The sequence below is a fragment of the Cuculus canorus genome, chromosome 4 (assembly GCF_017976375.1).
Source record: "Cuculus canorus isolate bCucCan1 chromosome 4, bCucCan1.pri, whole genome shotgun sequence".
NCBI lineage: Eukaryota > Metazoa > Chordata > Aves > Cuculiformes > Cuculidae > Cuculus > Cuculus canorus.
Window position 1 is genome coordinate 75,044,344 of NC_071404.1, and position 144,179 is coordinate 75,188,522.

At 40.5% G+C, this 144,179-nt stretch overlaps 1 protein-coding gene and 1 non-coding gene across 7 annotated transcripts; both read right to left on the reverse strand.

Moving 5' to 3' along the window:
• Positions 1-2,526: 2,526 nt before the first annotated feature.
• LOC128852202 (small nucleolar RNA SNORA24) lies at positions 2,527-2,650 on the reverse strand. The gene has a single exon (XR_008449910.1). It is a non-coding gene; the product is annotated as a small nucleolar RNA SNORA24 (small nucleolar RNA).
• Positions 2,651-3,128: 478 nt separating this feature from the next.
• On the reverse strand, positions 3,129-75,626 carry LOC104065725 (N-deacetylase and N-sulfotransferase 3). 6 transcript variants are annotated; one of them, XR_008449838.1, is made up of 17 exons: positions 75,233-75,507; positions 66,671-67,797; positions 45,534-45,621; positions 41,714-41,868; positions 38,221-38,406; positions 35,411-35,539; positions 22,163-22,345; positions 20,130-20,226; positions 19,166-19,289; positions 16,490-16,664; positions 15,258-15,428; positions 10,344-10,453; positions 9,643-9,745; positions 8,833-9,256; positions 4,957-5,062; positions 3,583-3,700; positions 3,129-3,357 (listed from the first exon to the last, which is right to left on the reverse strand). XR_008449838.1 is itself a non-coding variant. In XM_054066320.1 (14 exons), exons 2-14 carry the CDS (start codon positions 67,649-67,651, stop codon positions 9,137-9,139), a joined length of 2,622 nt encoding a protein of 873 aa, XP_053922295.1. In that variant the 5' UTR covers positions 67,652-67,797; positions 75,233-75,507; the 3' UTR covers positions 5,099-9,136. The 6 variants fall into 6 exon arrangements, 1 of the variants encoding a protein (XP_053922295.1); XR_008449837.1 differs by lacking the exon at positions 75,233-75,507 and adding an exon at positions 75,523-75,626 and having other exon boundaries at positions 3,129-3,700; XR_008449835.1 differs by having other exon boundaries at positions 3,129-3,700.
• Positions 75,627-144,179: the final 68,553 nt, after the last annotated feature.

Consider the following 144,179-nt stretch of genomic DNA (forward strand, 5'->3'; position numbering starts at 1 on the left):
ACACATACTCCTTGCGACAATCTAACACGCCCCAACAAGAGCCACCACTGAAGACGCATGTTAGTGATTTAATAACACTGCAGTATGGTGAGCCACATGGCAGAGTGCAGCAGAGCCACTGAACTACTTACTGAGAACACCATTAGAATTGCTTACACCTAGGTGACAGGCAAAACACAGGAGCAACCACAGCAGCCTGAAAACAGCATTACTATACTTCTGTTCAGAAGTAGTTAAGGCTCATTTCAATCACACTAAACTACATTCCAGTTCCCCTTTGCAAGGTGGACTGCAGAACATCTCTTTCAGGCTTTAAGTTTATTTAAAAAAAAAAAAAAAAAAAGCCACGATGTCTAAAGGGAGATCGAGACCTAGCCTAAAATTAGCTTTTGCTAGTTCTGCTTCATAACCAGAAATACTATTGCTCGCAAAAGGCAATTCCAGAATACTCAACAGATCCACCCTTACCCCAAGAAAAAAATTAAAGTTCTAGTCACAGTTACATTTAGAATTCACATGTGGAATTTAGCCCCATCTTCTGTCACCACAACTCAAGAGTGTTTCTCCCCTGTAAAAACAAGTTTGAGGCAGTTTAATATTGCTACCAGAAAAACATACAAGAAAACAAGACAGAAAACATCACTGGACAGTACAGCGCCCTCCTAGGAGCTGTAAACTTGCTCTGAGACAAAGCTATTAATATCACCTCGACATGTCCTCCTGCTTCTGCAGATCACTCTCAGTACTCACTTCATTAAGTCAGACACATGCTTAAGACATTCCTCTTGCACAGACATCCCTGACAAACTGTGGATTTGGATGCCTCCAGTCTGGCAGGCAAAAGTACTGGCGACATACATTTTCCCATGATCCAGTATACCTTGCATACCTACACCCTAGTCCAATTCTTCTGAGCAACACTAACTCATGCAGTTGTTTACATTTTTCTGACAATAAAGCTTACAAGCAAAACATGCCTTGAAAACAAAGCACCAAGCCTACATCTTGGTTCCAACAGACAAGAGTCAGTGTTGTACCCCTGAAAAAAACAATATGAGCTGCTACGTAGAATGCAGTGTCCATACTAATATCTAATCTAATCTAGTCACAGGAGTTAATGAACAATTCATCCCTCCCCTTTTGTTTATTCCTTCCTATTCAAGGAACAGAACAATGAGAAAGCAGAAGATTGCTGAAGACCGGCATCTGGCCAGTACTTCAGGAGCCAAAAAGATTGGAGGTCAACATAATCCTTACTTTGAACCTTAAATGGAAACTTCAGAGGCGGCCAGATTCCAATGAAATAGGGTGCAGGGCTACATAACAGACCTCAGGCTCAACAAAGGACTGTAGCAAGCATGTGCAAAGGGGAGAACGCTTAACTGTAATTAGTATTGGGAAATGTGATTAATATGTATGATTTTTACATGAAATATAAATATATATGTATAAATTCAGTGTATGAAAACCTGCTACTCATAACAGTCGGCATACACAAGATTTATCTGCCTACCATGTATGTGGTAATGGACAGAACTGGTGTTGAGGAGTTTCTTTTCCTGATTTTGGTGACACCAGGAGTTCAGTCTCTACGTATAAATTATCAAATCAGCATTATTCCTGCCCAAACCCTCACTTTTAAGAGCTTATTACATAATACATACTCAGTTTCTTTTTCTGGAGAATCTTTAACAGCAACAGATCTGTCTCCTTATCTTCAGCATTCCTAAAGGAAGAAAAAAAAGGGGGGAAGCACATGGTTAAACACTGGCTTCTAACCACTTATTGAGGAAAAAGAGGGAGAAAACAGAAAATCAACAGTTACGCTCTTTATTCTTTTGGAAATGATAATGTCTCGTGTGAAATATGACCCGTGCTGAACAGATGCATCTTCAGTACATCCCCTCTGCACCCAAGTTGGAATTACGTTCTGTGCCCAGCTTTTGCCTCACCGCGCAGGCTCGAGTGGGATCACTGCCTCATTTTGCCCAGGACTGATAAAGGGTGCTGGCTTTCTACGACTCCCAAAGAAGCCCGAGAGAGCTTATTTGCCGGCATTTTCCGCATCGCCTCTGATACTATGTTTTTTTTAAAATAGTGTTTTTTCCAGGTACTGAAACACCTCATGTTCAGTATGGCCTGTGCTGAATTGCTGTGTTTTTTGCAGCCTTTCCCAGTCTCCAATGCAAGGTTAAACAAACAGTTGGCTCCAAAGCTCCAAATTAGCAGAGATTTGACTGTTGTTAAGTTCGTAATAACATTAAAACCAGCCTTTGCAAAGTAGCAGAACAGGCGTAAGATTTCTGGGGAAATCTGTTGTCCCATGTACCTGTGAGTGGGAGACATATTCTGTGCCCAGCTCGTCCTGCTGCACAGGGCCGACGGAGATCGCTCCCCCGTGCTGCCCAGCCCTGCCGAACGGCGCTGGCTTTCTAAATCCAGTCTTAGAAAGTTCATCTGCCGCACTCTCGGCACCACCATCAGGTAAAAACACCTAGAAGCGCGGAGCGGCCCAGACGGCCTGTCCCTCGCTACAGTCAACAACCCATACCCACGCGCGGGTAGAAGCTTTGCCAATTAGCGAGGAGCTGCTCTTCCATGCCTAGGAAGGGGGACAGCCACAGGCGGCGGCCCCCATGGAGTCATGGATTTCCCCCCCCACAACACGTGGCTGCCGCCATCTTAGCACACCCCCCGCCCCCCCCGCCATATTCCCTCGCCCCGGATCTCACCTGCGGCGGCTCCGCTGCGTTCCTCTCGGGTCCCGCCGCGCCCGCGGGAGCTCCGCTCCGCTCCTCAGGTCCCGCCGCTCCTGTGGGGAAGAGCCCGCCTCGCGCGCGCCCCTTGCCCGCGCGCCCCTTGCCCGCGCGCCCGCCTCGCGCGCGCCCCTTGCCCGCGCGCCCCTTGCCCGCGCGCCCCTTGCCCGCGCGCCCCTTGCCCGCGCGCCCCTTGCCCGCGCGCCCCTTGCCCGCGCGCCCCTTGCCCGCGCGCCCCTTGCCCGCGCGCCCGCCCAGCCAGCTGCCCGCCAACGGCACGCGAACGGCAGCCCCCTCCCCGCGTGGCTGCAGCCGCGCGCGCTGCCGGGAAAAAGGGCGGGCTGCGGCGGCGGGCGGGGCTGTGAGGCGGCAGGCGGGGCTGTGAGGCGGGGCTGTGAGGCGGCGGGGCGGGGCTGCGGGGCGTGGCGGTCGGAGTGCGGGTAGGCGACAGCGGCAGAGAGGGTTGAATCCGTTTATTTTGCTGTCTCTTCCTTTCTGGAGCTACCGAGTAGCGTCTCAAGGGAAAATGGACTGAGGGATCCATGGCAGGGAGGCTGCGAGGCGGCCCTGGTGCGCTGCTGTGGGCGCTGCTCGCAGACACCTGCACACACAGATCGGTGAGGGATGCACACGCTGTGTGTGCGCTTGGTCACATCGTTAAGGCCCCACGAGTGGATGCCCCATCCCTGGAGGTGTTCAAAGCCAGGCTGGATGGAACAGGATGATCTTGAAGGTCCCTTTCTGACCCAAAGCACTCCAAGATTCTATGAATGATGAAAGAGCTGCCAGGATTGTACAGGAGTGCAGAGACAATTCCCAGTCCTACCTGTGTCTTTAGCCAAGCCTCAGCTGTTCTGACCTCGCACCGCTTGCCTGCAGGGATTTTATTTCTTCTCTGTCATGAAAGAGCTGCCTCCTGCCTTTTTCCTTTCAGAGTCCTATAGCTAAAATAAACGTATTGTGTTTGTATAAAAAGTTATGCAAAAAACGTTCTTCTGATTTGGTTTGGGGTTTGCTTTTCTTTACACTGGAGTATATCGGTTCAGAACGTAGCTAAAGAAAACTTTATTGGGAAACAGTCCCAATAATATAATTGGAGAGACAACAGTAAGATTTCTTTATGGGCAAAAGCCTATTTCTCTAAATCTCCTGAACAACACAGGTTAGAGGATCTGAACTGGCAATCATGGTTGAACAAGGTCACCCTCCTGTCATAGCTTTTGGAAGAGATCTGAAAGTGACCTTGTGCTACTGGCTACTGGATTGATGGCTGTCTTAGCAATTAACAGTACACGAGCCTTATTTCCCATCTGTATTTCTCAAGAGAAAGAGGATCACAACAGAAAAAGGGACCGGAAGAAAGAAAATATTGTATCAAAAAAGAAAGAAAGAATTAATCTGACAGAAACTAGTGGTGAAAACTCAAGCTCACTACCTGCTTTTCAAATCTGTCACCCTTAATTTCTCTAAATTCCTCTTCCATTCAGGTTTGCCCAGCCCTTAGTTTCAGCTGTTAATTACTTTCCTGTTCCTGTGATTTGTGATGCTGACTGTTGTGCTTTCTTGATCCACGTGATCCACAGAGACAATAGTCTTTTGCCTTTGATTTCCAATCTAAGAATTTGGGATTGGAAGAATTGACAAGAAACATTAAATGAAAGCAGATAAACTGGAGGCAGAGGTGAGGTAGGCGAGGTCCTTTTGCTTAGTACCTTTTTAACTGTTTCTACTTTCGTTATTCTTGGGAGATTATAGAGAGAAGTATTATAAAAGAAGCTTAAACTTCTAAACTATAGGCTGCATCATTTCTCTGTAATAAACAGAATAATTTGTTAACACAGGTTTCCTGTTTTCTGCACCTCTATGAAGATAGTAAGCAGATTTTGCCCAGTTAAACAGCACACTTTTCTATTCTGTTCTCAATTTGTTGATAACTAAATTTTCCTTTGGACCTTCATACCATCTCGAGAAGCTTCTCCTCAGAAAGGCGCTCTCATGTCTGTGTAGGCTGATGCATTGGCACAACTATTGAATTCCCAAAGCAAATAATTTGAATAAAGTCTGCTTGTTATCTTAAAAATAGCAAGCTTTAGAAACGCTTCTATACCACATTAGCAATTTCTGGCAAAAGAAATAAAAAGTAAGCAGGAAGCAAAAGCAGTAAAACGAGCAGCTGCATAAAGCAGTAATATTCACTCACAGAGAGAGTAAGCAATGTTTTTCATTTCTGAAAACATTTCATGCTGCTCCGGTGCTCCTGGGTTGTGTTGTAGCTCAGTGTCAAGCTGCAACAGCTGCTAACAAACCTGGAAAAGGACAATGTTTGTGAACATAAAAGATCACCTCCACAGAGCAGTACATTTTCTTATCAGAGTTTATTGTTGCACTTCAGATACCATGCCACTATCAGAATAATATCTATTTTTTATTTTAAAAAACTTGGAGAAAAATGTTTCCAGCAATTTTCATTCAATGTGAATGACAAGAGTATTACATCTATAAACATTGAAATAGCTATTTAATTTCTTCCTGAGGAAGTTTCACATTTTTAAGCAATGAAAAAGGATATTCTGTACAAGATAGTCTGCAAAACATTGAAACTAAAGTCTTTCTGCACAAATAGAACTGGGAGAATATCACAGTATTTTCAGGAATGTTTGCTCAAATAATTAAGTGATTTCATATCAGGCTCTGTGTTTACAGCCCCCCTCAATGGTCACTTTCTGCTCATAATCACACATTGACTTTTAATACCACAGGTGTCTGCAGAAAGCAAATTTCAGAATCATATACATTAACATAAAGGTGAAGCTCACATAATCAAACATTTGTTAAAGAAATTCCTTCTGTATTTATCTACCAGGGGAACAGAAACCATGGCTGTGTTCCCAACCACAACAAAACAGGTGACTTTGACCAGCAAATGCAAATTCATTGTAATGAATCAGTATTTTTTAAGAGTGTTGATACTGATAGCCTATTTCTGGAAATCAAACACTGACCGTAGGTAAGCTGCCAATAGAAGAGGTTAAACTTGGTCAGATAATTCATGTTGTATGACTTGCTTACTCATCTGTACTCATGTGCATCCTATGATTTTGGGAATCAAAATCATAGCTGTTGTCTGCATGCTTTGCTCAGATTCTTTGTTCTTCACCAAGCTGGCTGCACATTAAAAGTCGTTCTGTTTTTTTAAAGTCTCCTGTTAAATGTAAAAACATATTTAAATAGAATGGTTCTGGAGAAAAGAGAAATTGGCTTCACACCATCTTCATCTTTGTATAAACAGGTATTAAGTGAAACTCAGAAATCCTGAACTACAAGGAGGACCATCAGTTTGCCTGTACTTCTCTACTGCTTTTGTGTCTGGGACTGCCCCCACCAGGGTACAAAAAGCTAATCCCACAGTGCCTCTTCTAAAGATGCTGGTGCTTAACAGCTGCATCTCAATGTGAGCTTCAATATCACGCCCTTTCAGATGCACATTTCCAGGTCCAGCTACTTTATTCACAGTATGGGTAGTTACCACAGGAATCCACTGAAGATTTCCCTAGGAATTTACTCATTTTGTTCCTGATTTCCACCCTTAGTCAAGGGCATTGGGAGGATACAAGAGCTCCACCTTGATGTTCCTCATCAGGACTTGAGTGACCATGGCACTCCTTCCCAGAGGATGAGATTTGTGTTTAGCTGCCAAACCAAGCCTCGTCCACCCAAGGCTGAAGCTGTGCACGTGGGAGGCTCATCCTCCCAACGCTACACGGTGACTGCAGCTGGGCTGTTCTACTGGACCACCAATAATGGTAGGGGCCTCCTTGCCGTTACCTCAGAGAGGACTCACAGAGGTTGTCCACAGATCTGAGACACATAACCTTGCCTGTCGTAAAATTCCTGGAGGGACAATGCGACCAATATGTGTGCTCCATCACCACTCTCTCCCTGACTGACCCCTCATTCTCATTCTGTGGGGACCTCGATTTCCCAGACAAAGAAGACGAAGGGAGTTCTTGAAAACCTAGAACAAACTATGAATGCGGCTGAAGGCCATTACTCCTGTACACAGGAGGCACTCAGTTTGTGTGCAGAAAGTCCTCTCGCCATGAAAATTTCATACACTTGGTAGTGCCCAAGGTTTTTCCTGTTTTCTTTTTGCTGTTCGCATGGAATAACTGAGGCAGCAGTGCACAAACCAGGAACTTCGTGCAGTCCCTGCAGATTTTTAAAGAAATGTTTGAATGATGTTACATCAAGTTATATCAAGGGTAAAATCAATCACACCAGGATGAATCCCCCAGGTATTTTCTCCAGTTATTCATTCTAGTTGTAATAAATCTACATAGACACTTGCCTGATGCGTGAGCTGTCCATAGCATGCAGAGTATTTGCTTTTACAGATGTTCAGAATCCAGAGTGTTTCTTTTATCAAATAAGAAGTATTTTAAGACAAGTCAGCTTTTGTGATTAATCCATATTCCAGTGAATATTTAAAGTGAAATGAAAATTTCCCATTCTGTCTAATAAATAATAAAGATGTTCATCTTTAAAAATGTCTACTCTAGTAGGTCCTCATCATTAATCATGCATACTCCCTTAGCAAAAATGTGCTGCACAAAGAATAGTTATATACAGCAAATTTGTCTAGATTTTTTCTTTACAGGCCTATCAAACCCAGGTATTACATAGACAAAAACAATAAATAATAAAAATTACCACTTAGAGGTACAGTAAGGATCTCAACATCTGTTTTCTGTTTAGGGAATAACAGACTGGTTTCCATTCCATTACCTTGAAAGTTAAATTATATAATTACATGAATGTTGTAAAAGAGCACTGAGACATATAAAGTTTTTCCACCATTTGATGCATGGTTTTATCGATTTACCCTAAAACAAATTGTGATAATATTATAGAGCTACTATAAAAACATTGCATTTAGTTCTGTAGGTTTTGTTTTCACCACCTCTTCATGCCTTTAGAAACACTCAGAGCTAAAGCTGAGTGGACAAGCATTAAGGCCATACTCAGCTGAATTTCTCATTGATCTTCCTTCTCAACTATTAAGTACTATTTATTAGACTTTATCCACATCTCAACCGATGCACTGTGAGATGTACCACTGACACGTGTCACATGAATGTAAGGCTGGATATTTGTGTTTGCCATTAGACTGTAATTTTCTATCGTGACTACATATTGGGTTTTTTTTTTTTCCCTTAAAGCTTATTTCTAATATTTAATACCAAACATGTTTAAAATATGTGGAACTAGAACCAGTACTTCCATCTGGAAATCTAGTAGGATTTTGCAGCTGACATAAACTGAAGGTTACTAAAAGATGCTACAGTTTAGATCAGGCTGAGGGATCTTGGAATACACAAAACATAGATGGAAGACAAATAAATTAAGGAAAAAAAATAGTGGTGCAAATTAAGGCAATCTAAGTATGGATCTGTTTCTGCTCTTTACTAGTTTTTCATTCACTCCTGACTCACAGCAGTGTCAGTTCTGAAAGCAGTATCCAGATCTGGCCACTCACAGAAACCAGAAGTGAAAGCCTGCTCATTGCACTGCTTCTGTCTGGTTCACAATTGTTGAAACGTAATACTGCTCATAAGGATTACACTGCAACTTTTAAGCTTCACATGTCCAATTAAATTTCTGTCAGATAATGGCTATATTCTGTATTTTGCCAGTTCAGTTGGTACAAAATCAGACATAGTAATTACGGACAAAGGCCTCTAGCGCACTGCAGGGCCTTGTCGCTATAATCACAGGTAAAGTTTTGTGTGTGTGTGTTTGTTTGTTCCACACTGCTTTTGCCTGTGGCTTCCAGATTTTGCTCCGTGTATTTTGTTGCTGTGTACTTCTCACCCTTGTTACTACACACTTCGGATATTAGCAAACTGATTCCAAAGGCAGAAATACACCTGGCATTTTGTGTTACATTAAGTTTTCTTATTTTATGCAAAACGATAATCAAATAATGAGAAAAACCATCAGTGGTCTAACAACGGGCTACAAAACCTACATGAGACACAATACTTTTAAACTGATATATAAAACTGTAAATATTTACCGTGAAATTGGATAGGTCATGTATCTCAGAAGCTTAAACCAGTTGCAAATAACTTCCACATATGTGCACAGTAGTCCACAAGTCCACAGGCCCAGAAAAATTTATGAGAAAGATTTGGCCCTCCAGAGCTCTAAGAAATGCACGTATTTTCCACAATCCACATGCCAGCATATGGAAATAATGTCTACCTTTTGCTCTTTTTTGAAGAGGATTCTCTTACAAGACCTTCTGGTAGCTACTGGAGAGACTTTAGGTATGATGACTGAACTGTGGAAGAGAGATTTCAAAAAGCCTTTCTTCAATGCTATCTTACTTTCTGTAGCTCCTGTCTCAGCCATGATGGCAGGGGTTGTCCCAATTTGTGTAGGAGTTTTGACAGTTCCACATTGTGATCTCTGTAGTAGCTTGACAGAAAAGCCCTGCACTGAAGGATAGAAAGAGATATTTTCATTTTATAAAATGCTATACTGCAGTTGCTGTGAATTCTAGATTTCAAAGTTTGTTTTACCTGTGTCAAAGCTTTACTTTCTGTTATGCAATATATATTGGTTTATGCTATCTACTGCATGCAAGTTTAAGCTCTTCAGTTAGGGGCTAAACTGTAAAGATAATTTCAAGAGCAAAAATGGTTGTCCAGAATGAACATTGAAGTCAAAGAAAAGGATCTGATTCTGCTCTTAGATAGTCACGTAAATTAAGAATCACATTGAAGCCGATGCAATTACTTTGAATTTACTGAGGTGTGATTGAAAGGAAAGCTTCTAAAATGTCTCCATATGTAGGCATATATCAACAAACATAATGTTTTACCTCAGAATCCATAGGAGGATATTTTCTACCTTTGCTCTTTCCAAGACACTTTGTTTTTCCTTCTTCCAGGAGCTGACACCAGAAACCTTTATGTGAATCGAACCTGAAACAAATATTTTGCAGCATAAAGGCTGTGAGATACTGCAAGGAGGATGCCTCTCCCGAGTTTGGACTGAAGACTCAAAAGGCTAAACCTAAGGTTATCAGACTTATTTTAAGGGCAACCAAATCTAAATGTCACAATCAAAAGGATTTGTGGATATGTCTATTTAGGAGGTACAGAGTGGATGTTACATTCCTGACTGATACCACTGAACCTGTGTTGCAGCTAATGTCAAAAATAAAGAGAAACTAATTCACTTTCCTTTCTGTTTATGCATGTCAGCATTCCATGTTCCACTTAGGGACATAAAATTCCTTTCAACTCATCCCAAATTCATATGCAAGTCTCACAAAGCTCTCTTTGTCTATTTGTCAGAGGTCTATCTCTGTAACAGTCAAGCTCCGCACTAAGTGGCTCACTGGATGATTCACAGAAAATCTAACCCTCAGCTGTGTTCTTTGCAGACACTGAAGAACACATCTTACTGACAGCTTGAAGGAGAAGTATGAGAGGCTTTATCTTGCAGTGAGCTTGCTTACTGACTAACTGGCATTTTAGGACTGTAGAACATGTGAAAATGATGATTAAAATAACTCACGTTAGGGCCTCAGAGTAGTTATAATGAGGAGAGACTCCCAGAAATTTCTGTACTTCATCCATTACGGTAGATGGGTCAGTTCTCAACTGCTGTCCATCGATAATTAGCAACTACAACAAATAAAATATATGGAAGTTTAATTTAAAAATCATTATTTCAAACTTCAAACTGAAACTTCCACGTCTGTCAAACTCATTCATTATATGGAGAATACTGCCCTAGAGAATGATAATTGGTTGAGTTTTAATTGTCATCATTGTTCATGACCTGGCAGCAGCGTAAATGGCAAGTTAATTAAATCTGGAATGATATTTAATTGGAAGCTGTTGTGACAAAAGAGAAATAGCAGTGAATGATCTAGAAAGATAAGAAATATTGGCAGGAAATTGAGTGAGATTTGTCCAGCCTTGAACAAATGGGTATTAATGGCTAGAGAAATAACCTGTAATTCTCATAGTCCCAAACATATATGAATTTATGTTACAGCAATGTTGAAAACCTCATCACTGGAAATGACCAGAAAGAGAGAAACCAGTAGGCAGATGTTAATTGAAATGCCTTCCTTCTAAACCCACACAACAATACATACTTGTATGAAAAACACTTCTTTGAGAATACAGATCAAGGCAGATGTTACAAGGACCTTATGCAAAATGTATATAGATTCGGTATGCGCAACACATCTCCAAGATAGCCAGGTACTGGTAGGTTATTTCTTTTTCTTCTTTTCAAGAGCTTGCCCATATACACTCTCAGGATAGACTGCTTCAGACAGGGCCACCCTTTTACCTGGAGGTGGATCTTCAGGAAAACAGACCCTACTTGAGAATTTAACAAAATGGGGAATCATGCTCAAATGACCCAATGGTAGTGCTGCAAGTTTGCGTCTCTGACTGCTGGAAGAGAAGCAAGGTCCCATATGGACTAGTTAAGCATTCGTTTCCTGTCACGGAAACATCTCTACTTTTTCCACCATGCTTTAGTGATGAAAAGGAGAGGGAAAATAGATTTGCAGATGGTTCAACAATCTCCTTCTGCAGGCAGTGCTGAAGCTTGCTTTTACAATTCTGTGCAAGCAGAGAGGCTAAAATCATATGAAATGTTTCCAGGATTGGATGAAACTTTCAGGCTTGCAAGAGTATGTGGTTTCAGAGGATAATCAAAAGGGAGAAAATGTCTTTTCTTTTGATTGGTCTTTGGAACTACCCGTATATAGCACATAGATTTAGTGATACAGATGAGTGGAAGTATCAGACTGTTCAGAAAGCAGTAGCTTATTCCAGAAGTCTTTGCAATCAGACGCATGATGACTGCCTGAATTCAAACTCACTGAACTCACTGCTTTAATAAGACATAAGGTTGGACTCAATGACCCAGTGGGTCCCTTCCAACCTAGTCATTCTATGATTCTATGATAAGCTTTGAAAACAGCCTTCATGGTTTTTGAAGCTATGAAACAGTGCTTCATAGCACACAGGTCAAAACCCACATCCCAAATAGGGGATACTTCCATCTGAAAGAAAAGGAGTGAGAGTTTCTTCCTTCACTATTTAAAAAACACATAGAGATAAATATCTGTGCCATTCCCACTTCTGCCACCCCAAACCAGACATGTAAAAAAACCTTTCACCAGCGGAAATTCATTCCAGTTCCTGACACTCCCAGGGAGCTGTCAACAATAAAACGCTCTTTTCTCAACCTTCAGGGAGGTTGTAAGGAACCGATGCAAAAGTCTTCCTTACCTGTACTGATATATTTATATCCTGATCTCAAGAAGATGTAATTCCATGAAATTCTTCAAAATCTAAGGCACTATATGTAGTAGTGAGGTGGAATAATGAGACAGTGTAATTTTTACAAAGTAGATACCTTGATGTATAATGAAAATGGTACAGATGAAGTATTTTGACTAACTTTACAGTGTATTGATCATTTTACGGTAATACTGCTGACAGTTGAAAAGATTGTTTAAGTTCCTACTCCCACTATATGTGAGTTACTTCGTGTCTAAACGTGACCTGGGCGGGAGAGGAGCAAGAGAGACAGTTTGCAGAAGAGAACAGCTTAGAAACAGCATGCATGAGTCCTTCAGCTTCAGACTGGCCTTTTAATGATGGCTGTTGCAAAATCAGCTGGATTTCCTACAGGGCTGGCGCATGACCTTATCTTTGGCTCACGAGGGAGCTTGTCATAGTAAGTCCTCTTTTCTTCTGTATAACCGCATTGAAGCAATGAGTTGTTGAGGGGAAATTAACTTCAGAGACATGAGCTCCCTGAACTTACAGAATTAGAGAATGGTTTGAGTTGGAAGGGACCTTGAATATCATCCAGTTCCAACCCTCTGCCATGGGCAGGGACACCTCCCAGTGGACCAGGTCGCTCAAAGCCCCATCCAACCTGGCCTTCTCAACTTCTAGAGATCTGTCTTCGTGGCCAGACAAAAGATGAAATTTTGTATGATTTAAAAGTAATAAACTAAGTGAATAAAAATTCAAACACTTGAACCTCAAATTTACAAAGTACTCTTAGATTTGCAAATTCTTTCCACGTAAGACAGGCATGCTGTTACCGCTTTTCTAATGAAATGGGGAACTTCACCTATTCCTGTTGCTGCTTCTATCACTTTCTGTATGTCTGCTGACTTCATAATAGACATTAAGACTTCATTTCAGTCACATGTGTAGAGACCTCCAAATTTATACAGTGCTAAAAATTAGAGACAGCCTTAGCTTCTCTGGGTGAGAGCACTTTTGGTGAAGGAAAGCTCTCATTTTTTTAGATAAGGCTGTACTTTTAAGCCGAGCTGATTTTAGGTCTGCTTTTTGAAACTAGTTTGGATATGGCCTACTGTATACCGTTGTTTTCGCAATACAAGTTAATCCCTAGTACCTTTACAAAGAAAAAACAAGGCTACCAGGGCTGGTTCTTCACTGTGGGATGTAAAACCTGGCAAAAAGTTGTATGACAATGCACATTGTTCAATATTCATGAACTTTTAGAGAAAAGTTAATGAATACATTACGTAGAGAATTTCATATGAGTACCACGATATTACAGTGTTGTGTACCTCAAAGTCTGTAAAGCTGGCCCAAAAGAGACTATGTGGAGAAAAACACCTACTAGATGCATCAAAGCTTCCTTGGCACACTCTGGGAAAACAGAAGGTGCAGACTTCAGCCAACTTGTCTCAGCTAAGCGAGTCCTGGATAAACAGACGGTTCAGACTGCAGCCATCCCTCCCTAACTAAAGCAATCTTCAAATGCTAGGTGGGGACTATTGCCAGACACAGTGCTAATGCCAGAAAAATCCATTCCAGAAATAAATCTACCAAGGAGACACTGCTTATGTGATGTTGTCTGCCTGTTCTTGTATACCACATGATGTTCCAGGCTCAGGATAAGCGTCTTCTGAGGCTTGATCATACACAGGGCCAGAAGGAGGCTACTGATTTGTATGTTATATGCCAACAAAGACTTGCAGGGAGATTCAGTTTTCAGGTTGCTTATGTGCCACCTGTACGGAAAGCTATGGGTCTGTAAACATGCCCTTTGAAGCTCAAAGACACAAAGAGAAATGGGTCTTCGCATGAAGGATGTTGGGGATTCAGGATCACTGATACATACCAAATGCAGACAATTAGGAACACCAACACACCAAACTGTTTCAGTGCACGAATGAGTCCCAGTGGGGGCTCTGATATGTTGCTGCACTGTCATGGGCAGTGTGTGAGGAATTTTCAAAACCATGGTGCACAAGAGACTCAGTGCTTTGATACAGAAAAGTCACGTTAGGCAAAACATGAATTAATCTGAAAAAAATGGTGATGCCCGAGATAGCAAACACCTTGATGTACACAAAGGCTTTATCTATATTGCTAACTAAACCAAATGGAGACAGCTTTTCGGTCTTGTGGCCAAATGGCACAGCATGACCTGGACCCATGTTGCTAAACTCTCTCACCTGCAAAACCAAATTGCTTGTGTCCACACTCACTGATGCTAATGGATCCTGTTATCAAGAAAGAACCTGTGCTCTGCAACTGCTTGGCAAGAGGCTTTTCGCTATGAGTCCAAACTGTGCCAGAAGTGTGTTAAAAATCAAGCAGTATGGACAGCAGTGGGATAGTGTGTGAACTCCTGCACAGCTACAGGTTTCTTTTCTATGACAATCACAGCCTAAGGAGGTTGACATAGTGGAAAATTACTGCATGGAAGGACCAAGAAGAGGGTGAAGATGCTTATAGACAATATTAAAGGCACTATAAAACCTCTAGATCACATCAATTTCCTTGTGGTAATCCCCATTTCAGATGGAAAAGGTATTTTTTACACCCCAAAGTGTTCAGTCACCAAATTTCTTCGTGACCCACACAGGAAGTGCAATATCTCAGCTACTTCCCTTGATGCTACCTGATACTTGCTGCCACTCAGAGTACAGAGAAATATTATTGAACAGCTTTCCTTTATTTTCCTTTCATTTTTCTTTTGGGAACCTAGATGGATCATCTGATATTAAAGAGACCACAAAGCACTGTGGAAGAGAAAGGAAAGAGCCAGGAACAGAGAAATGAAGCATGAACAAATGAAAACCAGCTGTAAGTTAAAGGCAGTTCAGGGTACAAGAGAGCTCAAGGAGCAGCAGTGATGTTTCTTGAGCTTCCAGATTATTGTTCTTACTTGTTTTGCAGAAGCAGCTCCCAGCTGTAAGGTGCTGAGACATGACATCCCTAGCAAATGTCAACCAACTACTTAGAACATGACTATGAATAATCATAATCAATGTATTAAAACATGCTCTGATATGTCCAGGATAACTCCTGAGGATCAGTGTTCAATAGACAGGCCTTTTACAGAGGTAAACTTCAGGATTAGGATTAGTATAAGATTAGGATGTCAAGTTATAGTCTTATTCACCTGGTAAGGTGGGAAGTAAGTTAGCCATCTTTCAATATGTGTAGCGTACCATCCAGGCGTTAGGCATCTCTTTTGGAGAGCTCTAAGCTCGGACGGAGCTCGAGGTCCAGCTGTGATCACCTGATAGAAGCTGAATTTTAGAGCTGCAGGATCTTCATGTGATCGCTGATGCTGTAAAAAAAAATTACATCGTTGCAACTTTACAGACCACAAAAGCTGGGAAAATAAAACAAGACTGGTTGGTCTCACCGACCTGGTCTTCCTGACCTTGCTATAAGCGATTAATTACATTAAAAGTTACTTAAGTTAAAAAGTCTTTATCTGTACTAATCTGTTGAAAACACTGGGATAAACATTGTTTGTATCAATAAATATTGTATCCAAAGAAATCAGAAGCTAGACTGACATTAGAAATGTCATGTATAAAAGTTTATTTTTGATAAACTGAATGGCAGGTATTGTACAAATGAGTCAGGCATAATAAACACAAATACTAAGAATTTTTAGTTTCTAGTAGTTTCATATTTTCTTCTTGCAGCTTACACAATTTGCAGAAAGGCAATTTTCAACACTCTAACTTATGAGGATCATTGCATAATTCGGGTGAGAAGGGATCTCAGAAGGTTTCTAGTCAAGCTTCCTGTCAGGGCTATAGCTTATAGGCTACAAGGGATGTAAATACACACACACACACATATATGCAGGCTTATAGCAGGGCAAGCTGTGGGACCAGACTCAGGGCTAAGATTACTAGTCATCATGTCACGGAATTCTAAAACCTTTGTTCTCTCCGGAATTCTATAATTTAAAAAAAATCCCTTATTTCTAGTATCTTTGTTTTGCAAAACTCCTGTTGAAATCTGTGGACCATAACAACAAAAATTTCTTAATCTACTTTGTATTTTGAGTATGAACTTGTTAACTGTGTCTATAAACCAAATTTTTTATGTGGTGATTACATATACTAACCAGGTAAGTAAGGAGTTTTATATGCTTATATTACAGCCACACTTTTGAAAAGGTGGTTTCTGATATTTAAAGCTTTGAAAGATTTTTATGTTTACGCTGACAGATAGCTCAGCCCATGGGTGATTACACATGGTGCACTGACTGACGAAATAAAGCTTGTACTATCCAAATCCTTTATATACACATATAATGAAAGGACACACAGAGAAGATTCAAGATGGAAACCTTGAGTTATGCCTGCTTGTGTCCTTTAAAGTGCATACCTGATACCAGGAATACGCCCGATCAGATGGGTCAATGAGGATGGTGATGATCTTGGCCTTGGGGATGAGGGAAGCAGCTCGCTTAGGGGCTTCCTCAGAATGGAAGTAGTTGGCACTTTTCTCAAAGAGGAAGTCAGTGGTGACATTAGAAGGAGTTGGGAAGAAATCCATGTACCTAGGAAAGCAAGATCATTCTCAGAATTACTTAACAGTCACACAAGGGTTGACAAAGCTGTTAAATATATTTTTTATGAACAATCAATTAAAATAATAGCCTAATTGCCAAATAAAAGTAAGCAGATGATTTCATATGGTTGATCACATTTTACTTGATACTAGCTTTCTTCTCACTACATATAACTACATGTTGCTTTTTATTGGTACCTGGATGAAAACATTGTAATATTCACATATCTTCGTAAAATTAGTGAATTCTCACTTTCTAGTCAGAACAAACTCCTATCAAACACAGAAAATGAGTTTTCCAAATTTGGCCTTTTGCTGACATCAATTACAGTGCAATACCATAAGAGAAGGATATTCGGTATTAGAATTGTTTTTTCTCAGAAAAGAAAAGAGCTTGCTTATGTGGGGAAGATGCACTGAACTCCCGCTCCCCCTGCAGCCTCATCAGGTAAAAGGTTTCTAAGCAGGGACAGCATTATTGTTCTAAGAGTCAATTTTGGGGGAAACGTGGGTTGTATTCCTCTTGGTTTTGGCTTTTTCTTTTTTTTTTGTGAGCTTTCCTCATCTGTTATAAAGTTGCAGGTAATTTCCATCAGTCTTTTATGTCACATACATTATCCATGGCCCTCAGACCACTTTTCACTATTGCTGGGGAGAAGAATAAATGGGAAATGTTGATCTTCTTGTTATTTCAGTTAAACTTTGTATTGATACAATAAATGCCATTTAAAACAACCTCTTCTGAATATCATGCTTAAGGACTGAAATTTCTTGCAGTGCTTAGATTTTGTTCTGTTCATAGAAGTGAGCTACTTCTTACACAAATGATGTGCTCTTTTTGACTTTGAAATTGTGACCATTGCAACCAAGACCAGAAGATGCGGTATCATAGAACTGACTGACACACAGGTAGTTTTCTTTAGGACACAGATCTCACAAGATAATGATTAGCACACAGGCACCAGTTACAGAGGACTTAAAAGGAAGGAATCTACTGTGGTTTAGAGAAACTGAAGTCTGTGACACTCAATTCTGAGAATTGAATTATGAGTGACTTTTACGTATACATAAGCAAACACTGCCAAGTTATTGTTTTGTACCTCTTTGGCACATGAATGGATACCTGTTATCAAAATTATGCACGTGAAGTGAGCTGGTCTTCAGATGAAGGTATGGGGTACGTAGCACAGAGGTACAAGAGGTACAATTAGCCAAATTGGTGCTGGAGTGGGAGAACCTACCAAAAGGTTGCATAAAGCTCCCAGTGGCCAACCTGTACAGACCAGGTACACCCTTCTGATGCACTGTGTTAAGACGAAGGTAATCCGACGCATGACTAGCAGACAAATTGTATCTGCACGTTAGGGAAGCAGATACGGCAGAAGGAATGAGAGCAGCAGCAAAGTGGTCTTCTGACAACATGAAAACATGGTTTTGTGGAAGAGCTGGCTCACTGTACTCAGGCCATCTCCATCAGTGTGGACTCGCTATACCTTGCTTGCGTGTCATCTTCTCTGACTTCAGAAGCCTCCACAGCAAGGAGTCAGCTTTCTAATTTCCAGTCATTCAGCCAGCATCTCCGTATTGGCAAACTGGCTGACTCACCACATTTTGTAATAAGAAACTGCCGCAAAAATTATAACTGTAGAAATTGAGTGACTTAAAGAAATTGGATCTGAGGTATCTGCGCTCAGACCATGGAACAGTGTTCACCTTGTTAATGTTATAGATGAATATGAAGTCAAAGGCAAAAAAATTATTTTCCCTTAAACTGGAGGCAAAAAAGAAACAAGACAAAATATCAACAGTACTGGTGTTCCCCAACGACTACAGCGTGGTACCACTTTTCATCTTCTAGTGCTTTATACTGCAGCACTTTCTGAAAGTAAGAGAAATTGAGAAGGACCTTCTGGGAGTAGGTATGCCCAGTGACTCCCTGGTAGCCACAGGGAACACGGCAGCAGGGATACATATGCTTTTTCAGCACCTCTTACCCTACTGGGACACCAGTGTGCTCCTAATTGCCTGATCTTTGAAAAACATTTTGAGGTTTCCCTGTTCCTCTTTTACCCAACTACTAATCTAAATCTTGCTAAAAGGAAAAACTGCCTCTCCTCAATACTACCTTTTTTCTCTTAAGAAATAAGATTTTCAAGAGGAACTTAATTTTTGCCTCCATATATCCAACTAACCACTGTTACTCTCCCAGATCCAAAGGCACGTGTAATGAGAAACACACATGTTGATACTCTTTTGCATATATTAATATATGGATATTTACAAGAAAGCCTCACAAAAGTTAGTGCATTTATGATATCCTCCAGTAAGATTGTTATTCACTTGCATTTATTTATCATTTCAGAAGGACACTGAAGGTTATTTTTCTTATCTCACTCTATATACAAACAGTTACCATTACCAACAGTAACGTCATTTTTGTATTGTTCACAATATATAAACTTTTATATTTATACTAATAACCCATCTTACCAATCAATCCCCCTGTGGTAGTTATTTCTATTAAAGAACTGTACCTCCTCAAAGGTTTTTGGGCTGGGGGAGTTACTAATGATGGAAGGATGCATGATCAGGAACAAATACAAGGCTGTGGTACCTGCAAATAGGAAAAAAGGCCCAAGATTAAAAAAAAACCCACACACTTTTTTTGGGGGGACCATACCCACAGATGGACTAAACCAGTTTTAACCCATTTAATTTCAGTGAGGGGGTATCAATTTATGTCCCCTAAGAATCTGTGCTTTCTGTCATTTTGAACTGAAAACCTTTAAAGATCTGTAAATATCTAACACAGAAACTGGAGTGGCAATGCCAGAATCTGTTTTTCACAATTTTAAGAACTCTGTTTTAAAAATAATTATTGTTTTTATCAGACTGTCATAAAAATAATTTAAAAGTCTTGCGCTCAGTAACTACTGGGGATTGGTGAAGATGAATGGAAGCACACACTCAATTTTCTGATTACAGAGAAGAAAATTAGCCATTAAGTTAACTTATAAACTACTACAACCTTGCAATTCAAAATGCCCATTAGGAACTTATTGACAAAATAAATGCCAGGAAATAAGTTTCTATAAACAAAACACTTGCAGGACAGACAAAAACTTGTAGTTAAGAACCTACACCACTTGTAAAAAAGGCTGTCCTTTCCTCCTCCCACTTTAACAAGATCTTGATCTCTTTATCAGTGGGCCACTCATTTTGACATAAAGCCAAAAAAAATCCCGCATGCACCTGAACCCTGCACATTCAGTGTATGTACTGCCTGCTGTTGTAACTTACATTATTGAACTATATTTGGATGACAGCTGAAAATAAAAAACAACTATTAGATGATCACGATCTCTACACAGCAGCCTGAGAAAAAAGTGATTATTTGTTACAACTATTTGAACTTAAACATAGACTGTCCTGTTGAAATAAAATAAAATCTTACCAGTTTTCTGGGGTCCTACAACCAAGAATTTTGGTAATCGATCACAGGTTTTTTCTTTAGACCATATATCTCTGTGCCGTTTGTCATCACAGGGGTTCTGAAACAGAGAAGAGCAACTAAGCATTCATTGGCAATTATACCTGATAAATCCTTCAAATTATGTTTATATAAATTACCACATTTTCACCAATGTACAAATATTCTTACCAGAAAATATTATTTTCCCTATAACAGAAACCCACGTTATGTATTAAAGAATTATTTCAGTGAATCAGAAGGGTATTTGCAATGCAACCAGGCCAGAAACTGTACCTCTTAAGTAGTTTGGGCTTGTTTTTTTTTCCTGATGAGATAAATATCTTGAAGAAATGTGGTTTTCTTTCTACATATATCCATATATTTATCCCAGCTATGCAACACATTATGGGACAGATCATTTCTCCTACAAAAAATGAGTTTATTTGGCAGAATTTTGCCAAAGACAAATTTGATCCCACATACTGAAGATGTAGGAATAATTTAAAATCAATAGATCAGTTACAAGTTAGGAAGACTTGAAATTGCCAATGAGTTATCTAATTATTAATTTTTATTTTATGTTAATATAACAGCTACCACCCTATACATGCTGTAGTTCTTAGACTAAAAGAGTAAATGCATTATAACTTCAGGCTTTCCTTTCACAAATACATATTCTGATCCTTCCATTCAAATCAGTACATAATATTGAATCTTGTTTTTGCATTTGCTGCTTTAGAACTGAAGGAGTTCAAATTTGTTTTAGAAATGCTATTTGCGAAAAGTTTTTTATATTGTTTGGCAGTACCGCACTAAGATGAAGGGAATTACCAGTCTTCTAATATATTCAGATTCACGTGCATTATAGACAAAAGACATTCTATTCAGTACACATTAGTCACTGTTACAACTGTCTTTTCCAAGTAATTCTAATTTTACAAGTCATTTGGCTACATGCTAATTTCCACTTTTAAAATTCATTCTTTCTTAACATTATGCAAACTTCTTGACATTTCTTTCCTCTAGCTGAAGGTTTTATTCAATAACAGCATAAATTTCAAGATGTATACTTAGGTCCAAATTTGAAATCTCATACTCAGATTCTAAATTGGCAGTTCAATACTCAATGCTAGGAACCATTTGACTAAGCAAGTTTAAATAAATTTTCATATTTGATTTAGCAGAGATTGCTCCTTAGAATACTTATACCAAGCTACCTCAAACGATGATATCTGGGATGCTTATTATCACGGGAAGGACATATTTATCTACAGCACTCACAAATCCTACCGAATTGGTTGCACCATCAAGATGATGGCATTCACTGCTTAGTGCAGTGGTTTCTCTTTAGGGACTGTGCTCATAGCACTGGGCTTAAGATGTGTCAACTGCAAGGTCAGCCTTAGCAGGTCTTCACCTTCTTGATAGTTTCAATTAGCTCACATACAAGAATGGGACAATCAAGCAGCAAAGTTGATAACTTCAATGTACTAACTGCTGGCAAACTTGTTGGGGAGCTTCTCAGGCTTTTGTGAATAACTTTCTAACCTATCTATCTATTTCGACTTGCCTAGTCAGTTTTAGCACTAAGGTAGCTATGCTCTTAATGCTCTTTTCTTTTTCTGGATGCTCCCCCCACACCTGGAGAGAAGTTCATTTCTTAAACGGCCAATCACTAAAATATCCTATGCATCTCTTTGTTAAATGCTTCATTCCTGTTACTTCCAAAAAGAGAAGAGAAATAACACAAAATGTCTTTCCTGCACTTCCCGCAATTCTAAAAGCAAGTAAAGTCATTAATAAAATGAACTAAAGATAATTTAAATACCATCTTAATTCACACCCTTTTCTCTATGGAGATTTAAGCGACAGAGAAAACAGTCATAGACACTGGAGCTTTGGTAAGGTCTTTTCTGGGACCAACTAGTCATGCTTTTCTCTACAAGAAACTGAAACAAAGAACTTAGCAAAATCCATCATTTTTTTTCTGATACTTTGTCAGCAAGCCTGCCTACCTGCCAGAGAGGGTCCTTTTGCTCAGGGAATAGTTCAAAATACTTGTGAGCCAGCTGAACTGGAGGAAGAGTTTGCAGTTTCAGGTTTGTCCAGGTATGAACAAAGTTGGCCAGATTCACAAAGGTGTATAACCCCAGGCGGTCGTTTCCATAATTAGACAAATGGGTCATGAAGATGCTGATCTTTAGAGAAGAGAATAAAGAAAGCAGACATTGACTCCTTGAATCACTAGATGGCAGTGCAACCACAGATATTAAACATTTAATTTGCATTTTCTCTTCTGTAGAGCTGCAAGACTTTGATCACAATCACATAGATCTTATTATCTTTGCTCTTCGTTGAATTGCATCCTCCTCAAGTCAGCTCAATGCAATCAATGAAGGAGATTGTGGAACAGGTACTCCGACCTCTGCATGAACTAGGTAGGATATGCCATCCTGCCTTGGGGTTGCACAAGATTTCCATACTCCTTATGTAAATTTACATAATGAAGGATACAGCAAAAACAATACCTGCAGTTTTGCCTCAAGTGGAATACAAATGCTTCATTAAAAGTGTGAATTCTGTTTCTGTGGAAAAGCAAAGAAGTCAGAGAGCAAGAGGAGAGCTGACCTCTGCTGCTGTGAATCACTTCTTGCTGCTCTCACTCTAAGTTTTATAGGATAGGTAGTTCATCTCTTCTGAAAAGCTATTCTGCACTGGGCAGACAGTCAACTCATATGCAGAAACAAAAAAAAAAAATCTGGATTGAGCATTTTCAAAACACTGCGCATAAAATACTCACAAATAACAATAATGAAAGCTCAATATCTTACCAGCTGTAAGCCTGCCTGTATTTTGCTCTTCCACCACTGTGAAACTGCTGCTTGGATAAACCCTCCCTGCTATATCCCCAGTTCCAAACGCACTCTCACACTCCCAACGGAAGCCATGCTTGCCCTTAGGGTTTCTCACAGGAAGGACAGGGTGGGATGCAGGTAAACTATGCTTGATACAGATGGCAAGGATGGTGTCTCAGGAAGGGCTGAAGACCGAAACCTTTATTTTGCAAAATGATCCATTTCAAACTAATTTTTCACTGAGGAAACAGTCTGTTCTTTAGAAACACGACTCTCTTTATAAATAAATCTGCTAATGCCACAAATGGGAAATTTCTGTTTAGAGTAAAGCTTGATGTAAGCCACTTTAAAAAGAAAAAGGTTTATCATGACCAGAATTCTGAAAGTAGTTCAGAAACTGAATTAATGTTTTGTAAAAGAATTCCAGCCTCCAATTTAGAAAATAGAAAAGAATGAAAAATCTGAATCTACAATTGCATTTGTTTGCTTCCAAGTATTTAAAACACTGTCTTCCTTTGATATAAAACACTCAAAGCTATTGAACTTCGATTTTTGAACACCCAATTGCAACGCTCCAGAGTACTTGCTGTGAATGGATGCAAAAAACGTATTTTATTAATAGTGCCATCTGGTGACACCTCTTGGCTTATAAAGTAAGTTGACAGCTTCCATTTCTCTCACTCAAGTAAAATTAGAAGATACACACTGATAAATCATTAGGATACAATCTTTCTTCTCAGACAGGAGTGAGACTGAAAAAAACCAATCCCAACCCTCCCTTTTAGGCAACCAGTAATAAGCATTTTGCGAAATGCATAACCTTTTCAAGCTTCCTTTTTTATTTCAGTTCTCAAAGCAGAAACAGACCAGCCATAGGACTACGCTGTTCTCAACAAAGACACCAGCAGAGTGCTTCCATAAAAAAAGGTTAACTTGCTTTCTTGACAGCCTCTTTTTTTCCCACATGTGGGCTGACCTCTGATACTTATAATGTCAGTTCGCCTCCTGGCAACTCCTTACCTGCCAACAACTCCAGCACTGCTCTGGAAGAAAGAGAACTTGAAAAAGATAGCTGGTTTGGGGAAAATACGTATTATTCTTTTGCTGGAGGGAGTATCACTGTAATTTTAAGAATGTCAGAGTGCAGGCTGAAAAACTGATTGGACGTAGCATCATAAATAATTTCCAGCATATCAAACTGTCAATGAAGGGGAAAAAATATAGCAGAGACCTTAGTTACCACTTTATAGTTATTTTTTGCATCAAATACTTTATGGTTAATTATTTACAACAAGAACAAAGAGGGCCAAATGCCGGTTTAAAATATAAGTGACTGAAACTTATAAAGATGTCCATTCTTTTTATAACCAAACTCAGCACCATAGAATGGTTTGGGTTGGAAGGGACCTTAAAGATCACCCAGCTCCAAACCCCTGCCATGGGCAGGGACACCTCCCACTGGATCAGGGGCTCACAGCCCCATCCAACCTGGCCTTGAACACCTCCAGGGATGGGGCAGCCACAGCTTCTCTGGGCAACCTGGGCCAGGGACTCATCACCCTCACAGGAAAACATTTTTCCCTAGGATCTCATCTCAGTCTCCCCTCTTTCAGTTTAAAACTGTTCCCCCTTGTCCTCTCCCTGCCCTCCCTGATCAAGAGCCCTCCCCAGCTTCCCTGTAGGCTATGATGTCACACACAACTTTATGCTGTAGAAAAGGTCTCCTTCACTTCCCTACGGCATCAAAAACATTATAGAGCAGCTGAGACCCTCTTCTAGGAAAATAAGAGCAAAGGCTTTTCCCCACCTCTTCAAGCAGTACGAATTCCTACTAAAATCACTATGACTACCTGTGTAAAATGGGCAAACTACAGTCCCGTGCTTCATCGAACAACAAAATATTGCTGATCCAGGGCCTAATTCACCCCGTCTGACCTGAGAACTACTTACTCTTGCTTGCAGCTGCAGAAGGTCTTTCCAGGCTAAGCTAGTGGCCTGCGTAATGAACAGGAGCGTGATGCTGCAATAGCCACATTCACGTTTCTGAGAAGGAACGTGGCCTACTTTACGCACCAGGGATCCCCACAAGAGCTGGGTCACGGTATGCGACGTCAACCTGCCAGCCGCTCTCTCCCGCTCTAGCGGTGTTCTGGAGCGTTCACCAACAACAGCTACGCAGCCATAGCACTAGGAGAGACATATAAGTGGATCCTCCGGTTTCCCTGGCCACAAGGAGAAAATGACATCCAAGCACTATTTTGAGGGTATCCACCTTGGCACCAGCCTGGCTGCAGAGGACGGTGTGCTGCTACCCATGTCCCTGCTTTCCCACCAAGCTATGCAGAAGGATGGAAACTCCTTTCATTACCCTTCCACTTGCAGATGTGCAGTTTCACACCAAGACAAAACACAATTATTACATTACTTTTTGCTTTCCATAATGAGTTGCAATGCCAGTTTTTGTTCTATCATACCACATTCTGTTTCATTCAAACAAGTTCTAACTAACGAGAATGATTACTCTTTCTGTGCCAACTCATAGTTACAAACTCATAGAATAAATTAGAGATTTATTCTCTTAATACCACAGACCAGAGGATATAAAAGGAATCCTTTGTGGGCATCTCAGAAGACTCGGTCTAGTAAATAACACTATTTGTTCAGTATTCTTAAACCTCTGGGAAATGCTATAAAATATAAATAGAGCTTCATATATTTCTTTATTCCTTCTTCAAAAGGGAAGCAGCTGTGAATGGATTTATATTTACTCCAACAAGCATTTTAGCCTCCCTTTCTGTTAAAAAAAAGAGCTTATTTGATTTTATTATTTCCAGCCCTCTTCTGAAATAATTTCTTTCAGGGCATCTCAGCATTTTCTTTATCTCAGTGTAAGAAGGATTACCCTTTTTAGCTGCTCCTCATAAACAAACTATCATCTCGGTTGCACTTCAATGCGTGCTCTCCACAGGATTTAGTATCTGTCCCGAGCGGACTGAAATGGAATGCAGACAATTTTTAAAATGATGGTTTGAGACTAAATCTGGCCTCTGGGCAGCAGTTCCCATTTTGCTCCCACCCATCTTTGGATCAGAGTAGCAAAGGTGTCTTACTGCCTTCTCGCAGAGCAATACAGGCAGCACATGATCTGCTCCTTTCAGCTTCTCTGCACTCCTTCTTTCCCAGAATGAAAGGGCAGAGGGCTATTTCCGTTTTGCTCTCCTTCCAAATCCCTGGTTTTATTTAGGATTCTGACTAGTACCGTAGAAATGTAGGGAAATGAGGACAAGCACTCCGAAGAAACAGCTTTTATCTTTCTGAATGCTCATTCTGTGCTGCATATTTCCTTACTACAACATTTCCCAATGGCAGTAGCTTCTAGGTCAACAAATTAGAGTTGAGACCAAGACCGAGTTGCTGCTATTAAGTCACATATATCAGGAAAACATGAACCAGCGTGATCTAATTTATGTATGAAGAACAGAGAAAACAATAGATGCTTGACAAACAACTTACACAAAATGAATAAAACGCAGTGAGTAACCCAGCTTCCACCAATGGATGTTACTTTAGCAGGCTGGGTATTTTAAAAAGAAAGCAGTGTTAGGATGCTGCATCTATTGAAATTATACAATAAGGACACTACCAAATAAGCTTCTATAGTCTTGATATCAGCTGTTGTTAAGAGGTGCTTGCCTCCCAAGGCAATGACGTTACCCTTCATCCCTGAGCATGAGAAGCCCCAGCTGCTGGATTGTGCCATGTTTATATTTCTGTCTTTTTTCCCCTGGAGTCAAGTTGCATCTATTTCTGGAAAAACATGGATGAGAAGAACCACTCAAACATAGTGGGAAAGAGTTTCTTCCCCCTACCAAGCTCCCTGGAAAGGCCAGGAAGGGTGAATTATGAAGCTTCTTTACCTTGAGACAGGAATGCTTTATGGTGAGCCAGACTAGCTGCTGTGATGGAAAGCAGCTGAGTGGCTATCTTTGTGCTGGACAACCTGCAAATATTCCCACTCCCTTCCCTGTGTCCCAATAAGTACCTTGTTTCATACTCAAGCTCCATTTTACACAAAAATTTTGTAGATGAATAGGTTGCACTTATAGACCTCACTAATTTTCTCTGTGCTCCTTTTCCATTTATACCTCTTTAATGCTGTACCACATCAGGAGGACTTTTAGACTTGGTTTCAGTTACATTAATAACACAGGAAACAAAAGCAATGTCTACAGCAGAGTGAAACAAATTAAGCACAAAAGACTCTGGAACAGTAAAAAGCCCATAAACAGTAAGCCAGTGGTCTCCAAACTTTTTTGATTGCCACACCTAGTTTGAGCATGCACCCCCCGTGTATGTATATTTATTTATCAATTACATATTTCCAGTACTGGAGTTCCAATATTGTCTTTCCACACTCAATTGGATCATCTTGTGTACCTCCTGGGGATGCATGTGCCACACTTTGGGGACCACTGCCCTAAGCTGTCGGGACTGGACTGTACCCCAGAAGCAGACAGAAGCTGCCTTTTTCAGGGGTCAGCAACATCCTCTCTGGCAGGCATCAGAGTAGTGGAGGGAGGATCAAGACTTGCAGTGACACTAATTATGTTATACAGATTTATTATTATTTTTATATTTTAAATCTAGAACTAAAAGAGTGGGTGTAAGAAAAAACTGATAATAATTTCTTATGGACTGGGCACATCTTTCACTTTTTTATCATATATAAATCTATTACAGGCAATCCAATTTGAATAAATTCGCACTATTAAACCAGTCATCAAAGTACTTTTGTTATGAGCATTATGTCACACTCCAATCTGTAGAACAATATTAAAAAGCAGGATCAAGGCCTCCCAACTCAATGAAGTTAAGTACAGTACTTTAAAATGAAGGTAAATCATGATTGACAATTAATTATGTGATTTCTGCTAGACACTACAAGCAGACACATTACCAATTTAGTATATTGCTGATATTTTAGCTACTGAACAAATGTTTACAGGCCACAAGAGTAGGTTCAAATCTCAGAACACCTATATTCCAATTAATGTGGCACTGTGCACTCTGTTTGCGGTTCTGATATTATCTCCACATTACTCAGAACAGTTTTGTTTCAGGTATTCAGAGACTTGGTAACAGCTGGTCTTGCTCCATTAGACTAACAGAGTGACAGAATAATGAATTACATTGCAGTCTATGCTTGAACGTGCATTTTTAATAGTTGAAAGATATTCTGTTTAAACTTGTGTGGTACCAGAAAAGCTGCGTTCAGTTCCATCATGGACAGACTGCAGCTTGCAACTCCCTTTTGCAGTTCGGAGGCTGTCCTGCCGGTTCCACAGCTGCTGTGGATCTCTCCACTTGCAAAGACAACAAGGCAACCAGATGAATTTGACTTACATAGCAGTGTCACCGCCATAAATATAAGGGACTTGGGGAAGATTTACAAGATAAAATTACATATCTGGTGTACTTCTGAATTATTAATCTGACAGTCAGGAAACCTGAGTTTATTTTCAGCTGTTGCGCAGACATTTTTTTCCTTTCTCTGTAATTTGCTCATTATGCTTGTGACTCAATTTCCCAATACACAGTACTGCCCAAAAGACTTCCTTTATTCATAGTTGTAAACCGCTTATTCAGGGCTTTCCATTACAGGATTTTGTACAAGGGCAAAGTTTTCTTATTGCCTACAATTTATGGTTACAAGGAATCACCTCTAATTACATAGCTAATCCTGTCTGTTCCACAGTCTTTCCACGCTGCCTTTCATTTAGGGTTTTTTATATTTTGACTATTCCATTCACAAAATACTTGACTCTGGCTTTTATGGAGGGTTTTGATAAGCAGATAGGAAGGCAAGGAATACTTGCTTTGTAGTCAACCAAAATGCCTGGCAAAACTTGCCTCCTACCCCCCATCCCAATTCATGGCAACTCCCCTAACTATTTTCTCAGTTCCCAAGAGTCCCTAAAACGGGCACAGAAGGACAGGGAAGACATGAAACTGTTGCCTTTCTCACTCGTCCGTGAAGCAGGCTAAGCCCACCAAACTGAACCAACCCACCGGAGAGGCCAGGCTGTGCTCCCAGTGGTGCTAACGTGGGATGCCTACGACAAACCCCAAGCATCAGAGCTCAGGGAGGTGCTGGCACATCAGTGTGCTTCTCTTCTCAAACATTTGTCACATTTTCTGCCTCTCACACTCAGTACAATAAAGTATGAGGTTGTGCCAACTGGGACAGACAGAAAGCGAAGACTTGAGCCTGGACGCCTTTGTTTCTGTATCTTTCCCTCTAGTCCCAAAGCCTGAGTATTCTTCTTGTTCAGAGTCACATTAAGATACAGTAGGTTCTGCTGATGCTTGTATAAATCCTCTCATTTTCAGTGCTGAAGGAGATAATTTCTCCCTTGCTGCAAGTCAATTAGCTTAATAACAGCTCTACTCACTGTAACTTGGGAGAGGTAAAAATTAGAGGAAAATAATACTTAGAACTGAATGCACACAAAGATTACAATTATTCTAAGATCAATCAGACACAGGGCCCAAACCATTAACAGTCTTTCCTCTTGATCAGTGCTGCTGTAACCATATGGAGAACACGCAGCTGGCTACACATTAGTCTTATTGTTGGGCTGTCAACCAATTGAAGGCTTTCACCAAATTCCTCTCCACAGGGTATTTTCCTTTTTCTTTAGATCTACAGACACATACCACTTTGTACGGAAGTGCACGTAGGTGCATGTAATGCAATTACTGTATTCTGTTCTGTTTGTTTTTCTTGGAGGCAGAAAAGGTACAGAAAGGTTTCATAAATTGTTGTTTTCCCTTAAACATTCATCTGGCAGAACAGCAAAGTTCTCAATCTGTATCTTCCATAGTTCAAAGGATATTTTAGGACTGTATTATATGTGCATTCTACAAAGTCAAACAAAGACACTTTAGCTTTTACTGATGCTACTGGAAAAAGAGCAGCATACAATATTGTTTTAGACAACGTTGAAGTCCCAGTTTTATACTGAGAAAAATTTGGTTTACTACATTAGTTAGATTTTAGAACCTAAATATATCTTCCACATCATCATTTGAAAACTAAACCAAACATTAAAATATTGGAATAAACTCCAGGAATAAAAGCTGAAGAACAGGCAGAAAGCAGATGACAGATCATCCATTTCACTTGGTTGATCTGCATCCTGAATTTTATTTGTCTTATTGAAACTTTGCATTTAAAGCAGTAAGTTTGAATAAAACTAGTAGGTTTGTCTTGCGTTTGGCCTGTTTATCTACTGCAGCTTGCTGTCTATAGAAGCAGATGGTATCAGATACATATGAGGAAAGTACAGGATAGCCTACAGTTAGGAGATGTGTGAAAAACCATCCCCTATGGAAGTCTTCCCTGTTTTCAGGGGTTACACACAGCATGGAAGTTTATATGGAAACCACATCTTGCCAACTACTCCAGGCATGAATATCCAATCAAATTTAGTTCTGTATTTCAAATCCTGGTAAGTCCTTGATGTCAAAAACACTACCTTGAAGGAAAATCCTGACGCAATCTCATTTAAATTCTCATCTTCATTTAACTGGCTCTGGCTTTCTGTTTCAAGACAGGTAACAGGAGGTCATTGTCTAGGTTATTCATGCAATTGCATAGTTGCTTGTGTTTGTCACCTCTCTTCAAATGTAATCAAATCTTGATCATTTTTTATTTCCCTCCAAACTGGAGTTTTTCCTCAGCTCTTTGTAGTCCTCTTCAGTCAACTATTTCCAGTTCTGCCTACAAGACTGAGCCTGCCATTTAGCAAGGACTTCCAGAACTTCATTATAGAACACTACATTACTTTCTGCCTTATTCCTTCAATGCCTTAAAGAATAAGGAACATGGCTATACCTATGTATTATCCTACTAATCGGAAGAAAACGGGAAAAAATTCCACTGTGCAAAATGTGCAGACTCATGTTAAGATTACTGATTTGTGTCCAATGAATCCAAATATACAAACTCACAGATAGGAAACTTTTCTCTTCTGTTCCTGGGATGTAACATGCTGTTCACAATAATGCCTTTTTAAATTGGCTTAACTACAAGCAAGTTATTTCATAGAACAGAGAACTCATTTTCCTACTGTCTGTGCAGCATCTTGTAAACTAACGCACCATTTGCGTCAGCTTAGGTTGCTGCCCATGCAGCCTCAAGCAGAACAAGCGCTGTTCAACACGTTTACCTCTTACTCTGCAGCCTCCATCAGCCCCGTGGGACAGGTGAGTGAATTTCGAGTGTTCATCTGACAATAGCTATTCTAATAGCTCGTCTCTAATAGCTGCTCTCATGGGAAAACATGTACATCATTAGAGAAAATGCTGCAATATGCAGTACTGTCCTCAGCAGAATGCTGTTCCAGTCACAATTCTTAGTTTTCCTGGAAAGACGAAGGTTGCATAGCCTTTACGTATGTGTATTATCATTACATGCACAGCTACTCACCAAGACAGTCAAAATTTGCCAATTACTGAACAATACTATTATATACTAAACAAATAATTTGCAATAGATAGCCTTAGTTACTGAGTTAATCAAGTTTTGGTACTCAAATCCACTGCAACACATGCAAGCTAAAAGCAGCTCATTGGAAAGTTAGCTCTCTGAAAACTCTACTATATGAGTGGTTTTTGAACTATTCAGGTCTCAGTTCTTATTTAGCTTGTTTAATTGTACATGTTCCACATTAAATGCCTACAGAAACAATGGCTATGGCACAGAGCAGTAAGCAGTACATATTTTCACAGAGAAGCAATACTTCTGTATGGTCCTAGCTGCAGATGAGGAAAATGCACAGTGGCAGACAGAAATAAATACTTAGGTAGTTTTTATAAAGGCACATTCAGTTCAGCGATGTTTAGTTTGGCTTGGTTCTTAGGTCTAATTATTTTCAGAGCAGTTCAGAATTATTGATGGACCCTCACCAGTACTGATAGAGATTCCCTAACACAACTGAGAAGTGATACAGTTGATAACTGTACCTATCGCATCATTACGTATAGCTGAAAATCCATTTGCTCACTTCCTTCATCATTTACAAGACATAGTTAGGAGACCAGTACAATTGCATTCTAAGAGACATTTAACAGAAATCTGTTTTTTTTAATCCAAGAACTTCGCTGAATATTGCAGATAGAGATGGATGAATCTGAAGGCACTGAAAATTCTAACAAGTTTATCAGGAAGAATACTTGCTAAAATGTTTAAAGTTGGTACACTGATAGGAAAAACAATGCAAAATAATAAAATAGAGAGCACTCTTTGACTCGGTAAGATACTAATCACTAAAGACCTCCACAATGCCTGTTTTCCTTGTGGCTTTGCTACAGACGTCTGTGGCTGAACTACTGCAAGTTATACAGCCTCCTTCTAAGTCAATTATTCAACTGATAATGTAAGGGAAATAATGCCAGCAAACTAAAAATAGAGGGCTGCTGAAGGCTGCTTGCTTTTTTCCCCCCCTCATAAAACATTTTGTGCAAGATCCTGATATAGCAGGATCTCGCCTAAGGGCTGCTGAGGTCAGCAAGATCTTTAACTTAAGACAGACATACAAAATATTACTGGAAGAGTAAATGGGATGTAATACTATTGCTCGGGCTCTTTTTCAGCTTGGTGGCACTTGAGCATTCTCGATGCCTTATGAACGCAACAGGAATAGCTGTCGAGATCACTTTACAGCCACCATCAGCTTGCAATCGAACCAGCAGTGCAGGCAGATAAATGCATACCACATAAATACAGCTTGCCAGCCACAAGATTAGCTACCGCAACAAACCAATTCTTAGCTCCCATATAAAATATAAATAGCGGAGATGATTTGCAGAGCAGGATTTCCTGACTCTTTTCTTACCTGCAGGACTTCTGACTGTACAATGCCCTGGGAACAGGGCAATAATGCTGGTTCTCATGTCAAAAGCTTACAGATGCACATATGGTCCTGTGGTTCTTTGTGGTTTATTCCACAGATTGCAGTTGATCTAGCATGCTACAAGGAAGCAGAGCCTCTCTTGTGAATAACTACCACTATGGAGCCAAACCACAAAGGAAATCTGGGCTTTATTCTTAGGGGCAATTATTTCAGTGTAAGGTAATTCAGTTTCTAAAGCCTCAGCATAGTAACTCACACCTCAGAAACTATATTCACTAAAGATCTGTTATGCAAATTAAACCAGGTTAATTCAATGAAGGCCTTTGTTAAGATTTACATTTAACTTACACCCACATTTTTTATTTTTGGAAACTAAATATTTATGCACTCTTTGTTGAGAATATTATTTAGCTGATACTGTAATGATTCCTAGGTAATGTTCCTTCTTTTTAGTTTTACATCAGCAGAAAAGAACATTTAGAAAACGCCTCCTAACAGAATGTTTGCATCCTCTGAAAAGGTGGGTGTTTTGCATTAAGGAATCTTAGCAATTTTAATAAAACCACAGGAAAACAATTACAAACTCCAAAATGCCACTTCACAATTAGACAAATTCCTAATGCTACTTCGTTTTCATTTTTACGCCTAATTTTTGCCCAACTCTGATTTACAAATAATCGTATAAATACATGTAATATTTAAAAGACACAAAGATGCAAACCCTAATCTCTCAATTGATTACATGCCAGGCTAATGCTTTTAACTTTATTAAGCAGATATTTAAAACCAGGCACATCATCTTTTCAAAGGCATTTCTTAAAAGGATTGCAACAATTTGTCTTGAGCAGACTTTGGTCTGATATTAATTTACAGTTGAATTTAGCAAACAGCGCATTTAACGTCTGTTCTTTTAGCCTGTGCTGTATTGGGGATATCATATTTCTCAGAACTGGGTGATCATGTAGTCTACACTGCAATGCATAAATCAAAGTTCTAATTGTAGTGTATATATAAACACATTACTGTACTCACATTCAATGACGTTAGGCAGACATGATCAAACTTCTAGGATTGATACCAATAATCATGATTGTTTCACTGCTTATCTTGTCTTCCCCTCCATTCTCTTCATTCTTTTAATTTGAAAGGCTTACGCTTCAAGCAACTATATCAAATTTTGCTGTCGTAAGGTGGTAAAAGAGTTTTTGGCTAAGTTGTGGCTGCGTTTCAATATGGAATGTACTCAAAAATGTTACCACGTGTCTCCCTGTAAGTCTTACGCATTAAGCTAGTAACTCTAAGTTAAAATCCATATATTGGCAATGCACGGCTATAGTACCAATACCCTCCATTCAAGGAATTTTTCAGGTCTCACCTCTGTTAATATGCTGTGCCTGACATGATACATATCATCTAAGTTAGGTCTGGAACTACTGCCATCCTCAAGACGGGAGCCCAGACGTGTGCTGAGGAAGTGAAGTTTTTATTTCCTAATTCCACTATGTGAATGTGAAAAAGGGGAACAAAACACAGTAACTGCACTCAAAGAACCAAAGCTACAGCCTGAAAGAATTTGAGGCTTGGAAAAATAGACCTGCATAGAAATTGCTGAAGTAGCTGACAGGAGCCTTTTTTCCTTTGGACTTCCATTAAATTACGCATGATTTCAAAAGGGCACAAAAATATTTAGCCTATTATTTATTCCAAAGGATTTGAGTGGAAATATGTTATGTTCCCTTTGGTGTTCAGAATAAATGAGTCCTAGTGATTATAATCATATAAAATAGCTAACTTTTATTTATGTTTTGAGTTCAGATGAAAAACTCACCTAAAAGCTTGTCTAGAAGGTCAGTTTTGATGCAATGACCTAATCCCGTGCTACTTTGAAGTACTATACTGTTCTCTTCTGTTAGTATTCTGTAGTTTTATAGCCCTGTTTGTTGTTTATTCTTCCATTAAAGATAAATTAAAGGTTAAGCAGATGCATTAGCTACATTGTTGGTTCACTTAGATCTTTTAAGTTATTATGAATCAGCAACTGAAAATTCTCAACACAGATTTAAGCACAAGCACTCCTTGCCTGCAACTTTCTCAAACCACTGAGTGTTTCTCACACTGCTGATTATGAATTTGGCAGAGCAGGAAAATGGACTTCACTCGAGGTACTCATCTCATAGTAAATTCAGTTCTTAATGCTTGAACACTTTTAAAAGCTAAATCTCAGGGTTCTTATTTTGTGAAAAAGTAAAGAAGAACAAGAAAGGTTGCTACTTCTGCATTACTAACAAAACAGTTGTCAAAAAAGCAGAGGTTATCTTTGCACAACTAACAGACCATACATAATATTAGATCTTAAATTAACAGAAAAAGCAGAAGAGCTCATTGCGACTACTCATTACTGTTAGCTAATAACAGATCAGCCTTGAAGCATTCAGTAACTTCTCCTTTAACAGCTTTTTTTTAAAAACCATTTCAAAATCACTGTACTTACTGGATTGAGAACCACCGTGAAGAACAACTCTCCTCCTTGAATACTTTTGTCTAGTTCTTTTGGGCCTCCGGGATACTCTTTATAGAAAATGGTGTGGGTGAATAAGCCACAAGTTTGCCTAGGAAGCACCTGAATTTATTATAAAAAAAAAAAAAGGATTCAAGAGAAATTCACAAAACAAAAATGTTTATCTTCTTTAACGAGATAATAAATGCCAGGTAAGTAACACGTAACTGATAATAACTGAGCTCCTTTCTCATAACTGCTGGGTGGATTTGGCATGACTACTTTGCCAGAAGCCAATAATGATCAAGCTGAATTAATGCACTTGCAGATCAATAAATAGCGCTTACTGAAAAAAACCCCCATTTTTATCATCAGTGAAATCCGGATGTCCAAAAATTCATCATGTTTTGCTTGAAACTGGAGATTGATTTCCATCAGTAAATTACAACTCAGCAACCTCCTCAAACTAATTTTATCTATAACGCTTGATCCTAAAACCAAGAATTTGAAGTCTGGCCATCAAATATTTCTAAAATTTTAAAATAATTAGAAATATAATCTGCAATAAATATAATCAGTCTATCTTGTATTAATCAGTTCTGCTTCTTATTTGAATGATGGCTTTGTTGCAAATTTAAACTGGAATTTGAAAGTCAATTTTTTTTGGCTTAGACACCACATTTGTACATTGACACATGCTGAATTTTGCTGACAATACCCACATTATAAGAAAGATTTGCTTTTCATTTAGCTATACTAATTTTGTAAGACCAGGTGCAGTAACAAGTGGCATAAATAAAATTACTTTTAAAAACATGCAAAGAACAAGTCTCTTGAATAGGAAGAACTAATAAATGCAGTTACATTTTCCAGAAGAACTCAAAAATATTTTCTATCAACTTCAGAAATTAATTTACCGCAGAGTGTTTCAATTATGTATATTTTTTTAAGGAAAATCAACAGCTGAGTATTGATGTTCACATCTAATTATTAAACTGCGACTGTTCTCAAACATTATAGTCCAATTTAGAATATTTATTGTATGACAGCTTAAAGTTTTAAAGCACACAGATACCTTACTCAACACAGACTCTGGTTTTGTAGATACTCTCTATTTCTTACAGTTTCATTTCTTAACATCTTGTTTGTAACGTACAGGATACTTCAACCACAGGTTGTACATTCTCTGTTATCAGAAAACGTATTGAATTTATACGTTTGCTATAAACTTGCGTATGCTTTTTAAAATCTTTGGGTTTCAATGATGAAATATGAGAACAATTCCTTGCAGAAGCAGGGAATGAAGCTGTACTGGATGGGAAACGCTCTGGCAAATCTTACACAATGATTTTATTACTGAGTGTATTCATCACTATAAGCCTGCAGATGTGAAATATTAATGCATTTGCCCAGGAGAACTGAAAGCTCAAGACTCCTAAAAGAAGTGGTTTCATAGGACTGTTTTTAGAAACACATTTTTGGCTCCGATGTCCTTGTGTTGAAGCTCATTCTGCGTCTTCAAATGACATGTTTTTACAAAAATTTATGAGAGAGATTTTGGGGGATTCTGAGAGTCGATCAGTCTTTCTCAAATGCTTCACGCCCCCTGAGCATACCCACAGACCCGCTATTTTACACGCAGCCTTTGCTTTTAGAACAAACTGTAGCTCAAATCTGTAAGGTGTCAATTTTTTTTTTTCCGGTCTGGAGACCATTTTAGTTTGCTTCATCCAAAAACAGATCAGAACTTTAAAATATTATTATTATGCTTAGAAAAGTGGTAACCATGGTAACTTGAGGGTAATACCAGAATCCTGTTACAAGGTAAGTGGCTGTCTTGCGCTAAGACACCTTAACCTCCAAAATTGCTGTTGCAGCCAGAGTAATAGTAACACAGCAAACACACTCTCTCATTCATTGCTCTCATACACGCTTGAAAGAAAGTTATTCCAGACAAACCATCAAGTATTTTGGCAAGTTGTTTTGAAACACTTCTGAGATAATAATGGCAATATGTGAATCAGAAAGTGCCTACGTCCCAGTGACCAGATGGTATTGGCATAACGCCTTCCGTGTCAGTTTTGTATAACCCCTCTTGGCAAACCTTGCTGTAAGCTAACAACGCTGTGCATGATGTCATACACAAAAATGGTGTGATTTGACTTGCGGTTGCCTCAACAGAGTGGTTTCATAGCCTGGAAGGGGTGCATGACGTGGCTGCACGTGTCTTCCCCTCCTCTAAATTTCTGAGTGTTCACCCTGCATCTGCATCCAGGCTGACAGCCTGGACCCAAACTACAGTGCAAAACACACTCAAGTTTCTGTACATCAGGGAGCAAAACAAAGGTGACTGTGCATCATTGAAATGGAAGAAAAAAATATTTATGCACCAAGATCCAGATTCTCAGATGGCATAAACTGGCAAAACTCTTTGGCAGTTAATGGTGCTATGCAAATTCAAAACCTGCTAACAATCTAACCCATAATATTCTGTTAAAAGATGCAAAACTGACTTTTTCTTTGACATCTCTGAACCAGTATTAACAGCAGGAGTAGAACAGTTAACAGCCTGTTAACTGTTAGCAGTGGGGTGCCTGGAGGCCACCTTCATCAGCAGCAACATCGTCAGCAACAGACTGATTTTAATTAACAAGATACTGTCAAATATATCCTGCTACTTATGCATAGCAATATGTGCTTCTCACAATGTGAACTTTCGGGATTACAGTGCTTTTCCACTTAAAAATACATTGTTCATAAAACGGTAGAGTGGTTGCAATACAAACAGCATAAATACGACTCACCATGATGTTTTTGTGGATGAAGCCTCGTCTATACCTTGCAGGCTTCAGATGTGGGTATTCTTCTGTGCTGGTAACTCTGATATTCCAGACCTTCTTCCAGGCATCATAAAGTTGAACATGTACTGGATAGACTCCAGAATGGTGTGGAGCCACTGCATAGCCCAAATCAGTTGGAATACCATGTTCCTAAAACATCAGAGAACAGAGATTGCTTTCAAAAATTTAAGAAACTTGATGTTTTGGCATTTCTCAAATCCTTTGTTTGTGAGAGATCAAGAACAGGTCTGAAATGCAAATAATAGTGCTATCAAAATATGCTGATATTGGAAGGCAGCATGGTGAAGATGAAAAGCAGGATTTTAATACAAAAGCCTTTTTAATAAATATTTTTATGAGTGTGTAGGGAAGAGTTACATAGACCTATTTTACATTGATTTCTTCAATCTACATTAAACAGAAAGCTGCACTCTTTCAAATTCTTGCAAGGAATTTGCTCACAAACTAAGAATTCAGAGAGAAATTACTGGCACATATTCCACACAACAGGTAGCATTTGGTACTTATGCTAACAATGTGATTTCCACCACGTGTCTCTACACAATTACTTTTCACAGAAAGTCAAAACTTAAGACCATATTAAAAAAACTGCTTAAAATAACACTGAAAGGTTAAAACTTGTAAAATTATGAGGATAACAGGTACGTGTTGTAGGCTAAGCCTTTTGTAGTACATCTATTTTCTGCAGACCCCTGCCATTTATCTTGTTTACCTCCTGACCCTGGTGGTATTAGCTTCTCTTGATATTCAATATATTTTCTGTCCAGTTTCTGCTTTCCAACACACACTAATGAATTTTGACCCCCTTCCTCCTTTCTTTCAGGTTACTTTTCAAAGTAACGGTATATAGCAGGAATTTCTTCGTTAGTATGATTAGCAGAATACACTGTCTGTGAGATGTACTGCAATGATTTAGGAAAACTGCCTTTGTACAACCTTTGACCTTTGTTTAAGGAAGTTTTGTATTTGTACTGTCACTGTGACCATGTTTTCTAATCATACTTCGTGTGCAAAACGTAATGGTTGATACTTGGGTCTCTTCCCTTGAATAAACTGTTTACTACAGAACGTGTAAAACTCCATAGTCTTCTCTCAAAGAAAAACAGCTGTGTGACCTAAGTAAAATTATCTTTCTTCATCTTTTCTGGAGGAGGACCAGACTACTACAGGAAAGCTAATGTACTGGAAAGCTTAAATAGTCAGGATTCAATACTAGACATATCCGTTACAACTTGACAACTTTTCTAACAGCTCAAAAGAAAGCAAACTCACAAAAAGCAGCATTTGCTTCTGCTCTGGAAGAGCATGAGAATGAAGACTTTAAAGGTGTGAAGACTGCAAGGTAAGAAATCTATTTTTTCCTCATTATAGGGCTATTTTAAACCTAGCGGAATGGTGTGTGTAACAGACTGGTATGGTTTACAGCTGAGAACCCTAATTCTTCTATATTTAAAAAAAAAAAGGTGAAATTATTATTTCCTTTTAACAACTTATGGCACGGGTAACGGGACACAGGATTTTACCACCCTGACACTGGTGCAGTTTTTGGAACTCTCGTAAGGTCGTACATTCCTGGGAAAGCTCCAAACGCCCCATCAGCTACACCCAGGGAGCGCATCACCTGCTGGTTTACAGCTGGGTGCACCATGTGTCATCTGCCAAAGCAGGAGTGAGTAAGATCTGGCCTATTGGTTTTACTGCATGGGGAGATAAAGAACGGATACGCCAGCAGTTACATGGCTTTCTGCTACTTAATTCCATCACAGATATTTCAATTCCTCTTCCTTTTATCTGTTTCACTTCCCTTAAGCATGCATAAGCATCAGGAAGAAAAATCTATATGGAAAACATAAGAAATTGCATTCTCTAACGTCCCATTTAATCTCCTTCATTCAGCTATAAACAAGTGTCTGATTTTTAAGGGTTTTACCCTCAAGTTTTACAATACGCAGTAATAAATTTGTAATTAAAATCTTTCATTCTAATTACAAGCCTATCATCTTCGATGTATTAGTGTCTCTGTTATTTCTTAGTGACTGTAATTCCCAAGCTGCGCATTTCACACACAATATACGCGTTCAGTTTGATAATGCACGAGGCATCAGCAATTTCAGCCTCTTTCAAAAAGCATGATACTTATCTTTGCTATTAATTTAAGTGCTTTAAGCAAATGAAACATAATGAGTAGCTTCATGTCTATATGCCTATATGCAGCTTCACACATGAAAAACATTTAATATAAGGTATCTGTAAGTATTAAAAGCATTGCAAGTAGAGACGAAAATAGAAACTGATGAAGTTACCTAAACCAGGGTTGAATGAATTATTCTAATAACATACTTGAATGGTTCCATACTGTAGGCTAATCCCAGAGCATGGTCTTAGGTCACAGCAGAACTACAAGAACTGATTTAATTTCAAGCCTGCAACAGTAGACAGAATGATAGAAAAAAAGGAATTTTGGACAGAGGATTTTTAAGTTTTCATGGTTCTAACTTCTACTGAAATGCTTTCTTTAGAGGAAATAGGAAAATTGAGCTGCCCAGTATTCCATAAAACTACAGCTTACAGTAAACCTGGTAAACCCATTGTTCAAAAGAAAGCATATATCTTAATTACTCAAAAGCAAAGGTTTCAAATACAAATGTTAATTGCTTGATAGTCTGGGTCTGTATCTTCCTCCTACACTCACTGACACATGACCACAAGCACACTCTTGTTTTTGTACTGGTATTTCAAATCCCCTTGTTGTTTCAAGGAACAAGGTCATTACCTGCCACCTAAAGAGCAGCCGGTGTATTTTGAAAAAGGAGAAGTAAAATTAGGCTGTTGGCAGTAGATGTATTTCAGCAAACAAGTTGTGTTCGCCGAGATATTCTGATATAACACGTCTTCATATCGGACCATTTCTTCAGACGAATACCACGTACTACACATGGTGGTTTGATTTGGTTTGGTTTCATTGTATGAAGTCAGCTGTAGAGAAAAGCTGTCTGTTTCTCTAGTATCCTCAAACTTAAGATCTGGTTTTATATTTTCTTATGTTCTCACTGAAACATTTTTTTTCATAGCTTTGCTGTGAATAAATAATTAGCAAAGGCAATGCTTTTCAAAACAAGTTTTAATAATGATGATCCAAAGAGAATAAGTAAGATGTTATTAGGTATCACCACAGAAAAGCATCTTTGAAAACGTGGCACACTTCATTAATCCTAACATGCAGTGTTTTCACGAACTCATTTGAGTTCACGATGGAATATTTTCTTTCAGAAAACTGTTTTTACTAATCTAAACAACAGGTTACTGGGACAAAATTTTATATTAGGAAAATATTGAAACAGATGAGTTTTTATCTATACTGGATTAATTTTTCAAATAAAACAGGAATAATGCTTTTTTAATATCTAAACTCAATACAAAATGCAAAAATACTCACTAAGGCAAATTTTTTGTTGAGGATCATCTGCTCCACAAGTGAGGACTCATTGTGGAAGAGGTGAGGCTGCATGTGACTCCACATATGAGGAAACCACCAAAACTCATCCACAGACCTCAACAGCAAGTCATCACCTTCATCTTCCTCCTCAGTCCCTGCAAAAAGAATTAAAAAAAAAAACCAAGAATATCTCTGAAGTAAAGTGTCTACTTTTACTATATTCTTAAAAATGTTTGGAAATATAAGAAAGAAACTAGCACAATAAAATATGATCATTTAAAATACTGAGGATTTTAAATGTTTCCCAGTACATATTTCTTTTCCTGAAGTAATTAGAGCCAAATGAAAGACTGAGAGTCCCATTTTCATGGCGTCTTGAACACATGGTACAACACCGTCCTCACACGCATGTGCTCTATCTGCAATACCAGTAGCTCAGGGATGGAGTCTGAGAACTTACATAAAAGTATAAATTGACAATGCTTTTCTGGTATTCCTTATTCAAACTAAATTCACCCCCCAATCAAATTTCCTTTCCTTTTGTTACCTATGATACACGGACATATTTTTTTCCGTTAACCCTTTCAAAATATTATGTATCGTCCAATTATTTTCTCTTCCCCACTAATACTGACCTTCCTGATCATGGCCTCTTTAGGAGTTCCCAGAAACGTGCATCTCTGAAGATATTTCAGGGGTGGCTGGAGCTTCCCAAGTTATTTTTCGGGGACAGGCCTGCCTTTCAGATGCTGTCCTTTCTGTTCCTAAGGACGTGTTGCGGGGAATGGGCCCCACAGCCATTTCTAACTGTGGCATGGATGAAGAGGAGCTGCTCGGGCAGCAGCATATGGCCCAGCTGCTCTCCCACACCTCCCATCCTGCACTACAGCAGTAAATAAGCTGCTGGGGCCTGCCTGCCCACCCTGAGCCAGCCAGCCGCCAGCTTTGATGCCTGTAAATCCTCCCATCCTGCAAGGGAAGCAGCTGCACCCCAGCTACCGCCAGGCCAGAGACCCGAGGGCTCCCGAGGCCATTCTGAGGGCCGTGACAGCCCATTCCTGACCCCATGCAGCCTACAGGCTGGGTACCCGCAGCACAGCGTCAGGATCGAACCAGCTGGCAGATCAGGACGCCTCCCCTACTCCTAGAGCACTTTTAATGACCAAGTCCTGCAAAGGCAGCCAAATTTAAATAACCCCTTAATGGGCTGCCATATAAAGGCTGTGTGAGGCAAACTTTGACAACCTATAGCTTAAATCATCTTCATGATGTGCCTGCTTCCTGTGTATCTGATCAGTCCTACTCCCATCAGCAATCAGCACAACTTGACAAATGCTTTCTTTCTCTCAGCATTTTGCAACATCTATTCTCCTGTTTCAGTCTTTTAGCCAAACGTTCAGCTCCGATGCTTTCTGCACGTGTAGGGCTCTACTCTCACTACCCCTGTTGCTTTTCCCTCTTTCCTTCAGCAAACCTCGTCTGACATATCTTCACTGGTGTGATCTTATTTCTCATCACCTCTAAGGGAACTACAGCAGGGAATGAAGAATGTGGGCAGACATATGTAACAACATGTCAGTACCCTGGAGGTGTTCAAGGCCAGGTTGGATGTGGCTTCGAGCACCTCGATCGAGTGGGAGGTGTCCCTGCCCATGGCAGGGGGTGGAACTGGATGATCTTAGATCCCTTCCGACCCAAACCATTCTATGATTTGTAGGGTCACTATCACTAGATTTTAGGACTCCATGTGAGTCCATAGGGCCCTGTGTGATGGTCACACACTACCAAAGAAAGTGACAGGAGTGCCTGAAGGTCACACCATGGCCAGAGCAGGGAGAAGAAAAACATATCAAAAAAGGAGGAAAGCCATGGCAACGGATAGGCTGTGATGGGGACAGGCTCAACTCATTCAGTTTACAGCTAGAACTAGGTCAGTTTGTACTACAAAACATGCAATGCCTTTGCCAAATCCTACCCAGCCAAAGCCAGGAAAGCTGTGCACATATTACCTCCAAAGCATCCAAATTGTCAACTGGGGCAAAAGAAATGGTCTGGGAAGTATCTCTGCCTGCTGAGACACTGGTGAAAAATTTGGCAGTCAGGACTGTTTCGCTGGGCCGTTCTAGGCAAATGAAGGGAAGGAAGGGATGGGAATGGATGGAGCAAGGGATAGCCTGGATGTGAAAAAGTTAAGACATCTCTAGTGATTCTGAACTGTGCAGGTGACACTCGGATTGCAGGGGTGAAACCTGGACATTCACCAAGTCGAGCTGAATCTGCTGAGCCCAGGAGAGACCTGTGGTGGGACTGTGCAGCCCCAGCTGCTTTCTCCTCCAGCTGTAGAGCTCTAAATTACAGACCTCTTTCCCTGCCTTTTCTCTTAACATGACAAGTAATACTGAACAAGGTGCACAATTGAGCACAAGAAGAGTTACGCTCATGCCTCTGCGATGAGTATGCTCGACTGCTGTGCATGTTACAAGCCCTGTCTATCTTTCTTTGGTTTTGAATAAATTTGGGTTTGGTTCCTAGTCTCAGCTAACATGTCACTTCACTTCCCTCTTTTCATATTAACATCCTTCAGCTATGACATTATCTTATGTTGTCTTTTGTGTCTCTCTTCCAGGCTCTGATACTGTCCTAGTTTGCATATGTCTCTTTCTTTTTGTTTGACAATAGAGAGCACCTTCTACCTTCTATATCACATCCTATTTAACACCTCATCTTTTATACTTAGCTGTAGAAATAGATTTATTTTAATAGGTAGTAAATATTGCTATATTTCTACAGCAAAGATTATACAGAAGGATAAACTGTGGCAGCTCAACAGATCTCTTGAAGTCAATATAAAATTTGATTTGATTGGTGGAATTTACCACTCAACAACAAGCCGTGAGGAACTGGATTTTAATAAAAGTAGAGGAGGAATTCAATCTGTTTCATACCAGCACTTAAAGCAACCACTGCAGTTAACTAGAATTACAGGTGCCTCAACGCGTTCCAGCCAACCTAAACCTACCACCCAAATTTTCTGTGCGCTCAGGAAACAGACGCAGAGGAAAATCCAGTTCTCCTGTTCTGTGTGTGTCTCTCTCCCCATTCCCTGGGAGCACTTCTGTAGTCAGTGTCTGAGATAGCTCACATGGAATGGAATTATAAAGCAAGAGAAGTGTTTACTCCACCCTCAGGACCGATTTTACCATTATGCAATGACACATATCTAACACATGCAAACCCTACAGAGAGCTGACAGCCCAAGCTTGGACTCACTTCTTGCAAGGTCTCCTCTTGGCCCTAAGACTGCCATTTCTACAAGTCTCAGCTTGCAGGAGGAAGACTCCTTTTATCTGGGAAACTTGACAGTCTGACAGTACACTTTTCTGAAGGGCTCAGTCTTTCTCTTAGAAACTACAGCCTGGCTCTTCTACTTCCATTTCATTGCTCTACTTACTGGACTATTACAACTACTACGCATGGAATGAGCATCATCATTGGTTTCTCCTTTTTTTTTTTTTTAAAAAAAAAGAAAAGGGAAATATGGCTGCAAGGAGGCATTTACAGACTCTACGTACATGGTTATTTCCAGACGAACTAAAGTACAAGCAAAAGGTTAATTCATTATAACAATTTTGATTCAGTAAATCATACAATTGTATGTCTCAAAGCAAACTGGAAGAAAGAATACTTTGATTTTTCACTTATCCTATTACGAAGGAAACCATTGTCTCTACTCAGACCCTTATTCTCCATTATTGCTGCTTTCCTCGAGCTGCAGAGAACGTCATCAAAAACAAAAGTTATTTTAGTACATCATTCTTACCTGTGTGATAAAATTTCCCTGAAAATCCCAGGTTGAATGTAAAATTTGTAATCTGAGCTCTCAAAAGATTCTGAGTGTCAAGCAGGGCCTGAAAAAAAAAAAAAAATCCACGGTATAAACATGTCTGTAGAAAACACACCCAGCACAGTCATTTAACATAACATAAATATTAGTACAGGTATATGTCTTTTCAATTGGTTTTGCTATTTAAAACCAGCTCTTTACATATCACAAAGTAGCAACAGGTATTTTCATTACCATTTAAAGATTAAAGACAGCATACAAACTCCATTGTTTTCCTCATAAATTGGACCAGCTATTAAACCCTGTTTTGCTCCCCGAATCATGAGAAAAGACCTTCCATGGATGACTCAGTAAAACTGGGATACAGCCAGGAATGGAATTCAAATCTCTTGTGCCCCTGACTGCTGGTCCATTCGCGAGTGTGAACCCCATCTATTAGAATTACGTTTCTTTAGATCAGTACAAGTACATACAGAGTGATTCAATCGTGTTTCAAAACTATTGGCAATGAAAAAAAAAATCCAGAAAGACAAGAATAAGCTATAACAGATGAAGCCTATTTCATGCCAAAGAACTTTATCCTAAGTCCCCCAAATTCTGACTCATTTCTCAGACAGTTACCACACTGGCTGTCATCATACATGTACTTGCACTAAATTAGTACAAACAAAAAAACAGCATGCAGGAAGGAAGAGGAAAGCTATTATTCAGCAGATACAGCTTCACGCCTTGATTTCAATATGCTTTTCTTGATTTGTTACTCCCAAGATTTACATATTACTTTCAGAAGTGCGTGACCAGCTACAGAAACACCCCCCACCCAACACACCTGGAGACAGGCTCTCATGCAGAGCCTTTGAAAGAAAGAGAGACATTTATATATCAAAGAGCCTTCAAAGTCAACATATATTACAGCACAATGATTTTAATAAGGTGATTAAAACCACTACTACTGTCAGAAATTAGTAACTCTAAACTTGTCATGAAAGGAGAATGTATTTAAAAGCATAAAAAGATTGAAGTCACTGGAGATTTTCAAAGGTTTAAAGGTCTAGTAGGCTCCCCACTCTTGAAAATCAACACCAACTTGGTGCCCTGAAAAATATGAGCCAGTAATTTTAATTACAGTTTCTTTGGTTGTTTTCATCATGTGAGTAATTTGTCTACAATTTTTTTTTTTTACTGAACATCAATGACAACAAAACATTACTATGGAACCCAGTTTTAGATGTAGGCATAGCACAGTCAATGTTCACTTTAGGAGAGAAATTTCTGGGCGTATGAGCTCTTCTTCAGGTCTCTTCCAGGGCTTATCTATACTGGTTCTAATAAATGTATGATCCCAATCTGCAAACTCTGTCAAGCCTGTGTCCATACGCTGCCATACCTACATTACAGACAAAATCCAGCTGGATTTTTTTTGTCCAGCTGGACAAAATCCAGCAACAGGTGACAATAGTGGGGACTCCCCTGCATCCGAAGTTCAAGAGAAGCCCAGTAAGAGGTGGCCACACACCACAGCTGCTGCATCTGCCCTTGCTCTGTGCTCATCTTTCCCAACACTCCCTTTCCAGAGCTGAGCATTTTCATCGGGTCCCACTGCGAGACTGCAGCACTACCTGAAGTGGGAACACAGCCGCTCTCCAGCTCCCTGCTATCCTGCTCAGAGGCCTCAGCGAGCTCACTACACTTGTGGCTCTGGCTGGCTCAGGGAGGCTGCTGCCTGAGGGAGCTGATCTGCAGTGACAGGACAGTCATTTGTCCCTTTCCAGGGGGGCTGTAAATCTGAATTTTGCTGACATGGCTGACAAAACATGAGTGGTTTCAATTCTGAGTCATCAGCAGCACTTGCCTTGTTCGCCATTTCAGCAGACCAGAACATTATGCCTAAGGACATTCACTAAACATATATTAATCACAAAGCTAAATCTGTGCAAGAACCATCACTTTCTGCCTCCTATTTCTTAAAGTCATCTCAGAGCTGGAAGTAACTTGCCTCTTCCACTGTCTTCTTCAGCAGCGTAGTTCCAGCAACAACAGCACAGACAGCTTCAAAGAAAAGTACCAGTAAGGTAAAGATCATCATCTTTCATCGGAAAGCCTGAAACACGTCCTGTGAACAAGGGGTTTTCTAAAGGAATGAGCACAATGAAGCACAGAATGGAGATAACTGAAAACAAGTTCCAGACTTCTGAGGTGAAATATTGAGAGAAAAATCTTGCAATTTTACTTTTGCACAGGCTGAGAGTGCAAAGATCACCAAGAAGACTTCTTATTTGAATGAGAGACAGCAAAACTGTAAAGGATTTATTATGAAAAACATCGCTGCGCTGCTGGGAACCTATTCAACTAAATAATTCTATCTTTGCAAAGTTAAAAATGTAGGAGGCAAATGACATGGCTGTACATTTCTTATGTTAACAGCACATATTGTGGAATGAAAGAGATCCTGAGTGTAGCTTGGCAGCAAGGTGGCATGAATGGGCTGCACCGTTTCTTCCCTCCAAATTCAGAGCTGTGCACATTTTTTGAGTTGAAGGTCTTATCCTCTACCTTTGACACCGTCATAGTTTGCCAGCTCCAATCTACTCTCAGCACAATGGAAAAAGATGATCCGAGGGCTGGAGCATCTCCCCTACGAGAACAGGCTGAGAGAGTTGGGGTTGGTCAGCCTGGAGAAGAGAAGGTTCTGGGGAGACCTTAGAGCAGCCTCGCAGCAATTAAAGGGGGCCTACGGAAAGCTGGGGAGGGGCTCTTTATCAGGGAGAGGACAAGGGGGGACAGTTTTAAGGTGAAAGAGGGGAGATTTAGATGAGATATTAGGAAGCAATTTTTTACTGTGAGGGTGGTGAGGCCCTGGCCCAGGTTGCCCAGAAAAGTCATGGATGTTCCATCCCTGGAGGTGTTCAAGGCCATGTTGGACGAGGCTTTGAGCAACTGATCCAGTGGGAGGTGTCTCAGCCCATGGCAGGGAGGTGGAACTGGATGGACTTTGAGGTTCCTTCCAACCCAAACCATCCTATAAATCTAGGGTTCTATGAAAAACAGAAAGGGAAAAATGAAGAGCAGACAGAAGTGCCAGAGAAACAGGACCTGGAAGGACACCTTTGTTGTACCTCCCTGGCACACTGCAGCTCCAAGCTGACAGGAGGGTGGGAAACTAAGGCTTTCAAATGGGAGGAGGGAGAAGGGCAGCAAAGAGCCATTTCTGTGGCCATACAACATAGAGTTTACTTCTTTGCTGGGCATTTGCTAGCGCATACCACCTTCTTGCCTCAATGACTGCCTGGGAGCTACATCTTATTTAGGCCAGCAGTAGTGAGAAGACACTCCAAGTAACATTCAAATCCACAAAACTCTAAAGGAAATCTGAAGTTCTCCTTCTACAGAACAAACTTTGAAAGCAATGACATTGTTTTTTTCAGCCACATCATTCATTAAAATCAACGGGTCTTCTGCTAAATCTGGTGGTAGTGGAAAACATATCAGCTAATGCCGATGGAGTACCTGCCTGCCTGCTCCATCTGCAGAGGGAGAGGGCACAGACCTGCTGCGAACCACTTCTTATACAGACAAGCTGAGATAACATTTCAGTTGTCATGCCTGTGATTATTTTCTGGGTGACTTGACATTTTACTCATCTTTCAGGTTCTAAAAACAAAATGTTAAAACTCATGAAAATTATATAGTAGCAGATGGCAGGGCCTATTACTGTGAGTTTCTATCAGAAAGACAGAAAGAGAAAAGCAGGGGGATGAAAAGCCTGAAATTTCATTTAAAAATGCTGTTTTATGTGCTGAAGGCAAGCTGATGATATTTTCCATATATCTTATGGTTGGTTTATTAACAGCCCCTCTTGATATCTGTACTAATGTTATATAAATACATGAGTACTGAAGATTGTATTTTTAAAACTGTTTAGTACAGCCTTCATGTGTTTATGAATAATTATTTTGTACGTATGTTATACTTCCACTGGTAATAGATGGAAAATAAATTGCTGGCTTAAGTATAATCACTTTCATGTACATAGCTACAATAGAGCACTTTCTTTTCAACTTCTCTTCAGCTCACAAACACAAGGTTTAGGAAATTCCAGAAATCAAATGTGAGAATTCAACATATGATGAAAGGCCCCCTCCTTCAAGAGTTCAACACAATCTCAGAACAAGGCCCTGTCACAGTCCAAGGAACAACAAAAGCTATCACAACAACAAAAAAAACAGAGGTCTTTCAATCCCTGCAGCCAACAGGTTACAGGATGATGAAAAGAATATAAGAAATCATATATGCTATAAATAAAGCCAGATTCTCAGATGATTAATCACCTTCATCCAATTGAAGTTGTTCCTATTTCATTTCTGATGAAAGCTCTCAATAAATGTAAGCTTCTGTAATTGCCAATGGGATCTCAACTGACTGAGAATTTAGGAGAAAATAGACTCTAAGATCACAAATAGACTAGAAGGAACCATGAGAATTATTCTTTAATAGAAATATTCACCCAACGGAAATGTATGAAAATTCCTGCCTTTGTATAGATGGCCTCTTTCTTTCTTGACAATAACATTTAGCTTTTTTTTTATCCCTTTTCATTCGGAAATATCAACTTTGTTTAAAAAGGAAACATCTCTCTTAAGACGAAAGGCTGAGTAAGCTTGGTCTGCCTATCCTGGAGAAGAGAAGAGTGAGAGGGGAACTTAACAATGCCTGTAAATACCTAACCGTGCCCAATTACAGGACAAGAGGCGTCGGGCACAAACTGGAGCACAAAAGCTCCACCTGAACATGACGAAAAAATTCTTTCCTGTGAGGTTGATGGAGGACTCAAACAGCTGCTCAGAGAGGCTGTGGAGTCTCCTTCGGTGGAGATACTAAAAATCCGCCTGGATGCGTTCCTGTGTAGCCTGCTTGAGGTGAACCTGCTTCAGCAGGGAGGCTGGACTGGATGAGCTTCAGAGGTCCCCTCACACCCCAACCATTCTGCGACTCGGTCAAAGAGTTTGATTTTTCTCATCTTAAAGACAGGACAAACAAAGGCATAGATGACATTTGGCTGTCAAAAGCTCTTGCTCAAGTAAATCAACAGTAAAGCTGAGGATGAAACTCATAGCATTGAACTTGCTTTCCATTTCCATAGCTGGGAAACCATCCTGCCTCCTGTCCTCGGAGGTGTCCTTACAGGATTTCACTTTATAGCCTGTCACAGAGAAGTCACAAGTGTCAACTTCTCTTCAGTAAACAGACAGTGGCAATTTCTCCAGCATCAACAAAAATATTGAGACCCAAACATCTTGGCTGATCAAACAAATAAATCAAGAATGCTTTGTTGAACTCTGTTTCCCCAAAGAGGGACTCAACTTCTTTCTGTAGTCATGCTGACATATTTATGTCTATGCTCTTGCCAAGAGCTGCTAACGAACTAGGCCACTTGAAAAGCAAAATGGTTCAAAATGCTGTTAATTTTGCTTGTAATCACATGGATTTTATCTAAATTGGCAAGCAGACAGAGATAACCTCACAACGTTGCAGCATTAATACCTTAAACTTCAAATCAGGACATGCTTTCATGTCAGCAAGAGAAGCAAGGTCAGCTTCATAATTTCCCAAAAAGTCTATCTCTGCCTCTATTTTCCCCCAGACGCAGATCTCATCTCTCAACGCTTGCTTTACTATTTCATCTAACAATACCATCAAAGAAGCCATTAAATTTGGAATGACTTTGCTTTTGAGGAAAATGTCTAATGCCATACTGGCTCTTTAATACATGTACAGACCTTCTGAAAAGGTAAAACAAATTAATAGACAGTGTAATGTGAAAGCACAAGTTAAACTCACGAAGCCCCTTTTTATGGGAGCTCTTATGCAGAAGTAGCTTTAATTTTCTGCATCACATTTCCTCTTTAGTTTAAACCTTGCAAGAGAGGGACAAAAGAGAACTAAAGCCATTTTAACTTCCGAGTGCAGTTCTTAATATAGTAGTTAAGAAAAGAATACAAAAAAGAGGGTTGTGAGGGAATGGAAAAAATTGAGGAACGCAGCATACACGTGACTGAAGTTTGCATGTATGATGCATATAAAAATTATGATTTTTTGAGCATTATGCTTCTCTTCAAAATTCAGTATTTGAAATTTCCCAGCTAGATTTGCTTTGTTCTGCTTTATATACCAGCCCCTAAGCTCAGCAGCACTAGGCGAGGTGTCCAGTGCTAGAGGAAATACATAGCACAGAACAGAGGGCAGAGGTTTGCACTGGCACTGCTGAGGCTGATGGCAGAAAAAGGAGAAGGAGGGACACACTACCTAGGGAAGGGAGAGAGGAGGGGTAGGGAGCAGTGGGGATCCACAAGAAATTTTGTAAGGGGCCTGAGAGTGAGAAGCACAGAGATGCTGATGGCAGGCGTTCACGGTGTGGCAGCCATCGGGGATGGGAAGGCAGTGGGCAAGAATCTGGAGTGATGAGAGGCAACGTGGCAAGAAGAAACAGGACATAACCTCACTGAAAGTCCGTCCCAAGTGGCTGGAATCATTATTTTATTAGATAGACTATTTTCCTTCTGAGGAAAAAAATGTTTCCCTCATGATAAATTATGCATTTAGGAACATCATTAAAATTCAATGTCTATTCTTTCTGGATTTCTAAGATTAGCATTTTGACACCCATTACCATAAACATTTAATCTATGCAGGAGAATTGATTTGGGTATACTAGGTGTACCTGAAAAAAATATTTGAATATCCTTCAGACAAAAGGAGAAGAATGCTTACATTTTCTTTGACTGTGCACTCTCTTAACAGAGCTGACACTACAGAGAGGGCAAGAGAAGACAACGTTTTTCAGCAAAGTGTTTAGTTGGCAGAGACCATAAATTATAAATAGACTCTAAACTGTGTGAGTCAGGCAAGGACAACGCTCCACAGTTTGGCAGAAGCAAGGAGTCCAACAGGGCGCAATCCAGCAAATCCAGAAAGACTGATAAAACAGGGATGGAAAGCTAAACTGCTGACAATAGATACATTCAGGTTCATAAAATATCACATTCTATTTGAGCTGAAGACAACTATTCCTGCTACTGTGTTCAACAAAATTAAAACGGGGTGGGGAGATCTGTTTATTAAGATACAGTAGCTTCAAGAAATAAATTATTCTTTAAATTAATAGCATGGATTTTGATAAGTCTACCAAGTCCTCCAAAAGATTTAAGGCTATCATATGCCAGCAGGATGCCTGTTCACAAAGGGCCACGTACCATGGTAGAAATTAAAACAGAAAGTGTGTGCAAAAATTCACTGGAGACAAAACAGAGTACCTGGTTTCAGCTACCTAAAACTCATTGTAGTTTACTGACAGCTCCATTCTACCTGCAGCAATTGTGTTTTTAAATGATCAACAGGGATGCCTTGGAGCCCAACACTCTGAGGTACAGGACAGACAAAGCTACCACTGAATGCTTGGGTCAGTTTGGAGTGTTTGCCAGATCCACTCACCCCAGTATCTCACCTGACTTCTTATAACATCAAGGCCCATACTCACCAGGTGAAAGAGTCAGTGTACGTCTATTCAATAAATTCGATAAGCACCGTTAACTGGGTAACCCAGCTTCTCTTCAAGTGTCAACAAGATGAGACACAGGGCAGGAACCCAACTACGCACACCTTGGGTTTTTTGTGTCCAATATTGGACACACAGGGTCTGTTTTGCAAAAAATTCTGGAGCCATAACTTTATGTGCACAGATACCATAAATTAGGTTTATGAATCTGAGGCCCACTCACAGATACTAAAAATATAAGTAGCCAGTTTGGAAAACACTGCCTTTAATTACTTGGAGCAAAAGTTTCTTCATCAGAACACACTGTTTTAATGTTATTGAGTCTGCCTTTGGAGGTTTTTTTATATCACATATAATAATGATCTTGATGATGGTCCAATTATACATTCTGAAGTAATTAGGCTCTTTCATCTAGGTAAACAATTTGTACAACCAAGAAATGTAAGAAATATTTCTAACTTCCTGCACCAGCTTCTTGCTTCTTGGAGGCTGAGATAGCAGCTAATGAGAGTAAGCTAATTATGGCAAGGTAAGTTCAAGGTTTTAAATACTTGGTGCCAATATTATTTAATAAAGTAATTAGCATGCTGTTATCAGGATCCTATATGAAATTTTGCATTATTAGCTCTTAATTAAACTGTACTTTGACCAAAGAGGTTACTATTACTAAATAGCTAAATGACCTCATTATTCTGCAGTTAACAGAAACGAAATCCTGCAATTCTTTTAATTAAAGGTCAAAAAAAACCCAGGCCAATTGAAACAGAACTAACAAACACCTCGCTGCTGCATATGATATTTTTCTCTGGATTTTGGTCAGGCAGGATTCAATAGAAAACTTGTTGGTTCTTGCATTTTTGCCTAACATTTTATCTGCTTGTGAAACACCAAGTATGAAAAAAGTGAGTTCTCAAATTCAAAGTAAAAATTAAGTGACTCTAAAATTCATTTAACACCTCTTCATATTTATGCAGTCAAGTTGTGATCTGGCAATAGTCGATGAGCCATTACGGGAGAAAGGGAGGTTTGTTAGCCAGAATGCAAGCATTCAGGTACTGCAAAGATCACATTCCCCAACACAGCTGCCTTGGCTCCAGGCATGACGGGCCCGCTCTCAGGGTGCCACAGCAGTTCAGATCCTGTTCCAGTTCACTTCTAAGCCACTCTGCCATGCCTGCTTAGTCTGGCTGGGCTTCATTGCATTCCCTCAGCAGCACATGAATTGTCAGTTGTTCATGTAAGATGCTTGTCGAGCTAGCAGTAAATGTTAGACCTAAAAACTCGTCTTCAAGCAATAACCTTGAATGCAAAACATTTATACCTCTGCACCCACTCACTAGGCAACCCATACTGTCACAGCATCAGATCTTTTTTGGAGGATACACAGCATTTTGTCATAGAAGTTAGAACAACAGCATGTCTGTTCCGTCCAATTGTACATACAGTTTAAAGTCAGGAAGAACAGGAGTATTATCCAAGCTCCTAGCTTGGATATTCATTATCAACACCATGTTTGCTTCTTATTAAACGTTTCTTCACACGTTAGCTCCAGCTTTAGCTTTCAATACAGCCAACATGCCCAGTAAGCAGAGTCTGGCTGGAGGACAGGGCTGCTCTCCAAGCAAGACAGTCCTCTGCTGCAGGCGCTTTCCATGAGCTTCTGCCGCGGCAAAGTCCGTGCTCTGTTATCCACTGTATGCTGCCTGGCCCTGCTGCTTAGGCCATTCCACCCCACCGCTGGCAATGCATGGCTCTGTACCAACACTGAATGCTGGAATTATTTGGGACGTTCAACACTGGAAGAATTTCTAGGCCTAATCTCTCAGCAGCAGAGACCACGGTGGCCTCAGCTGGATGCACAGGAAGCTGCAGCTGGGTCACTACATCTCCTCCACTCCGAGGAGTTTGTCAGTGACTACACTACTCTGGCCAAAATGCCAATATTTTAGAGATGCACTTTAGGTTTCAGGTTTATTTTTAAACCCATAGCCTGCATACAAAGGAAGAAATTTGTTCCTTAAAACCTAGTTCCCTATTGATATGTTTCCCCGATTGCTATTTCCACAGTGCAATAGTTTGCACTCCGTTTCATGTTGCTGCCTAGGACCTACCCCGCCCATAAGGTCTCCATGGCACCCCGTCCTTTCCTGCTCTGCCCCACACCTCCTGTTAGATGAAAAGGGACAGTTATGTGGTATCCCTAGCTCCAACACACAGCATATGGATTAGTCAGGGGCAGGTCAAAGTGAAGGATAACTGCAGAGCTCACTCTGAAACCTCAGTTTCAGCGCAGGCATTGCTTTGCATACAGGTCTTACCCGTGCTGAGCTCCAGGACAACAGCAGGAATTTAGCTGTCTTTGAAAATTACCCGTATCTGCCACACTGGACTGAAACTGGCCAGCAGGTTCAAACACCGCTAATTCAAGCCATCGCAGAATGGACCTGAAAGACCATCCAGGTCCAATTCCCCTGCCACGGACAGGGACACCTCCCACTGGATCAGGTTGCTCAAAGCCCAGTTCAACCTGGCCTTGAACACTTCCACTGATGGGGCAGCCACGACTCCTCTGGACAACCTGTTCCAGTGCCTCACCACTCTCACTGTAACAAAATTGCTTCCCTATGTCCAAACTAATTCTCCCTTCTTTCAGTTCAACTGCTGGACTGACAAAAGCAAACAGAGATGTTAGGAATACCCAGTTTCTTTAGGAAATGAAAGTAAAAATGGGGTGTCAGTGTTGTATATATCAAACTCCGATAGTCTGTGAATATGGCCTTCCAAAAAAACTTCAGTCTTATTTCTTTCCTGCAGAGTCAGTGTTCTCTGGACCTCAGTGCCCGAGCCTGGATACACTAAGACTCACATGAACTCATAAGCCCTGAAGCTTGTGCTTCCTGCTCAGCAGCATTTTAAATAAACAAGATGAAGTTTGTGTATATCATTATATAGACGATCACAGCTCCATAGCGGGTGGTATTTTAATATTTTTCCAGAGGACACAAAATTCAAAGCATTTAAATTTCTTAAGAACATTTTTCCAGCATTTAGAAAGCAATCACTGAGTATCGATGGCTACAATCAAAACATAAATCTGTTACACAAGCACAAGAAATCTCAAGTACACAGACCAAGGTATAAGAAGCTGCTGTTTAGGTAGCCTGAAAGAAACTTTGGATACTACAAGCTATGTCTAAAATGTTGGTACCAATCAAAGAGAAACACTTTGAGGTTTGTTTGCTTCTTAGCTTATACATTTTTTACCCTAGTAAGACTAAAGCTTCTAGACAAGCACAATATTTGTATTCATGCTCAGTTTTACATATTAGAAAGCAAATAAAGTGCAAATAAATGAAGACTCAAACCCTCTAATTTATATAAAAACCACAACAGAGCCAGCTGTTCTCTCTGGGTAGTAAAGCACAACAGAGTTACCACATCCCTGGCACGTTAAAATAAACTGACTGCTCCACGGCTGGGCAACACAACCTCTGATACAAGCCATTCAGAAATGTTCTGGTGGTTTTTATTCCTAGCAGAGCCCAAAAGACTCGTACACTTCTCTTAATACTGTATCTGATTAAAAATATCTCTTTGTCTTTGTCCCTGTGTTTGGGGTGACCTGAGGCACCTTTATTGACAGAAAAAAGAAATGTTTGAGTAAAACCATTTTCATTTTCTCTTTCCGCTCAAAAGCTCCATGTCAGAAACATCTAGGAATTCAGGCTTCAGCTTGCTCACCAGCTAAGGGTCACAAAACATTTACTCTTTTTTCTTGGCTTTAGGAGTACTTCTGAAGTTGCTGCATGAAATTCCCCTGCTACACTGGCATTGGTATCAAAGAAATGACAGAAAACGAGAAGGCAAGCAAGACAAGCTTGAATAAAATAACAGATATAACTCTTTTTCTCAAGCCATACCTTCAGGATTATGTGTAGTCAATACTGAGAAGACATAAGAACTTACTTCAGGTGAATAAATATGCAGACAATTTCATTGACTCCTCCACGGTACCTAGTCTACAGGATACAATTCAGCAGGAAAAAAACCCAAGACTTTAGTGAAACACAGGGCATTAATAACAGAAACGGGGGGGGGGGAGGGGGAGGATTTTGTTTGACATGTTAATGCACATCTTTCCTAGTTTTGTACAAGTGTTTGCATTTCTAAAAGACAAGATTACAGAAACTAGATCTATGTAGATAAACATCCCAGCTGGCCAAATTCTACTCTTCCAGACTCAAGCCGACACACAGGAATCCAAACTGAGCTCTGCATTGGATTACTCTGCAAGAGATTGAGAGTACATCTGGGTAGAAATTCCTTGCCAATGTTCTATTTCTTCCAGTAGCGTATTTCATACCCTTTCACCAAATCTAATTTTTAAAGACTTACATAATCCTTTCACTTCCTTTTAGATATTAACCTCTATTCTGCTTCTTTTATTGGCTATTCAGCCTATGCTTCAATATCTCTGTGCCTTACATTAAATATTTGTATCCATCCTCACTCTTTATACTCCGCAGTCAATTGCAGCCTATTGCTTTCCGCTTTGGTCGTCATTACTTACCAAATTCTTCAGCCTTTCTTTTTTCATTTGTTACTCAGTCATTTCCTGGCTATCCTGATGTCTCTAAATATTTCTGGGCAAGTGATGCAGAACCAAGTAAAATATTCTAGAAGCCTCCTCAGCCAGTAAGATGAAGCACTTTCCTGATGTAAAATGATGTTTTTCATAGTCAGCCTCAATTTCAACCAGGTTATGTCACAAACTCAGGTATATTTTAGTGTCTGACTTGTTTTTAGAGTATTTTATACTCTAAAAAATATATATATTTAGAGGATTACCATTTTCAGCATTTCTATTACCTTAAATGAAGGCAGTGAGAAAGGACAAGAGATAAGACAGACATTTTGCACCATAAAAACTCACTTTTTATATAAATGCAAAATTATTTTTCAGGCTCCTTTCCAGTTCCATTAGAGTTCTATCAAAAGCAACTCTGAGTTAGCTTTAAAATGGGAGCAGAGACACTTGGGTTGTTCCCAAGAGTGCCAACTCTGAAAGGGCAAGTGAATAAGAGCTTGATATAGAGCTGTGTGGCTTTATCAGCTCCACAAAAATGCAACTGGCATTCCCAGACCTACCCAGTTACCTCCTTGCAGCATGGCAGGGCCTTTGACACATTAATTTACTGACTTGGGTTGGACTGAATTAATGAAGTCTTACTCTGCACAGCCACTGACTTTTTATTTGTCCTAAAAATTTTTGTTTCAAGATTTAGGTTTGTGTGAAAGTGTACAGAGTCAGAGGTTTTAAACTAAAAAAAATTCTCAGTTACTCCAGCACTGCAAAAGTAAGCAGCAGAAGAAAAAACCTGCTATAAATAACTTTATGATTAGTGATCTGCCTTGTCCTTCTGAGATATCTTTTGTCTTAATGCTCCAGAGGACTCTGTGCTCAGCAGTGAAGTTTCTTCACTGATAAATACAAATGAGGGAGCATGAGGAAGCACCGCTCTCCTGACCCAACCCTCCCATGCGACAACACTGAAGTGCCAACTGTGCACACTTCTGAATGTGCAAACTTCCACAGGATTCCTTTTGTACAGTAGATACTTGGCATCTTTTAGGCCCAGATGCATAAACAGGTAGGAAAACAGATACATAGACTATTGTCCTCCTTAAGAATAAAACTTCAAATGCTTTCCTAAAGGTCCCAAAGGCAATTTGGTCTGGAGTTGTAAAATTCTATCCCTAGGACCCGAGGACTCTCCAAGGTTCAATGAAGCTGAGGACTATCATATCCAACTGCTTATTTTTCCAAAAATTGATTTTTCAGAAAAAGCCCTACAACACAGCCCCAACAAACCAAATGAGACAAGCCATGAATTCCACTATAAGCCTCCTAACACTTAAAACTGCCTACAGCAACATCCACTGGTCAATCACTGTTCACTTGCTTCCACATTTTCACTGTGGAACAAGATAGCTTAGACACACAGCATATTTTTACAGTTGCTGTGCTTAACAAGCGCTGAAGAGATGAATGCTGTGGATAGTCAAGCCAACCAGTAAGAATGGGTAAGTGTAGTCACAGTTCTGGCACAAGTCCGGCTCCTTGTGTAGCTCAGAGGCATGCCAGCACTGCCACTTGGCATACACTCTCTCTTTACTGATTCCTTGTGCATGGCTGTGCTCATCCCACAGCTGCAGGGAGGCAGCCAGCGTTGTGTGTGCAAACATTTCTAAACCTCAGTCCTACTCACATAAAACACGGACCAGGGGCATTTGAAGACAAAAAAGGTGGCTTCCTCTGTTTGCCTGGCAGTCCACAGAGATACGATATGGAACTTGGCAATTTATTATTAGACACACAGTTACTATGCAAAGTTTTTGTCTCCACACACCACGGAAAGGCTGTGAAATTAATCTTGATGCCAAGCTTACTCCACGGGGTTTGGTTGTATCTAGCTCTATACACAGGTGCAGAACAGGAGGAAGAAGTGCATTTGGAATTCCCAGCATTACCGTGGCAGTTTCAGATGTGTTGTATCCACGGCAGAGACAGGTCTCCTGCATTCCCACCAGCCCTCCACAGCCACCCTCCTCTGGTCGAGGACTTATCCAGCTTTCTGTTTCAAACACCAGCACGCTCCTTCGAAGAATGAAAACTGGGTTGTAGCAGCAGTTGTAGCAATCTCACTCAATTAAAATTCACAGAAGTTGGTGCATAAACCACACTGCTTATAGAAGTTAAATATTAAAATGACCAACTGGTAAAGTGTTACATATGCTGGCACTCACCCATAAAATAGACAAATAAATTTTTATAAGTTTTAAAGTTATAATTTAGTTTTGAGATCTAATTCTAATCGTCTACTGCCTCACACTGCACAATACTGCATACTACTATATCCAAAGCAGCACTTTCAAGAAGTTTAATCAGTCTTCCTAGGGCACCAGATGGCTACAGAAACACCACGGGTAATAACGTTCATCGTCTTTGACTCTTTTTAAGGACAGAATGCACATTTACTTATTATTTCAGCCAAGTCAACGTAAAATACTTCAGGAGCTTCAGGTCAAATTAAAAAAGAACATATGTACACACAGAGTAAGGACATTGAGCAATGGCATAAAGGTACAATGGCCAACAGATTGGGAATGTGAAATGACTTAGCAGAACAAAAGTTCTTAATAGTTAATTCCTTATGTCATTCAAAGACAGGACTGAAGAGATTGTTTGAATCTATCCAGGGGAAAGATTTAAGGCTCAGTGTAACCAAATAAACATAAGTATCTCTGGTGGTTCCACAGTTGACATGTTTGATGACACACCTATCTTTTTTTTACTGATAACCTTCTATGTAATCCTATAGATAAAGAAGCAATTAACTTACAGCATCAGACTTCCTCCTGTGACAGGAACCATCCTGTGTCTTGACAGTTCAGGTTTTCTGCACCTCTCACCTGCTCTTCCTTAACACAACATACATCTAAGCCTGTCTTCTGAAGCAAATATTTAGGTCATTCCTATGCAAGAGCAACTGAAAAGATAAGTCACTGTATTTTTTAAATGTATATCCAAGTGGTTTGCTGTACTATGGGAAGTTCTGATTTCTTTCCAAATATGCTACACAGGGCAAAACCACACTTAATGGGCTTTAAATGACTGTAGTAATTTAAGCTGTGCTGACTAACGTGAATGAATTTGTACTATGGTGAACAATTAGGTCTTAGGGGAAAAATCTGTTACTAAACAAAATTATATTGTATTAAAAAAAGATTAGGCCACCAACGCACCAAGGAAATAACAAAAAAGTGACAGCACAGGCTTTGGAACATCGTAAAAGATAGATCTGCCCAAATGTTTATATCTGATCCCAGTTACTCTAGGAGCAATTTGTGAACAACAAAAACAAGTACATACTTTTAAGATGCAATTCACTTAACCAGTGCCTAAATACGAGCTTTTTTCCTATGCTGTCTACTGCTGAAAGTTAGAGGACTAGCTCCGATAAAACGTCAACATTATAAACCTCAAGATGAGGGCAAGAAGACAGACTGCACAAGTGATGAAGACTAAAATGCTAGAAATCTATTCTTTCTGGCTAAATCCTCTCCATTACCAGGATCACAAAGAGGACAGCTCCTGTTGTCTAATTCTCCAATGACTCTAATGCTGACAGACTGCAGATTCAAGCTTGTATTGCCCGTTTTGATACACATACCCTAATACTAAGATGCATTGCCTAAATGCTCACAAAACAGAACGAGAAAAAAAGATATATCATAGAATCACAGAATGTCCAGAGTTGGAAGGGATCCACAAGGACCATCAAGTCCAACTCCTGTCCCTGCACAGGACAACCCCAACATTCACACTATGTCTGAGGGAGCGGTCCAAATACTTCTGGAATATTGTCAGGCTTGGCGCCACGCCTGCTTCCCTGGAGACCTGTTCCAGCGCTCCACCGCTCACTGGGTGAAGAACCTTTTCCTAATATCCAACTCAACCCTCCCCTGGCACATCTTCCTGCCATTCTCTCAGGTCCTATCACCGATCACTAGATAGAAGAGATCAGCACCTGCTCCTCCTTCCCTTCTGAGGAAGCTGTAAACTGCCACGAGGCGTCTCCTCAGTCTCCTCTTCTCCAGGCCGAACAGATCAAGTGACTTCAGCCGTTCCTCATACAGCTTCCCCTCTAAACCCTTCATCAACTTTGTGGCCTCCTCTGGACACGCCCCAGTAGCTTTAGATCCTTTTCATACTGTGGTGCCCCAAACTGCACACAGTATTCCAGGTGGGGCCACACCAGTGCAAAGCAGAGCAGGACAATCAGCTCCCTTGCCTGGCTAGCAAAGCTGTGTTTGATGCACCCCAGGACACGGTTGTCTTCTTGTCTGTCAGGGCACTGCTGGCTTGTGTTCGACTTGCTGTCCACCAGAACCCCAAGATGCCTTTCCACAGGGCTGCTCTCCAGCCTCTCACTCCCCAGGCTATATGTATATCATATCCTCCCACTCCCCATGATGGATAAGGTTAATATGAAGCTTTTTGCTTGGCAATTACAAAAGAATAATTACAAGTTGTAGGAAAAGACCAAGCTTACATGAATAAAGTGAAGAGCTCTCCATCCTGACCTCAATTCAAAACGTCTCTTTTGAAAAGCCCACAAAGCACAAGGCAGTCTAGGGATCACACAGCTAATTATTTGGAAAAAATAATTTCACAGTGTTCTTATTTTTCATTTTGAAAATGTGATCAGCTCTTAAGGAAATACAGAAAGGGCATGTACGGGGGAAATGAAACAAAGGGTAGACCACAGGTTGCCCAGGGAAGCTGTGGCTGCCTCATCCCTGGAGCAGTTCAAGGCCAGGCTGGATGAAGCTTTGAGCAGCCTGATCCAGCGAAAGGTGTCCCTGCCCATGGCAGGCAGGTTGGAACTGAATGAGCTTTAAGGTCCCTACCAACCCAAACCATTCTAAAAAAAGCCTTACTGCCTAGATCACCAGCACTGCACAAACTGTCAATAGTAAACATATTTAGTTTTCCCCCTATTATCAGCTGGTTTTCCCATAGAAAAATACCAATGCTTTATAGTCATAAAAATTTCACAAAGAGTAGCTGTAACAAAAACCAATATTAAATTAGTAGACTATCAGTCAAGGCAATCATGGTCTACCAAGATAAACTTACTCTGTGCATCTCTAGATAGATTTTTTTCTGTATGTCCATTTAAATGAATTATTTGCACTGCACAGGCTCTTAGTCTTCCAAAAGACAGCAGGAAAATAAAATATAACATTGTCACAGCGTAATGGTCCCTCCTGCCTGACAGACATTAGGAGGGAGAAGTTACTGAAAAATGAACGTTGAGATGACATTATCACGCTTATTTTCAAAGTGGGAGGCAATTAGGCTATGAAAATGTTTTCTTCTGTTATTGCCATTATACCACAGGAAGATAAAGTAAATAAATATGAAGATGGGTGGTTATTGTTGACGCACAGTGACAGCCACTCAATATGCTACACTAAAGAATTACGTTCTAACAGTCCAGATTTTATACAGTGACAGACAAATCTGTAACAATTGGGTCGTCTCAAAATCTGAAGTACAGTTTCAACTTTGGGTTCTTTGTTTTTCTAATTGAAGAATAATAGAATCGTTAAGGTTGGAAAATATCTCTAAGATAATGAAGTCCAACCATCAGTCCAGTACCACCGTGCCTACTAAGAAGTTGTGGTGAAATTCAAATCAACTTCATCTATTGTTTAATAAAACAAACCATTTATTAGTTTTACAAGATCTCAGTTAATAAATTATGCCAGAAGATTTTCAGATGAGTTCTTAACACTTGTGTCCTTGACACTACTGATACTCAAGCTGAAGTACCATACTTTGCCTCTTTGGAGGTGCAGGAGATGCTCATTTTTAAGAGTTTGCTTTTGACTTGACCTCTTCTGAGGTCAATATATAATAATGATAAAAAAATACCACTTAACCCTATGATAGCAATCTAAGTGCTTAACTTCAATTCACAAACTTTAAAGAAGAGGGCAGTATAGCCTAACATCCAAATATTAACTATTCAGGCCACTGTGCATATCTCATTTTGGTATCTTAAGAAGAAATTCCCTTGAAAAACTGATTTTGCATGCAATCAAATCTCCCTCCTTGGAGACAGCCAAAAGGTGGCTGGACATGGCCCTGCTTGAGAAGGGGGTTGGACTTGATAGCATCCAGAGGAGCGTACCTATCTCAGCCATTCAGCGACTGCGAATTATAATGTGACAACTACCATGTGCTTCTGCAATCCCACTGGATACCTTCTGTTATGATGCCACTCTATTTTAACTCTGACAAAGAAAGCACAGGACATAGCTTTCAACTGCCTGAACTCTAGGAGCTTAACAAATTGGTCCTTCTACAGCAAATCCAGGTTCTCAAAACGCTCGAAGCCCTTGTCTCAGAAGACCCAAGACAAACGCTGCCTTCTTGAGTTCAGTAGTGAATCATTAGTGAGTGATTATTTTTGCTATCGGTTTGGCAATAACTCTCCAGTTCCTGAACTCTGTTCTAACCAGAGAAATGGGCAGAACCAATCCCACAGGTTCTCTGGATCTTCCTGAAGTGTTTCAGGTTACTTGGCATTAGTAGAGCACATGTAGAAACACTCACCTTATGCTCAGCAAGCTCACAGTCCTACCAGATATGAGCATATCCAGAAAATATTAAATAGGAGACAAAAAATATTATACCAAATTCTGCCTTGCTAGTAGTTAAAATCTAAATTCAGTAGAAACGAGTTAATCTTAAGTGCCGAAATCATACAAAGTCTAAATTTAGCAAGATTTTCACACACATAATTCTGTCACAGTCAATGCCACACAACTCAGTAAACCACTCCTGTTTAATGGGTTGTCATTTATCCGCAAATATCCTTTATAATAACAGATTTTCAACTACTGCAAATTGATTTTATTTCATTCCTTCCACATGTCATTGTGCCATAGAGGATAACTCCTTTGATATTAATAGTAATGAAGACGCATTGCAACTGACAGCCCTAACAATACGTTTAATAGAGCATCTTAACTTTAAGCAGATGAAGAATCAGAAGGGAACACTTTTTCAGCTTCCACTGTTTCAGAACACAGTTCTATATAAATAAAATTATCATACTTAAAAGTTGCTTCCACTTTGATATTATTTCTATTTAGTTTGACAGTTTTATTTTGGGAAGATAACATTCTGACATACTGCAAATTATTCTCCCAAACCAATACAGTTTATCCTTTTGTATCTGCTTTAATCAAATTTGTCTGGGTAGCCTCCTGTTTCTGATAAGTAATCCTGGCAATTAATCATCCTAACTTATTCTGAAATGACAATCCTAAGGTGTCACTTACAAAGAGAAACAATACAAAACATACTGTTTCTAACCACTACTGCACAATGCAGTTAGCTGTATTCAGGCTTTTTATTTTGTTAACAGGAAATGCTGTTTCTGCGGAACCACAGGAGTTGTGCCAGTGCTGTGGGTCAGACTTGATTTCTTTCCCGCAACTTGAGTTTGCACTGAGAAGATCCTCAAAGCATTCTCACCTGCCTAACTCAAATGCTGTCATCATGTTCTACACAGAAACTCCATTTATTGAGTTTCACCTTTATTTCAGCTCTCTCCCATGCATAAGGAAAACACCTACTTATCTAGGAAGTGTAGCTTATTTAGAACTGCATGTGGAGAGAATGCTTTGGAAGGTGTATGCTGCACTTTTAAAGCAAGCTAAATTGTAACTATAAGTTCAAACATTTTATTTAAGCAAGCAACATACGCAGGATTAGCGGAGCTTGAGAAATACATTAACACAAAAATAAACACCTAGTTAAAAACAAAACAAAAATGACTACGACCTGCAGGCAGTGCTGCCATTGCCTTTCCTTTTCCCTGTTCTTCTTTCCATTATGGAAGTTCTAACAAAGCATTCTCCCTTTTTATTTTTACCACAACCTGGACAACAATCAGCTTCTTATAGATTTTTAGCTTCTAGACCCAGTAGAGCTGTGCAAGGTGACCTCCAACCACCCACTCCGTAACAACACTGCACAAAAAGAAAGCGAGATATGCAGTAAGGAACGTTACTCCTACTGCCCCATGACTACCACCTCGCTCCAACAGCACAAAAGAGTGAAAAATTACCTTCAGGAAGGTACAACTTGAAATGTTAAAATGGAAATTGTCAAGTCATTAGGCAGCAGAACAGCTTTTGAGACCAATATTATGACAAACCCTGCTTTCAAGCAAGAGCCATAGAAGGGAGAAAGGTGAAATGCTGCAACCAACTCTTGACATCTGATACCTATTTCAAACAGCTAATAATCCAGTCTAGTCTTCCAAATTTATGTTGACCTTTAGTTTTACCTCCTGCTTGTTAGACTAGCAACATGCACATTACATATGAATAGCTCTTGGGTCCAGCCCTGAAGTATGTGCTAAGGCAGATGCTATTAACAGGCTGGAGAGTTAAGCACTCTGCAATTATGTGTAGAATTTTGTGTGTTGCGTGGGTTGTGGTGTGTGTGAAAACACTAGGACTCTTACCTCCTCGTTTTCTGTCAGTTACTAAGTAGTTGTCTTTTACTTTCTTTTAGGAGACTATTTTTCATATATAGCAAGGGAAATAAAATTCAGAAGTACCCACCAATCCATTTACAGAACTTAGCTCAGCAGGGACTTGCAGTTCATGTGCCACTTGAGAAAAAGCAAGTGATAGCAACCAGAGTTGTCATATCTTACATTCTCTTCTAGTACAGGTACAAGCAACACCACATGGAGTCTCCTCCAGCCTGGAGGCTGAAGGAACTGCTACACCTGGAACCAGTGACTACTCAAAGCCAGACAGAGTGGCTTCTTTCTCAAGGTACACAGTTTGCATTGGTACTCACTGATAAGCATTCTCCATCAGTTGAAACTATCACTAACTACTCATTTCAAGATTAAAAAAAAAGGCACTTTGCTGTAATGACCATTAGTTTGTGCACGTATTTTACCTGTACATCGTTGGTGTTCATTCTTGTTCCCTCCTTCCCAACGAAGATGTCATCTATGTCAACCAGAATGTACCTATCCAAGGACAATCTGAGCTTCTTTCCAGACAGGAAAGAGATGGCATCTATGAAAATCAGCTTGTGCAGCCAAAAATTCAAATTATTGCCGAAAAGGACTCGTTGAATCCCATCATGGAGCCCCAGGTCATGAATTACCGTGGCATAGAGAGCACTTTTAGCGGCAGGTGGTGAAAGGTTTTCTGGTGTCTTTACTTTTGCAAATATCACTGGTTGATAAGCTGTGTGATTAATCTGGAAAACCGCCCAGTCATTTCCAAGCAATGGATCTTTCTCAAGCTTAGAAGATTTAGTCACATGGAGCAGTGGGGAATGAGGGTTAATGCAACAGTCCTTAATACCCAGATTGCTGTGGACGTGGAAAGGAAAGCCCTTCAACTGAAAGCTCTGCAAGCTGTTCTCATTGCCTTTGTGAAATCCAATAACACCTACTCCATATTCTATACAGTACTTATCTAGAAGGCCTCTGTTCCAAGAGTCCATATTCACGTATTTTAGGATATTTTCATATACTATGAGAGCATATTTGCCTTTGTTTTTGTCTATAAGCACTGGGAGGTCACCTTTCCCAGGTGCGATCTCAATGTGAAACTGGAATCTGCTAGATTCTAAAATGGTTATTATATCTTGGCCTAATGTTGAGTACTGACTTTCCACAAACACCAGCACTACAAGTTCTGTCCTCAGGGGATCAAGAGGTTTCATTGTCTTCATCTCCATCAGCTTGTATGGCAAAAGTTGAAGATCACCACATTCCACTTCCGAAGAGATTTCGGAGAGTTCATTTTCCTGTTTGTAGCCATTATACAAGTAGTACGCAGAAATAACTATGCTCACCATACAGAAAGTGGCCAGCAAAATAACTGTTCTTTGAAAATGTCTGTGTAGTTTCATGATAAAACTCATGTTGCTTACTTGCCTTAGATTGTTCTTGACAGGAGCATTAAAAATAAACACAGATTCTCAACAATTTGTTCCAGTCCTCTGAAATATTTATGTCACCATTGCAGCGCACACATCTGTCTTCCACAAAGCTTTACAGAAGGTATAGCCTGGAAGAAAAGCAAAGCAGAGATTTAATTGAGGTACTGCGCTTGTGAAGTATCATCACACTTAAATTAACGATGAGCAAAGAAATCATTGCCAAGCAGAGGTTTGGGAGCACACAGCTGAAAACTTTGATAGTTTCTTTTTGACACTGTTTTAGTAACGTCATTTCTTCCCGCTCCCACTAGGTGCAATGTGCACTTGAACATTTCTACATCCCACAGGCTCCTTATTGGAGATGAGACACAGCAGCAAAGAACTTACTGTTTTTCTGAAACTTTTTTACCCAAAGATAAAAGTTAACTCCAAGTAGACAATTGCTGACAACCTAAACACTGAAGAACTTTTGTAACCTTCGTCCTTCCACCCCCAAGAAGCTGGGGAAAACCAGTCTACATGATTAAACAAATTCCATCTTGTATTAACTTTTGAAGAACCAAGAAGTTCATAACAAAAAAATGCACATTTTAACTCTGTTGCATACATACACATTGACATATTTTATATCACTTAGGAGTATTTTTAAAACAAAACCGCAGTTTTCCTGCAACATTAGAAGTAAAAAATTAGCATTCTACTGGACTGCGTACCATTCTGCACATTGTTGGAAGCGCTTTGTATTTCTCTGTATTAAAGAAAAGCACAAAATAATGCAGTTCTTAATTTTGAGAAGCGAGAGTAATAAATCAAAAGCTAACTTAAGAGGCAGATCACCTAAGGACATACTTATGCTTTAACTTGTGCCTAAGGAAAGCAGTCATTTTTCAAGTGAACAGTACAATTACTGTCAAAACTTTCTAGTAAAACAACTGAACGATGTGACAAGCATAAAATAATTAAGTAACATAAGTCATAAAGGAAGGTTAAAAGCAGGCTTTGAAAACTACTATGGGTATGAAGATCTAGAACATGCTATTGTAACTTCACAACATAGTACACATCCATTCTCATTTGTAAATGGGACTAGGAGAAGCTGGGTGTGTAACGATAACATAGTCATTTCCCGAGGGGGTGCTTAATCCTTCCTTGCTCAGTTCTTTAAAAACAGAAAGTAAGGCTCAAAAAGTGAATACCAAGAAGCTCCAGAAGTAAAACCAATATCAAACATGAACCCTTCCGTACACATTGACAAACATAATAGCATTTTCTTGAGATATCATCATAACAAAAATATTCTATACAAGCTCTATTCTATGTTTTGTACTTTCTAAGGTTCAATGGGTTTCCGTAAGAAACTTTGGTTCCTAGAATGGCAGATGACCTTCACTACTTAACAGGGAACAGATGATATTAGAAGAAATATGGTCAGCTTCTGATCCAAAAGAAAATGAAGATCAGTTACATATTAACAAACAAAACAGAAAAGAGGAGGAGCTGTAAAGAAACCCAACAAAAACACAAACCCAAACAAAATGTTTTGTAGTTGGGCCACTTAACCACCTGACAAGAGCTGCTCATCCTATGTTGCAAAGGAGGCAGTCTTTCAACTCCAGGTTTTCAAAAGCATTAAAAAATAGGCTGTACATGACAGCACCTATGCAACTTCCACAACTTTAATTAAATCCCAATGACTGATCCTTCAAGCGCCATGATGAGCACAAAGTAAAAATAAATTAGTAGGAAAATGAGATAAGTGGGAAGAGAGAAACTACATGGCATCCTGTTTATTGAAACAGCAAAATTAAGCACTAGGAATAAGAGTACATAAGCTATCTCATTCATAATTAAGATTCACTTTAAATGTGCATGTCACCAGATATGTCTGCTTTCTGGATATATTCTACTCTTCATGTTCTGCTCCCAAACACCAGATTATTAACCCTGTCTGTTCTGTTTCAGCTTACATACAGACCTGAACCTTACCTGCAGCTTCACGAATACTCAACCCCAGTTTCTCAGTTTCCAGGGGCACGTAGCAGAAAAGAAATTAAAGAATCCATAAAGACCAAACTACAACCTGAAAGTATCTTTAGAAGAGCTCCAAGAATTTTATTCAGTATTGAGATGTCTGATCCTTATCACACTAGCTTCAGGAATATCAGTTTAAATGGCAAAAAAGATATGTTTAATATAGTAAGAAGTCAGGTGACAAAGAAGGAGCTCCATCCTGAATAAGTAAAACCAGAGAGAGGTTTCCAGACAGATGATTTTTTCATTGCACACACAAAGGATCCTCTTCATTTTGCATTTCTGATTCAGCTGCCCGAATGCCAAGAAACTCGTACTTTAGTGGGTAAAATTAATACCTACTGCATTCTGTAGAAAAGCTGTACACACACCCACTTATCTTCTATAACCACAAACCTGGCTGGCTCGCCCCCACCAAGCTCAAGCTCAGCTTACACAGAACAGAGGTGAGAGCCTGCAAAGCGGCACTCTTGGCACGAAAGAACAATGAATCACTTCTTTGAATGACACAAAGCCATCCACCACACAACCAACAAGCACAATGCTTATCTGCTTCTTTTACCCCTAGGCTCCTCTAATACAGCCCTAAGCCATCCCTATTCTTAAGGCAGAAGTCACTGAAGTCCTCTTGAGAGGATGTTCCCAGCAGCATGATTTAGAAGTTTCTTTCTCTACCAGCCTACGCTTCTGACCAGACAGAACCTGGACCTGGGAACCCTGCCTACAGCAGGGAATATTTACAGTGACCTAAGCTCATGGCAATAAAAGGCTGATTAGACAGAGCTGTTTGAATAAGATACTACAGAATGGTTGCACTCCAAGGGCTGCTAAAACAAGCAGCAGGAGAGCAGCAGCACTTGAAACATTTGCAGCAAGGACACAGTCCCTAATGCCGTTCCACAGAACAGAATATCTGGAACCAGCCCAGAAGTCTGTACTTTCTTCAAGAAAACTTCTGTCATTTTATCCTTAGCTCCTAATTGCAAGTTCCTCCTGGGGCTACAGAGTGCAGCTGGAAGGAGGAGTGGATGGTGAATCTAGTTGGAAGCCCGAGGCCAGCAGTGTTCCCCAGGGCTTGGTACTTGGTCCAGTCCTGGACAGAACCCAGCAGCGCCATGGAGGTGATGAGGGGACTGGAGCATCTCTTATGAGGAGAGGCTGAGAGACCTGGGACTGTTTAGCTTGGAGATGAGAAGACTGAGAGGGGACCTTACCAATGCTGACTGATCTAAGAGGCATGGGGCAAGAGGATGGGGGCAGACTCTTTTCAGTGGTGCCTAGCAACAGGTCATAAGGCAACAGGCACAAACTGGAAGACAGGAAATTCCACCTGAACCATGAGGAAAAACTTCCCTCTTATGAGGGTGACGGAGCACTGGAACAGCCCAGGGAGGCTGTAGGGCCTCATTCTCTGGAGATATTCAAAACCTACCTGGACGTGCTGTTGTGCAACCTGCTGTAGGTTACCCTGCTTTAGCAGGTGGGTTGGACTGATGAGCTCCAGAGGTCCCTTCCCAGCCCTAGCACTTTGTGATTATGTGAAATCCCAAGACAAATGCGAGCTTTGACGCTGAGGAATGAGGAATTCACTGAGAGCCAGCAGGACACAGCCAGGGTTGGCATACTCACCACTGAAGGCAAGAATGAAGAGGAACAGAACAGAATAAGCCGCAAGTTTTAAATCCACGCTCTCTTGAATCAGCTTGACATTTATGTAATTTTCACTTATTTAAGGACTGGTTTGCATGGCAAGAGTTCAAAAGAACACAGAAGGAAAAAAAAAACACAGAAGAGAACACGTATTTAATAACAGCAAAATAGTTTCAAAGCCTTGATGAGTTGCACTTGCTTTCCTAGACAAACGGCAGTGTTTTACTCTCAACAACATTACTTCTGAAATATTCCACCGGTATCTTACAGCACCGTGCTAAAATACCTCCACCTGCACCAAACTTGGCAGTGGTAGAGATCTTCAGGGTGCATCACCCACAAAACACGGTGGGACCTACCCAGACCACTCCAGTCACCTTTATCACAAACTTAGATATGGCTTCAGGGAAAACGGTCCTTCTCCACTATCACCTCTAACAGTAAAACCAGACAAAGGGCATAATCCAGAACACATTCTGAAGCAGCATTTCAGAACAGCACTTAAGTAGTCTTACTTTCATGACAAAAGAATGCAAGCTTTCACAAAAGAATGAAGAAGTCATGATAACTAGAACTGCAATGCCTAAAAAAATAAAAGCCCAGGGAAAGGAAAAAGGCTGAAATAAAACAAATAATGAAAGAGCCCAGAAACTCTGCACCAGAGGTCAAGCCTGTTAGCATTGTTTCAGTGAAAAACCATGAACAAGACCCACAGTCTTTGCTCATTAATTCCAATTCAGTCATGTGGAGTTCAATGAGAAGAGAATACGGTCCCACCTTGAAAACAGGTGGCAGGGATTATGTGAATCCAATGTTCCACAAAGGTGATGCTGAAATAAGTCTGAGCTATAAAATAATTGGTATGGCATTTTTGCACCATCTGAAGCAATAAAAGCTGCCTCACTGTTCTTTATCTAGAACCCTATTATTTTATAAGAATCTGCATTTGATCTCCTACAGAATTTTGTATTTTAAATGCCACCAGCTGAAAATTTAGAGTAGAACCTTTTTCCTATGTTGTTTCAAGCATGAGGTATCAAAATGTCTCCTTAAGGTGAAAATTAGCATGTTTGGATATTGAGAATTTTCTTTTTACCCTATAGACTTACTACAGAGAAGATCTTACTGAGAGAAAGCTGAATCATGGAAATTTGGGGCTACAGGAAATAAGTATTGCCTTATTAATTGGCAGATGTATAATTAATTCTAAACAGTACTGCTGGATAATCACAATCACAGGTATCTTCAGACAGCTTGCATGAAACAGATGCACTAGAATAGAGATCTTCATCTGTGGGTGGGTTTGTTTAGGTTTTATTTGATTCATTGGTTGGGGTTTTTTTTAAATGCATTACTAGATAGTGCTGAGCAGAGAACAAATACTGTGATGAATTCAAAAGAGCCGAATTGCACTTCAAGGAGGCAGGTGAGCTCCTACCATTTGCAGCTTTTTTTAGTTTGTTGTTTCATTGCTAAACATAAATGACCAAATCCTTGGCTTCTATAAATCATTTCAGCACAATAACCTAATGCAACACGTATGTGAGCCCACACTGTCTGGGGACTCAACTACTTAAGAGATGCAAAGAAAGAACATAAACAACATGAAATCCCAAGTCTTGATTTTTGTGTTTTCTGGCAGTAAAATTTAGATCATAAATACTAAAGCAGCTTCCCTGAAGCCTCTGCAGTCAGCCTGGAACATGGTCCCTGGGCTCGGGCGGCCGCTGACAGCCTTTGCTCTGCCAGTGTCATGGCAACCCTGCAAACACTGTGCCCTCCGTGGGGTATTCTTTGCACTAAGACTTTCACAGTGTGTGCAGCTCCTTTCCACAGGCATTGGATGTATGACTGGCTTTTGCAACTCTTTTCCAACAGCTGAAAAGAAACGTGGTTCTGACCATTCGATTTTATAAGTGGTATTTATATTTTCTGGGACTAAAAGGCACTATCCCTCAGATTATATCACTTTCACATTCACATCATCATACAGTATTGAAGAGGTGCTCAAATAGAAAACCAGATACCTACACAAAGAGAGATACATAAAACTGTAGACAATTTAAAAAAATACTATTAAAGTTGTATCGTGAATATCGATAAGATGCTTAAAAGTACAAGAAATGTTTGTCTTCAATTTAGTTGTGTTAAAAACTATTATTATCAAAACAATGGGTTGAGCTAAAACAAGCAAACGAGAAACTGCTCTTAAATCACATCTTTCAAAGCCCAGTAAGAACACCCTGGTTCAGCCTTACCTTAGGTCAGAGTGAGGGCAACTGTTTGCTGTGCCCCTGGATTAGGAACAATAAAGTTCTGTCACACTTACATACAGACATTAAAAAATATTGTTCCAAAATCCCTTCCATCAAGATCAAAAATAGAGCAAGTTCAGGACTGACCAGTCATCAGTGTTATTCAGCTGTATTGCATGTGCTTGGTTACACGGACGTGGACTTATTTTTAATTCCTTTTCTCCTCTTCTAATAACCCCCATCATTACATTCTGATTCTGTTCTCTACCAAACTCCCACAGTACTAGCAACACAATCCTGATACATTAAATGAAGGATGAGTTTTAGATGAAGAATGGACAAAAAAAAAGAGAGATATTGGTCAGCATATTAATATGGGCATTTAAATCTACAATGACTGGCATGCTATTTAATTGCTTTCAACACAAAAGCCTGCGTTGGCTAGCCACTATGGAATGTGATGCTAAAGGAAGTATCCTGAAGTCATTACATTAGTGTTTTTAAAATGGAAATCTTTGGACACATGGATGACATTGGAGGAAGCAACAAAGTGCATCTGAAAACAACCAGACCTGGGATGGACAGTACTGCTAAGCATTTAACTCAGTTCTGAAAACATGAAACTGGTTTCCGAACACTGCATACCTCTACTTACGACACTGTTCTGACTTATGTATTCAAGCAGCGATAACCCAGAAAAGCAAATGCAGGCTGAGAGTGAGATTTGCCAACTGCATATTCAGAAGACATTTTCAACTTGAAAAGGCAGTGATACAAGACCTGAGCTGTCACAGGAAGCCACCAAGACCCTGTGGTATCATGTAGCAAACCCTGCAACGTGTGACTATTGAAGGGCTTATGTCCTCCTGTATATGTTGAAAAAAAGAAAAGGAATGGCTTAGACAGAACAACAATTCTGGCAGATGGATAGGCTTTTTCAAGTCTTCAGGGCAAGCATGTTTCAGTTTCTATTGTACCAATGCTATCCTTAGCTCCGTGTAGTCACACGTTAACAGAGAATCTCACAGGACAGGAATTCATGCATCACAATTTGTCATTAAGAGATATTTATAAAGGCTCGGAAGGCTTTAACAGAGCACAGAAGTTAGATTTGGACTCCAAATCACTACTTTATCTTCATATAGTACTTTTACCAACAGATCTTAAACCACCTCATACAATTTTTTTTGAGACAAACCCTATTATTTTTTCAGCACTTGCAGAAACATCTAAACACAACATGATTTGCCACAGGTCTTTCAGATAAATGTATGGCACGTTGTGCTCTCCATGCTGGTACGACTACTCCCCCCTTTCTTTTCTCCTACAATTACCGAGTACAAGAGTTAATAAAGCCCAGTTCATCCCTTCCGAGAGACTCGAGCACTGCAGTGAGAGAAGCCCCGTTTCTACCACTTTTCGTATTATTAAAAAGAAAAAAGTCCACCGCACCGAACCCCAATCAGTCACCCGACCCATCGAGCAGCGAATTAAACAACATAAAAGTTTTCTGCCATTTCCTAAAGGTCGAACGTGGCGGCCGAAAGGAGCAGTAACGCGCACCGACTCCCGCGCGGGGTTTGGGGAACGGAAGAAGCGACGAATACCTGAAATTACTGATAATTACCGCACTCCGGTGATTAATTTCGCTCCCCAGCCCAGCGCTCAGCCCGTGTCCGCAAACACTAGAGGGCAACAGCGTCGCACGGGAAAACTCCGGGAAGAGCGGAGAAAGGGGAAAATCCCAGGCAGGCGAAGGCGCGGTGCGGGTAGCACACCGGGCAGGCGGATGCGAAGCGAGCCGGCAACGGAGCCAAACCAAGCGGAACGCACCGCCACCGCGCCGAGCCGCCCCCCGAGCCGCGGCAGCCCCGCTGGCCGTGTCCAGCAACTCACCGGGGCGGCGCCGGGCGTTACCTGCGGGCGCGCTCCGCCGCCATCCCGCCGCCGTGCCCGCGCTCCGGCTGCGCGGGCTGCTCCGGGGAGAGGCGGCGGGGCTGCCGCCCGCGGGGAGGCGCGGGGAGAGGCGGGGAGGCGCGGCGGGGCTGCTGCCCGCCCGCCCGGGGGAGGGGCCCGCGGGGGGGGGCCGCGCCTCCCCGGCACCGACCGGTAGCGGCGCTGCCGCCCGTTCAGCGCTGCCACCGCCTCCGCGGGGCCGAGAGCCGCGTAGCAGAGCGCTCCCTGCTCGCCGGCGGGACGGCTGCGGGCTGGGGGAGCGGGGGCTGCTCAGCCCGGAGACCCTTCCAGTACGGAAAGGGCTGCGGGGAGGCTGGGGAGGGCTCCGCGTCAGGGACTGCGGGGAGAGGACGAGGGGAGCGGTTTTAAGCTGAAAGAGGGGAGACTGTGATGAAATCCTAGGGAGAAATGTTTTCCTGGGAGGATGGTGAGGCAGTGGCCCAGGTTGCCCAGAGCAGTGGTGGCTGCCCCATCCCTGGAGGTGTTCAAGGCCAGGCTGGATGGGGCTTTGAGCCCCTGATCCAGTGGGAGGTGTCCCTGCCCATGGCAGGGGGGTTGGAACTGGATGGGCTCTGAGGTCCCTTCTAACCCAAACCCTTCTATGAGTCTATGAAGGATATTTTCTTAACACAGCTTGGAGTTAAAATCTTGAAAGAATACCATGTAACATGTTTGCAGCCTCACTGCTTTTCTTTATCAGGTTCCCTAACCCCATCTCAGAGTTAGTCCCTCTGTTTTTCACTGATGCTCTGCATCCTCCACTCCAGAGATAGGGGTTTTCCATTGCCACAGGTTAGGGAATTCCGATTCCCTGCCTGAACCGCATTAGCTGACTTCTAGGATCATAGAACCATGGCATGGCTTGGGTTTCAAGGGACCTTAAAGATCATTCAGTTCCAACCCTCCTGCCATGGGCAGGGACACCTCCCACTGGATCAGTGTGCTTAAAGCCTCATCCAACCTGGCCTCCAGGGATGGAGCAGCCACGACTTCTCTGGGCAACCTGGGCCAGGGCCTCACCACCTTCACAGGGGAAAAAAAAAATTCTAGCCTTCACAAATGGGAAATGAAATCAATACATTTTATAAATGCCTTCTTGATCAAAGTAATTTACTTCACAACTGCACGGTGATCGTTAGCTCACCTAATGGCTGATAACACAATTACACCAGATTAACTCCATCACCAAGGACTCTCTGCCCAAGCCTTTCTTTTTATGATTCACTCAAGACAGATAATTAAAGGAAAACATTTGAAGTCATCTGAATGTTTCTTTTCCAAACATCAGCAGAATTTACAGCACTTGATCCAGGAATATTGTTATTTACTGCTTTCTCCTCTTTTTTCTCCCTTTTATTCTCATGACACTCTCTGGAGGAAAGCCCCAAAATTTAATGTCTTGTAAACTACATGCAAGGTCCCAGGTCCTGGAAGCTAGACTTCCAGTAGGTTAGGGGACTTGGTGACATGAGGGCTTGCTCTGTGTGAGGTTATTAATCCTCAGAACAGAGAAGTCCATCTAAAATCCTATTCCCCTCAATATTAGTCACAATGGGATTTTCTCCCATATTAAGCTTCTAACTGTGTGGATATCCTGGTACAGTCTTGTTTTGGGGTCTCTTTGTTGTGAAGGTTTTTTCCTATAGCATGCTATGAGGTATGGGGTGGAAGCCAGCCAAAAGTGACTGAAATCTTTGGATGTGAGTTCAAACTCACCAATGTGCATGGTTTCCTTCCTGTAATTCGTTCTGAGTAGCCGGCACTGCTTTCAATTTATCACTGGCCAACATGGATGGAAGAGTGTTCCATACCGCTTGTCCTCATAAGCACTTGGATGCTCACAGAGACGTGCTAGACATCTCACAGCTGAAGGCTGCAGCACTGCAAGTCAGCAGCTGTAGTACCAAGTGGTTCTGGCAGGAATATTAACAGCTTTGATCTTTCTTGGTGCTACTTTTCAGTTTTTTTCTCTTGAGCTGTCATTGCAGCCTGAACTGGTCTTAGCCTTTCTCTTAGCAATACAGCTTAAGACACTGCTGAGAGTACTTCTGGCCAAGATTTCTGCCTGGGCAGAAACCACAAATGGCATTATCATGGATGCATACAACATCTGAGGTCACATCTAATGCGCATCACCCCAGAACTGAACAGATAAATGAGTAGTTAATCCAGACAAAAAATAGGCAAGAGAGAAACTGGTGGGCTACTGAGCTACATGCAGAACAGAAGTGCACTCAGACAACTGCTAGTCTGTCACTCACAGCAGGTTCCACAGGATCTTGTCTAGGTGGCTTTTCAACAACTCCAAGGATGGAGACTCCACAACTTCTCTGGGCAACCTCTGCCCGTGCTCAGTCACCCTCACAGTGAAAAAGCATTTCCTGATGTCGAGAGGGAAACACCTGTGTTTCATTCTGTGCCCACTGCCTCAGCTCCTGGCTGGGCAACACTGGAAAGAGCCTGGCTTCGTCCCCTCTGCACCCTCCCTTCACATATTTGTGCACATTGATGAGACCTCTCTGACCCTTCTCTTCTCCAGGCTCAACACTCCCAGCTCTCTCTGCCTTTCCTTGTAAGAGAGATGCTCCAATCCCTTAATCACGTTACTGGTCCTTCACTGGACTCTTCTCCCACAGCTCCACATCTCTCTTTTACTGGAGAGTCCAGAACTGGACATCACACTCCAGATGTGGCCTTACTAGTGCTGAGTAGAATACAAAGATTACCTTCCTTGACCTACTGGTGACATTCCTCCTAATGCAGCCCCAGGATGCTGTTAACCCTCCCTGCGTTGTTGGCTTTTTTTTCAATTTGGTGCCCAACAGGACCCCAAGGTCCTTTTCTGGAAAGCTGCTTTCCAGTTTGTTGGCCCACAGTGTGTCCTGGTACTTGGGATTGTCCCTCTCCAGGTGTAGGACCCTGCACTTCCCTTCGCTGAACTGCATGAGGGTCCTGCTGGCCCATTTCTCCAGCCTGTTGAGGTCCCTCTACACACATACCATGTGTTCAAATTTGAATTCCCTGTTTTCCCGTATATGAACACAGCTCACTCACCTGGGAAAAATCTAATGCTTTGTACACACAAGCCTTTATTCTCCTGCTGAAACGTGTAACTTAGGCACTGAAATGCCATTCAGTATTTGCCATTGAATCCTTACTTAAAATATCTGTCTTGTTTCTGATAAATTAGTTATTTTCAAGCTAATTATTTTGAAAATTGCATCTTAATGAATTCCTATCTATATAAATTACATTGTGTTCTGACAGCACTGCTGACTACTTCTGCCCGTATACATACATGCATCTATGCGTGCAGACATACACACGAGTTGGTAATTCTGATTACACTCGTTCTCTTGGAATACTACAGTGAAAAAGGATGGGAAAAAAGATGTTTAAGAACAGATCTGTCTCAGTTCAGCTTGGCTTTTTAGTCACCTCCTGCCTTGCAACAAAGATAGGCTTAGAAAAGAGGCAGCCTACATTCCTTGGTGCCAGCCTTAGCTTTCTGCTTTTCTTACCGCTGGCCTCCATGCATGAATGCTTTCTTACTCATTCACATCTTTCTTCAAACTCAAGCCTTCACACAGTGCTTCCTCTTTTTGCAAAATCAGTAATCATTCTATCTTTCTCAAATGAACTGAATCCTATCTTGTCTTGTGGTCTCTTCTCTTTCAGGCTGTTACTGCAAGAAATAGTTCTAACCAAGACATAGTTCTAATTCTGCAATTGAACTCTTGGTCCCTCTAAGTCCTGCTGAAATCCTGTTCAAAATTTAGGCATTTTTGTTATGGTGGTGATTACTACAACTCCTACTGCATTTTGTATCTATAAGATAGATTTGATTACCATGGGCATCATTCCATAAGCCAAGAAAAGGTTATTGGCTGGAATGTTACATGTAATAACAACAGTTTTCACTTAATAAAGAAATACTGTATCTAGTTCTGCTATTTCCAAGATTAGATACATCTTTTAACCAAACACTAATTATTATTTGCATTATTTTTGCTGATATTTTCTTGCAGGAGCCCCTACAGTGACCTATGTATTTGAAAAAAAGGAGCATGTAGGCAATCACCTGTCATTAGTCATTTCATTGTTACTTCTTTAAAGCTATTACAAATACTACTAGCCAAAAGGCAAAGCTACTGCATTATGAACCTAGTCAGAAACTAGTTCTTTTAAAAAAAATCTAATAAATAAACAATATTAGCAATTGCTTAATATAATTCTCTTTTAAATACAATGCAGATATTCTTTAATGAGTCCTGTGAGGGTATTTTTGTCATAGGTATTGATATTAGTATTGCTCTCCACTTACTTGACATAGAATTACTCCATGGAATCGCCAAAGATCTGGGCAGTGGCTCAGTGAGGGCTGTGATTAGAAGTCAGAGGCTCTTGACTCAGGGCTGAGTTCAGACGAGACCATTTCGCACTGTACTAGAGCAGGTGAAGTCTGAAGCCACTGAATGCCATTCCATGTTAGCATGCAAAGGCCAATTTCACCACTAAGTCAAACTGGAAAAGGCTTTCTCTACAAGTTTCACAGACAGAATGAAGAGAAAAACGTGGCGTAAGAGTCAAGAAACACGTGGTCACAGAAGTAATCAACTCAGAGGCTATCTCAGAGACAAAAAGAATAACCCAACACTGTTAAAGTTTACAATTGTAGTACATTTTTTCCATGTTATTATAATAACTACTATTATTACAATACACTACATTCGTGAAGTGTTTAAAGACTATTCTGTAGCAAACAACATGGGAAACCAGCCACGCTTATGCATTTTCTCTGTAGAGTTGCTAGCTTTCAGATGGAAAATACACTTATTGTTTCCTTTCAATAGTTTCCATTTAACTTTCAATATCTTATCCTAAAAAATCCTACTATCTGCACGCATTGTGGTAACATCTTTCAAACCAGGGGAAGGCGAGTTGCTAATTACACGCCGTGGGTGATGACTACTTGGCAGCAGAAAGGCATTTTTATCTCGAGGCTTAGAATAAGCTACTGTTATAAATATTTTTTGTTCCATTTTAATCAGGGCATCGAGACAATTGTCATCTTTGTACAATGATCAAATGGCCAGCTTTGGAATTCAAGAAGCTTAAAAAATCATTAGGTATTTCCGTTCTAAGCTGCAAAGCCATCACTGACTGCCTAAGTCACCTGCCATGTGAAGTGTAAGACGGATTCATTAATGAGGAGGACTGAGTAGTTTCTGTCACAATTTACCAGGAAATTTGCTTATGAAAAGAGAGGAAAGAATCTTCCTTCCCATTATATCGGGTTCGTAGGCTTCAAGTTAATAAGTATTCAAAAAAAAAATAGCAGCATAGATTCAGAATGTATTAATTTTAGTTAGCTGTTTTGAATGTATGTCAATTTGAGTGAAAGCTCCTTAGTAGCATTGAAATTGGTTATAGGAAAGTGATAATGGGGGTGGAAGAGAATTAAAATGAAACCAAGTTGCTCTAAGCACAGTCAACACTCTAAGGCTCTTTGCCCTTGTTAAGAAAGTAATATGTAATTAAAAGTTCTGTTAAAAATTGATTTTAGGGTACATAATAAAATAGGACATACCCTGGGCTAAGGAGAACTTGCATTATAACCCTAGACCCAACTCATTTTTCCCATCAATGACAAAGGAAAGGTTCTGGAAAAATCTTGTAACTTGCAAAGAGGGAAAAAATTAAATTGCTGTACTGACTCTTCAAATAATAAACCAAACTTTTACCAAAGCAGAATGTCATTTATAGCCAGCCGGAAAAATCAACCTAATTTCATCTTCTCTTTCTCTCAGCAAAAGTAACTCTGGAGAACAAGGCTAATTTAGCTAATTTTTTTTTAAAGCATCCTTTGTCACTGCCTTCAACTTCCTTGTGCCCTTCCCTTTTTCTTCACAAATAAATTCCTCGTGCCTTCCCCGCTTCCAACACCTAAAGCACAGCCTGGCTTCCCCGTGCCCTTGGAGGCAGCAAACAAAGAGCAATAAAGAGAGGAGTTTGCACAGGAATGGGAAGTTATTCAGAATGCAAGGTAACGCGCTGGAGGATCAATGACATGAATGCCTGCTATAAACTGGGAGCTCATCAGTTGGAAATCACTGAGGTGAGAAAGGACGTGGATACCAGTCAAGTTAGAGAATGTCTGTCAGCTGCCAAAGTGATGTGTCTAGAAAATACCACAAGCAGTGCTTGCAGAGGAGCAAAAGAGGTGGAACAATTGAAAAGCTGCAGTGAGTCTCCACCTGAAATGCTGTTTAAAGCTCAAGGAAAGTAATTCAAAGTGGAGAGGTGGAGAGAAGTGCTATTACCGTGATCAGGTGAAATACACAGCCTGTTGCACAAAGGATGAGAGGTGAGAGAGAGCTACGTGAGTAGCTCCTGCATGTGATGGGGAGAGATAAATACACAGTGGTAGTTAATGAGTACTTAAGATGAAAGAGATTTTGGCATAAAAATGACTGGGTAAAAACACAGGCTGGAAATGAGAAGAAGCTTTTAAATCACCAGAGTGAAGCAGACCTGTTCTGTGGGCAGCGAGGGCAAAAAGCATAAACTTCAAGCTGGAGCCTGGGCAACTGCAGGATGTCATTCATCAGAGTGCTGGATTGGGCTCAATGACTTAAGAGGATCTTATCCATCAGTGACCCTATATTTTTTATTGTGCTGGGATCAACAACAATGAGAACACTGACAATAAATCCTCATGGTTGACATTTAAAGTGGCTATCAGCTGATTCAGCTGCAGGGCTTTGTTTGCCATGTTGACTGTTTCAGGCTGTTTGTAGACTCTAGCAAAGAAGAGCACCTGCATTCTGTCCCCATGCATATGAACATCACTTTCCAAGTCATAATTTTTTAATGAAAGCTTGTATTCTGGCACAAAAGATGTGAGCCTCCAGGGAAATGTATCAGGTTGTCACCTGTCCCAGAAGTCAACAGGTAAAGAGAAAAAAGAAAGAAAAATTGTTTTTTTTCCTTCTAGAATTAATTTGAATACTTTATTTTTCTGCTTATTAATATTTCAGTTCTCCCTATACATGAAATGGATTAAAATATCAGATATGCTGGTAAAACTCATCATAAGGAATTATGCCATAGGTTGCCCATATGTAATCATGCACCAAGCACAGAGATCTTAATTACCCTGTTCATAAAGTAAGGATATTCATGATAGCACATATTATCCAGGGTATTACCCTATATTGTAACATGTGATGCCACATGAATACCATATGGGAGAGGGATTTAAAAAAGGTTACAGGCTAATAAGAGTATTTTATTCCACTCAGAAAACTCAAGAGAAACAGTTCTTTTCAGAGATCCAGAGACTGTAATGACATGAAAAAGTTAAATCACCTTAAAGGTAAATGCTAACACAGAAAGTGCAAAGATTAAAACTAAAAGCTGAAATATCCTGTTGTTACTAGGGCCCCACTGCACCAGATATTGTGCAAATGTATGAAAACGGTGGCTGTCATCGCAAGGAGTTTAATTCTACCTTTCAGTTTGTGTTGTTCTAGGGAAGAAATTGTAGTAGGTTTAAGCTAGCAGCTGGTGGTCATATAATAGCAGTGAATTATAATGCTTTATAATGCCATGAATTTTGTATGTAATTCCCCGTGAAATTTACTCGGAGCTATGCCTAGAAAATGATTCTTTGACATTGCCCCAAATGTCAGACTTACCATTTCATCTTATTTACTCAGTATGTGCCACATCCCTTGCACGTTGTGCCTTCTCCTAGGTCATGAACTCCATGGGACAGAGCACAGAAGGAGTTAGAGAGCTAAGCTGGCTTATATAAAATCTGGATACGGTGCTCAGCCCATTATTTGCCCATGAAGTGTGAGGCGCATGAGACTATACAACTACATTAATAGTAAGCGATGCTTCTATCATCCTTCAATTCAGCAGGGGGAGCACAACGGGTATCTCTGTTTCATGACAACACTGCTGCAATTCTGTAGTAACTACATTGCATCTTCCAACAAAATTTGTAATAATCTGGATGATATTTAACATCGTGACCCTGAAAATGAATTGAGTATACACTTGACCGCACACTTAGGAGTCATTTCTGTAGCAGTGAGACCTGGTGATCTCTGTGGGACTTGATTCAGAGGCCTGGACTCAGTGATGGCATCTCCCCGCTTCCTTTCTCTCCCGCATCATCTCAGTCTGACACTCCTGGGCAAGGAATCTTGCCTGTTACCTCCCCTATGGGGACAAGCTGAGAGACATGGGATTGTTCAGATGGCAGAAGAGAAGGCTCCAGAGAGGCCTCAGAGCACCCTTCCAGTACTGATAGGGGCCTACAGGAAAGCTGGGGAGGGCTCCTTATCCTGGAGTGCAGGGAGAGGATGAGAGGGAACAGTTTTAAGCTGAAAGAGGGGAAATTTAGATGAGATCTTCGGAAGAAATGTTTTCCTGTGAGGGTGGGGAGGCCCTGGCCCTGGTTGCCCAGAGAAGTGGGGATGCCTGGAGGTGTTCAAAGATAGGTTGGATGGGGCTTTGAGCAACCTGATCCAGTGGCAGGGGGGTGGAACAGGACGAGCTTTAATGTCCCTTCCAACCCAAACCATTTCATGACTCTATGATTCTATGAAGGAGTCTGCACATTTTGCAATACTGCAACAAGGCTACAAATAATTCTAGAGCTGCAATAAGAGAATTAATGATGAGTTGAGTTGGGGGTGAATGTCCCTTCCCACGGCTCTAGAGGGCTGAAACAGGTTTGCGATGCATCCCTGGCTTCAACGCCAGAGCGCAGGCTGGGTTCTGGCCATGTGCTGCTGTGGGGCTGGGCTGCTCTGCACAACCCATCAACACAGCAGGGCAGAAAGGTCTGTCCCTGCCAGAAAACAAGTGAATCAGTATCGAGTAAAGAACGAAATCAAACAAAAATAGCAAGTTACTTACAAATCTTGTATTCTCTCAAGTATTATTCTCCCACCACAGTGAAAGCCCTATTAATTCTCAGAGCCTCATCTCTTCAAGAAGCACTTTAGGAGGGCTGGATTGCCAAAGATAGGCCTGTGCTGCTGCAGTGGGAGCACAAGGAGCCTTAACATTTACTGCTCCGTACACTGGGCAAAGCCATTTGCTACTGGTGCAAGTAGGGCAGAGCTCACGTACGAACCACAGGTGAAGCAGCCACCATGTGCTCCTACCAGCAAAACAGCTACATCCTTGGCTCTCAGAATCTCTTTGCCTCTCTGAGGAATGGTTACTTGTCCCTTTCATTCCTCTTATACCAGCACACCATCCCCATTTTTTGAAGCTGAGTTTCCTGTTCAAAGGGGCTGCAAATAGCTAACTATCTTAGAAATAGGGGAGAATTCCCTTTTCCACCATGTTTTTCCTTTTCCTGCCTCCTGCTCACTTTTTTCATTCTTTCCCCCTCCCCTTCAATTCCCATCGTCTCCTTTTTCTCATTTTTTTTTTCTCTTTTTCTTTCCCTGGAGAAACCAGACATAAAGAAGAGGTACATGCTTAAAACAAAACCACACACATTATAGAGAACTACAATAATATTGATCTCAGCAAGGCTATTATTAGATGAAAAAAGACAAAATTTACCCTATAGCAGTAGTGCTCTAAAAAAACAGAGAAGCACTGTCAACTTGTGTAAGCCAACTTGTAAATTTAGCACGTTAGTCCCTGTTAAAATATCTAAGCCATCTGATGAGCAATCCTCGGCTTCAGAGGCTGTCAGTGACACCGCCGATAAATCTCACCATGGCGACTGACCTTCTCTCCCTCTCTGCTCCTTTTAATTTACTCTCCATACAAATCAGATACGGAAGTTTTATAATTTTATTAGTATCAGTATAACATCCTCCAACTGAAATGTCTGTAGGCTACAGGAGTTAAATTGTAATTTTACAGTGTAAGAAACAGATACAGTAGAACGACTGGAGGTGTTCGTGCATCTCTAGGGTTGTGGTACAATAATCATAGGCAGAGGTTAAGAGAATTGACTTCACTGTGATATTGGAGGCTGATTATTAATCATCTCTGCTTATCATTCTCTTCAATGGGTGGGCCTAATCCCCATGGTCAGTCAAAGGAGCTCCAATCTCAAAACAACAGTGGTTTGCTGTGGTCACAGAAGCTTGAAGGTTTCCTGAATCTCACTATTCATTCTGTTCATCTGCCTCAGGCCTCAGGTAAGTAACATGATAATGTTCACCCTACAAACTTTTTCCCCTGGTCTAGTACCCAGCTGTATAGGGGCAGAACACCTACCTGGCTTTAAGATGGACCATCTATGAAATGCCATAAGGCACGTGGGACAGCTGAGGCACACTGAGTTTGAATGAAAAGCCCAAGTTCACGATGAGTGAGAATCAGAGCCATCAGAAGAATAGAGCTTTGATTTCTACTGAAGAGCTCTCACCTTACTATGTTTGTGTGCCTGCTATTTTTAACTGAGGGGCATTATCCCCTACCATGCCCTCTCAATTAGGGCACTGGTTTCAAATGATTTAGCTAGAAATAGTATTTTTGCTCTTCCAGACAATATCTGCAGTTTGAAGCTTGGTCCTGACTGCAGCGTGGTGGAGGTGCATGTTTTGCCTGTAGCACAGGAGCATTCTCCTCTTTTTTGTATCTCAACACTGCAATATTTCTTTTCTTTGATATAAACAGTGTCCGAAGTACTCTGATCTCAACCACGTACGGTACAAATAGAACAAACAAGGAATGATTTATGCACACTTGACGGTGCTCTATATCTTATTAGATGAAGATGAATTACCGTGCTGGACAGGGACACACTCTTCTGAAAAATCCATCTTTGTAGATCTCTAGTGCTCAATCTCGTGTCTTCTGCAAATGTATTTTACCATGCTATCGCAATTTTCCACTTGGTGAACTCTGCTGGACCATGTACAGTGTATGTGGCCCTGCAGGAGTTCTGAAGCAGGTTCCCTTGCTAGCAGCCACAGCTGTGAGACACAGCTCTTGTTGTGTCACTTAATCACTAATGATTCTGCTCTTGTGTTCTGACAGATGTCATTTCCCAATTTCTGCCAGATGTTGATGATGTTATTTAAGCAAAAGAATTAATCCTCTCCCTCTTCCCTTCCATCATCATATTGTATACACTATACTTTCTGCCTTCGCAGTCACTACTTCCAAAAAACAAGTCCGCCAATTTATTTACAGAGCAAGAATTTGATGTTGTTGACATTGGACAGAAAGCCTAGAGTCTGCATCTTGTAAGAAGTCATATACACAGCTAGATTCTATAATGGATGCTTTCTTCTAGAGAAAATCTGTTTTGAAAAAGCATGAATTGTTGATATGTGTTCACTTGGCATCCAAAAAGGCCAAGGTACTTAAGTCATTGGACAGGTATGTTAGCTATTGTTCAAACCAGCAAAGCAGTAAACTAACAACAGACAAGCTAATTTTCCCCCTTCTCCTTTCATTTTCTTCAGCTTTCAACATGAAGTGACCAAACCCAAAGTTATTTGTCTCCTCCTACAGTATCTTACTCTTTACACAGAATAAAACTGATTTTCTGGCTCCTTCTTCCAAAGGTAACGCAGTGACAGCGTTCAAGTAAGAGAAGCTGCATTACAGTTTTTAATAGAACAGTCTTTACATAAGCATTTCTAGAACTCTTCTTCTAGAACTGGCAGAGTAATGAAGAAGGTCCCGTACCTCTCACTTCTCAGACTGGCATATTAAAATACTGCTCAATAGTTTTGACATTTCCATGATTATTTTCTGATGAGATTTAGAGTAGTACTGTTATTATTGTGTGAATATCCACATCCGTATGAGAAACACCCACCCAGGCATTCTCTGTCTACCCACAAGGCTCATATTTCAGAGTCAGGAACTGAGGAGAAAAGCAAATGAGATTCAGTGATGGTCTAGGAATAAAGCAAAGAGATTGGAAAGCCAGAAGAGGAACAGCTAGAAGCAGTACTTACATTACAGAAAAGCATACTAGCTTGCAGCCTTTTGCACGTATTGCACTCTCCAAAATGGAGTGACTCATCATACTCAGATCAAAGGCCAGGAGCTACCTTGGTCAAGTCGGAGAAGTCAAAACCACCTGCACCCAGAGCAGCCACATGTATGATATAAACAGTGCCATGCAGAGATGGTGGATTAATGGTGTAACACAAAGCTGTGTTTGTGAGCCGCATCAGACAAGGACAAAGGGACACACTGCAGTCTGGCCAGGCAGGCAAAATCAGCTCCTTGTCTGGTGTTTTAAGGTTTCTTTCAAAAAACAGCTCTCTGTGCACGGCAAAGCTTCAGGCAGTGAAGTATATGGATGCTATCCTAGCATTGCACTGCATTAGTATTTACTGTTCCAAAAGGCATTTAAGAGACAGTGCTGGCGTGCTACACAGTCCAGTGGTGACCCGAGCTTTACAGTTCATTCGGGGACTAGCACACCCACCTACCTTTGCATGGATCGGCTGAGGTTACTGAACAATTTCTCTACACCAAATGGAAAAATGGTTCCGTAAAGTTCTTTAATTCCAGTCTACGTTCTTATTTCACTCGCTCTTGGATTTTTTCTAAACTTATACAGTGATTGTGAAAGATAAGATTCTCAAGAAATGAACTTTTCTTGTTTCTCAATCCTTACTTGCTGGGACAGCAGAGAGGTAAAGCTGCACAGCTTCATTTGCACCAGGCAGCACTCCGTGATTTCAGGGTCACAGCAGGGGGGAGTGGGAAGGTACCTGTTCATTCACTGTGTCTCAGCTAAGGTACCAGGCAAACTGCACTGTGGCGGTGCTGATTACTTTCCCTGCCAAAGGCATCCATTGGGAACTGAACTGAGAATTCTCACTTCACAAAAGCCACTGAATAGCACTAAAGAGAGATTTATTATGAATTCTTTTGGCATACAAAGCTATTTAAGAGCGTTTTTCTGTGCCAAAAAATGTAGGACCAGGTCTCAGATGGCAGCGATTTCCAACTGGTGTGGACTCAAGCCAGTTTGAAATATCAGCTCTAGAGGCAAAAAGTTTTATGAGTGCAATGATGCCCTTGAGATACCCAGTTATACAGGCCTTTGCTTTAAAAATAATGAATTGCATCCTTTTCCCCGCCCTTTTAAATAAAAGCAATAATATTTTTCCATATAATCAGGAGGCTGCATTCTCAACACAATCTAATGAGTGTGATGACAACTCCTGTATCCTTTGGAGAAGTTATATGACTATCGCACAGAAAATGTCCTCCTATTATGCAGGAGGCGTTCCCCAGTGCCACATTTTTTCTTTCAGCCTTAATTGAATTTTGAAGCATTTGCTTTTTCTTGGTGTTGTCCATGTAAGCTTTCCATTTCCCTTTCTTTTTTTTTTGAATTAGATGTGCCATTTACAGTACACTTTCTACCAGGTGAAAGAATAGAAATCCAACTTCACATAACAACTGGCAATACGATTTTTAAATCAAGCTAAGAGTTAGTATAATGCAGTGTTAATTCTCGTATGGTAGATAGAATAGGAAATATTTTTATATCCCTGGTCATTAACAGACAGAGTGCATCAGTTTCATGCTTTTAAATCAGGCAGTTACCAAGAGGTTTGTCTTTAAAACTATTTTATGAAACCAAGGAAGGAAAAATCCAATGCTTACTCAGGAGCAGGGAAATTGCCACCATCTAGAACACTCAGTTACTTCTCCTTTAAATTGACAGTATTCTTAAGGGGGACCCGGAGAGAAGATAAAACACATTAGCCCTCCTGCCACCTCATGCTCAAACAGTTGTGGAAAAAATAGATATTTAAATTACAGTGCCTGTTCAGTTTCATCCATTTCTTCAACAGCTGACCAAGAGCAGTAGGGCTTCAGATCCTCCTCTTCTGCTATTTGTAATTATACATTTTCTGAACTGCCACTTGTGCTTTTCGTGTGTACAAGAGGGAGAAGTGCTCTGACTAATGTATTAGCTGGAGTCCTGGATTTACTGAAACTTTGTGTGAGCTCTCCAGTGGGTGTCCAGCAATCATTCAAGGCTCAATGTCAATGCAAGAACTCAGCTTTATTCTGTGCCCTCTTCCAACTGACTGTGCGTAGCAGGGTCTCAGGTGTGTAGGCATGATAGAAAATGTAAAGTACAACAAAAAGGACACAAGCCAGAAAGGTCTCTGTGCTTGCAATGATGAGTTTGTAAATTCACAGCATACGATACTATTTCTTCTTCCTTTCCAAACCAAAAATATCAGTAAGAGCCTTGAAAACTACACTGAACAAAGATCAAACTGGACGTACAACAAGCCTCATGGTAATCCACATGCATACTTATAGTGCTTTCAGTTATGTAATCTGTTATTTAGAATTTATTTCACTGACTGTCTTTAGCTCAAAGCCTTTTTTATCCCAAAGCTGCCTGAAGTCTGTCACAATGTTGATCTACTTCTATTTCCTCAGAAAAAAATAAAAAAAATTGGATAAAATGGTAGAATCCTCTACGGTAAAAAATGCACTGTGTTTTCCAAAGAAATAGCCCAAGTACCCAAAGTATCACACAAAAATTAAATGGAAGTCTGCACCAAAAGCTCCAGTGTTGTGTTTGTGCAAGGACACCTGTATGGTTTTCTAAAAACACCCTGCTGAAATAATAAGCATGAAAACCTGCTTGGCATTGGCCAACTCCTCAAATGCTGCTCTCCCTATAGTGCATGACATTTCCTTTTGACACGTTAATTGTTTTGAAATAGTCTCATTTTCCCTGTAGCAGGCAACACATACTGTTCTGTATTTGGTCTGTGATTTCCAGTGAAATCAATCTACCCAGCCGCTCTTTAGCCATCAGGATAAGATGAATGTCTTAAGGATCTCAGTTGGGGAGTAGCCAAAACTTTTCTGTTTTGGGAGACTTGTCCTGCTTCCTGGAAAACATCCCCAAATCCTTCCTCAACTATTTCCACTCCCTGAGTCATCAATTTGCCTCTCATGAATGAGACGAAGGACTTTCCACCTCTTTTCAGAAAAAAACACAGGACCTTTTCTTTGATACTGTTACAAGACAGCAGTAAATGTGTCTTTGTTCAAAAACGCCCTTCTCTGTACTTTATAGTAGGCACTTCTCCAACATTTGTGAGTTACTTGCACCTCGCGAAACAAAAGCTAATGAAAACATCAGGTGTTCCAGTATCATCTTTTTCACCAAGTTTCTATTTTGCTGGTGTTTCAAGTGGCTGAAAAGCATCTACTAAGCTGTATCCAAATATTCTTGCATAATGAAACCTTTCCTGTACTCCATTAAGTCCGTGAGAGTGAAGTTCAGTTTAAAGGCTCATTTTCAATATCTCCTCTAGCAGAAGTAATCCAGGAAGAGATTTTTTGGAGAATGAGCAGAGTCTACATCCATTTTGCTGCTGAATTTCATTTATGTCTATGAGAAAATACCGTTTTCCTTTGTGGGATTTCCAAGTAGTAGGATATATTACTATATTTTTTATTCCTTTTTTAAATGAGGGCAGTAAGACTCAAAAATACGAAGCCCGGGCACAGATGTAAAAGGCCCTAACGCGACAAGAGCAAGTAAAGTTGAGAACAGCAGAGATCCAGTGACACCATATCTGTTCAGGGAAACTGGGCTGTGCTACTGGGATGGGCTGGGCGAAGGATTTTAAGTGGGTAATCTAAAGTTATTGAATGGAGGAATCCTTAATGACCCTTGAAAGCTGGAAGAGCTAAAAGGAAAATGTGCTGGATGGGAATGTTGCTACAGTTCTCTATTACATTTGGCCCACCAGTAAGGTAACTCATCCTTTGCTGCCTTTTCCTCCAGTTTTTTGACACAGAAATTACCTCACCTGAGACATACCTGTATATGAGCAGAGCCTAAAGGAATTTAAGAGAACTATAAAGGATTTAACATGCATATCCTTGTACTTAGGTCATTACCTCTACCAGATGGACAGAAAAAATGCTGAGCTAGCAGATATTGTACCTTTGCTCCCTACTGTCAGGCCAAATCAGACTTTGTATAAAAGCAGTTAAAAAAAACAAACCCAGAATGCTCATAGCATCTCTCCTATGAGGCAAGGCTGAGAGAGCTGGGACTGTTCAGCCTGGAGAAGAGATGGCTTGGGGAGGATTGCTCCAAGATACCTGCAGGGAGGCAGCAAAGAGGATGGAGCCAGGCTCTTTTCAGTGGTGCCCAGTGCCAGGACCAGAGCAAATGAGTACAAACTGAAACACAGGAGTTTCCCTCTCAATGTTGGGAAACACTTTTTCACTGTGAGGGTGACCATGCCCTGGCAGAGCTTGCCCAGAGAGGTTATGGAGTCTCCATCCTTAAAGATGTTCAAAACCCATCTGACGTGGTCCTGCACAACCTGCTGTGACCTTGCTTGAGCAGGGGAGTGGACAAGATGATCTCTAGAGCTGCCTTCCAACCTCAGCCATTCTGCACTTCTATGAAACCAAAGGAGTTTACTCTACATGTGCTGCCATGAGGCCATTCTGTCACAAAGGTCTTCAATTTTTGTAGATTCTCAAAAGCCACTGGTGGGCTAACTGACTTACTTGACTTCCTCGAGAACAAATCAGTTCTCTTCATATATGCTTTACCTTTTCCTATATTATTATCTTGCTCCTGTAGACCTTATTCAATGAGGCAAAACATTCACTGATTTTAATGACAATATTGCTGTAATAATTACTGCAGGGCTGAGACCTAGCAAATCATCAAACTTTTATCTTCTTTTTTTCTAATTGTGTGTTTAGAGGCAAATTACCTATTCTGCTTCCTGCAGTTTAATTATGCTTGAGAGTGCAGGAATACACAACTTAGAAGTCTTTTGCTGCAAAGCCATTCACCCTGCTGATAGCTGATATGATTAAAACCCAAAACCTAGTGTTTCTAACTCATATTTGAATTGAGACATGTGAAGAGCCATACAGCCTCTCTGCTCTCAGGTATGACTGGGCTTCTGTGGTGCCAGCTTGACAGCTCTAGCTGACCTTGGCAGGCTCTGGGTGCTATGAGTTGCTTTGCTTTAAACGCAGTCTGTGAAGCTGAAGCCTGAACAAGTACAAAAAATATGTTAACATCAGATATACAAATAAATTTTCTGAGGCACAGTAGATGCTCTCACAAGAATGTTCTGCTCTGCTTGGTTCAATCTTCTTGGTCTGTAACTTTTAGACTATGCTGGAACTGGAAATAATTCAAAAGCTGGGGGAAAAAAAAATCTCATTTCAGAGAAGCTTGCAGTCATTTTCAAATAAAACTCAATTAGTTTTCTATCCTTGTGACCAAAAAAGCATGTCTTTTTCTTTTGTCAAACCTGAAAGAATTACAGAACTTAGGCACAAGAATATGTCGTGATGCTAATGAAGCTTTCCCTTCATTTCAATTCACTATATGCAGAAGCAATCAGACTGAATTACATTCGGAAGTGCATGAGGGAGAAACACCCAAAACAAAACACCAAAATCAACCCCAAACCCTATTTGCTCCTACTTTTGAAGAATTTAAGTGAAGAGTTACATTAATCTAATTTGCTTTATTACTGTCTTGACGATTTTTGTTTCAATTTTCTGAAAAAAAATGAAGAGATTTCTTGATCTTCTCCTTACTTCCATTATTTACATAACTTGCAGTTGATCGCTCTTTTCTTCTGGTTGATACTTGACCTGTACTCAAGGAAAGCAGCTTGAAGAACAGTCCATTTCAAAAAATGAAATGAAATGGCTACAAAGTTCCATGGTCTTTTTACAATGAATACTTAAGGAAGTCTTTGTTCCTGTTCATGGAGCCGTATATCTCCTTAAAAAGAATTTATTTCATGTTATTCATTTTGGGAAAAATCTGTGGAAATAGTACACATCAGAACATGGCTATGAAATAACTCCTGCTTTCTCTAAGTACCTTTAAGATAATTAACAAAGGTCAAAAAGCTATTTATCTTGGTTTTATTTTTAATATAGACACAGAGATGTGCACTCTACTTAAAATATGAATGACATGACAGGTATAACTTTGAATCTTAGATGTACAATTCAAAGTTATGGTCAATATAGAAAGCTTTAGGAATTGCTCAGAATGCATGTGCGTTGATGCCACACACAGAATCTAAATCAGTTTCTGTATTCACGTGGTAAGTACATGCGTGGTGATATTCCCTTTGTTGCACAGTATGAAATTCTACCTTTCTAACTTTTTAGCATCTTGGGGTAGTTTCCCTCTAACAGCAAGTGGAGCTGGTGTCTCTAAACTGCTCTGGATTTGTAAAGAGGGAAGAAGAGAGAGAAGTAAAATCTGCAAACTTCATTAAAAAGATAAATGTGGAAAGGGTGGCAATTTATGCAAATGGTCAGGGTTGTTTCCTCCTCAAAGTTAGGAAATTCCTTCTACAGACTACAAGAACAAGGCACAGACTGAGGACTTTGCAGAAAGCCAGAACAGAACATGTGATCATTCAAGTGAAGATGTGGGTGGACACCTTACCCCTATTGAACATGACAGCAAACATTCTTTAAGTAACAAGTTGATGAAATGCTTGTGTTTAAACTCATAACAAGGTTAGAGTTAACAAAAAATCTTGGTGTAGAAATATTTGAACTCTTTATCCTAATATTTATTGCCCAAATTATTTCCTGAAAGCCCTTGACATTAAACCCCTTCAGTTTGTTAACTGCTGGAAAAACAGAACAAACCTGTGTCTACTGAAGAAGGCAAATATCAGGGAAGAGATGAATACAGACACACCAAGAAATCTCTCTGAAGTAATGTTAATGCTTCCAAACAGTACAGGCAAAATCAAGGACAAAATAACCAAAGGGGATGAAGTAGGAGGATCACAACACTTGGAGGGCTTTGAGTTTAGGAAGCTGAGGTGAAGATCTGTGGGGTTTTGAAGAGGAATGAGAAGCTAGAGAGAATTTATGGACAGGATCTCAAGATCGCTCTTCCTTCCTCACTAAACCTGCCAGACCTTGAAGCATCTCTATTCCCGCGATCCTGTCCTCATTCCCCTCCCTCCCTCCATGCAGTAACCAGTATCAGAGGTTCTGCCCCATCCTCTCCTCCCAGCAACAGCTGTGTTCTTTCCTCGCTACTGCTTTGCTTGTGGTGGCTGTGATAAAGGGAGAGAGAGACTGCAGAAAGGAGCAGGATGGTGATGTCTGATCGTGCAGAGGAAAAGCAGAGCCCGTCTGCCCTGGAAATAGCTGCTGCTCAAACAGGAAAGTATCCTGTCTCCCCCAGCATGGGCAGAGTGGCTTTTTGCTGCTGCCATTAGTCAACTGCTACCTCCCTGCACCCAAAGCTGGCCTAAGTCAGAATCACAACTATGGAAGTTAAGACGTGTCACGTTAATATTTCTAGTGGTTTGTAACAGCACAGAATTCTGTACCATGTACTGTATAGGTAAACAGCGCACAGAATAGAAGGAAAAAGAATTTGTACCTTCTACACAAGATCTGGTCTTGTGGTCACCTGATTTTAGTCACGATATATAAGATATATAAGAAATAAGAAACACCCTTTTTGAGCAGCAGGATGAACAGCATATGTTCTGATTTGATTTACTCTATGCAGCAGAAGTACTGCACAGTAATGCGAATCCCTTCCAGATATCCTGCGAGTAAGGCTCTTACCATCGTAAGGATTTCATTTGCAGGAGATTGTACAACTTATTTGGCCTAACAGAAATAGATTTGAATAAACAATCATTTACAAGGTGAAAATATACAACTCAATGCAAAAAGGTTTGTTTTTTTTTTTTTTTAATCTATCATATTCGATCTCTGATATGCACTGACATTTATCTATGGTACTTCCTTCAATTGTTCTCATTAAAATTGGACTACAGTTACTTGTAGCTTTGCTATGTGTTAAAATGAAGAAGAAGAAAAAAAGTAGTTTTGAGAGCAGTTAATTTGGAATTAAATTAGTTTCTTCACAGATCAGAAGATATGTACATAGCAGAATCTTATTGAATTCTACCAGCATGCTTCACTATGTAAGAAAGGGCAGAGGACAGCGAGACATTACTTCTCACAAAATTGCAAAGTTACGCCCCCCCCATACAATCCAATTAAGAAGACAGAAAAAAGAATATGAAAATAATTCTGTTCTGAAGGGCTGTTTCTTTTTCTTTTATGGCAGGTAAAAATAGAACGGTTAGGTGTGCCAAAAAATAGTTTCAAATACAGGTCTCATCCAAGTCAGCAGGCATTTTTCCATGGACTTTCTAAGGGTCTTTCTAACCCAGAAGGTACTGCAGCCCACCTGGGATAAGTCTACAGTGACTCTGTGGTGCTGCAGGAGGTCACAGGAGTCACTGCACTCAGATATGGTTTGTTGTTTGAGGAATGGTGAAATTGATTCTTCTAGGTCCAGTCGGAAAGCATTGCAACCAAAATACATGTACATATGAACTTCAAAGGGATTCATTTTCCAAACCAGAAGAAAATACGAGGGAAATGGGTTGGAAAAAAAAATTCATACAGAAAAATATGAATAAAATGTATTTAAAATCAAAATCATACTAAGAAGGAAGAGAATTCCAGGCAACTTCAGAAATAAATTTCATACAGGTTGCAAAAGACAAATCCATGATGATCAGAGGCAAAGAACTACAGCTGTTCACAGAGATGCAGAAAAGATGGAATTACTTCAGAAATAAATTTTCCGAACTTTGAAAAAGCAGGAGGGTGTACCTGTACCATGTGAAAGTCAGGACTTTCCAGTCTCTAAACCATACCCGTGGGGGATAAATGCTTTTTGGTCAGGAGATCTGGAGTATTTCTACCCAAAAGCTTAAAATTTTGGCTCAAAATTTTTTTACTGATATAAATCTTTTGAATACATCTTGGAATACCAGGGCACAGGTAGAACATGAAGGTACCAAAATCTCATGCCAATATTTTAAAACCTCTGTATGGTCCACTCCATGAATGCAGTGAATTCAGAAGGAAAACATAGTTCGGTGAAGATGAAATCAAGTAAATTGCCTTCTGGAGAACAGGACAGCTGAGCTGCAGCTGTCAGCCAGAAAAGGGTTATGACATTAAATTATCTCCCTCAAACTATGTGCAGGAGACAGGAGACCTGGCAAACAACTTAAGAGGAACTAGCTAGAGAGGGAAAAGCTGGAAGTAGCGATGTACTGAAAAACCGAGGGAGAGAAGGAAGAGGTGATCTGGTATCAGAATCTATAGGTATCAAAGGCAACTAATTAAAACAGGTATGGAGAAACATGATTGACCATTTTCTTTGGCTAAAAGCATGGGGATAGGTAAAAATATATTTACCTATATTCTTTTGAACTAAGTCTAAGGAAAATCCATAGCTTAATATTAACCTTCATCCCTACTGGAGAAAAGCAAGCAAAGACAACATTGTTAGCTAAGGACTCAGCTGGTATAAAAAGTAGATGTGAATCAGATCTACACAAAACTCTCCGTATCCTCAGGCAGTCCTGGTGGCAGAGGTGCTGCTGAGCTGGACCCACAACAGGCAGGCCGGGAACAAGCAGCCAGGTACCAACAAGGACAGAACCTACCACGGACTGAGAAGCAGCTTCTCAAGTGGGATGAAAACGCAGCAGATGAAATGACTCTGCAGCTGCTGGTGCTGGACCAGCTGGTTCGATGTAGAGACAACTAAGCAGAGTACGAGATTCTTGAATCAGAAGTGGGAGAAAAGGAGAGAGGTAAATGTATACATCTGGCCTAACATATGTTTTGGCTCAGCTCCGTGAAAGGAAAAAAGATACGACTTGGAAAGAAATGTCAAAAAGAACAAGTGATAAATAATGAATAAAGATTCTGCATTGTTTGTTTATAGAACATCAAGAGCACCCTGCTAGATGCAATTTCAATTATCATTCATTCTGCAAAGTCCTACTGTGATTGTTTTAACCTTGATTTTAAGACAGAAATAATGGTAATGTGCAAGCATATTGGTACAGCCACGGCATCAAGGAAAGAATGAGGAAAAGTGTATTTATAAAGCAGTAAAATCACATTAAAACTGCTATGCAATAAAAACTACATTGTAGGCAGCATCTGGGAAAAGGGTATTCACAAACCAATAATATCCTATTAAAACTAATGTGCAACAAAAGCACACTGTAGCAGAATTTGTAACAGTTTTCAGAACAAGGCCTTGGAAATGGGTTTTTGACCTTTTCCGACATTGCTTTTTTATGTCAGCACTCCAGGCGCCGATCAAGAAGCACCCAGGATGCAGCTTGGTTCAAGAAATGAATTTTTTTCCTCATTAATCAAACAAACTCACAAATGTGGTCTGTGAATCAATTATGCAGCATGTAACGTTATTAAAAAGAAAAAATACTCCTGAATCTCACTGAGCTCTCCTGATGGATAAAAGAATGAAAACATCAATCTGCTTCAAACAGTATAGCCTCCAATAGCACATGGTCATATTTTCAAAAATCATAGAATCACAGAACCATTAAGGCAGGAAAGACCTCTAAGTTCATCCAGTCCAACGGTCAGTCCAACACCACCGTGCCTGCCAAACCATGTCCCAAAGAGCCATGGCCACATGTTTTTGAGCACCTCCAGGGATGGAGACTCCACCACTTCCCTGGGCAGCCTCTGCCAGCGCTTCACCACTCTTTCGGTACATAAATTTTTACTAATATCCAATCTAACACCTCCCCTGCAACTTGAGGCCATTTCCTCTCTTTTTTATCATTTGTTACCTGGGAGAAGAGACCAACATCTGCCTTGCTACAACCTCCTTTCAGGTAGCTGTAGAGAGCAACAAGGTCTCCCTTCAGCCTCCCAGACTAAACAAGCCCAGGTCCCTCAGCAGCTCCTCATGACATTGTTCTCCAGGTCCTTCACCAGTTTTATTACCTCTCTCGGACACAGCACAGTAACTTGATGTCCTTCTTGTACTGAGGGGCCCAAAACTGAATACAAGACCCGAGGTGCAGTCTCATTGTGCTGAGTACAGGGGCACAATCGCTCTCCTGCTCCTGCTGGCCACACCATGGCTGATCCAAGCCAGGATGCTGTTTGCCTTCTTGGCCACCTGAACACACCGCCGGCTCCCATTCAGCTGGCTGCCTACCAACAGCTCTGGGTTCTTTTCCGCTAGGCAGCATTCCAGCTGCTCTTCCCCAAGCCTCTGGCATTGCATGGGGTATGTATTTCAATTCTGAAATGCAAGATGTTTTTCATGTTTTGCTTTTGAAGCTTCAGAATGTTTTGACTTTTCAGTTTTTGGATAAACAACCTGCTGAGTTCAGTGCAAATTTACAGGAATAGCTTTGATCTGTTCAGGAGTGGAGGCTTTTAGTGAATAACTGATTTGCTTACAATTCGAACCGCATTTGTTGCATCACCAATTCTTACCTATAGAAGGTGGAATCTAAAATCCACTGAAGTTGATTAGAATTTCTGTGTGTCTGTGAGCAAATGTCAAACCCCCCACTGCTCAGACACTGATATACTAAAGGAAACTGATACAGAAAAGCAAAAAAAATTAAAAGTAAACAGTGGAGAGTAAAATTAATGTTTGTCAGATTTGTGGTGGCTTAAATTCTGAGGCTACTCTGCAATGGTAAACAAACCTCTCTCAAGGTGAGCTGCAAAACAGCACACACAAACCGATCAGGGTACAAAGAAGCTCCAGAAATGTACCAGGATATAAACAAACAGCAAGAAAAAGAGAAGAAATCTTATGGTTCAAGTAAGATTTCGTGGTCATATGGAGATACAATGGAAGCTCTAGGGCAGACCAAGTGGGTACCACACCAATTATATCATTAGGGACAGCATTCTACTGCCATTCATCTCTCCTGTGTCTGCTAGTGAGAGAGCAAGGATGCTGATGAACACCACAGCAGCCCACCCACTTCCAGTTCTACCCTCCTGCCATGGGCAGGGACACCTCCCATTGGATCAGGTTGCTTAAAGCCTCATCCAACCTGGCTTTGAACACCTCCAGGAATGGGGCAGTCATGACTTCCTTGGGCAACCTGCGCAAGGGCCTCCCCACCCTCACAGGAAAAAAAAAATTCCTACTATCTAATTGAAATCTCCCCTCTTTCAGCTTAAAACCATTCTCCCTCATCCTGTTCCTGCATTCCCTGATAATGAGCCCTCCCCAGCCTTCCTGTAGCCCCCTATCAATACTGGAATCTGCTCTAAGGTCTCCCCAGAGCCTTCTCCTCTCCAGGCTGAACAACCCCAACTCTCTCAGCCAGTCCTTGTATGGGAGGTGCTCCAGCCCTCTGACCATCTTTGTGGCATCCTCCAGACTCTCTCTAACAGCTCCATGTCTTTCCCGTGCTGAGGACTCCAGCTCTTGTGTAATGATCTTCCAGTATGGCATTCACAAAGACTTCATTCTTATGGAAAATATGCAAGCAGGATTAAAAGGGCAAGGACTGTATTTTATGTTCACTTATCAGCTATGGCTCACAGTTCTTCCATGAACTGTGTTATCTCATTAAAAAACCACTGGATGTCATGTTACTCAGGCAGAATAGATGAGAAGCTGCTGCTCTCCTTCTGAGAGTGCCAGGCACCACAAGAAATGGGGTGGGATGAGTGACACAAATGGCAGGGAAGCATAAATATAAAATGGGACAAAAGCAATGGAAAAATATTCTTCCAAAGTGACTCCACTTATATCAGCAGAGATTTAGATCAATGGACTTGAGACCAAAATTTGATCTCTTTTTTTCCCCAATGTGATAGGAACAAAAAGCACAAACTAGAGATGCATACAGGCATGTTTTGACTGTGGGATAAGAGCTGAGCACAAGTTAGAGATAAGCAAAAAACTCTGTCCAAAGACAAAGCACTGATCTTGAACCTCTTGATGACTGGCATCACTGCAAAGCTTAGCACAACAGACTTCCCGGTATAACTTGGGCTGTGACAGCTCCAGGCAAAGCAGCAAGCAAAAGTTAAATGTTTACATCCTAATTTTTTCTGCACTTGGTAAATTTAAGAACAGTAGTCACGGATGAAATTTAAATTGTTTTTATTCATCTGAAAGGGACTGCCCATGTCTTAGAAAAATGTTTACTTGAAGGAAGGAAACATTTTTGGTGTTTGGGAGTGGCTGTTTTTCATTCAAGCAGGTTGTTGATGTCTGCTTTTACCTGCATGGTTCTTGTGAAGGTCCTTCCCATTGAAGCTACAGGTGGCCACTACATGAATGAGCCCCCAGTGCAGCACATTATCAGCCCCAAGTCCACTGTGATGCTTGATGTTTCATGTTAAGCATGTGCTCATGTATTTCCCTGAACTAAAACATTTTAACAGCCTTTGGCTCAGGGCATATTTCCCAGCTGCAAATAAAGTGCTGGGATGACATTTGAGTGTTCCTTTAACTCAATTTGTAACCTGATTTTTTTCCACCAGGGAGTTTATTGGTATAAAGGGATCGATCTGGCATCTATTCATTCAAGCCCTTTGTGCTGAATCAGCGCACGTCTGCCTTGGTCTCATGTGACAACACTGGTGATTGCAATTCTTGACTATTGAGATGATTTCTAGTGTAACATGCTAAATATTTTTTAGTAAAATTGTGAAGGGAGAAAGGAGGAAGTTTTCCTTCAGAACACAAAGACAAATGATGCTCTCCTTCCAGACTAAAGTGCAAATTGAATCCATTTAAAAGCTATGTAGTGGTTCAGGCCTCTTTTTCTTAATTATTTCTCTTCTCCTAGGGAAATCACAATGATTTGATGGAAAATAATAATTAAGGGAGTCGCTGTTGTGTTTCACATAATGAGAAATTAATCTTTTTTTCCCTCAATCAGCATAAGCGAAACTCATCGGTGCAGAATAAGGGCTTCCATGCACCACAGAAATTCAATGTCAGCTTGCTTGCAACATCTTCAATGCCTAAACTTCACACTACTTCTCTGACCAGGGAATGACAGTATTTGGAACATGACGTATCCTAAAATTGCCCGGTTGTTTACCCATATCATACTGTTAATACTGTCTAATTTGTTGACTAGCATCACCTCAGGGCCTCTTTAATCACTACCATTTCCCAATTTTCTCTTGCTCATTGAATCCGTGTGCTCAGGATTAATCTCTCCAGGAGACATGTCTGCTTTTTTTCCATCTTGATTCTCATTTTGCATTTCCAGTGCATGTACTTTTCTCTCTAGGCACTATTTTGTTCTATTATGTCTTGTACCTGTAGTGTTTATAGCACCTTTTGCCTCAGTATCACCCACAAATTTTATTAACGTTCTTTTTCCCTTTCTTTCAGTATCTCTTTATGATGAAGCATCCTCCCTTTCATCCTCCCCAACAGAATGGCAGATCTCCTAAAACAATGACTTAAAAAAGTCATTTTGTTTAATTGGAAAAATATCCCATTTATCTCCTTTACAGAGTGGTTTAATCATGTCTGGTTCATAAACTTGAAAAGTTTACAACTGAAAAATAGCAGTGTAATTCAATAGTGTGAAGTCTGGAAAACAGGAACCGGTCTGCACTTGTACCTGGTGCATAAAATATGCTCATTTCTCCCTAGCAAGGTTCAGGCATCCGTGTCTTTATGGCAGTCTAAAGCCTAACGCAGATGTATTCTCTTGTGCTCTATGCATAAAGCCAGGAACTGATGTTACTCATGTTCCTCCCTTTCATTTTGTCATTGCCTTTTGTTGACGGATGCCACTGAAACAGTTAACTATTTTGAACCACTCTTTCCCTTTCTGCGTTGGGGACCTATTGAGAAGGAAATCTCCGTTAGGTACCCTTTTGAAAGGGCTTTTTTTTTTTTTTTGCCTTTAAAAATCGTTAAAACACTACAATTCAGAAGCTGGGTTTGTTGTGCTACTTCCTAATCCATTCATATTTCAAGACAGACACCCAGAGGCTGCAGGAAAACATTTATAATAAGATCAGAAAAAAAAGGACTGATATTTTGTATCTGACTACTTTTCACTAACTGTGGATATTAAACAGACCACATCATAATTGTGTAGTTTGTACCTCGCTGACCTTTGCCGCCTACTGATATAATCCCAGTCTTCTTGACATTGTATGACCCATGTGAATGTTTTTCCATTATGGAATGATTACAAGCAATGTTTTTGCTACGGTCTTACTGAAAAAAAAAATCATATCAAATAATAGCACAGAATAATCACTAGAACTTGTGCTAGGAGAATCTAGAGACTTTATTTTTCTCTTGATCGCAGAAGAAATTGATGAAGTTTGTCAAGCTGTTCTTTAAGTAAATGCTCCCTTTTCTCATCAGCAATGCAATGTCCTAGTTATTTAAGGGTTTGCTAGCATGCCATGCAAACCCAGTTTGTTTGCACTCCAGAGATTGACAGGGATTATTTTCAAGTTTGTAAACATTGCAGTGGAGTGGCTGCAAAGTAAAAACCCGGAGAGGTGGGAGCAAAAACTCAAGGTCTTTAGAGAGGTTCAGCTGGGGCTGTGTGGAGACATACTTCCAGAGGCTGAGGGAAGCTCAGCTCCAGAAGCTGCTCTCTGCCCGTGTGTGTTCCTCTGCATTTCTGCTGGCAGTGGGCGCAACATGGGGATATGAGATGAGGCTGTGGGTCTGCATCTGACCTCATCTCTGGAAAAACAGATGTTGTACCAGTTACACACACACAGTGCTCAGTCCTCATTCACCAAAAGATGAAGGTAATTGTCTACTCTTGACTACCTTTCATGACCACAGTTTATGACCTCTCCAACACAGATATTAGCAATACCGTATATTTGAGCTGTACACTGGTTGCCCACTATTGGTGTTCCTGAAGTGTGGACTGTACGGTACCTTTATTTTTATAAGGAAAGATGAACCAATAAACAGACGCTATTTATAAACCTAGATGTACACAATATCCATCTCAGCGCTACCTAAACAGCACACTGCTTAGTTAGTATAGTGGGGAAAACTTTTTCCTCCAGTGATTTCAAAATAGACAGAAATATCCAGAACACCACTTTTTTGACTATCCAGGAGCAAAAGGAATCTGGTTGCTAAGGAAAGGACAGCGGAAACCTGAGAAATATGGGTAATATCAAAACAAAGAGAGCTTTTAGGGAGGTGACACAAAAAGGTGGCCCTGCAATATAATATTGTCTCTCTGTAACAGGTTTTAAAAATTAACAGGGTAAGTTACAGTCTACCTGACACTTTGCATGCAGACAGCACACTGTGCTAAGCTGCCACATCAGTTTACTCCAAGGAATAAGTGTGCTGATAAATGCTACTCTGGAGCTGCATGAGGCAGAGAAACCCCAGTGGAAGCAAAACTGAAGCAGAATTACAGTAATGAAGCTTTGTAGCCATAAAGACGGATTAGTTCTGTAAGGTCACTGCAGATAAATACAGAGAATAGTTCAGAAATATTGTGCAGCTGTGGCAAAAGCATTCTTACACTTTGTCAGATGTAGTTTTCTATGGACTTGACACAGTGGAAACCACCAACTTTGTCTGTGAAGTGGCAAAGTAGCTTTCAATGCTCTTCCTGGGTAAAACAAAACAAAGCAAGCCACAAGAGTCACAGAATTAACTTGGTCCTCTGTATCAAAATCCTGCCCAAGAAGGGTAGAGAACAAAACATCTTTGAGTCTTCAAAAAATACTAATAGGTTTGTTGCTCCTAGCAACGCCAGAAAGTTTCCAGTTGGAAAACCTGTTCAGCTGTGTCATGGCCTATGACAACCAAGAGGAGTTAACAGTGCCACACTTCTGTTTAGCTCAGATATTAGGAAGAAATGATTTCCTGTGAGGGTGGTGAGGCACTGGTACAGGTTGCCCAGAGAAGTGGTAGATGTCACATCCCTAAAGGTGTTCAAAGACAAGGTTTGAGCAACCGGATCCAGTGGGAAGCATCCCTGCTCGTAGCAGGGGAGTTGGAACTGCATGGGACTTAAGGTCCCTTCAAACCCAACCATTCTATGATTCTATGATTATGAAGTTGACACATGCATGTGTCAGGCTGAAAACTTGATTTCTACCCTTCTTCTTCGACCAAACTTCTAAAAAGGCTTTGCCAGTTGCAATGAAAAACCTGACTCTTTAAAAACAGAAGTATAATCTAGAAAAAGTTTTGTGAACACCCAGCAAACACACCAGTGCTATAACAGGAAAAGATAAAATCTTGCAAGGTACACTAAGCAATTACTAGCCCGAAGAGGTCACAGAAGTCAAGATGAGCTCCAAAGCCCTTTCCACTGTCTCTGTTCTAACTCACAGGAGAGTTTCATAATCTGTCTTCACATGATAGGTGTGAAAATAAGAAGTCAGCTTGTAAACTTTTGATGCAATTAATGGGCTGTTTTGTTCTGCTTCACATGATACAGTGTGTCTCCTGGTACTGAGTTAGAAGTATGAACATAAAGGTTAGAGAGGTTGTTTCACAGCCTGAAACTTCTTTATTGTTACAGATCTTCTGGTTTACAGCCATGGCTTTATACTCAGTATTATTCACTTCTCCAATTCTATACAACTTTATTCTCCTGAAGCAACAAGGACTCTTAATCTTTCTATTGATAAAGTCAAATGAGAAATCTCTTATCTAATGAAGGTAAGTAGGAACCCAATTATACATTACTTGCCTCTATGAGTGGGTAATAGGAGCTGTCTGAATTTACAGATAACACTTTTATAGGTCCATTCTCAAAGCAGTGTGAAAAGAAGAAATCCTCTTAACATCTCCATACGAAAGGAAGTGTCACTACTCCAATTTTACAAAAAGAAAATCTGACGTTGAGAGTGCAAACCTTTCCCAAAAGAGATGCTTAGAATTTAGTGTTAAATTCTTAACTGCCCAACAGAGTGATCTAATTGCCAAATGTCAATGTGTTCTAAATCAGGCCGCTTGTTTAGGTGTCATCATCTGATGCTTTCAGTTTCTATTTTGTCATTTAGTCTTGACAGTCTGTATGGTGTTTTTCCATTACAACTGAATTACCTTCTTGAACAAACAGTCACATTTCCAAATTCAGAATTGGTTTTCAGCAATTTAGACAAATGCTTATATCCTATGTTTGCCAATTGGGTGCACGTTAGGCTTAGTAAACTCATTCACTACACAGTGTGAAGAAAAGAAACAAAAGAACGCAAACACAGGATGAGAGAATTTGTAACCCTCAAATAAGACATCTTTGCAGGGTTAGTCTGTATTTACACCCAATATTGGATTTCAGATAATGCATTCAAAATATTAATGCCTCACTTTAAACTCTTGTTAAAATTTACCAGTCTAAGTTTACTAAAAATATGAACATTTTCTGCCTAGTTGTATATTTCTCTTTCCTTGCTCCTCACCACTCCCACAAGCATAAAACTTCAAAGGGGGTTACCCATCGTAGCCCTAATAATCTCAGTAATGCTCTGCTCATGCGCTCTTCAGCTCATAAGCATAACAACAACATTCATTTGAACCTTCTGAAGTTTCCTCACTTTGTTAATTGTGTTTGGCTTGGATTTAAACTATTGGTTTATATTTCAACAATAAATTCATTTCAGTTTAAACTTCAGAGACAAATTAGAGCTAATTCTATTTTATGAAAAGGAAAAGCTTTAACACCTTTTCAAATCCAGATTTAATATGCTTTTGATATATTAAACAAGTATCTTGTTCACATTCTAATTGGGATTGTACTAACTTAATGAAATTGTATTAAATTCAGCGGGGAAAATGCTCTTCTGAGCGTGTATTATTTTAATGATATTTGCTTTTATTTGTTAAAGAAGAATCAATCACAAGACTACCTCTATAAATTACAGATAACCTGACAATTCAATAGTCTGATTATATCTCATGGAAATCTACAGAGGAGTTGCTCAGCCAAAAAACCCACATCAAAATTAAAAAGGTGATTGCAACTGGATAAAATAAAAGAACGGACGGTCCATCTGCCACCAACACTCATTTCTCTCTGCTTTTGAGAACTTGTGTTTCTGCATAATTTTGAATACTGCCCCCACATTCTTATCGCACTTTCACATTTCTGAGAACAGATTTCTGAGCGATGAAATGAGTTTCTCATTAAAATTACTGGTTTAAAAGGAAAATGTGGTATCTCATGTTTTTCAGCAAATGAGGTCTCCAGCCCACCCACCTTGTCTCCTTTCTCTAGCTATAATCCTTTGGACCACGTTTTCCTCTTCCCACATGTTTCTGCACTGAAAGTGGTGATGCTGTTCCAAATTCACTGTCATGAACACCTAAAATTTTTTGCTTTTCCAGCCTCCTTTACGCATGGCCCTAGACAAGACTAAGTGGTCTGCAGATGCTAATCACCTGGAAGATATTCTTGCTCTTGGATAATAGCTGTGGTGTTTCAAAGAAACAATTTCGTTTCTTCACCTACTTTTAGGAGTATATTGTTATCTGTGATGTTCATTCTGAAAGGAGATTTCACTTAGTTCATTGTACCGAATTATGCCCTGCAATAAAGTTATAATTTTTAGGAGCAATTAATTACTCCTTCCTCCTTTACCAGACAATACAAATAAAACGAGAACTTGCTCATGATTTCTTGCTGCAGCATTCTGGACTACATTAGAGCACTAGTTCCCAAATAGTGAAGTACAACTGGGCTATTGAGGCACATCGGCATCAGATGATGCAAGATACAGTGTAGAATCCATATTAACAGGCTTCGCTGGGTCTTTTAGTCGCTGCTGTTGGCCAGTGGCAAGGGTCTGAACTGGGGAAGTTGCTTGGCTGGATGTACCAGGAGAGAAAAGAAAAAGTGGTGACAATGAGGCTTGCTTCAAATGATTGTACAGGACAGCATTCACTTCAGGAACATTCATCCCTGGGCTGTGGAAATTACACTGCAGAACTAATACAGGAATACTAAATCTATTTGTTTGATATGTGGAGAGTGATGGGACAAGGACATAATTTTCCATCTAGTTCAGACAAGGCAATTGGGTCAATGTCATTTTCACCCATCTGTCTCTCCTTGCCTTACCTCCTGTAGTCCTTCTGCCAAATTTGCCCTGAGTTACAATCTGTGCAATCAACCCAGAAATCAAGATGGAGACTGCAGGCTGCAAATAATCCCAACAGCAGAGGATAGAATGAGGAGAACAGATAAACGTTGTTGAGGAGTGGCAGCCACTACACAGCACAGAGGCTGGAAGAATGGTCCAAGAGCTGCTGGTTAGACAGTCCAAGTCCTGCCTTTGGACTTGAAATGACTGCCTAGTAATTACCTGAGTAATCACCTCACTGATTATCTACCAGATATCGGCTTTCCTTCACACTGCTGCAACAGAATGTTAGCTGAGATTGGCAACAAGAATGCTAACTGGGGCTAATATGTTACATGAGCTGCAGAAACTATAAACCTTGAGATAAGATGGATTTCATCCCCTTCATCTCTCTATGCCTGGTAGGAAGCACCAGTCACCCAACCTCTAGACCATTAAATGTCTTATTCCAATGTCTTGGAAGGCTTTCAGGGAGAGTCAAAACTCTTAACACAAGACTGGCTGCTCCAAGTAGCTGAAAGACTACTTTTATCAACCAAAAAAAAAAAAGTAAGATTACTTCCCTTAGGTCATTAAAGCTGTTAGAATTAGAACTTTTAGAATTGATAGAGATAACAACTGAATTGAGCTCTGATGACTAACCTGGCAGAGAAGGGGTTTTGCTTATGTGTGAAGCACATAAACAGCAAAAATTGCTAATGTCCTGTTGTCATAACATAAAAAGCCATGGATTTTAGAAAGACAGCAAAGCACAAGTTGAAATGTGCAGAAATAAAACAAATGACCTATGAGAATCATCTGTTGTCTGCAAGTAAATGGTTGGCAGCAATTCAGTTTGCTCACAATCTTGACAAGCATCTCCTCCTCTGGCAGAGCAACTAACGTGCCTCAGCAGTAGCTGCAGAAGTAGCACCGAGTGATTAAATCTCACTCTCTCTTTCAGGAAATCGCTTGTGATGTCTTGTCTCACAACTACATTACACCTCATTATAAGTTCTGTCTCCTATATAGATTGGACTTCAGTTTAAAAGTCCCACAGAGCATCTGCTGTTTAAGGTTTCCTATCAGCATGCTGCAGATGACAGGAATATGTTATATATATATGCATTATTGGAAACATGAACATTTTTAATCACGTCTTAGGAACAGTTGCTCTGTAAGTGGAAATACCTTTGTTTCTATTTGCATGCTTTCTTTATTGGAACCAGAGATGCTGAGAGCTCATTTTTGTCACTTTGCTCTTGCAGGTGGAGATATTTTCTTAGTTCAATGAACATAAACTACTCCAGCCTAAGGACGAGAGGAAATGGCGTCAAATTGCACCAGGGGAGGTTTAGACTGGACATTAGGAGAAATTTCGTTACTGGTGAAAAGAGTGGTGAAGCACTGGCAGAGGCTGCCCAGGCAAGTGGTGGAGTCCCCATCCCTGGAGGAGTTAAAAAACGTGTAGATGTGGCACTGTGGGACATGGTTTAGCAGGCACGGTGGGGTTGGGCTGACGGTTGGACTGGATGATCTCAGAGGTCTTTTCCAACCTTAACAATTCTATGAAGAAATTCCCATTATTTTTAAGAGAATATTAAAATAAAGGGAGATTAACAATGAAAATGTTAAGTCAGTGTGCACCAAGTTGTCTAAGGACCGTTATGGTCCACAGGGGTTCATGACTCTTCAAACAATAAGCAAGTGCTTCCTGAGCCGAAACAGTGAACTTGTTTCATTCTGAATGTTTAAAAGAAAATAATATTTTCTTTAATGAAGCCCCCAAAAATTCCAAAAGTGAATATGCAGGGAACTTTAAAGTAGCAACCACTTAGAAAAGTATTTTTAAACAGTAGCCATTTAAATTGATTTTCGTAAATTCTTATCATAAGTAGTGAGTTATTGAAGAAGCAAAATATACCAAGAGGTATGTCCCGAGGCTTTTGCTCTGATACCGTTTCTGCTGCTCATGGAGAAGGAGCTTTCATTTTTACCAAAGCTTTTTTTCATTTTTTAATTATTAAGCTTTCCAAGGGATCTTACAGAACTGAAAAAGAGATTCCACCTTTCAGAGAGGCTCCTAAGCGTACTGAGAACCTGATTCTGGATCAGACTGTACGAGTCGGTTCTTGTAGAGGAATAAGAATTCCTGTCAGACATGGTCTTATCAGTTCACTACCTCCAACGGCCACAACAGAGTATTGAAGCATGAGGCATACTGCTGCTGCCCTAGAAGGGATTTGGGAATTCAGTGTGTTCCTCAGAGTCCTTGGCAAGGCCACTTCTGCCTTGTGGTGTCAGCAGCTTGTGAAAGGGAAACTAGCTGCCTCCAGGGAACCCAAACCAGCCGTTGGGCCATAGGCATCTTGGAAAAGAGCTGAAACGGCAAGATTGAAATGGGCCTCACGTATGGCAATGAAACATTTTCTGTATCATATAAAATACAAACATGATGAAGAGCGTTAGGGATTTGGAGTGTAATACTGATTTATTTTATATAGCTTATTGGGATATTTTTAAAAAAGTACTACCATGAACAACAGACATGATCAACTAATGTTCCTCCCAAATGTTGCCAAGTCTGATTTCAAAAATATTTTTTCAAAATCCTATTATTATACCTGTGAAAGGCACAAACTGACATGCACGAAAGGGACTTTTAACTCCCTCCATTAGCACTGTGCATTCCTAAATGGCCACTGCCCCTTCATGCCAGTTAAATTGAGCTGTACATGCTGGGGAGATCTGTGATGCCTTTCCCCTGGAATACGTTACTCAGTAGTTGTGAGGAATTACTGTAAGTTGGTATTGTGCAAAAGAGGTTTTGAAGCGGACTCCTATGTTAGTGAGGAGCTTCCACTTCAGATACTCAAAGGTTTTAGTAATCACAGATTTCAGGAATGCTTTGGGTTGCAAGGGACCTTTGAAGTTCCTCTGGTCCAATCGCGGTGAGCACAGACATCTTCAACAAGTTCAAGTTGCTTAGATCTGTACTTGATTATTACAGTTATTAAATGTAAAAATTATTTACTGTTTTCTATTTTCTAGGCTACGCATAGTACTTTGATCAGCAAAAAGGAGAAAGATATACAAAGTCGTTTCCCTCCCTTAGGAGCGAGAAAATCCTAAGGATTAGCACTTCTCCCTAACAGAGCCGTCTAGAGAAAACATCACAGAGCAGATTTTGCAAACCAGTAACTGCTGCATACATTCCTTCAGCAACATGTATTTACCCTTCATGACACGCAGAGTTTATCCAAAATGACCATAACCCCCAGGTGAAATACGCTACAGATGATAATAGGGATAAACCCAACTGGATTTCACTTATGCAAAGAGAATTGCAGTAGCTTCCACAGATCCCTCATGAAAACTTCATTCCAACTCTAAGAGTCCTGTCCCAGAGGATTAATAACGTGAAGAGGTGAATGATGAGGCAGAAAGTTGCTGTGTCTTATGCAAGCGTGGCACAAGGCAATCAGCAAAACTTCAGTTGGAACCTCCCAGTCCCACCTCAGCACAGCGCTGTGCCCAGGAGAAGTCTGAGTGCTCTCTGTATAACGTTCAACATTTGCCACTCTATGATACATCTCAGCAGAAAAAACAAGTAGCCCCACCCCCCCAGCACTCCATCAGGAGTCCCCACTACTCCTCATGCAAGCCAATTCTTGGGCATTTTTGGTCCCAGATCTCCTCCTAGGTCCCAATAGGGACAGGATTTGGTCTTTCTTAAGACCAAAAAAAAAAAAAACCCACAGAAAAAAAAGGGAAAAGGGAAAGAAAATAAAATGTTTGGGTTTTTTATAAACGTTCCAAAGCTAGTACTTGTGTGAGAATTAAAAACATACTAAAATAACAGTGATTGGTGAAAAAATGTGCAACATCTTTGCCGATTTCCATTTCAAAGGGATGGATTTACATTCTCATCTGAGTTCATGAGTGGTATCTCTGACAGAATTGCCATACTGTGAAGGGGGATCTGATGATGCTTTGGAACAGACATGCTGTAGGTGGACAAGAATAACTACCCTCCTGCTTTGCCGCAATAATCCTTCCTTAAAGAAACCCAGAAGAACAGTGTGCACACTGCACAGAAGAACAGCAGAGAAATACTTAAAATTTATTGGCTGATAGGTACAAAACCATGCCCACAGGCTCAGTGATAGTTTAGATAGGGGAAATCTGGTGTTATATTAGTTGCTAGCTATAGCTATGGCAACACAAAAACCATTTGTAGGATTCTCCCCCATCCATAATTTGTCTCTCAGCTATTTTCTGTCAAAGCACAGAAATCAATAGTGGCACAGTGATAGCACCAAGATTGGTTTGAAGATCCAGTGCATGGTACCTAGTCAGTCAAGTGTGATGGATTTAATTCATGCAGTACTTATTATTTCCAAGCTTTGCCTGTCAACAGGAAAAAAAAAAAGTATAGATCTGAAAAGCAATCAGGAAGTTTTCAGAAACACAAATCTTGCAGTGGTTCCACTCACTCCTTTCCCCTATTAATTTCAAATTCTTCACTCTCATTTCTGTACTTTTCATATCAGTAACACTGGCATGACAACAAGGTCAGCCGTAGCTGTTGAAGTCTATCCAATTATCTAGTACTTTCTATAGCACATGCATAAATACTTTTAACTATAACTTGATGAAACCATTCTTTGATGGGCAGAGACAATAAATTGTGAATCCAATATGATGAAGCACATACTAAGGATCATAAATGCTAACATGGTAACATAGACGCTAAGCTTATCAGACAGTTTTAGTCCGCATTTTCAGATGGCTTCCCTTTTTCAGACAGACATCAGTATTTTACCTTGTATTTTCAGGGTTAGTTAATGACATAAATCCTTCTGCATGAATAGCTCTACCTCTAAACAGATTTTTTTTTTTCTGTAGAAGCAGTAAGGATATTATGGATGCTAAGGTTTTGAAAGGGACTCCAGGGGAAACTTGAGAAGTCCATGGAAACCAACTTAAGTGTTACTAACCACATAGAAACCACATCCATTTTAGCGAGTTTTGGGAGCTGCCATTAGGTAAGGGCTAAAAGAATTTTAAGGAATTGTCATGTCTTTATTATTTCCCAAGCATCTGCTTGTGTCCACTGATGGAAAGGTGCTATCAATATGCATGGACCCTAGTAAAAGGACAATTCCTATGTTCTTCCAAACAGTGCGCTGGTGTGACTTAGCCTACTTGCTTTTTACTGGGACCTGGCTGTCTGGAAGCTTGTCTTCAGTCAGTAAAAAGGAATTGCTTGCGTGCTGTCAAACATGTCATAGAACAAGTAACACAGGAAGTTCACAGTCCTGACATTAAGGCATTTATAGCATCAAAATCTATTGCAACACCTGCAGCTTTAAGACCCAGGGAGGTACTGTCAGAGAGCAGGAATAGTTCATTCCACAATTCCCACCTTTGGATGCACATCTCGGCGAAACCTTGCTTTAGGTCAGAGCAAGCCGCTGGCACACAGTGCTCGCCATTCGGCAAGGGAAGGACACCCAGGCCATAACGACACTGCCATTATGGTTTAGGCAGGCTGTCATGCTCTGAGATGTGATTATAGAATGCTTTGATCCTCCCATTGGATCAAGTTGCTCAGGATACCTCAGGATGAGGCATGCATTTACCTCTTGGATCACATGGAGCTGCTGAAACCAGGCAGAAACAATGCTAGAACTGGCAAAGCTGTTTACTGTTAACCAGTTAAGCCTGACAGCCTTTCCTTCTTCCAGTTTCCCTCCTCACTAGCTGAGCACAGAGTTGGAATTATTCCTTCTCCCATATAGTGCTACTTTCTCTCTGAATATTAGTATCTGTTAGCTAGGCAAGGAAGTTTGCAGGCAGTCATTTTGTCATGGATTAGCTACCCTGTCTTTGGTGCTATTTGTGATTTGCACTCGCTATCAGTGAGCACCTCACAGAATAAGCCATTTCCTATGTGCTATGTCTGAGATTGCCCAGGACAGGCACATCAGGTGAGAAGCTTTGTGCTGTAAATTAACCCCTATTCTTTCTACCCCTTGTCATGTCTGTGAGGACAAACCCTGCTAAAATTATTAACGCTGCCACATAATCAACCAAAGCAGAACAGGAATCAGATTTTGCAGAACCTAAATATTATGTAGGGCTGCTACAGCGAGGATGGCAGCCGTCGGAAACAGCAGCTTTGTAACATTTGTGAAAAGGTGACTTGTTGGTGCAGCTTTCTATTTTAAGCCAGTTTTAGCAGTTACGTTCCCAACTTCTATTAAAGTAAATGGTATTTCACAACAGTTTAGGATTCATCACATGCCAGACATATCCCCTCACTGATGGTTCAGGGAAAGTCCTTCATTTTTGTACTGTTTCCCCTACAAAGTTTCTCCTTTTAAATGTTGAATCAGGATATTAATTCTTGGCTTTGTCTGCTGCTAGTAACAGGGTAATAAGCTTCATCTTGGAAACATTAATCTATGTTCAAATGTCAACTTTAGGTTTCTATCTGATAATCTGATTTCTCGATTCCACACTCCCACATGGCTGAAGGCCAAGGCTGCTAAGCTGATGTACGGCTGCCCCTGCATTGCCGTTTGCTACACGGCAAAGGCTTTCCAAGATGATGGTGGCTGGGCATTAAAAGTAAAAAAAGAGCAACACTTTTTTACTGTAAAATAAGAATATCACACCTGATTTTATATAATTGCCATCATTATTTATCACGTATGCAGAGTCAAAGAAATATACCTTCATCTACAGACAAGATAAAAAGAGGTGTCTGACTTCAAAATCTTAGAAGTTACGGTTGCAATCACTTACTCTTCTCCTTCTGTGAACATCTCACTTAAAAGGGCTGGTAATTCTCCATTACAAGGTTGGTGCCCCAGCAGAATGGGCTTCATGTGGATTTCAATGACGTGACACACATAAATGAAACGGAGTTTGATTTTAATTTATGTATAAAGAAACAGGAAGTACTGGGTGAAAATCTCTAACTATTTTCTTTGTATTTGTATTTTAATATATTTTATTTCAGAGCGAGATTTTATTTCAATGGAAATGAAATTAAGATATTATGCAGTGAGACATGAAAATAGATTTTTTGCATGGACAGGGATTAAAAGGCAAGACTGTTCATATTGCATTGGAGGATGAAGATTATTTTAGGTTTAGACTGGAAATAAAATAACAGAATCAATCATTCAGTTATCCTACTGAGCAGGAGAAATGATTTTTTTCTGAAATAAAATATTCCTGCCATGTTTTGAAAAATTAGCAAATAACATAAGATCAAACCTCTAGCATACCCAGAATCTCTGCTCTCAAAGATGTTTCAGGGATGCCGGGAAAATGGTTGCTATAATTTTATAGAGAAGACTTTAAATTACTATGGTGAGGCATGCTTGTGTAAAATCTTAGAATAAAGTTTCCTCACTAAATTAGTGAATGTTTCTGAGTTATTATTAACCTGACTTCTTGAATAAGAGTGGAAGTTTCACGAACCAGGCTCATGAACGAATTCTGGTTCTAAATAAAAGGAGACAGGTCAGTGCTGTCATCGAGCCAGGCTTCTCATCAGCCATTTGAAATGGTGAGTTTTCATGGAAACTGAGGCTGTATGGGCTCCACAGTCCTTCCTGCTATCCCATGACAGGACATTTATATTTAGCACTTTTCTTTAGCATATGCACCCCAGACATTATTGACATTGTCTCCTATTTTTTTTCTTTAAACTTCTGATGACAAACATTTCACAGCTTAATCCCAATTTTCCCTTTTTGCAGTTCATGGTCCTTTATTCCTTGTCCCATTCTATTACATCCACAGAAAACAAAGAGAACAGATTATTCCTTTTTCTGTTTAAATACTTGTCCTCCATTTGTCCAGTCTTCCTCCAAAGGATCTCACAGCCTTTAGCAAACAAGAATTTTCATGCTTTTCGAGAATTATCACTGATACCATCTCCTTATCCTGCAGATGATTTGTTGCACTGAGATTTCACACCCTCCTCCCTCTTGGATGGAAAGATTACTGAAGCATTTATTTAAGGGCTGGGTGGTCTTAACAGACCTTAGGACTGTATGTGATATGAAACACCTCAGGCTGTATACAGAGGACTCATGGCTATCTCCGTCTCTGAACAGTAATTTCTCTTTTTGTAACACAGCCATCCACACTTCATGATTGTGCCTCTTTCTACTACCCAGCACCATGGCAATGTGCACCAAGAACATCAAAATGATGTAGAAATGATCCGCACAAGTGAATAAGAAATCACATAAGTCAAAATCACTGTGGGAATTTCAGTTTGGATTACAAACATGCATTCTGAAAAATATGCATCCTATTAGTTCTATTAACAACTCAGTCTGCAAGTCAATATTGACCTATCATTAATTATGGGTCAATAACTCACATGGAAATATGCTCAGAGTTTCCTAAAGGCAAGGCAGGAACATAAGAAGGCAGATCAGAAATGGTTTCAAAACCACAAGCACTAATTTACCACCAAAGCCACAGCTATTTGCTGGCACTACAGTTTTATCTTCCTTTTCTGGAACAAAGATAGTGACTGAATGAAGGTTAGAGGCATCCAATCAACGACAACATTATTTGGTTCATAAAAAAAAAAAAATCCATTTTCTTTTTGCAACTCTTGCTTTCACTCAGGCAAAAGGCTCTTCTGGCCCTGGAACAATAGCACCAAAGGCACTGTGAACTTCCCAGCACTCACCAGTTGCTCACTTTGCAGCCTGGATGTGTTTCCATGCTAATTCTGTTAACAAGTAAGCAAAACACAAATGGATTTTTTTTTTTATGGCAGCTGGGCTTGTTTCGGGGTTTTGACAGTGAAGACACACCAGGCAAAACAGAAACTAGTATAGAAAACAAAACTAACCCAGATGTCCTGTGCTAGCTTAGAGGAATTAAGGAAAAGGGGAAAAAAAGAACAGAAAAGAAAAAAGTGTTTTCTAAACTGCTTCTTCTGAGCTTTTATCTAGATTTAATGGATACATTAATTCAATTGATGTGCAGTTTAGCCAGCCGGCAACACATGAATACCTTCCACAAATGGTGGGATTTGCCTTTTTTATTTCCCCTGCAGAGACGTTACCACAGATGTGAGCTTTTTCCTTCTGCTCTTTTCCTTCCCCTGCCCCCCTCTGTGTAATATTTTAGCAAATAATGAAACGTAGCACATGTCTCCAAACAACCAGGAGCAATAATGCTGAGGGGGAGCTGCTGCTGACTCTACACTGCTGTTTCTCTCTTAGCTGTGTCAGTCTCTTAATGCAATTTTCTTTGCTTTTTTAGTCTTTACGGGACAAATATTAATATGTTAATGACTTTCAAATGAGTAACCGCGATAATATTGTCTTACTTGTAAGCCCCCCCCTCCCCATTTCTTTACCTGGGATTAGCATGGCATGTGAGGAAAGGCATAAAAAGAAGTTAAACGGGGTGTTGGGAAAAAATGGATGTGGGTAGAGAAGTTCTTATAAAAAGGGAAAAGAAAATAATGGAATGAATGCAAAAATAAAGCAAAAGAAAGGGAAAAGACAGTAGTGGAAGGGAAATCTGATATTTAAACCTAGGCTCCTGGCTGGTGCCCATGGCAACTCCACCGACAAGCTGGTAAAAACTATTCTCTCCTTTGACTGCTTTCAAGGATAATCCTTGCTTCTCCTTCCTGGGAACCATGACAGATTTTCTCTCTTTAGGGACAGTGCAGGAGTTTCTTTTATAACAGTTCTAACAAATAATGGAGCATTAATGTCCTTTAGGACCACTTACTGTGAATTTGATCTATTTAGGACACATTTCCACACTCACATACAAGTGAGGCGTTATGTGGTAAGGAATACAGGTACGTTCAAATGCTTTACATGACGTGTTTATGCTATTTTAAAGATTCTAAATGGAATCCAGCATTAAAAAAAAATCATTTAAGGAAAACTGACTTGAATTGCTCCATTGAGCTCAGTATGTGGTATTCATGGTTTCTAAATTTAAATAAGGTTTCCATCTGCTCTGTTGTTCAAGAATCTTGGGCAAAACTATTAGAGAGCAAGAGAGGGGGAGGGAAGAGAAAGCATGCACAAATTTCTGCAAGGTCATGTCTTATACATGGGATCCTCCTGAAGCAACCACAAGTCCTGCAGTGTGCTGGGTCTTTATCTGAGACAGCCAGCCACACACCTCTACTTCAATCCAGCGGTTGGGTCTGGATCTGGGAAGCATGGTTCCACAGCTTCCCTGAGGCCTGCCCAGCACATCTACTGCTTGGCAGGGGCTTCCATGCGCAGTCAGCTGCACAGAGACAGCAGAAAGGACCTCATCCCCTCCTAAGCAAGAAAAAAGTCTCTCTCTAGCAAAAATCTTACAACTAAGAAGTCAGAGGAATAACTTCAACAGAACATAAATACCTACAAGGGATATCTCTGAATCACAAACCACGGAAAACTTGGTCTTCGGTTCTTCCAAGTGAAGAAAGGGCTCAGTTCCAGCATTAAATTCAAAACTATCTCAGCTACCAAATTAGCTCATGAACAAAATGGCACTTGGAACACTCACTAAACATTCCAGTTGCATTACATTCTTTTTTTGGGGGGGAAAAGCTAACAGTTATATGGAATGATAAAGGCAGTGCATAAAATTCCTTCAAATAGTATCTTCATTGCAGTGTGTGAGGGAAAGCCTGGCCCTCTAAGCCCCTTCCAAAACAGCATATGCTGTATCCTTAGGCATAAGGGGAACTGGGCTCTTTTAGAATAAGAATAGAATGGGCTGCAGGGAGGAAGGTTCTCTCACAAGGGCTCATTGCTCTTATTTCGTCACTGAAACATAAGCACACAAATTTAGCATTTCCAGTAACATTTACCATATCAGGGGAAAGAGAAGGAATGATGAAACTTGTACAGCCTTGTACTAGTAAGTCAAAATGTGCTTAGATGTGGTGATATTAGATAATGTAGGACACAAACGTGTCTACGAGGACACAGAAGGGCCCAAGAAATCTGGCAAAAAGCAAAGCATGACAGCAGATGGAATTGGTTGTTAGTAAAAGCAAAGTAACAAATAACCAATAATCAAAGCTTAGGACTATTTGCACTGTCTGTGTATTTAAAGGAGTTAACCACCCATGAATGATAAGAGCGTGCCTTTAGGGATAGCCCCATGCACACCTCCTGCCTCTGTGCAGTTCTAAAAGGGAATTTCTTGCAGCTGGGTTGGAAGGAGCACGTAGATGTCTTAGGACTCCAAAGCTTTTCCTTTCAAAACCCTTTGAGAGTAGTTAAGAAATGGCCTAGGAAAACTGTCTGGCAGTTTTGTTATGTAAATCAGCAGTGCACTTTTTTTGCAAAAACATTTTGTCCATTTCTTGTAGTGGGTAACAGACACACATAGGAAGTTTGGGGAGGGAGGAGACAGGAGACTCTAAAAGGATCGATTTAAATGATTAAAGGAAAGCAAATATTTCCATATGAAGGGTGATTAACGAGTTATGGGGCTCGGCTCTATGTTCTGTTTGTGCAACGCTCACTATAATGTAACACAAGTGACAATACTAATGAGCAGTGGGAAGAGGAGATCAGTACAGTGCTGATTAAAGAGGATACATCTTAGGGAAGCTGTGATACCAAGCTACAAAGTACTGTGCAGATAAGACATGCATTTTTATAGGCCTTCTTATAACGTAAGATCAAGGAGGAGGTTTAAAAGCAAAAAATGCAAATCTGATACAATGAGATGCATAACGAACCCACTGCTACCACCAGCGAAGGCAAAGGCTCAATGAGGGACAAAAAAATGCATGGTTTTGCACCTATCAAGTGTATGCCTCTTTCTAAAAACAGTACCAAACTTTCCTAAAGAGAATTATAAAATACTACAGACAGGGTGAAGGGGGAGTACCTTATCATTCAAGTGCTGATTCAAGGAGATAGTCAAGGATCAGCCTCATTCCCACTTGTGGATATTTCTATGTGAATCACAATGATAACCCATGCACTCGAAATTAAGTAAAATTTCAGCAGCCAGTATGTATTGATGACTACCTGATGAGAGGGCAAGAGGCGCTTCCAGTGTGGACAGGCCCTTGCTCTCACCGTCACCATGCTGTAACTCTAACTGACAGCAAGATTTTCTTTCCTTGGAAGTCAGCTGCTTGAGTGACAATATTTGACAAGACGGAGCCCAGATTAATTTTTCTTAAATGGCTTTTAAAAAAAAAAAAAAAAAGAACAATCAGTGAACAGTAATAAGTTTGAGAAAATGCACTTGCTTTTAAAGCAGAAAGGAAAGGTTAGCAAGGATGGGATAAATAGTCTGGAAATAGCAGATGGTATGGTGGTTGTGATGGACCATCAGGAATGTCTTACTGCAGCTGGGATGCAAACTAAGCGTGTCTCAGCATTCCTACCTTTTTTATAGAGGCACATCCAACAACTCTGCAAAAAATATATGTGCCTGGTTTTCCTTACCGGCTTTTCTTCCTGTAGCGTAGCCATAATAAATGACTACACAGCCAGAAATGAGTGGAGAAAGTTCAGTAATATTTAATTTAATGATTATTAGTGACAGCTGCTAAAAAGATAATGAAAGAATGCAAAGAAAGAATGCAAACATTCTACTCTTCCAAAACAACTGATAAAACAATCAATGAGCCCCTTATTCAAGCAATTTTCTGTGCTTGAAAGTTTTGTTTCTAAAGGAAGTTAAGACTCCTCATTCAGCTGCCTGAGTACCAAAACTGGCACTTGAGGAAAAATGTCAAATACTGCAGCAATCACAAATTAAAAAAAGAAAACCCTATGAGCTCTAATCACAGGGATTGGCATCACTGTGCTGGAGTGCTAAACTATGTTTGTACTACAGCCTGTTCTGGTGGCGAGAGCATTTGTCTGAGTACGATGAGACAGGATCTATTTATGGCTTTCAGCAGTGCTTTTGGGGCAATTATAAAAAAACACCTGTAGAACTGTTTCCTACTTGTATTTAGAGAAACAGCAGAACTCAGGAATCTGTGCAATGCTTAGTAAAACTGGTCCCTTGTTCAGTGGGGCTGGATGCGTAACTTCACTACAAGTAATCAGGAGCAAGATACTCCAAAGCCCAGCTTTGAATTCCTTGCAAGGCCAACAAGTCACAGGTAATTTTGGCCAAGGTCCCAGATACAGCAAAGAGAGTAAGGGTTCAGAATCTCAGCAACAGCTGCTTCTTAATAGTGTGTATAGGCAGTCTCAAAGCACTCACCCTACCCCTCCTCTGCTCCTTGGAACTAAACGCAAACATACATACATAAATATATCATGGCTTAAAGCTTCGGGCTCAACAACTGAGTCCAGGGGATATTACTTCTAGCAGTCTACTTGCAGAAAAAATACTTCAGCAGCATCAGGGTCTGCCCTTCTCTGAGCTTCTCTATCTTTTACTTCTTTAACATTTGGGAATCAGACAAAACTCCTTTAAACACAAATAATATCAAAAATATAGCTCCCAAAATGTATTTTCAAAGATAGATTTAAAGGTCTTCTAGTATTGGTCAAGTTGTGTGGGAGGGCATGGAAGGACACTAACGGGGCTCATGGGAAAGGGTGGGAAATGAATTCCATATGCAAATGTGGAACATTTTGCATGGATGGGAAGAAGGAAAGAAATTAAGCACAAATATTATCTCTGTTTTTCCCCAAAGCTTCATATTACAGATAGAATTTATAATGTTTGTTCCATAAGGAAACTTGTGGAAAATAAAACGAAGGGTTTCCAGCCTTTCCAAAGATGAACAGCTGCTGAGTGGAGGAGAGGAAGTGCTGATAGCTTGCATGCTTATAACTTTAGCATTTGGTTCTTTAACATATCACAGTAATTTCCATGACATGCTAACCTTATTGCTTTAGGTACTGCTTCATGTGGACAGTAGTTCTGCTATAACCCCCAGAGAACAGTAAAAAAACCCACCTGCCTACCCTCGAGACATGCTAAGTGATTATTTGAGTATCAAAATATATCAGTGATTCAGATCTGTGTTGAGAGGTATCCCATAGTTAGCTTCGAGAGAACTTTTCTTCAGGCACTGCAGTTAGACTGTAACTAAACACTTTGATTGTTTCTGCTGGACTTTAAGCAGAACAACAAATCTGCTTTAGGATTCACCAGTTACAGGCTTGCAGCCAGTGAGCTGGTGGGTGGATATTTTAACAGGCAGATAACCTGGTTCTCTAGACCACTTCCTTGAGAACCATTTATTGGTAACCCACACAAAATCAGAGTTGGTGGCAGAGGTGCAGAAAGGAGGATCAAATACACAGAGACAGAGGCAGCAGTTCACGCAGGAAGGGGGGCAGGAATCAAAGTTTCAAGGAGAAATGGTGAAATGGGGACCCTTACTTCACTTGTTCTGCCTCTAAATATGTCTAATCTATAGTCCCTTTTGATCAGTTATTCAGATGTTTGTAACTTACAGATAATCTCAGAGTTATGATCACAAAATTTTGGGTATTCAGACTTGGCAAGAAAGCAAAACAACTGGGCATTACACTTCTTCCCTTCTGAAATTTAGGCCAGACATTGCCTTTACAAAACAAGAACACTGCTTCACGCTTGCAGAATTTCTGTAAATGGAAAACCTCAAAGTAAAAGGAGATGGAAGGAAGTATTCAAGTTTTCAACCTCATCCTGCAAAAAGTTTTGTTCTTTGTGGTAAAGAGACCTAAACCTCCAGCCATGAAGAGTGCATGAACTTGGCTACTCCTGGTTTTGTGAAGAGGAGAGTCCCAAGCATCAAAACGCAGCTGGCCACGTGGGAGGTCCCAGGAATGACGTTACCATCACCAAGCCCGAGAGAAATCCTACAGGTACTACAGCTGACTAATTTCCTACAACCGCGGGGCTCACTGACAGCTGAATAGCATAAAGCTAGAAAGAACTGGTGTACTCTGGCCTTACAGCTTCGCTCACAGTGTGTGGTACTTGTGCGAGCCAGGTGACATTAAGTCATTTCCAGGACTCCCACACTTTCTCCCCCGTTCCGCTCTGCAGGTGTCCTTTGGCCTTTGAAACAGCAAATAAGTCTGTTAGGCTGTTAGAAATCTTTGTCAGAACTGGATCAAACTTCCCCTAGCAATTCCTTCCTCACTGCCTCTGGATGGTCTGCATTTCTCCCTCCTCATCTGACTCTTTCTAGAGAGCTCTGCTCCGCTTCACTCCCATCGCCCTGGCACAGCTCCTGAGCTCTGGCTCCCCTTTTGGGTTACACATCAGCTCCCTTCTGGATGCTGTACCAGGACAAAATCATATCTGTGTGTGACAGAGAAGGAAGGGATTTCTCCACCGGAATCAACTCCAAACTTCAAACATGTCTGTCAGCACTAGAAGCAAACTCAACCATTTCCCTCTCCAAGCAATCAAGAGAAAGTGAAGGTGTAACAGCAGGTGTCTTCAGCAAACCTCAGAATATCCCACAGAAATCCCACTGGATTTCACTACTCATTGCCCACACCAACTCTGTGCTAGGTGCGGCCTTACCAAACCCCTGTCGCTCTGGCAGTAGGAGTGCTTAGTTCAGCTGGTCAGACTCCTGTCCTCTGGCCAAAACTGCAAGAAGCCTCTATGTGCAAGTTACTTACAGACAAGAAGCAAGTAGCGGGACTCCGTTTCTGTGACAGACTTAAAACAGGAGGAAGACACAACTCCTTGCACTCTCACTGCACTCTGGCTGCGCTCCCTTTGGTACGTGGAAGAGCTGTGAGTCATGAACTGGTACACAGCTTTTGTATGACACAATCAGATGCTGTTGTTTTGTGCTTGCCTAACATTTCTAGGGGTCGTTTTGTTTGTTGATATAGAAACAACTAAGAAAACAAACTTTTTTTCCCCACTCAAAACAGACAACAGAACATCTGCGTATGGGTCAGCTTTATGGTATCTGCCCTTTTCATAATCAGCAATCACCCCTGCCACAGCCAAAGCACAGTTATTTATAGGAATGTAGACAGCTTGAGCTAAAGGCATTACTCAACAAGTGAGATCAGGAATGAGCAAAAATACATATTCCCCAGGAAATCTTATGAATAGACAGAAATTAGCCCCTCAGTTCAGCAAAACTCTTTGTGCTTTTATGCTTTGAAGGACACTTGGAAAAGGCAAATCCCTGCCTGGCACTGGTCAGCACCTGGTTAAGCAATGGTTTACAGAGCAAAGCTACTAAAATAACCAAATTAATTTCATTAAGTATCCTGTACATCTCCAATTAAAAACCCAGTCCAAGATGCAGGTACTCAAGTAAAGCTGCTAGCAGGGCACACAGCAGGTTAACAAAGCAAATTCTGTCAAAAGAAATACAGTAACAAGTTTCTGCTTTACATTTCTAGCAGGAACACTATTCACAGGGCCTATAGAAGCAATATCTCAATAAACGCTCAGAAATCCAAATTAATAAGGCAACATGGTAACGTGCTTTATGTCTGACATTTCTATACTGTGTATAAGTAAATGTTAACTCAAAATAGCTTGGTCTTGGCAGCACATTAGTGGATGATCTGACATGTTCTTTCCTTTAACAGCCAAGCAGGTGGCAAGCAGAACCTATCGAGCTTCTATCACCTTGAATTTCTCTGCAACTCAGAAAGATCTCGAAACTGCTATCCACCATGTATACCCATTTTCTAATACAATACTCATCACTGCTTCTCATGAACTGATTCAATTTATTTGGTAGATTGGCACTTCAGCTCCTTGATGAAATTATTAGCACTTAACGATTTTAGAAATCTCAGGAACAAACGAGGGAGATATCAAATGGTGCTGCTGCCTTCGTCAGAACATGAAAGTGATAACATCCTTCCTAAAACTCTCCACAGTCTAAGGTTATAGACATAACATTTAATCTTCATCTGCTTTTTGCACCTCTGTATTACTAGTTTATACAGCAGATCTGTAAATATTCCCTGTAGACCTCAGAAGACTTTTGTTTCAAAACTGATTTATGAGCTGAGAGCTGTGTTCAGTGCTTATGGTATTCACCATCCCTAGAAATGAAAAGCTGAGTGTGAGTGATGGATATAATCTGTTAATAGAACTTTAAGACTATTTGTCTGTTCTCCATTTTCATTTCCCTGTACAGTCATAAATCGGTGCAAAATTGATTCAATGACCCAGATATTACTACTTTCACAACTTGGTCATTTTTATCTCCTGATCAAAATGGCTGCATACAGGAAGAATCTTTATGTCTTCTTCTATCAAGTTGCTATGCCAGTCATTTGCAACACGCATGGTGAACCAGCCATGTCAAGGGAAAGGCTTTATTATTTTTACTGTGAACAGAACAGAAGCATCCATAGCTACAGACTAAAATCTTTATTCCTCAGCCTTTATACAAAATCAGGCTGCTTTGTCACCTCGTGTCCCGTTATCCCTCAGATAGATAAACTGCATCTTCCACAAAGAAGATAAAAGGTGATTGAACATCTTCACTTGAACAATGTTTGTCTTTTGATCCCTCTTGGTAAGATGAAGGTATAAACAGCCATGCATATTCCTCTGTCCTACACAGGAAGCTTCCCATCTGTCTACAAACAAGGGCTCCTTTTTATTACTTTGGATATATCCTAGGAAACAGAATATATCACTGCCGATTTCTGCCCCAGGAAGCGTTATGTTTGATTTTAATTATATTTCTAGATCTTTTTAGGACTACAGCATTTCTAATTATCAGTGCAAAGTGAAGGTATCGGGAAGGAATGCCCCCTTGACATCCTAAGCGCAGCAAAACAGCCGAGCAAATCACATCGTTCCCCGCCTCGACACACACATCTCACGGTACTGATTACCACCAAAGGAAAGATAAAAGATTTTATAAATCTCTTGTAGGCACTGGGGCAGCAGCCGGTGAGACTGGGAAGAGGTGCCCAAGGAGATGCTTTATTGGAGGCCTCGTCAGAGCATTCTGCCACAAGAGAGAAACACATTATGACTGGAGACACCACCGGTGCCCTGCAGGAACCTGGTGAAAGCCCTCCGGACTACCTGAATCCCACATTTGTGCCTTAAAATGCCTGAAACATTGAACAGCAAATGCACTGCTCAGACAATATGTTCCTCTTGTAGGCTAATGCTGGACACACAATGGATGAGAATGGGGAGAAACTATTTCTATAGTTATGTATCTATCCATTGTTCACCTTCCCACGGCTCCGCTCTCCCATCTTAGTGCCTGCAAAGAATCCCAAGTTTTGGTACTTACACACTGAGAGCAGTGACAAAACTTACCAACAAACAAAATGCAGAGACTGCTGAGACAATACAGCAAACATTAATTCTTTCTGAGAATAACTCAACTAACAAGAAAGGCTTTTACCTCTTTTTAATTACTCAGCAAAGGAAAGCTTCACTAAAAATAATTAAAATTCACTAAACCTTAGAAAACAATGGATTCAGTTAAAATGCAGAATTCTCCTTGGTGTTACACAAGTAATTAGGAGATGGAGAACCAAGAAAGAAGGGCTTATGTCACAAACCAAGATAGAGAATTTCATCATAAAAGAACACCTGTTCCAGTGACTGACTGGAAAACAAACTTATGGTAAAAAAAAAATTCTTAGTAAAGCCCCACATCAATATTTAGTACCAAGGATGGCCACAAGTGGTGTCAAGGACACAACTCCAAACACCTTTGCAAAAGCACGTGAAGGAAGTAGATGAGACAAGAATCAGTTATGTGAATCATCAAAAGCTATCTTGGAAGAGGCAATCAACCACTCTTTGTTCCCACTTTTACCCAAAATGTCAGTAGAAGCTGGATTAAAACTTTGTTTTAGGTACTGATCAAGGAAATCCACTGAAAAAAAGATTAATGCAAATAAAACTATAAAAAAACCCCAAATCTTTCTCTCCCCACTAGCCTGAACAGCAACACAAAATGCTGAGATAGGATGGTATGAAAACTCCATGCCTGTAAGCAAGTGATAAAGCATGTTCAGCTGAAGGCATGCATGGGCATAATGTACCCGGAGACAGAGAGGTTTGGTTGGTATCTGGTCTGATGGTGCTTCCATGAGATGGAGCAGAGAAACCCATCATGTCTTTCTTTACTTGAAGGCGTGCTGACTGCACCAGCCAGTTTGCTAAGGGGGACATGAAAGCTCCTCCCTGAATTCCCCTACTGCTCCTGCTATTCCATGCCACTGCAAGGAAGACAGGGGAAAAGCCAAAGGGGTTAATTACACACCAAATGGGCTCTTGTCTTTTGACTTCTCTATGTGATAGTCTAAAGGAAAAATGATTCTCCTCAAATTCTGGACAGCTTACATCACTTTTCTGAGTAACTGATGACAGAACTGAGCTGTACCCAGAAAAAAATGGCTTTGTTTAAGAGATACTGCAGACTAGATTCGGAAGATGCATTTTTTAGAGGTACCGAAAAACACACTGTTGCAGCTAAAAGTTATACAAATGCTAGACATCAGCAGCCCACGAGCCTTTGTTTGAAGTCTAGTGTGTGGATAGGTTCATGTTTCTAAGTTGACTGGAACCTTACAGAAACAATACAAATTATTCTCTTCACATTTGTTGAAATGTAACACTATTTGATAGAGACAGTGCCTGCAAAGTCTGTTTATCTGGGAGAGAGGCCAGTGAATAGACTTGAGCCACCAGAGGTTGAAAACCAGTTATTTTTGCATCCACTACTACCCAGAGCTATTATTACAGCTTCTCTCACCTTTGAAAACAAACCTAAATAAAATAAAAGAGCAATGTAACGTAAGTTTCTCAGCCTGCTATCTAGTTAAAACAGAAAAAAGTCATGGGGATGGCCTGCCAGGTCCCTGACGTCCTTGCAGAGAGAGGGCTTGCTGATCTTTCTGGTTGCTAATTACTTTCTCAGTGCTGTTACTTTCTAATATGTTAAGCATCAGTCTTCCAAGACCTTGGGGGTGCTCTGGCTATGACCTGATTTCACGTCAGGATACATGGGCATTGTTCTTTTCCTGTGTGTTCCGTGTGCTAAGGCTTACTCTGAAAGATCATTAGGCAAGAGAGCTAGAAAGGAACTGCAGCATACTCTGCCCAGGTCCCTGGTCTGGACCGACAGGCCATGAGGACACTCCAGATCCTACTTGTTGGTGCAGTCAGACCTTTTCTCACATGAGTTACCTCCTCTAGAAGCCCGCTCGTTGCTGGCTCGATTCTACCACATTTAATTCACTTTTGCTTTTCTAAAATCACTGAGCAAGTGCACATGTGAAACTTCTGTTGGCACATGGATGCTGTCAAGCGTACTCCAGAGCCCTGCTGGAATGAAAGAGCCAGTATTTCTGTGGCAGCTTAATTACATTGTTCTGTAATCAAACATAGGATCACTGGAGTTCACAAACAACTTCTTCCCTAAATAAAGTTTTTAGCTAATTCCAATCAGCTTTCCATTCACCCAACTAATTACACCCAGGAAAGCCAGCACATTACTATCCTGCTGCTTGAGCTCTGTAAATCGCCTAGAACTGATACGGCAATAATAAATAACAACCCGGACTTTAGATTTGGCTCACTTGGTTATTTTCTCTGAAACATTGTTCAAGACGTGAATTTTCAGCTATACTTTTTTTCAGCTCTTTTCCAAATTGTACACTTTTGACAGATTTTTCTCTCTCACATGCAATTTTTGGTCTCTTCCTGCTTCCTGGTCAAGACCTTGTACCCCAGATATCAGTCTGCTTGAAAAGGTGTGGCTACAGCCCCTCTGAGGTTTGTCAACAGGTTGCCACTCCCTGAATATAACTGTTATGCATCCCTTCAGTCCTACTCCCATTTTGCCCAGATATTGGCTCTTGCTTTTCCTTCTCAACAAAAGGCTTCAGAAGCAGTTTGTTCATGAGCCATATGAGTCTGGATTCACTTGGTATTTATTAGCACAGCCATATAAATTCAGACATAGCCCAAACCAGAACATGAAATGCTAAAGCCACAGTCCTTGCAATGCATGACAGAGTTGGAAGAAGAAGAAGAAGAATGAAGCATGCAACTTTATCTGCCCCCCGCCTCTGCCTCCAGTTTGGCTTCCAAGCCGGGTTTTTCACTTCTGGCTCCTGTCGCAACCAAGCATTCATTACTGAATCCAATGAGCCCAGTAACATTTTTCAGGCCTGACACGTAAGTCTAATGGGACTGAATCTGAATTTTCCTGCAGACCTTTAAAAAACCCAAATAAATGAACTTCACAATAATTTGGGCACAGCTGGCTTTGTTCACATTGCACACACGCTCACTGCTGCTCTCTACTGCACTGCAGAGCCGCTCCAGAAGGGAGAGAACTTGTGCCTGTGCACTCAGGTTACAACTTCTGACAACCAACTCCAAAAACTCTTATGGCATTCTTCAAATATGTACATTTTATTAATTCTACTTGGTTAATAATTAATCGTCCCACAACCCAGACAGCAATGTTGGGTTAATTCACTTCTAGGAAAACTAAGATAGTGCTTGAGAAATTAAATTAAAATCATAAAAACTCTATGGTAGTTCACTGTTCAGATGTATGTCGTTGTAAATATCAAAAAAAAAACCAAAGAGAAATCTGAAGTTCTTACTGCTTTTAACTCATCTGCCTGACAGACAGGTACTATGTTTTATACCAACAAAGACAATTAAATTTTATAATCAGAAAACTCAAAACAGAAGTTACATTGTACCTGCAATTGAGCCAAGTTATAATTAAGAGTAAATACTTTGTTGCTGCACACCTCCTGGTTTGTTGGTTTAATGATACAAGCATAAAAAGCATTTTTACTTCGCAAGCACTTACATAAATATGCCATCTACTCAGAAGACCTGTTTTATTTGAGTAATCTGACATGTCTTTGCAATTTTAATGATTAAAATAGGCCCTCTGTGCTTTTTATTGCTGATGCCATCAGAAAGTCAGAACACAAGTAGAACAGGTCGATCCTCCTTATCATTATCCATAGAGTAATTTACTAAATTAAAGGAAGCTTTTCCATCTCAAATAATTTACTGCAATTAAACACCACCATGGCCCATTTATTTTATTAAAAAATAAAGAAGTGTTTAGAAATCAGATGTACATTTCTTTGTTAATCAACTGGAATTCCCAAGAAACTGGATAAAAAAATGGTCTGGGTGAGTATTTTAAAGTAAGGTCAATGTATGAGCAAGCAGACAGCTAACAGAGATCAGTGAGTGCATCCTCTTGTGCAATGAGGGTTCTGAGTGAAAGGGCAGAAGCAAAGATTTCCAGCTCTACCTGGACTGCGGCAAGAAAGAACAGGCAAGCAGAAATGTTATGAGGCCAGATCACCCAGAGACAGAATGGCTCTCTAAGCTTGGGAACTGGGAATTGACAGGGCAATCATTTGGGTAATTAGAGACTTGGATGTGCAGATCCCCATTCATGTTTTAGCAGATAAATCTCTGCCTTAACAGATGTGTAATCTGGCCTCCCTTGAAGGTGAGAGCATTGAAATCGATTACAAATCAGAGGTAAACACTTCCTCTTAAAATCTGGTATAAATAGAAAGAAAAATACCCTTTTTGCTTTTGTTCATAAGTCTGAGGAGATAGGCTCATGATAGTCTGCCATTGTTCAAGACAGCTATTTGTAAGAAGCCACTGACATACTAATTATTAGCAGAGCAGGCTAGAAAATAGTTAATGTGTGCCATGAAGAAATATAAAAGATATGAAATTCCATTCTCATCTCATTATCTGAGAATTTTTTTGATTAGTGCAAAAGAAAACACTAGCCATTGTTGTTGAGAACCCAGCACTTTTTTGCTAGAGACTTGATTTTGCTGGCACCATCAATTTTTCACACCACATCAACAAAACCCAAACACGAAGGGATTCTGTTTGACTTGAGGAGAAGATAATAATCAACAGATCACAGGCACATCCCACTGAAGCCAGTGTGTTTCTCCTGGTGGACAGTGTGACAAAGTGAATTGGACATGAACTTGTTATTATGCTGTGAAAGCCATGGCCTCTGTTCCCTACTACCCAGTCCGAGCTGTCTGCAGCAAGCAAAGTTATCTTAAGCCGGGGAATGACTGTGTGTCTCAGCAACACAAGATAATGAGGGCCCAATCAACCAAGTGTCATGAAAAAAAGAGAAGCTGCAAGAGTAGCAAGTGAATGAGCACATCCATCATACATATTTTCTTTCCCTACAGCTCAGCATAAATTTTAGGGCATGGGTTTGATACAGGGCCTGATGTAGTGATTCAAATAGCACATTACAATTGCTGTTCCAAAAGGAAAGCGGGTGCAGCCATCCCACCAAGGAGAAGTAATTATTTCCACATTATTTTTGGGAAAACGCTTATGTGGCGTGTTAATGCATGGTCTGTCACAGACCTTTGCAGAATCTGTATGGATCTGAATACATAATTGTTCCCCAGTTTCATCTCACAGGACAGAGAATAAACTGGAGGTGGGAGTACACCTGCTTTCTATTCCAAAAGTATAATATTTTCTCAGAGATGCTGAATTATAACTCAGCCTTCTCAAACATCACAAAAAAAAGAGGAGCCACAATTGACAAGCCTGTCTGTTGGAAACTGACGCTCCACAACTGGCAGTGGTTCTACCTCCAGCTCTGTTTGATCTTTTATGTTAGAAATATCTGTGGCCACACAACCTGTGGTTACTTTACATTCCCGTCCGTGGAGCCCTGTCATCTCTATGAGTAGAGGTGAACGTTAAAAAGTGAACCCTGGTACAGGCATGATTTACAAATACTCCTTGACACCAACAAGAGGAGTGAGGTACTTGCGCCTCTGCCCAGCCACGGTGGGTTGATCTTGGTCACCAGCTGAGTACCCGCACAGCTGCTTGCTTGCTTCCCCCTCAGCAGGGCAGGGGAGGGAATACGAAAAGCCAAAGCAAAACACATGGGTTGAGATAAAGACAGTTTAATAAGTGAAGCAAAGAGCGGAAAAAAAAAAAGTGATGCAAACGCAGTCACTCACCAACACCCACAAGGAGACTGATGCCCAGGCAGTCTTTGAGCAAAAGCTACCTTGGAAGGCAAACTCTTCTCACCTTCTTCCAGCACCCCAGTTTTACTGCTGAGCATGATGTGATACTGCACAGAATATTCATTTGGGCCAGCTGTTCTGGCTGTGTCCCCTCCCAGCCTACCTAGTGCTGCTGCTGGAGCAGGGAGTGAGACAAAGCGAAAGCCTTGATGCTGCCCAAGTGCTGCTCAGCCACAGGCCAAGGCACTTGTGTGCTATTTGCACTGGTTAAGTCACAAATCTAAAACACAGCACCATATGCACTGCTAAAAGAAAGTTAATGCCACTTCAACCTGATCCAGCATAACAATATCCCCTGTATAAAAAAAAGTCTTTCTAGTAATTCAAAGGACAGTGAAACTGAGCTTGAAAGGGTTACCATCAGCATTATTTATTTGTTTTATTTTAATGCACTAGGATTGCTGTAGGCTTTGCCTTAAGCTTTGACTGACACTCTGGCAGCCTTTCTCCACAAAATGAATCTATGGAGATCAACAAACTACACTGATAAACTTTTTTCTTCAGTGAACGTAAAACAAACCTGTATCATTTATTCTGCTCCCAGATACACCGTTTAAAAGCCTGCTATGTCTCTTCTGGGGAGAGAAAGAGGGACAGAAAGACACAGGAAAAAGAAAGAAAAAGTAACAACAGTCTCCTCCCCCCGCCCCGCCTTCCAACTCTAACAGCTTAGAACCCATTTTTATTTTCAAAGCTACTCTTTGTCAGTGAAGTAAAATAAGCTATTTCCCCCAAAGGAATCTTTGCCTCTGGGGTTGCAAGTAACCAGGGTAGTCACAGTTACCAAAATCTGTTCAATGAATACAATGAGAAAGTGGAAAGAAAAGCTTTGCATTGCTCACTTCAACAAAATGAATTAAGGATGATGATAGATGCAAAAAAAGTTTGGTTTTGTCCTAAAATGAAAGGTGTCAGCACCATTTCCACTCCAGAAGAGAGCAAGTATGCAGCAACACAGAGCCTTGCTCTGACTTCAGACCTGCATGGGTAAAGCATGGAGGGAATGCAAGAGGAGTTTGGGGCTGCTGGAAAAACACTCTATTATTAAAAAAGTTAGGCATAGTAAAATATATGCTAATTAAACCTCATCTGGGTTTTAAATTATTTCATTATTTTTAAATTAAATTATCATTTCAGTCGGTACTTAACTAGCTACTTATTCTGCCTGCCCGTATTTTAACCCCCCCCCCCCGAGTCTCTTTAATGATCATCATAATAAAGCACTTCCAGATTTTTGCGTTTAAATAAATTCTCTCAGTGAGGACACTTTGACTACTCGTTGCTTGTTATTTGCTCATTCCTATTCTTCAGTGGCTGCAAAGCTGAGAGAGATCGGAGGAAAAGGCAAGCTGTACAGAAAAGCCCACATAACAAAAAAGACTGTCATCAGCTCAAAATATCCACTTCATAAGGAAAAAATAACAAGAAAAAGTATTTTCAGCTGTAAGACTGGCAAAAAGAAATCCATCTTCTCAATTCTTAACCAGTCTGTTCCTGCAGCCCTTATTTTAGAAAGTCTCTATTAGGTGGTAACAGGCATACTTCCTGCACAGCGAGAGGGAATCGTCGTACGGGAGACTCCACATAGGCAGAAGGAAATTCCTTCAATTTTTGACTTGGAGCTTATAAGTCGTACTCATCCCAATGCAAGCCCAAAGGAGCTTGAAATCAGATCTGCTCATTAGAGGCCAGTTTCTTAAGAAAAGAACACAAGGAAAGCAACTCAAAAAACCTGAAGCTGAAGGTTTTCCTTGGTCTTGGGAAGAGCTTTTCTCAGAGAGGATGTTAGTTTAGAAGACGGACTTGAGCAACTTAGTCTGTGCCTTTCTAAAAGCAGTGTATCTATCAAAATCACAGAGTTAATGAAAGGAAAAATGTGTAATTATTGCTATTTCTATGATGGCAACAGCAAGATAAATGAATTTGTTGAATTAACTGCATTGGTAGAAAGCCCATATATAAATGTTGCTCACCAGACCTGTGCCAGACTTACAACATTGCAGAACAGAGCACTGAAAAGCTTTCACAATCCCTTTTTCTTTCCAGGAAGGTACCACCATATATTCCAAATAGTCAGCCATGGCAGCTGCTATCCACAGCATGAAAAAGTAACAGCATCCACATGTTTCTTTACAGAGAACCTGTCCATTAAAACCACAGCCGTTAGGGGAAGCAGACACCAACCCTGAGATGGAGAGCAGGCACTGCTGGCAGCTCCAGCCACTGCCTGTTTGGAAACTCATCAGGCCTGGAAGCAGCTTCCATGATCTGTTCGGGATCCTGAGTAATTAAGTGACAAAATCTTCTTCAGCTTCAGAGAACATAACCAGACTTGGGACCAGCTCAGTTTTCATAGCTTTTTCCCACTTGTTCTACCTGCTCTTTAATCAGGCTTTTTCTTAAAGTTTTTGCTTTGCCACATCCAGACAACTCACACTTTTTTTTTTTTTTAAATCCTGAAGAGAGCTTTAGAGATTTAAACCATTTATCTCTCAACTTTAAAAGACTTAGAAATGCAACTGAATGAGAACGTCATTTACACATTAATATCTTATGAATACAAGTATCTTAACTTGTTCCTTTGATCTCATGTATACATCGGGTGTGGCCAGTAGTCCATAAATGGAAGGTCATTGTGGAAAACAGCAAGTCACAACTATAAACTTCCTAGAGACAGCAGAAAACAGGATGATGAACAGCAAGGGGCAAAAAAAAGCAGATTTTTAAGATTGTAGATTGAAGTAATTAATAATGTTCCAGGTCCTTTTGTGCAAAATAAGGGTAGTAAGACCTGATCTGGTCTAAAGCCAATTTTTTGTGAAAAAAAGAACTACAAAATATGTCTTAAACTTAAGTCCTAGAATTGCACCGCGCAGAAAAACATTCACTGACAAATACACATATTTAATGGATATTACAGATTCATTCCTAAAGCGCATTACTGTTAAGAGAGTTTCTTGTAAAAGTGTACTTTAAGAAGAAACAGAACTGGATGGGTAACCACTCTGTACACAGAATATAATGTGTCTCACACCTGAGGACATCACAGAAAGTCAGGTGACAGATACAGCACTCGCTGAAAATGCGGGAAGCAAATCACAGAAAATAAAGATGAAAATTTGAGCCGAGTCCAAGGAGCTGAAGCTCAGTTTGGAGGGAAAAGAACTGAAGAATCCAGGAACGACTTGCTTGATAGAGAAGAAAAGACCAACAAGTTTCCTCTATTATTCTTTCTGCATATGCGATGAGCAGTATGAACAGTGAAGAAGCCAAAAGAAGCAAGTCACAATAGATAAGTGTCCAAAAATGCTGGACTGGTGAAACCATTTACAATTACTTTTGAACACTCCTGCAAAGCAGAGAACTACCTGTGTAGCACTACATTCCTAATTGCCAATATATTTACTAGTAAGGCTTTGGCTGTTTCCAGTTAATTTAATATGAAGGCTGAAAAGCATATTCTTACACGCTTTTGCATGTACCAATAGGTTTTACCTTACCTACATACAACCAGAGATATAAATACAGGTTTCATCAAAAGGAATAAGTCGTGTATATATGAAAAAACCAAAAGACATGTAATGTCTTGAATCATGTTGCTCTCATTCACTACGAATTACAAAGAGCAATGTCATTTCTTAATGTACTTGCAAATACCCACAGGAGACTACACAACCTTCCTAACTGATCTACTCCAGTGCCTCATTATCTGGTTTTCAATTGTTTACCCTAAATCTTTCTTCCTGCAGCTTTAGGTCATCTGTCCTTGTTCTGTTTCCCAATGACAGGACATACATATTCTGCTTGTAGCAATCTTTTACATACTTCTTACAAACCGCTTCTCCATCCCTCTCGCCCCACCTCCCTCTTGTCTCTACAGCCACTCACTAAAGCAAAGCCTTCCTAGCTCTTTCAGTTTCTTCTTAGATGTCACCCTCTTTATTTTATTTTATTTTTATTCTGTTTTTATTTTTTTAATAAGAGTTATTCAACCTTTGTCTTTCATGTGCCCCTTCATAAATGGAAAATTGCCACTCAGAATCAGTACAACAGTACACAGCCCATCTTTGCAAGTGATCACCATTAATTAACAAACTTTCTGTGATATTAGCAGATTGAGATTCTTCTGGTATCAGAAAATCTTTTAATACTGGATTTACCTTGTATAATTAGCATTTGTGAACTACATAGCGAAAAGCATGGGTCCCCTCTGTAGTTTTATTTATCAAAGCAAGGTCAAATTGTCTAAAATGGATAATTACAGGCTAACATGGCCACAGGGTGTTTCTTTTAACTTAGGTAAAGGCTTCCGCTAATGTAGATATCCCTCCCAATGTCATGGGAACAGCCTGTCCTTTCCTGTGACACTTGGCTGATGTCGCAAGCATGTATGAAATGACTATACTTCAGAAATTACTTCAAGGACTCAGCCAAAGATAAAAGGTCAGATAGCTAAACAGTGCATGTTTTCAATTTCATTGTGACTTTGAAGTTTTAATTCAACAGCAAAATTCTGAACAAATAGGAGTACAAGTTTTTTTCCTACTTTCCTGGCTTGACTTTAATATGTATCAACATTTAAGAAAAACAGAGTTAACAGGGGAGACAAAGAGAGGTTGCCTGCAATTTCTTCAAAGCATAGTTAGCGTTCACAGCTCTCTGTGTAATGATTTGCCATCTTGAATTTTGGACAGGAGGCACTGAAAGGATTTTATGAACATCAGTCCATTTAAATGCAACCCCAGGGAGACAGGGAAGTGCTGTCCCCACTCAGCAGATGGCGATTACTGAAAAAGAGGCCAAAGACACACAAGTCAGCAGCAGTAGGTGCTATTAAAAGTCTGAGGATAATTAGAAAGTGTGATGTGAAATAAACACCAAAGGGAAGAAAAAAAAGAAGTGGTGATGGACTGATTTCCAGGAAAAAATATTTTTGTCAGATTAGTGATATCTCCAGGATAAACAGAGAAAAAACACTAGTTGGAAAACCTCACCAAAACTGGATAAAATGCAAATTGATGTTTTCCGGTAATATATGGTGTAATTTATTTTCTAAGAAGTAATTTCTAAGTGATGCAGCATGCTCTTTCATGTTCTAAAGTGCTTTTCCATCATCTATTACGGAATTAATTTAAGATTTATTCACTACTATAACACGCAGAAACTCCTTAAAAAGACAGAGAGCATGGGAGTTCTTCAGAAATGAGTTTATCTTTGTACCAGTATTATAATTACTTGTAAAGTGACAATCTTAAATGACTCCTACATACAACAACCTGCAAGTCCACACAAAGCAACCCAAATCATGAGAGTTTTTGGTGTATTTCTTACGTCCTTTTCACATTTGAAAATACTGGAACAGCACCTTCCCTGTTATCCCTTTTTAGTTTTGAATTACAGTGGCCCAGATGCAGTGACTTGCTGTGACCCAGACAGAAAGGAGAAGCTCTCTGACTTCAAGAAGAAAGCTTCAGTGAAGCCTTTAGCAAGGGGATCCAGTCCTCTCACTCTGCCTGGGCACAGGAGGTTGCTGCTTCCATTTGTTTCTCTTCTGTTTAGATCCCGTGAAAGCAGCTAGCATTCATTACTCCCATCCTGAAATTAATTTTGTTGGTGGAATGTATCCACCTTATAAGAGATGTGGTGGATGCCCCATCTCTGGAAAGGTTGGATGGGGCTCTGAGCAACCTGATGAGTAGAAGGTGTCCCTGCTTCCTGCTGTGGGGTTGGACTAGATGACCTTCAAAAGTCCCTTCCAACCCAAACCATTCCATGATTCCATGACAGAATGTGATGCCAAAATACTACAGGCTTATGAATAAACCAAAGTACAACACAGTGAACAAGCATCCAGTTCTCTTCTAATGTTTCCTGGGGTTTAAGTATTCTGGGGATCAAGATACTGAAAAACAACTGTAGAGATGGAGGACAAGTAGTGGAGGAGAAGTCAGGAGAGACCACAATATGGTACACAAGGGTCCCCTTCTAGGGTTAAAAACCTAAACTATGCAAATGACAGTATGTCATGGACTTGTGTCCTGATATTATAATACAACTTCTACACATTGTTGAAACAGAACAGTGACAGGAAAGACACCACAGAATCCTGCACATCAAAATGAACGGGATGTGATGGATTTTTAAACAAGCAATTTTAAGAAGAAAAGGCAAAGAGATAGAAAATATTTGTTGTCTTTCTCTGCATCTCCTAAGGGACTTTTATTCATTTTGTTTTTAAAAATAGCATGAGCAAAGATTTGTACAAAAAGATAGGGCTGTCTGCCTCCTACCAGCTTCCACTCCAAAATGAGTAAAATAAATCCCCATGCCTAAAAGAAAAGCTTAGCGCATTTTGTTTGTGTCACAGCACTGTAAGAGATGCTCATTAAAAAAAAAAACCCAGAAGCCTACTGCAATGACTTCTTCCAGCTATCTCATCTAGCAAGGACTGAGCTTAAACTGAAATGTGAGTGTGAAAGGGAATAATTTACTTCAACTTGATATTTGTACAAGCACATCTGGAAGAAGGAAGGTTCATTCCCTTTGTGGGAGGAAGTTACGTACAGTCTCATGCTCACTCTTCCATTTCAAATACTGAAGGGCTGTTATTTCTGCCAAAGCACGCGCTATTCCAAGCCAACTATTGGTAGGAAAACACAACGTGTTGGTAAAGTAAGCCCACTGACTGTACAACATGGGAATGTACTTTCATGACTGGGAGAGAGTGAGAGATGCCCTAGAAATATATATAATCATCCTTGTGAAATAACAAAATATAATTAAAACTGTTATTTGCATCCGCAATCGTGATTAATGTTAGTTTCTCATCAATGTTTTGCATTTTGATGAGAGAGAGGGAAGACCTCATGCTAAGTTTCACAAGATTCTTGTTTATATTGTCTCGTGGCTTCTAGGCAAGCCTCAGTTCCCCTTGCATTCCCTGGAACATCTGTTCTGAACATGTAAGCCCTGGAGCAGTAAAAAACTGCACAATAAATATCCAGCTGTGTATTCTATTTGACAAAGAAAATCTTCATCAAGAAGGTTCGAACCGCAAAGAGCAACAAAATATTTCTGGAACTTTCTTTTCCTTTCATATCCATCTACATTGTGAAACCTCAGCAGGTTCCATCTCAAGAAATGCTATGCACAGGAAGGTTTTGGGGTAAAGATGATACGCCTCGTGATTAGGCTTGATCTTCAAGCCAAACAGCTTATGGCAGTAATGGCTGATATGTTCCTAAGTAATTGCTAACTAGGTAGGTTATTTCAGGCAGACAAAATTACAGACTTGATATAACATTTCTCGCTTAATGAATGGCCCAGATGTAAGTGACTGGCAGTTTAATGTCATTTCCTTCAGAGACAGTAAAGGAAAAGAAATAACGTTTTGGTTTGCAATGTGAAAAGCTGACACAGAGCTGTCAGACGTTTCACTTCAGCTAATCCTCCCTAGGAAGCACAACGTTGTGTGAGCTCTGAATTCTCTGCGAGTTTATTGATCTCAGGTTTGCCAGATAAACAAGTGAGATCAGCCCTGCAGACTCGTAGCCAGAAGGTAAAATGGCAGTTTCTAACATCCAGATGCAGGTTGGTTCGTTGGTTGGTTTAAACCGAATAATTACAAGATACCGAATGTGCCTCAGCAGATATAGAACACACCAGCTGCTGGGATATAACCCCTGACCTTAGCCACCCTCAAGCTGACGACAACTTCATGGAATAGCTGTTTATAAATACCAATTTTTGTATAACGAATGCAGGTCACTTGGTGATGAAATAGCCCACTCCATTTGTTTGACAACACACTGCTTAATTGACTAGAGCTAATCCAGCATGATGTTTTTGCATATGAGCATGCGGAAGCAGCAGCCTCCTGAATATTTAAATGGCCAATGTCAAGGCAGTCACAAATACTGTATTACATTAGCATGACTAAAGCAGCCTGCTATCTAGAATTACAGGAAAAAAAGTCTCCTTGCTGACTACAATACTTTCTGCAGCCTATTAGTACTTATTTAGCATTTCCTGTCTGCCCTCATTCTTAGAAATGCTGCTCATTTATCAGCAAAACGTCTGTGCAGCCCAGATACCCAGTAAGCCAGACCAGCACGGAGCTGCTCTCATACATCATGGAACTTATTAGCTACCTACATTTCTTTCCTCAGGTTTCAAATGAGCTGGACCAATTTGTTACACGGCTCCCAGGTGGGAGTGAAAGGAACATAGAGCAGTGCATTGCCAAATATATGTAGTTCAATTACAAGTAGGACATTGCGATTACAAAAATCTGGTGGATAGCTAACTGCCTAGAGAACATACCTTCAGATATGAGAAGTCATCCCAGTGTAAGAGTGAAGCACAAGCAGCTGGACAATAAAACACAGGCACAAGCATCTTCGGTTCAACTCCACACTTCAGTTTAGGATGGGATATATTTCTTTCAAGGGGACCGAGACTAAAGCCCTTTGACTACTTCAGACTAACAGCAGAACGAAATAACCTTGTTGTCAGTATTCTCTTGCTAACTTCAAATCGCTTTGAAGAGCAGTCCATGGCACAACTGTTGAAAGACCTCTCTCTCTGCTGACACATCTACAGAACAGTTTGTTGCTTCTCTTATTTCCTTGATTCTAAAGCCTGTTGCTGGAACATTTTAATCGGTATCAAGAAAATGGCTTTTTTAGACACTATTTTATTTACATCCTTAAATCACTAGAGGCTTTTTTCTCTCCAATCATCTTTTTGAACCATGTTTTGCAAGATTCTATTCACAGCATTTGATTTCATTACCTACTTTTCCTAGGGGAAAGATTTACCCTTCTACTTCTTGAACTTTCTCCCATTGTTTGGTTTCACTACGTTGCAATTTTTGCCTGTGAAGCTTGTTTCAAGTCAGTTTGTTAAGTGGGAGCAATGTAGTTTAATACTGGAAGTACACAGGGGTGACATTCTTTTTGATGGCTTCATATTCAGTTACTACCCTTTTCCACAAATGCCTTTTGACTCCCACTGTTTGCACTGTTTCCTCGTTTCATCTCCATTAGATTTCTGTTGACTTTTTAAAGTACGTTCTTCCATTATGCAAGAGATTTGCTGTGAGCCACTTCTTCCTTTTTGTGCTTTCAGTGAGCAGCATCAACTTTCCCAACGTGCCCCCCCTTTGTCTCGGGCACTGTTTGTACTGTCCTGTGCTAAAGCCACTGGCAGCACCCTCAAGGCCATATTCCTTTATCTCCTGCACTGTTGGAAGCCAGGAGCACCAAGCCTTCGTAGGACTTTCCAAAGGCGTTATAGGCTACTAAACAATCTGCTGAACCTGACTATGTCAACATAATCCCACAAAGCAGTCCAGCGTGGTTTGCACCTTCTTGCCACATCAGAGAGCCTGCAGGCCCTCTCACACTGCTTACAGCAAACACTCAGAGCCAGTCACCAAAATGCGAAAGCAGCTTGGAAAAGGTCCTCATCACCCACAGAATGGATATAGCAGATACCCTACCTCTAACCCAGGGGGATACTTCTAGAGGGGACAAAACCACAACATCTAGCACTAATTTCCAGCTCATCTTACCATATTCGTAGGCAGACTAGAACTTCTGGTAATCAGGGCTGTCCTCAGGGAGGATCCTGCGAGATAGTACTGAATGCTTTCCTCAGAGAAGACCATCACTCTACCCTACGAATCCTCACCACGCAGAATTGTACATCACTTGCTCTCTCCAAGATCAGCTGGATGCCAGGCCTCCCACATCTTGCATTCAGCAGAGATATGAGATAGCTATGGACACAGCTCCAGCTCCACAGTGAATTGCTAAGCCGCTACAAGAGAGTATTGCTCCCCTTCTGCACAAGCAGCACAGCACTGAGCTGGCTTCTTGTCTGCTTCTGTGAATCCTGCTGGAACAGGCCTCTTGTAGGAAAAGGAAGGCCTCCACTTTAAGACAGTATCCTCCATTTCAGAAAAGCAAAGGCATTGGTTCTTTCTTTGGCTCCTTCATATCTCTGACATAATTTATAACACAAAATAATTGCAAGTTACAGTAAGACAGAATGAAACTATTTTTCTCCTGTTAATGGCTACATCATGGTTGGACTTGATGATCTTTTCAATCCTTAATGATTCTATGATCTAAACAGATGGATTAAGAAACACAGACACCAGAAGTTATTCTACTTCTAATGCCACCTGCTAAGAGGCATAAGAGATACCTGTATTCCCCACAACGGTGAAAATTATGTAATTTTAGTAATTTAGAAGACATATCCATATTTTCATAAGACTGAGTCTACACACACAAGAAAAGAGGCATGTTATGATGGAGCATGTGCATATCCTGTCATGCACAAAAGGTGCTGGTCTGTTTTTCTCATACTAGGAGTGCAGAGAAGGGTTCAACATCTCTGTGACGATCCCTAGCGTGACTGGAGCCTCAGCACTCCGCCTGCCTTGCAGGGTGGGAAACTTTGACAAGAAATATATATTACTGAATGAAGTTTATTCTTCAGGGCCCAAATATCTCTACTAAGTAGATAACAGCATGGGGTGGTGTAACAAGAGACCGTAATTCTGAGTCTATCTGAGTGAAAATGAAATTATTCTTTTGATATAGACTAGAAATAAATAAAAGCAAACAGGTTTTACTGTTGCAGGCTCAATGTCGCACTCAGCAATGTTTTTACTCTTGGCAGAAGTGAAGACCAGGGAAAGAGGGGCTGACTATTATCAGTGCTTGCATGGAAGGGCTACCTGAATCACATGACGGTGTGTGCTTTGCAGGTAATGAGCCATTCCTCAATTTTGTCTATTTATCAGACAAAAAAAGATATTATTTTGTGAAGTGCATTTGTCATGAGGGGATGAGCAGTTATGATGCTAACTGTTATAAAAACATAGTATTGGATGTAAATATATACACACACATGTAGTCTGAAATATAATTTTTTTTCTTCTTTGAGCATAGCATTAACAAGACACAGCACATTATGTTCATATATTAAACGTTTTTAATAACATATGCTGTCTGAAGTAATATAAAAGTAATTTTGTGATATAATTAATGAACTTTGCCTTAGGTGTGCTAAAAAATGTATAAGAAGTGTAAGGTACTATCGATTTCTTCATTACAGTATCTAACTTGCATTTACCGGGAAGAAAACCAGAATATCCCTGTAACACTGAACTACGGTTCTCAGGTGACTGATTCTTAATGAAATAGTCTAGAGTTTGCTTTACCTGACTTATCCTTTTGATGACACCTATTACTGCATAGTCCACAAGCACAATTAAATACATAGCAAGCACATATACGCGTTAATAATGTATATAATTTCATACCTATACATCCCCCCCAGTGTTTTATAGCAATAGATAGGTGTATATTTTCCCCTGGAAGCCTATTGCTAGCTGTTTTTTTTCAGGGTGTTGCAATTCCTTTCCACTACGAAGGAGAAGCTATTAAAGTAAAGGATATTGAAAGTCATAAAAACGTGCCAGCTTTCAAAAAGAAAAGGTTGTCGGACCAACAAACTGCTGAAGTTTTCCCTGTAAGGCCTTTTCTCCTACTCTCACAAAGAGAATGTTACAAAAGTGCTTTCACCTTTGTATGATGAGACCATGATTGGTCTTGCTGGCCACCACCGACCACTGCAAAACAGTGCTGCAAAGGGAAAGGAATCAACGAGGCTCAAACCCACAGGCATCCAAGCCTGCCGTCCCCGGGGCAAATCAGGGGCTGAGCCCATTACAGCCTATGTCCACACACAGGAGAATGTACACGCATACACACACATTGAAGTTCTGCTGTATTATTGTGAGAGATTAGTCGCTTGTTATTTTAAAGATAATAAGCATGACCTGCTTAGTGGGCTCAGCACACTAAAGACACGAAGATTTGTCCTGAGTATGAGGTACCATAGATAGACAGCCTTACCTGCAGCTACAGTTCTAGGTAAGTTTCTTGGCAGTGTTTAGGACAATGTCATTTTTGTATTTAATGAGTAAGGCAGCAGCTGAAAGGTCTTGATAGCACAGCAAGACATTGCCAATAGGCATTACATGAAACATAACTGGAACACACTTTACCATTAAATGTTCTGGTCAGTATTTCAAAACATTTTCCTTATTTTGGAATAGCTACAATTTAACAAAATGGAAACCAGACTTAACACCATTGCTGCCACGATAAGAAACAAGACTGCAAGTCAGGAGGCTCAGGTGTAACTCTTGGATGCACTACCAAGCTGCTGGTGAGGCCAACCTGCTAATTATAGCATCACAGAATCACAGAACGGTTTGGGTGGAAGGGACCTTAAAGCCCATCCAGTTCCACCCCCTGCCATAGCCAGGGACGCCTCCCACTGGATCAGGTTGCTCAAAGCCTCACCCAACCTGTCCTTGAACACCTCCAAGGATGAGGCAGCCACCACTGCTCTGGGCAACCTGGGCCAGGGCCTCACCACCCTCACAGTTAAAAATTGCTTCCTAAGATCTCATCTCAATCTCCCCTCTTTCAGCTTAAAACCATTCCCCATCATCCTATCCTTGCAAACCCTGAAAAAGAGCCCCTCCACAGCTTTACTGGAGCCCCTCAGTACTGGAAGCTGCTCTAAGGTCTCCCCAGAGCCTTCTCTTCCCCATGCTGAACA

Coding starts and splice junctions, on each gene's coding strand:
- LOC104065725 (XM_054066320.1), bottom strand. CDS start 67,651: ATGAGTTTTATCATGAAACTACACAGACATTTTCAAAGAACAGTTATT. Junction 45,622..66,670: donor TGAACACCAACGATGTACAG/GTAAAATACGTG, acceptor TTTTTTTTTCAG/GCCCTGCTTGACACTCAGAA. Junction 16,665..19,165: donor TACCACAGGGGGATTGATTG/GTAAGATGGGTT, acceptor TTGCTTTCCTAG/GTACATGGATTTCTTCCCAA.